The sequence below is a fragment of the Schistocerca americana genome, chromosome 8 (assembly GCF_021461395.2).
Source record: "Schistocerca americana isolate TAMUIC-IGC-003095 chromosome 8, iqSchAmer2.1, whole genome shotgun sequence".
Classification (NCBI taxonomy): domain Eukaryota; kingdom Metazoa; phylum Arthropoda; class Insecta; order Orthoptera; family Acrididae; genus Schistocerca; species Schistocerca americana.
Genome location: NC_060126.1, coordinates 145858603 through 146002781, shown reverse-complemented (window position 1 = coordinate 146002781; position 144179 = coordinate 145858603). Strand labels below are relative to the sequence as shown.

Here is a 144179-nt window from a genome sequence, read left to right as displayed (position 1 = left end):
TGGATGTGTGTGATGTCCTTAGGTTAGTTAGGTTTAAGCAGTTCTAAGTTCTAGGGGACTGATGACCTCAGAGCCATTTGAACCATTGATATGAGAACAGAGATGGAAGATGAATTAGTAGATCATATAATTACGTTATAGTGTAGTTTCTACAGAGTAACTATTACTGAAATTGAAATTTGCCAACAAACTTGCTGAGATATATCATCTACCATACGGCTTCAATAAAGATAAAACGATATCCGGTAAAAACATGGTATTACAGATCTATGAAAGGCCATTCCACTAAGTCCTTATGGGTTCCGAAGGAATAACGATGGCATGGGCGAAGAGGTTTAATAAAGAGCGTGTTAATAAGTTTTGATAAAAATGAGGAAATACTAGATGAACGTATGTTTACTGTTCACCAAATACATTGAAGCGCCAAAGAAACTGGTAAAGGCACGCTTATTCATATACAGAGGTGTGTAAACAGGCAGAATACACCTCTGCGATCGGCAAAGCCCATATCAGACAACAATAGTCTGGCGTGGCGCAGTTGTTAGGTTACTGCTGCTACAATGGCAGGTTATTAGGATTTAATGACTTTGAATGTGGTGATAGTCGGCGCACGAGCAATGGGACACAGCATCTCCGAGATAGTGATGAAGTGGGGATTGTCCTTCATGAGTGAACCTTGAATATCAGAAGCCCGGTGAAACATCAAATCTCCGACATCGCTGCGGCCGAAAAAAGATCCTGCATGAACGTGACCAACAACGAGTTAAAACAACCTTTCAACGTGACACAAGTGCAACCCATCTGTACAGTACTGCATATTTCAGTGCTGGGCAATCAACAAGTGTCCGCGTGGAAACAATTCAACGAAATATCATCTATGTGGGCTTTCGGAGCCGAAAGCCCACTCGTGTACCCTTGATGACTGCACGACACAAAACTTTACGAGTCGCATGGGCCCGTCAACAACGACATTGGATTGTTGACGACTGGAAACATGTTGCCTGGTTGGACGAGCCTCGTTTTAAATTGTATCGAACCGATGAAGGTGTACAGGTATGGAGACAAACTCATGAAAACATGGGCCCTGCAGGCCAGCAGGGAACTTTTAAGCTGGTGGTGGCTCTGTAATGGTGTGGGGCGTATGCATTTGGAGTGACATGGGACCATTGATATGTCTACATACGATTCTGATAGGTGACACGTACGTAACCATTCTGTCTGATCACCCGCATCCATTCACGCCCATTGTGCATTCCGACGGACTTGGGCAATTCCAGCAGCACAATGCGACACAGCAAATGTCCAGAATTGCTACAGAGTGGCTCCAGAAGCACTCTTCGGACTTAAACACTTGTGCTGGCCACCAAACTGTTCAGACATGAACATTATTGAGCATATTTGGTATGCCTTGCTACGTGCTGTTCAGAAGAGATTTTCACTCCGTCGTACTCTTACGGATTTACGGACAGACCTGCAGAATTCATAGTGTCAGTTCCCTCCAGCACTGCTCCAGACATTAGTCGACTCTACGTGCTCGCGGGGGTTCTACACGATATTAGGCAGGTGAAACAGCTTCATTGTAAACTTGGCCTATAGGGGGCACGGATTAGGAACGTCTTAATCGTTCCGGAGGTACAGACCCAGAAAAGATTGAAAACCCAATCTGAAATAAAATTTTTGTATTTATGTGGAAACTGGTTGAGAGCATATGTTATTTGAATTACCCTATCAAGTATAGCAATTCTCGCTTAAAGGGTACCACTTGAGGAACTTTATCCCACAAGTGCTGTTATGCAATGTAAACGACATAACAACATCGTATTAGTGGCATGGACTCGAACTTCATGGAGATAGAAGCCTCGCAGGTGGGCCGTGGTAGACAAGGTGGCTGAAGCCAGCCCTGCTATAACTTTTCAGGTGCTGTCCTTCTCCCTGGACGGGGCGCGCATCACCTCTCTGCTGCAGCTGCTGGCGGAATGCCGAGGCCGCTTCCCTGACAGGTGTGGACGTCGCTCCCAGCACCACGCCACGGCTGTCCGGCTGCACCGCTTCCTGAAGGTACAATCGCCGATCACCTTCTGTACAGCGAACGTACGGCAATCTTTTTCTCTCCACTCGCCGCCGCCCGCACTTCGTGACTGGCTGAAGACCTCCCGTCTGGCTGAAGGCCTCCCGTCGGGTAGACTGTTCGCCTGGTGCAAGTCTTTCGATTTGACGCCACTTCGGCGACTTGCGCGTCGATGGAGATGAAATGATGATGGTTAGGACAACACAACGTCCAGTCCCCGAGCGGAGAAAATCTCCGACCCAGTTGGGAATCGAACCCGGGTCCTTAGGATTGCCACTCTGTCGCGCTGACCACTCAGCTTCCGGGGGCGGACGCTGGCTGAAGTAGTATCACGTGTCACTTCCGTCCGTATCGGACGCACTTGTCACACGAGTAGCATGGAACGCGTTATGTACATCCAGAAGTTTCCACTGAAATAATGCAGAATAACGTGTGGTCCAGCTTTGGAACGCAAGCGGCAGCTGTTCTGTGTGGGAAGGATTCGATAAGTTCTTGGTAGGTTTCTGGAGGCAAGTGTCACCACAAGTCCAAGCACAGGTCAAAGAGTCCCCGTAAAGAACGGGCTTGTGGTTCGTGAACTCTGAGCTTCGCCCCATTCTGTCTCCCATGCGTTCCATTGAGTTTAGATCAGGTGAATTTGGTGGTCAATACATCAACGTGAGTTCACTATAATGCTCCTCAAACCACTGTAGTACGATTCTAGCTTTACGACATGGACATTTATCCCGCTAGGACATCCTATCGTCACTGGAGAAACCATCATGCATGAAAGGATGAAGATGTTCCGTAATAATGTACGCGTAAACCACAGGTGTCATAGTTCCTCCGATTATTACGCCGATTCCCATGGAAATGCCTCCATAGCACAATACTTCCCTCTGTGTCCCACGTCCGTGGCGCGGTGCATGTTTCGTACCCGGACACGACGATCGACCTCTTGTCACCAAAAACGTGATTCAGCAACCACTGATCCACAGTACAGTCTTCAAGATCTCGATTACTTCCACAGATCGAATGGAAGCACAGGTGAATCACCTGTCCATACCCATTAAAGTGACCACCTCTCAAAACCTTGACTAGCTACAGTTTGCACCTCGGACTGCTGGAGTTTGAGTTTATGGAAGGTACCATCAGGGACGTGGAGCCATGCGGACTCCAGTTCCATAGCTGCGCTGGGCCCCCCCGGATGAAGATCCACGGCGCGCAGAGCCCGATCGAGTTGGTCCCACAGATTCTCGATTGCGTACAAAATCCAGGGAGTCTAGGGGCCAGGGGCGTAAGGTAAACCCATACTAGAGCTCTTCGAAACATGCACGTTAAGTCAACTGTGTGACACTTTGCATTATCCTGTTGGTAGGTGTCTTCGTACCAAGGAGAAACAAACAGCACGTAGAGGTGAACGTGGTCCGCCAGGATAGGTGCATACGTTTGTTGCTCCATTGTGCCTTCCATAATGACAATATCACCCAGGGAATATACTTACGTATGTTTGCAGGGGAGGATATTCATCCACCAAATAGTTGTTAAAACTCATGGTGAACCTTCAGCTGTCCTTTAGTTTGCACAATTCGCTTCGCTACTAGTTGTGGTCAAGTGATCATTGTCAAGCATAAGCTGGCATGAATGGGCTGGAAGGTTATACCATAATAAGAGTAATTTTGGACTTTTGAGCTCACCATAGTAGAAAAAAATTTTTTGCAGTACATGACAGGCTGTCGTTACGAACTTTGCTTCTTCACGAAATCTACTGTACGCAACTATTATTGTAAAAAATAATTTTCTACTATAGTGGGCTCAAAAGAGCAAATTAATCTTATTATGGTCTAACTTTTCAGTCGTTCATGCCAGCTTAGGCTTGATAATGTTCATCTGACCGAAACTAGTAGCGAAGCGAATTGTGCACCATGAATTTTAACACCCAGGGAATGCCACGAAAACATTATCCGGACCATTATACTTCCTCCGCCGGCATGGACTCTTCCGATTATTGTTGCATGGTGTTTGTCTTCAGAAGTTTGACGCCGTACGCGCCAATGGCCATCTGACAGGGCCATCCAGCCACCACTCACTGGACGTTCATTTTCCTGTAAATTCCAGCCATCGTCTCCGATGTACAGAGATAATAGCCAATGTGTGGTTACAAAACCGCCGATGGGATCAGCACCATGTGAAGACCTAGAATCCTAATCTTACTAGGTACTTTTATTTTCTTCAAAATTGATTTAATGAGCTCTAAAGACGCTACATCCATGGGAATATTTTTCACTAAAAGCGCTTCACCATACGACAAAGGTAACGAATCGTAACAGTGACCTCCACGGCTAGTGATCACAGGTTAAGTAATCACGAGGCATGTCATTTCATATCAGAAATGCTGGTACATTAAAACCGATGTAACAACCAGAATGTTGACTGTGTGAGATATTAGTTGTGCAGGAGTTCCATAGCTGTAGCACGTGGTTGGTCAGTACAGGGACGGTTAATACTGGTTGTGAATGACGCTGGAGTTGTCTTCCGGTGGTGTCTCATACGTTCTCCACTGGAGACAGATCTGGTGATCGAACAGGAGAAGGCAACGTGTCGACGCTCTGTGGGCCACGTTGGCTTACAACAGTGATGTGTGAGAAGGAGTTATCCTGTTGGAAAACACCGCCTGGAACACCTTTCATGAATGGCAGCACAACAGGTCGAATTACCAGACTGGCATACGAATTTGCAGTCAGGGTTCATACGAAATAGCATCCCTGACCATAGCTACACGTGTAGGTCCAGTGCGTCTAACTCGGGGAGAGGTTGCTTGCTAATCGACGGCCAACAGAACACAGGAAATGATATCTTAATTGCCATTTGACTTTTAGAAATTCTAATTTTCTTACGTTTCTGGAAAATCGGATCCACCACGGTGTTTTTTGGGTAATATTATGAAGATCTGAAAATGTCAGTGATACATTTGCCTGGTGTAAGCCCTTGTACTTATCTCTTCTCCTAAACCAGTCTAAAAACCTGTGTCTACTAAATAGCACAAAAAATTTTCATTTTCGCTTCGTTTAGAAAGACGGCTCCTCTTCTTCCGTGGGTTTCGAAAAGGAAGTCATTCGCCATCCCAATAATGCTTTCATTGTTAAATCTGTATGAACTTCTACAGTTTCTCTCTTCCCAACATTGCTCGTACTTTGGGCTATGTATATCTTTTTTTGCCTTCTCAGCAATATAAATTGTCCCAGTTTTAGTAAAAAGTTAACTTACTCAGACCGAAGTGTGCTACAGAGCTCACTTCAAAAACTGAGTACGTTTCTCAATCTGTGAGAAACGTTTCTAGTTTCTTTCATACGAAGTCGGAGTATGGTCTTCGCGTCGTACAGCTTCCCGCACCCATTTACTCAAACTGAGAACATTCTCGGGTGAAGTATATTCTCCAACTCTCTTTATTCAGGCGAATCTGGGTATGTTCTTCGAAATTCCGAAAATAAAGTAACATTCTCCGTTTTATTTATACGACCCATTGTCTCGAACTCTGCTTACACTGGGTGACTTTGCATATTTCCACTCAATAATATCTTATGGAATAGTTTTCTGGGGTAACTCACCACTTACATGAAGTATTAATTGCACAAAAGAGAACAGTGAAAATAATTAGTGGTGTTCACCCAAGGAAATCATGTAGGCACCTATTCAAGGAGTTAGGTATTTTATCTGCCCCGTATATTCGCTAATGAAATTCGTTATAAATTATCCATCTCAATTCGCGAAGAACAGTGATGTTCATACGTACAACACTAGAGGGAAAAATGGCCTTTGCTCAAGCTGCCAGTTGCTCAAAAAGGAGTACATTATTCAGCAACAAAAATCTTTGATCATTTGCCCAAAAACATAAAGTGTCTGGCAGGTAGAAGATTAAGTTTTAAATCTAGCTTAAAATCATTTCTTTTGGACAACTCCTTCTATTCCATGCAGGAGTTTCTGTTTCAAAACTGGTAAAAAAAATTGTACCTCTAAATGTAGTTGCATGTGTAGAACTAAAAATTTCAGTAATATTAATATTGGCACTATTCATGTGTGTGTATGTGTGTCTTGTAATCTGACTTGTTCCACATCATATCGATAGAATAATCGTGAAAATGACCTACGAAACATGACATTACTAAATTAAACTAGCGGCCTCTCCTCCCTGCTAGCCAACAGTCAGAGTTAATCTTACTCCTTTTTCCTTAATTATTGTTATAGATGACTTTTATTGACGTTCACATAAAAAGTATAAATACTGTCGTCTTTTTTTTAAATTAAAATCAGTTCACTAAAAGATAAAAGAACACATCAGAGAAAGGGCACATTCTTCTAAGAAAGAGCACAAAGCTGAATGACCACCAAGGGGAAACAGGTAGGGGTGAGGCGGAGAGAGAAAAGGAAATAGACACCCTGTTGTGGATTGCAGTAGGAGAGGAAGAGTTCTACTTGGTAGGACGAATGAATGTCGTGGCAGATCTCATTGTCTGGGAGATACAGTCAGTTAAAATTGCATTACGGCAGAATATGGAGTGTATGTAATTGTGAAAACGGTGGGATGTGTCTGTAAAGGTGCAGCAGAATACCGAGACTGGTGATCTGAGATGAAATAATGGGTTATTGGAACCTAGTTCGCGCATAGTGTAGGATATTTGGGGATGTTCGATGTGAGTAAGGAGTGGTTGGAATTTAAGAAGAAGGAAGAGGTTGAAGGCAAACGCATATGGGAAGGGAAGTGGAGTGCATAATGTTCCAGGATTTGGAGGGACTTGCAGAACTTTGGTGGGGCAGATACCCAAGCAAGATTTTGGTAGGAGAGGATGGGTCAGATGAAGGTTTTGTAGGCGTTGAGGAAAGTGGAAGAGTGTAATTCTCAAGTTGGACCATTTAGTCGTTTTACTATGTTGTGGGCTTCCTGTTGAATGGTTAGTAGGTGAGGCTTCCATGTTAGTTGCTGGTCTAGCTTTAGTCCAATGTATTTTAGTGTATTAGTTAACTGGATACCAAAGTTTCGTTTCTTAGCCACCATGGGCCAATTGGGACCGACTGACTGTAGTGTCATCCGCTGCCAATGGCATCAGTGGAGGCGGTATGGAGGGGCGTGAGACCAGCACGCCTCACTCCCGGTCACTGTCGATTTTCTTGACCTTGGAGCCGCTACTTCTCATTCAAGTAGCCCCTCAATTGGCGTCATGAGGCTGTGTGCACCCCATACCAGTCTTCCTATCAAAGAAAACTCTTGGAGAGTTCCAGGAAAGGAATCTAAGGCCACGGTATAGCACGGAGATAAACTGATCACTGAATTATGGAAGTGGACAGTTAACTGCATAGTACTGTCATAAATGGTAAGATAAAGGTCATGGAGATGAAAAAAAAGGTTCAAATGGCTCTGAGCGCTATGGGACTTAACTTCTGAGGTCATCAGTCGCTTAGAACATAGAACTACTTAAACCTAACTAACCTAAGGACATCACACACATCCATGCCCGAGGCAGGATTCGAACCTGCTACCGTAGCGGTCGCGCGATTCCAGGCTGTAGCGCCTAGAACCGCTCGGCCACACTGAGATGAAAAGTACAGTGGTTCGTCCTACAGTTATTGCCTAGGTTTGGAAGGGGCTGGTCCTGAGAATCCGTTGGTTGCACCATCTACATCTACATCTACATCTACATCTACATCTACATGGATACTCTGCAAATCACGTTTAAGTGGCTGGCAGAGGGTTTATTGAACCACCTTCACAATCCTCTATTATTCCAATCTCGTATAGCGCGCGGAAAGAATGAACACCTATATCTTTCCGTACGATTTCCCTTATTTTCTCGTGGTGATCGTTCTTCCCTATGTTGGTCGGCATCAACAAAATATTTTCGCATTCAGAGGAGAAAGCTGGTGATTCGAATTTCGAGAGAAGATTTCGTCGCAACGAAAAACGCCCAAATCCTGTATCATTTCTGTGACACTCTTTCCCATATTTCGCGATAATACAAAACGTACTGCCTCTCTTTGAATTTTCTCGATGTACTCCGTCATCCCTATCTGGTAAGGATCCCACACCGCGCAGCAGTATTCTAAAAGAGGACGGACAAGCGTAGTGTAGGCAGTCTCCTCAGTAGGTCTGTTACATTTTCTAAGTGTCCTGCCAATAAAACGCAGTCTTTGGTTAGCCTTCCCCACAACATTTTCTGTGTGTTCCTTCCAATTTAAGTTGTTCATAATTGTAATACCTAGGTATTTAGTTGAATTTACGGCTTTTAGATTGAACTGATTTATCGTGTACCCGAAGTTTAACGAGTTCCTTTTAGCACTCATGTGGATGACCTCACTCTTTTCGTTATTTAGGATCAACTGCCACTTTTAGCGCCATTCAGATATCTTTTTTAAATCGTTTTTCAGTTTGTTTTGATCTTCTCATGACTTTATTAGTCGATAAACGACCACGAGGTAAACATTTATGTGGATCTAGAGGGATCGTTGGGCTTCATGGACTGTAGCGTAAACGGTGGAAAAAGCGGTGTCGTCAGTGTACTTAAACAGGTGGACTAGCGGAGTTGGTTTGGGCATGTCGACATTGTAGACGAGATAAAGGAGAAGAGAGAAGATGGAGCCTTGAGGCACACCTGCAGTGGGATGGAAGGTATGGGAATTGGTACGGTTAATAGTGACAAAGGATGGGGGGATTAAAACGAAGGACACAATAACGCAGAAAGACGTGCGTCGAAGTCTGGAGTTTGAATAGGAGACTGGAATATCATATCCAGCCAAGATGAGACACCCCCGTCATGTCCTTTATTGGATTTTGCGTGATTTAGCGAAGCCGCCAAACAATTATTATGATTATATAACCGTGTGCTTAATGGATGTAAGGCTTTCGGTTTACTCACTCGACCACCATTCTTGCCCGTCTCTCCAGTACTACTACTCATTCGACACTCGACTCACTGCCTCCTGTAGCACTCGACAATCGACTCCTGTTTGCTATCGACCTGAGTGTCGGATACTAGCATCTATTTACAATGAAATGAATAGCCTTAGCTGCTTACAGGCGTTGACATACGTCAGCGAGGACAGATCAAAATGTGTGCCCCGACCGGGACTCGAACCCGGGATCTCCTGCTCACATGGCAGACACTCTACCCATCTGAGCCACCGAGGACACAGAGGATAACGCGACTGCAGGGATTTATCTCTGGCACGCCTCCCGCGAAAAGCACATTCCCAACGTATGGTCCCACACTACATTCGTAGTGCCCCCGCCCATTATACTCATTACTCGCGGCGCGTTGCCGATTCCCGTAAGAGTTCGGGCACTGTTTGTGCATTCGCACAGAAGAAGAAGATGGTCAAGTGGCCGGTGAGCCTTAACTATATATTTTACTAAGATGGTATCTGTTCTTTCGGACAAGTCCGAAAGAACAGATACCATCTTTGTAAATTACACTAACTTCTATGATCGGGGAAGATCAGTTTGGATTGCGTAGAAACACTGGAACACGTGAGGCAATACTGACCCTACGACTTATCTTAGAAGCTAGGTTAAGGAAACGCAAACCTACGTTTCTAGCATTTGTAGACTTAGAGAAAGATTTTGACAATGTTGACTGGAATACTCTCTTTCAATTTCTGAAGGTGGCAGGGGTAAAATACAGGGAGCGAAAGGCTATTTACAATTTGTACAGAAACCAGATGGCAGTTATAAGAATCGAGGGACATGAAAGGGAAGCAGTGGTTGGGAAGGGAGTGAGGCAGGGTTGTAGCCTATCCCCGATGTTATTCAATCTGTATATTGAGCAAGCAGTGAAAGAAACAAAAGAAAAATTCGGAGTAGGTATTAAAATCCATGGAGAAGAAATAAAAACTTTGAGGTTTGCCGATGACATTGTAATTCTGTCAGGGACAGCAAAGGACTTGGAAGAGCAGCTGAACGGAATGGATAGTGTCGTGAAAGGAGGATGAACATCAACAAAAGCATAACGAGGATAATGGAATGTAGTCGAATTAGGTCGGGTGATGCTGAGGCAATTAGATTAGGAAATGAGACACTTAAAATAGTAACGGAGTTTTGCTATTTGGGGAGCAAAGCAACTGATGATGGTCGAAGTAGAGAGAATATGTAATGTAGACTGCCAATGGCAAGGAAAGCGTTTCTGAAGAAGAGAAATTTGTTAACATCGAGTATAGATTTAAGTGTCAGGAAGTCATTTCTGAAAGTATTTGCATGGAGTGTAGCCATGTATGGAAGCGAAACATGGACGATAAATAGTTTGGACAAGAAGAGAATAGAAGCTTTCGAAACGTGGTGCTACAGAAGATTAGATGGGCAGATCACATAACTAATGAGGAGGTATTGAATAGGATTGGGGAGAAGACGAATTTGTGGCACTACTTGACTAGAAGAAGGGATCGGTTGGTAGGACATGTTCTGAGTCATCTAGGGATCACCAATTCAGTATTGGAGGGTAAAAATCGTAGAGGGAGGCCAAGAGATGAATACACTAAGCAGATTCAGTAGGATGTAGGCTGCAGTAGGTACTGGGAGATGAAGAAGCTTGCACAGGATAAAGTAGCATGCAGAGCTGCATCAAACCAGTCTCAGGACTGAGGACCACAGCAGCAACTATGTTCGTGGGATCATGGATCGCTTACATACTCCTTGTGAGATGAGCTTTAAAGGGAAAATAGAAATTTTAACGAGTGAGACGATATGTGGTGGAACTTAGTCTCTTGTACAAATTATTGCCTAGGTTGGGAGGGGTTGGTCTCAAGAATTTGTTGGTTGCACCAACACTGCTGAGGGTTTCCTCCTTCATCTTTCTAAGGAAACTTGTTGCAGGTGTCTTACAGGGTGAACTCGACGATGTGGATGTTCGCACCCATCATCAGCACCATCATCGCCTCGCGGTCCAGCGGCGGCGCGCCAGTCCAGAAGGCGTACGTGATGCCGCTGTGGCTGCCCTTCGACACGCAGTCCTCGCCCGCCTACGAGGCGGTCTACGCAGTCCAGGTGGCGAGCGGCTGGACGCTGTCAGAGACCACGGTGCTCCTGGACGGGGCGCTGCTGTCGCTGATGCTGCATGCCGCCGCAGAGCTGGCCGTCCTCAACGACGGCCTCTGCTCCGCTGGCGCCGGTGTGCGGCCACCGAGCGACGCCCTTCGACTCCCTGCACGCACTGCAGATCCAGAATTGTCACTGGACTACCCCAAAGATTTTACTGCAAGCTCCAGAGACCCTAAGCAGGATCAGATGTTAGGTCAACTGGTGATCAACATACAACATCATCAAACTATCATCACGTAAGTGATAACTAACTACCTGTTTTGTTGTTATTTTCTATGAATAAATAAGCAGTCTCGGTTGCAGTGTTAAAACAGTTTTTATTATTTCCCAGTGACTTTGTCGAGTTCACCTTGTAAGACACCTGCAGCACGTTTCCTCAGAAAGATTAAGTCGAAAATCTGGGCAGTGCTGGTGCAACCAACGAAGTCTCGATATCAACCCCTCCCAATCTAGGCAATAATTTGTACAAGAGAATTTAAATTCCACCACATATCGTCTCACTCGCTAAAATTACTTTTTTCCTTCTAAAGCTCAACTCACAGGGGGTATGTCTGGGTATGATATTCCAGTCTCCTATTCAAACTCAGGACTTAGACGCACTTCCATCTACCTTATTGCGTCCTTACTAACTAATTCCCCATTACGTAGGCTTTCCCGGCGTAATAAGTCTTGAATGTCTCTTCGGGTTTGCTGCCGGACCCTAAAATCAACTTGACTCGATATTTCGGCGATCAAACTGGTCGCCATCTTCAGGAAAATGGTGCTTCAGCTGATGAGTCCCACTGAGATCTGACTTTTTTTTTTTTTTTTTTGGTCATCAGTCTACTGACTGGTTTGATGCGGCCCGCCACGAATTCCTTTCCTGTGCTAACCTCTTCATCTCAGAGTAGAGTAGCACTTGCAACCTACGTCCTCAATTATTTGATTCTTGACATATTCCAATCTCTGTCCTCCTCTGCAGTTTTTGCCCTCTACAGCTCCCTCTAGTACCATGGAAGTCATTCCCTCATGTCTTAGCAGATGTCCTATCATCCTGTCCCTTCTCCTTATCAGTGTTTTCCACATATTCCTTTCCTCTCCGATTCTGCGTAGAACCTCTTCATTCCTTACCTTATTAGTCCACCTAATTTTCAACATTCGTCTATAGCACCACATCTCAAATGCTTCGATTCTCTTCTGTTCCGGTTTTCCCACAGTCCATGTTTCACTACCATACAATGCTGTACTCCAGACGTACATCCTCAGAAACTTCTTCCTCAAATTAAGGCCGGTATTTGATATTAGTAGACTTCTCTTGGCCAGATATGCCTTTTTTGCCATAGCGAGTCTGCTTTTGATGTCCTCCTTGCTCCGTCCGTCATTGGTTATTTTACTGCCTAGGTAGCAGAATTCCTTAACTTCATTGACTTCGTGACCATCAATCCTGATGTTAAGTTTCTCCCTGTTCTCATTTCTACTACTTCTCATTACCTTCGTCTTTCTCCGATTTACTCTCAAACCATACTGTGTACTCATTAGACTGTTCATTCCGTTCAGCATATCATTTAATTCTTCTTCACTTTCACTCAGGATAGCAATGTCATCAGCGAATCGTATCATTGATATCCATTCACCTTGCATTTTAATTCCACTCCTGAACCTTTCTTTTATTTCCATCATTGCTTCCTCGATGTACAGATTGAAGAGTAGGGGCGAAAGGCTACAGCCTTGTCTTACACCCTTCTTAATACGAGCACTTCGTTCTTGATCGTCCACTCTTATTATTCCCTCTTGGTTGGTGTACATATTGTATATGACGCGTCTCTCCTTATAGCTTACCCCTACTTTTTTCAGAATCTTGAACAGCTTGCACCATTTTATATTGTCGAACGCTTTTTCTAGCTCGACAAATCCTATGAAAGTGCCTTGATTTTTCTTTAGCCTTGCTTCCATTATTAGCCGTAACGTCAGAATTGCCTCTCTCGTCCCTTTACTTTTCCTAAAGCCAAACTGATCGTCACCTAGCGCATTTTCAATTTTCTTTCCCTTCTTCTGTATATTATTCTTGTAAGCAGCTTCGATGCATGAGCTGTTAAGGTGATTGTGCGATAATTCTCGCACTTGTCAGCTCTTGCCGTCTTCGGAATTGTGTGGATGATGCTTTTCCGAAAGTCAGATTGTATATAGCCAGACTCATATATTCTACACACCAACGTGAATAGTCGTTTTGTTGCCACTTCCCCCAATGATTTTAGAAATTCTGATGGAATGTTATCTATCCCTTCTGCCTTATTTGACCGTAAGTCCTCCAAAGCTCTTTTAAATTCCGAATGTAATACTGGATCCCCTATCTCTTCTAAATCGACTCCTGTTTCTTCTTCTATCACATCAGACAAATCTTCACCCTCATAGAGGCTTTCAGTGTATTCTTTCCATCTATCTGCTCTCTCCTCTGCATTTAACAGTGGAATTCCCGTTGCACTCTTAATGTTACCACCGTTGCTTTTAATGTCACCAAAGGTTGTTTTGACTTTCCTGTATGCTGAGTCTGTCATTCCGACAATCATATATTTTTCGATGTCTTCACATTTTTCCTGCAGCCATTTCGTCTTAGCTTCCTATTTATTTCATTCCTCAGCGACTTGTATTTCTGTATTCCTGATTTTCCCGGAACATGTTTGTACTTCTTCCTTTCATCAATCAACTGAAGTATTTCTTCTGTTACCCATGGTTTCTTCGCAGCTACCTTCTTTGTACCTATGCTTTCCTTCCCAACTTCTGTGATGGCCCTTTTTAGAGATGTCCATTCCTCTTCAACTGTACTGCCTACTGCGCTATTCCTTATTGCTGTACCTATAGTGATAGAAACCTTCAAACGTATCTCGTCATTCCTTAGTACTTCCGTATCCCACTTCTTTGCGTATTGATTCTTCCTGACTAATGTCTTGAACTTCAGCCTACTCTTCGTCACTACTATATTGTGATCTCAGTCTATAGCTGCTCCTGGGTACGCCTTACAATCCAGTATCTGATTTCGGAATCTCTGTCTGACCATGATGTAATCTAATTGAAATTTTCCCGTATCTCCCGGCCTTTTCCAAGTATACCTCCTCCTCTTGTGATTCTTGAACAGGGTATTCGCTATTACTAGCTGAAACTTGTTGCAGAACTCAATTAGTCTTTCTCCTCTTTCATTCCTTGTCTCAAGCCCATATTCTCCTGTAACCTTTTCTTCTACTCCTTCCCCTACAACCGTATTCCAGTCGCCCATGACTATTAGATTTTCGTCCCCCTTTACATACTGCATTACCCTTTCAATATCCTCATACACTTTCTCTATCCGTTCTTCAGCTTGCGACGTCAGCATGTATACCTGAACTATCGTTGTCGGTGTTGGTCTGCTGTCGATTCTGATTGAACAACACAGTCATTGAACTGTTCACAGTAACACATCCTCTGCCCTACCTTCCTGTTCATAGCGAATCCTTCACCTGTTATACCATTTTCTGCTGATGTTGATATTACCCGATACTCATCTGACCAGAAATCCTTGTCTTCCTTCCACTTCACTTCACTGACCCCTACTATATCTAGATTGAGCCTTAGCATTTCCCTTTTCAGATTTTCTAGTTTCCCTACCACGTTCAAGCTTCTGACATTCCACACCCCGACTCGTAGAACGTTATCCTTTCGTTGATTATTCAATCTTTTTCTCATGGTAACCTCCCCCTTGGCAGTCCCCTCCCGGAGATCCGAATGGGGGACTATTCGGGAATCTTTTGCCAATGGAGAGATCATCATGACACTTCTTCAATTACAGGCCACATGTCCTGTGGATACACGTTACGTGTCTTTAATGCAGTGGTTTCCATTGCCTTCTGCATCCTCATGTCGTTGATCATCGCTGATTCTTCCGCTTTTAGGGGCAATTTCCCACCCCTAGGACAAGAGAGTGCCCTGAACCTCTATCCGCTCCTCCGCCCTCTTTGACAAGGCCGTTGGCAGAATGAGGCTGACTTCTTATGCCGGAAGTCTTCGGCCGCCAATGCTGATTATTTATCAAAATTTAGGCAGTGGCGGGGATCGAACCCGGGACCGAAGACGTTTTGATTATGAATCAAAGACGCTACCCCTTTTTTTATTTATTTTTTGTTTTTTTGTTTGTTTTTTTTATTTTTAAAAGAAATATAAATTCTAGGTAAAGAAAAGAAAGGAAAAAGGAAAAGCAAAAAGAAATAAAATCCGCGCAATCTGCGACGCGCTCTCCCATCCGCGGAGGTCAGAAGTAGAATAGATCGTAGGCGGTTGAAACTCAGACACCGCCGGGGGAGGAGGGGTGGGTGCCCTCTGTGCCAGGCACCCCCCAACTCAGTGGAGGTCTAACTAGGACCGCTCGAAGATAGTTAGCAAATAATGTTCGGTAACGTGGCGTGTTTTCGAGAGCTGCATGGGCTGTTCGTAAATAGGTCCAGAAGTCGAGGCGGGATTTAGGTCCCTCATTAAAGAGATAAGCGACCGCCCACCCTTTGACCCACGTAATAGCATGACATTTGGCGGCGGGAAAATGTCGGTCCTCCGGGTATAGAAACATTCGAGGCTCGACTGTGTCTGGTGGCACCCGGAGATAGCAGGCAATGATTTGCTGCACGAAGCGCCATACATCTTGCGATGAGGCGCATGTCAGACGGTGTTCATCAGTGTCCAGTTGCTGGCAAAGGAGACAAAGAGGGGATTCTGACAACCCAATGTTGTGCAGGCGCTGCTTCGTGGCAAATTTCCTGTTGACTATGTGATATCACAGCGCCCGGACGTTCGTAGGAAGGAAGGGCTGGTGGACGGTAGTCCACACTATGGGCCACTGGATGGAGGGGTGTTTGGTCTCCATCACATTCCGGGGAACACAGCGCAGCAACAGGCTGTAAAAATCCTGAGTCCTAGGTGGGCGTGTATCTGGGAGACTGGTATGTATATAACTGTAGTCGACGAAAAAGGTCGAAAGATGGGACAAATGAGGCACGATATGGCCGACAGACACTGGTGGTGAGGTGGAAGCTGGTAGGAGGACCTCAAGCAAGCTGCGTGTTAGAGATGTACCCTGGCCCATCCACTGTTTTCTCATGGTACTCATGTACAAGGCTGCAGATCGCATACGGACATTGACGAGCCCGACGCCACCATACCGTGTGGGCAGGGTAAGTGTCTCATAACGGACTTTAAACATTGAACCAGCCGTGAGGTAATAGCCAAAAGCCGCCTGAAGGTTGCGCCCAATTGCAGTTGGCAGAGGGAGAACTTGCGCGATGTGAACCAATTTTGATGCCACATAAAGATTAATAAACGCAACCCTTTGAAGTGTGTCCTGGCGGCGCAAGAGATTCTGGCGGACGTCGTTGCGGATGACGTGTAACAGGCGACGGAAATTCGTTGCCGCCGTGCGTGTGACCGTGGGGGTAAAGGTAATGCCCAGGTACCGGAAAGTCCGCACAAGCGGCAGTGGTGCCACTTCACCCTCCTGGAGGCCTCGTCCAATGTGCATTGCAGAAGATTTGGCGACATTCATGGCACTGCCAGCGGCAGCCCCATAACGGGTAATCAAGTCGAGGACATCCCGAATCTCAGAGCCGGAGCGAATGAGGAGGAGGAGGTCATCAGCATATGCCCGACAGCGAAAAGTGTGTTGGCGTAGGGTGAGGCCAGAAAGCTTGGTCGTCAAGCCCCCAATAAGGGGCTCAAGGGCAATAGCATACAGGAGGGTAGAGAGGGGGCACCCCTGCCGTATCGAACGGCAGATAGGTACCGGCCCTGCTATACGTCCATTGACTTGGACACGTGAACTGGCACTGTCGTAAAGACGCCGGATGACGTCGAGAAACGGAGGGGGGATGCCCATTCGGGCTGCCACCGAAAACAGGAAACGATGACGCACTTTATCGAAGGCACTGTCGAAGTCTATAGCGACGACCGCTGCCCGGAGCCTGCAGGCCGCCGCTATCGCAATTAAGTCGCGGCATTCCCCTGTGGCAGTCTGTATGTTAATCTGTCCGCCAGGCGTCGTTTGTTCTGGCGAGAGGATATGAGGGAGTGTAGTTCGGAGCCGCATTGCCAGTAAGCGCGCGAAAATCTTGTAATCGGCATTGAGGAGGGTGAGCGGTCTGTAACTCGTGACCATCGAACCACGGGCTGGTTTGTGGACTGGTATAATGATGCCCTCAGCAAAGGCGGGTGGGATTGCTTGGTCAGATGTTATCAGTTCTTGATACATAGTCGTCCACCGTGGGGCCATGAGGTCCCGAAAGGTACGGTAAAACTCAATCGGTAAGCCGTCAATGCCGGGCGATCTGTTGACTGCACCTTTGGCGATTGCGTTGTTGACTTCGTCTAGCGTGACCGCCACTGTCAAAGCATCCGCCTCCGTGTGGGGGAGGGTGCGCGTGACGTAATTCAAAATGGAGTCGTCTGCTGCAGTTTCAGCGGCGTCATCACTATAAGTACGACGGTAGTGCTCGACGAATGCGCGGACGATGTCATTCTGAGTGGTCACCTGCGTTCCATGAGGCGTTGTCAGAGTTCTGATGATCTGCCGTCGACGCCTTCGGTTGTCGGACACTATATCATGCATGGATGGAATTTCTAAATCCGCGTGATCGTGGCGCCGCGTCCGTATCACGACCCCTTGCAATTTCCGGCGTGCCAGCGCAATTATCTTCGCCTTAGTTCTTTGCCGTTCCAACTGGTTGTCCGGGGTTGGCGGTTGAGCATCCAGATCTCGGAGAATCGCGTAATAGAAGTCAACAGTGGTGCGATGCCAGTCGGCCATGTCCTTCCCGTATCTCATCAGTGTCCTCCGGATCGCCGGCTTGGCGCAGTCCAACCACCATGTCAATGTCGAGCGGTAGCGGGGAAGGCGTCGTTCGCAGGCTGTCCACGTGTCAGTGACTTGTTGGCGACACGCCCGGTCATGCAAGTGTGAGATATTGAGTTTCCATGGCGCACGGCTGCGCCATACTGATTGCGGCGGAAGGAGGACCGTACAGATGTACGCGCAATGGTCGGAAAAGGCCAGCGGCCAGCGTTCGGCGCCCCGTATCGCAGATCTAAGAGTTTGTGAGACATATATCCTGTCTAGTCGGCTTGCGGAATGACTTGTAAGAAAGGTATGGCCATAAAGGTCGCCGTGTTGTACTTCCCAAGTATCGTGAAGCAGGAGGTCTCGCACCACTATACGTAGCTCCTGGCATGTAGTATAGTGGGGAATCTGATCTTTAGGATGCAGAACGCTGTTAAAGTCACCTCCTAGTAGGCAATGGTCATAACGCCCTAAAAACAGGGGAGCGATTTCCTCGGAATAAAACCGGGCCGTCGGTCGGTGCCTGAGGGAGCGTAGACATTAATGATGCGTGTCCCCATGGCAGTGAGTGCCATGCCCCGAGCTGATGGAAGGAAGGCGACATCGGTCACAGAAATCCCGTGTCGGACGTAGATGGCCACCCCGCGGCCCATAGGATCACTCGCGGAGGCGTGGGCGATATAGCCATTAATATCCGGGAGACTAGCCAAGTGAACTTCCTGCAGAAGGGCGAAATCAATATCCGAAGCCCAGAACATCTCCTGCATAAGGCGGATTTTCACCCTGGAACGGATGTTGTTGGTGTTGATGGTTGCTATCCGGTAGGCCTGGTGTCGGATTGCTGGCGGCTGGTCCACTCCGCCGTCCGCGCAAGGGTGTGGGCGTCGCAGCGGAACGTTATCCCGCTGGCCCGCAGGGGAGTCTGGGGAGAGTATGATTAGTGGTGCGGCCGTGACTGTAGGTTGCGACGTGGGTGGTTTTTCGGCAGCTGGAAGTTGCGTAATACGCCGTTGTAGGCATTCGGATCTAAGGTGGCCTTCTTTGCCGCACCCGGAACAGGTCCGAGGCTGGCCATCGTATATAATTATGGCACGACATCCGCCGATCTGTAAGTAGGACGGGACGTGGCTTCGGAGATCGATGGTGACCTGTCGGACCCCGTTTAGGACAGGATACGTCCGAAACTGTGTCCACTTCTCCGCAGTGTGGCCGTGGACTGTGCCGTATGGGCGTAGTGCCGCGACGACTTCCTCAGCTGGAAGTTCGAATGGCAATTCGAAAATGCGTATCGTTCGCATACCTAAGCCTGCGTGGTCGACGGTTACCTCTCCCACATTGCCATCAGCGTGACAGAAGCGGAGCCCCTGTTTGGTCTCACGTAGTATGCGTTCGCACGCCGCGTCGTTAATGATTTTCACATAGACCGTGCTGCTCACGATGGACAAATGTATGCCTATAATATCGGTCGCCGGGATCTTCACTTCCTCTCGCAGAAAACGCTCCACCTCAAGTGCTTTGGGTCGGGCATAATCGTTGCAGAAGGTAAATCGGAGTGTTGATTTACGGTAACGGTTCGCCATGGATCGTACAAGGTAAGCCGGCACTTAAGCAACGGCCGTCAGAAAGTAAACAAGGCGAGCTCGCGCGTCGCACGAAGTCAACACGTACGCGTCCGCTCTGTTGCCCTGCCGAAGGCAGACTCACCCCTAGACCACGGGTGCTTCTCACTCACACCACGTTGCAAATCGACGTCGTATATAGGCCACCATTCAGTACACGTCGCATGCGCCGCCCATCACGGTTTTTGCCTTCCAAGATAGGGAGGTGGCGCCGCCCTTAGTGAAACACTGCTGGCAACGGCATATCGCAATCAAGGCCGCACCGAAGAACGTTCAGTTTTGATGCGAGATAATACAGGATTCCACGTCTTGCTTGTCTTTGTTGATTAAATTATCGCGGTGGTCTAGCGGTTCTGGCGCTGCAGTCCGGAACCGCGGGACTGCTACGGTCGCAGATTCGAATCCTGCCTCGGGCATGGGTGTGTGTGACGTCCTTAGGTTAGTTAGGTTTAAGTAGTTCTAAGTTCTAGGGGACTTATGACCTAAGATGTTGAGTCCCATAGTGCTCAGAGCCATTTGAACCATTAAATTATCAGCCAATCTAATTTCAATTGCCTCTTTATAGACACTGCTCCAAAAACCGGAAATGTTGGCAACTAACACAGTTTCATCAAATTTCATACTGTGTCCCTCATTTAGGTAGTGTTCTGCTACCGCCGATTTTTCCGGCTGTTGTAGCCTCGTATGACGGCGATGTTCCACACACCTGTCATGCACTGTGCGAATCGACAGGCCAATGTAAGCTTTCCCACATTGACACGGAATTTTGTACACACCGGGTTTCCTAAGCCCCAAATCATCTTTCACAGAATCGAGCAGAGCCCTAATCTTAGAAGGTGGACGGAATACACTCTTAATGTTAAAATTCTTTAAAATTCGTCCAATCTTACACGATAAGCCTCTAGTGTAAGGAAGAAAGGACACAGATCTATGTTCCTCTTCATATACCTCCGCAGATGGTCCAAACTCCATAGCCCGACGAATCTGCTTCTCGGTGTATCCATTTTCCTTAAAAACAGCCATCAAATTCTCAAGTTCTTGGGTTAAGCTGTCTGCGTCGGAAATGGCATATGCTCTCCGTACCAAAGTCCTAAGGACGCCACTGCTTTGGTGTGGTGGATGACAACTCTTAGGATGCAGATACCAATCTGTGAGCGTCGGCTTTCGGTGAGCACTGTGTCCCAAGTACCATCTGGTTTTTATAAACCATAACGTCTAAAAATTGAAGCATCCCATCATTTTCATCCTCCATAGTAAATTTGACACTTTTAACCATACCAATTCCCGTACTTCCGCCCCACTGTAGTTACGCCCCAGGGCTCCATCCTCTCTCCTCTCCTTTATCTCGCCTACAATATCGATATGCCCAAACCAACTCCTCTAACCTACCTCTTTCAGTACACTAATGACACCGCTTTTTTCGCCCTTTACCCTACACTCCATAAATCCGAACGAACCCTGTAGACCCACCTAAGACAGTTTACCTCCGGATAAACTCCTCCCAAACGTAAGCAATAATTGTAGGACGAGCCACTGTACTTTTCATCTTCATGATCTTTATCTTACAATTTAGGCAGTACCATGCAGTTAACTGTCCACTTCCATAATTCAGTGGTCAGTATGTCTTCCTGCTATTCAGGAGTCTTAGATGCGTTTCCTGTAACTCTTTAAGAGTTTTCCTTGGTAGGAAGACTGGTACGAGGTGCACACGGCTTCAGCTTTTTTAGGTACCTTCGGATTGGCTTACGGAAGGAATACAAAATTTCATACTAGTGACTTGACCCCATTTAGTGACACTGAAAATATGAAACAACTTACTGATATTTGGTGGCGACGGGTACATCGGATGCCGTGTATAAAATATCCCAGCAGGTAAATGCCCCTTCTCAAAGCTTTAAAAACGCTGTGCCGGTCTCCAATAAACTGGAATAAAACAGAAAATGATCGAAAAGTATTTTTTAAAAAATAAGTAACTTGCTTTGTCCCTCAACTGACAACCCGCACTAGAAACAAGAAAGAGGCAGCAGATTACCCTATTACGGCATGTGGTCATATAACATTCTGGAGGCGTAGTTCATATTATGGGTGCACACGTGACACTGGATATGCTTACCTACAAAGATCCTAAGAATAGTGCACGCGGATCTCGGCAGATGGCACCTGCAGACTGCGAGCTACGTTAGTGCAATTTTGCTAAAACTTGTCATAACAACAAACCAAGACAGTTATTACACATGACTAGTGTTCTAAAAGTTGTTGATAATATGCCTACATTAATCGTCCGAATAATCGGGGTGAACAAAAATTAAAAACCAAAGTGCAAAAAATACATTGCTACGCAGGGAAAGCAAACAAGTATATAGGGTAGCTCCTAATACCAATATTGAATGTTCAAAGTAATACTATAGCCAACAGCACTGTTCATACTCTCGCCTCCCTAAAACCAGAAACTGCGACCCTCCCTCTCACCTTGATGATTTACGTTTTTAATTTATTTATACTAACTAGGATAATATATTAAGGCGTAACATTCTAAACGTACTAAGGACCAAAACTAAAGTTTTGAGATATAACAATAAAAATGTTGCATGACATACGAAATTAGCATTCTTGTTTCTACGGTGGTAAACATTTATTATCATACAGGAAATATAAACTATACTGCAAGTCCAGAGAAAACTGCATCGAATTGCCCAGAAAAATAAAACTAAAAACTTCAGAGGAAAAGCGGTCCTGCACATTACGTTACCCAGACTAAATGGGCGAAGTCCTATAGAGATGTCATGCTACATATTATGGTTGACAAAACGTATCTAGCTATAAATATCTGAGGACATGTAAACAATGCGAAACAGAAGTCATCACTTTGCAGTATCATTAAACAAATTAGTAAAAAACTGCCGACAGTGATGTAGTATAAGGGACACCATAGTAAACAGCTCCCTTTTTTCAGCATACAGTCGTGAAATACACTCCTGGAAATGGAAAAAAGAACACATTGACACCGGTGTGTCAGACCCACCATACTTGCTCCGGACACTGCGAGAGGGCTGTACAAGCAATGATCACACGCACGGCACAGCGGACACACCAGGAACCGCGGTGTTGGCCGTCGAATGGCGCTAGCTGCGCAGCATTTGTGCACCGCCGCCGTCAGTGTCAGCCAGTTTGCCGTGGCATACGGAGCTCCATCGCAGTCTTTAACACTGGTAGCATGCCGCGACAGCGTGGACGTGAACCGTATGTGCAGTTGACGGACTTTGAGCGAGGGCGTATAGTGGGCATGCGGGAGGCCGGGTGGACGTACCGCCGAATTGCTCAACACGTGGGGCGTGAGGTCTCCACAGTACATCGATGTTGTCGCCAGTGGTCGGCGGAAGGTGCACGTGCCCGTCGACCTGGGACCGGACCGCAGCGACGCACGGATGCACGCCAAGACCGTAGGATCCTACGCAGTGCCGTAGGGGACAGCACCGCCACTTCCCAGCAAATTAGGGACACTGTTGCTCCTGGGGTATCGGCGAGGACCATTCGCAACCGTCTCCATGAAGCTGGGCTACGGTCCCGCACACCGTTAGGCCGTCTCCCGCTCACGCCCCAACATCGTGCAGCCCGCCTCCAGTGGTGTCGCGACAGGCGTGAATGGAGGGACGAATGGAGACGTGTCGTCTTCAGCGATGAGAGTCGCTTCTGCCTTGGTGCCAATGATGGTCGTATGCGTGTTTGTCGCCGTGCAGGTGAGCGCCACAATCAGGACTGCATACGACCGAGGCACACAGGGCCAACACCCGGCATCATGGTGTGGGGAGCGATCTCCTACGCTGGCCGTACACCACTGGTGATCGTCGAGGGGACACTGAATAGTGCACGGTACATCCTAACCGTCATCGAACCCATCGTTCTACCATTCCTAGACCGGCAAGGGAACTTGCTGTTCCAACAGGACAATGCACGTCCGCATGTATCCCGTGCCACCCAACGTGCTCTAGAAGGTGTAAGTCAACTACCCTGGCCAGCAAGATCTCCGGATCTGTCCCCCATTGAGCATATTTGGGACTGGATGAAGCGTCGTCTCACGCGGTCTGCACGTCAAGCACGAACGCTGGTCCAACTGAGGCGCCAGGTGGAAATGGCATGGCAAGCCGTTCCACAGGACTACATCCAGCATCTCTACGATCGTCTCCATGGGAGAATAGCAGCCTGCATTGCTGCGAAAGATGGATATACACTGTACTAGTGCCGACATTGTGCATGCTCTGTTGCCTGTGTCTATGTGCCTGTGGTTCTGTCAGTGTGATCATGTGATGTATCTGACCCCAGGAATGTGTCAATAAAGTTTCCCCTTCCTGGGACAATGAATTCACGGTGTTCTTATTTCAATTTCCAGGAGTGTATTTTGCTGAATGTCGTGTATGAATGAAAGTAGTGCTTGAATGAAACCACCTACAGTTTTGCCTTCTTTAGCATGCTCACACTTTCCCAATGTTCAACTTTACTGAATGTCCTATTGGCCGGCCAGAGTGGCAGAGCGGTTCTAGGCGCTACAGTCTGGAGCCGCGCGACCGCTCCGGTCGCAGGTTCGAATCCTGCCTCGGGTATGGATGTGCGTGATGTCCTTAGGTTAGTTAGGCTTAAGTAGTTCTACGTTCTAGGGGACTGATGACCTCAGTAGTTAAGTCCCATAGTGCTCAGAGCCATTTTTTTTTAATGTCCTATTGATGCGCATTATTCCAGGTGAGGCGATTTTAATTTGTGCAGAACAACTTATGTGTAGCTTTGTTATGATGATGACAGTTTAGAAGTCAATAAAGTCCTTTTGCTCCATTCTTGGTGTGTTAAATGTTGAAGAAAGGCGTGCTCATGTAATTAATTCTTGTAAATCATCAGGTACGTAACATTTAGCAACCTCCTTGCGCTTTTCTAGTAAGGAAAAAGTTCTGTCATAAGCTACGAAACTGTTATATTGTATTGATTAGCTGTTTCATCGGTTCTTTGTAGAATATTGATACGTTATGAGTGAAACACACGCAACACTGTTGTAATATTCCGTAATATTTATTACGTATTTGTTACACGAACCGGTTTTCGGCTGTTACGCCATCATCAGGTACGTGCAAAGCTAGGTATGTGGTGAAGTGAAATTTTGTTGGATCAAAAATTTAAAACTGTTGCATCTACAAACTATCTCCAGACGCAGTCAAATAAGTAACAAGACACTACGAACATGTACACACATTTAAATACAAGGTTTTTGTTCTGTCCACAGCAGCTGTCACTCTAAATCAAACGTTTCTTTTCGTTATCAGTTACATTGACGGCCTTTTTAGTGCAATTCAGAATATGGAACAGACGTGATGCTACGTTCTTAGCTCCACGAGACCTGTCATCCTCGTGCACAATTACATTACTGCCTGACTGTTGTCATGAGCATAAACATAGCAGTTGTAATATGAGACTGTGTCTAAAAGTTGGTAAAACAAAACTGGTTTCATACTGATTGCTAATGAAGTGTTACTTCCACAACACGACAAACAATAAGGCAAATATTACGTTCGCGCGTTAAAGTGATGCAATTCAAAGCTGACTGGCGAGCATATTTAGAATGAAGAAGGCCGTGGAGCTAATACCAGCTCCTTCTGTTCGTCCCTGTTACGATTCGTTTCCTTTGTCATATGGTGAAGCGCTTTTAGTGTACTACACTCGCATGGATGTAGCACCTTTAGAGCGAATCAAATCAATTTTGAAAAAAAAATGGTACTTTTCGCTGTTAGAATAGCGGCGACTTGTAAGCACACATTTGCTATTATCTCACAAACTGGTATTTTGCGGACCAATCTGCACTGGAACTTTCTGCCTCTATTGTTATCACTTTCACCGGTGCCAGCTGTCGCTACTGACTATTATACACGCTATACACAAAGATTTGGCGCCTCTTGTGACTGTCTCACCTTGGTACCCCACCAGGCACCAATCCACCCTTTTTAGCAGCAGCATTCTATTTCAGTTTCTGTAATTCATAGTAACATGATTTAATTGAACGGTCGACAAGTGTACCGCTGGTTCTAGTGCCCAACGGATAAACAAAATTTCGACGATGAGATACGTCGCTAGCGTCCGATGTGCTGACGAACTGACCTCCCGGGAGCGCACGGCCTACTTCCCCCCCCCCCCCCCCACACCCCCCACCCACACCCACCACCCACACCCCGCGCTCTTGAGCCGTCCCTTACACGTTTTATGCTAGAGGGCGCTTGTCGGCGGCCGAACAGGCAATCGCACCAGCGATAGCATGGGTGTAGTTACTCCGTGAGCCGTGGCCGCCAGAGCGTTGCATATGCTGAATGTCTTCTTAATTAGACCTAGAGCTGTCTCCCAAGCCTTGCTGACATATAGCCGGAGCTCATGCTGTGTATTTCGATGGCTTCTCTAACGATGCTGCCCCAATATTTGGGAGTTTGTGCTCGAATACTGCTCCATTCGTACTTCATCTCATGAGTCTCGGACAAAGAATGCGCCGCGACCGCCGATTAAACTCTGCTCCCACCCCTAAGTCATCCCCGTTTTCAAGAAGGGACGTCGAACAGATGTGCAGAACTATAGACCTATATCTCTATCGTCGATCAGTTGTAGAATTTGGGAACACGTATTATGTTCAAGTATAATGACTTTTCTGGAGACTAGAAATCTACTTTGTAGGAATCAGCATGGATTTCGAAAAAGACGATCGTGTGAAACCCAGCTAGCGCTATTCGTCCATGAGGCTCCGAGGGCCATACACATGGGTTCCCAGGTAGATGCCGTGTTTCTTGACTTCCGCAAGGCGTTCTATACAGTTCCCCACAGTCGTTTAATGAACAAAGTAAGAGCATATGGACTATCAGACCAATTGTGTGATTGGATTGAAGAGTTCCTACATAACAGAACGCAGTATGTCATTCTCAATAGAGAGAAGTCTTCCGAAGTAAGAGTGATTTCAGGTGTGCCGCAGGGGAGTGTCGTAGGACCGTTGCTATTCACAATATACATGAATGACCTTGTGGATGACATCGGAAGTTCACGGAGGCTTTTTGCGGATGATGCTGTGGTATATCGCGAGGTTGTAACAATGGGAAATTGTACAGAAATGCATGAGGATCTGCAGCGAATTGACGCATGGTGCAGGGAATGGCAATTAAATCTCAATGTAGACAAGTGTAATGTGCTGCGAATACATAGAAAGATAGATCCCTTATCATTTAGCTACAATATAGCAGTTAATTCCATAAATTATCTGGGAGTACGCATTAGGAGTGATTTAAAATGGAATGATCATATAAAGTTGATGCTAGACTGATTCATTGGAAGAATCCTAAGGAAAGGCAATCCGAAAACAGAGGAAGTAGGTTACAGTACGCTTGTTCGCCCACTGCTTGAATACTGCTCAGCAGTGTGGGATCCGTACCAGATAGGGTTGACAGAATAGATAGAGAAGATCCAACGGAGAGCAGCGCGCTTCGTTACAGGATCATTTAGTAATCACGAAAGCGTTACGGAGATGATAGATAAACTCCAGTGGAAGACTCTGCAGGAGAGACGCTCAGTAGCTCGGTACGGGCTTTTGTTGAAGTTTCGAGAACATACCTTCACCGAAGAGTCAAGCAGTATATTGCTCTCTCCTACGTATATCTCGCGAAGAGGCCATGAGGATAAAATCAGAGAGATTAGAGCCCACACAGAAGCATACCGACAATCCTTCTTTCCACGAACAATACGAGACTGGAATAGAAGGGAGAGGTACTCAAGGTACCCTCCGCCACACACCGTCAGGTGGCTTGCGGAGTATGGATGTAGATGTAGATGTAGATGTAAGTTTACTCTGTCGGGACATCGCCAGCAAAGCTGAATAGGTCGAGGCGCGACTACCTCCTTAAGCAGGCTAGATCACGAAACTTGTCGTGCTCTGATGAGAACCACGACTACCACGCCAAACATTACAATCAGAGACAGGTAGCCATTCGAGACCTGAGATAGTGACCTGAGGTTCTTATCTTACGTGCTGACAATGGCAGCGCTGCTGCTGTCCTCTCTCAAAAGGACTTACAGCACAGTCCTTGCAGATCCTGCTAGATGCTGGCTGCAACAGGAAGATCAGTGCTGACCCCATCAAGAAGGTGAAGAACGAGACCACTGTGCTTCTCAAGGACTTGGACTTACCAGATGGGTCATCAAGAAATTGTCACCATAAGGGCCTGTATTGCCTTACGGACTCCTTAATGTCCACAAAGCGTCCCATTATACCCCATGCTCAGTAACACCAGCGCTCTTACATATTTGCTGTAAGATATACTAAGGCCTTATGTGCAGAAATACCAGCATCACGTCTGCAATTCAGTGAATTGTGAAACGCCTCAACAGATATCCTAGTGAGCTTCGATTTCGTTTCATTTTTACCAGGGTGCCTCTACGAGAGTCAGTTGAACTCATTGGACAGAAATTTGACGAGAAGATCGCTTTCAGGTATATCCTGACATCCACATACACTCCTGGAAATGGAAAAAAGAACACATTGACACCGGTGTGTCAGACCCACCATACTTGCTCCGGACACTGCGAGAGGGCTGTACAAGCAATGATCACACGCACGGCACAGTGGACACACCAGGAACCGCGGTGTTGGCCGTCGAATGGCGCCGTCAGTGTCAGCCAGTTTGCCGTGGCATACGGAGCTCCATCGCAGTCTTTAACACTGGTAGCATGCCGCGACAGCGTGGACGTGAACCGTATGTGCAGTTGACGGACTTTGAGCGAGGGCGTATACTGGGCATGCGGGAGGCCGGGTGGACGTACCGCCGAATTGCTCAACACGTGGGGCGTGAGGTCTCCACAGTACATCGATGTTGTCGCCAGTGGTCGGCGGAAGGTGCACGTGCCCGTCGACCTGGGACCGGACCGCAGCGACGCACGGATGCACGCCAAGACCGTAGGATCCTACGCAGTGCCGTAGGGGACCGCACCGCCACTTCCCAGCAAATTAGGGACACTGTTGCTCCTGGGGTATCGGCGAGGACCATTCGCAACCGTCTCCATGAAGCTGGGCTACGGTCCAGCACACCGTTAGGCCGTCTTCCGCTCACGCCCCAACATCGTGCAGCCCGCCTCCAGTGGTGTCGCTACAGGCGTGAATGGAGGGACGAATGGAGACGTGTCGTCTTCAGCGATGAGAGTCGTTTCTGCCTTGGTGCCAATGATGGTCGTATGCGTGTTTGGCGCCGTGCAGGTGAGCGCCACAATCAGGACTGCATACGACCGAGGCACACAGGGCCAACACCCGGCATCATGGTGTGGGGAGCGATCTCCTACACTGGCCGTACACCACTGGTGATCGTCGAGGGGACACTGAATAGTGCACGGTACATCCAAACCGTCATCGAACCCATCGTTCTACCATTCCTAGACCGGCAAGGGAACTTGCTGTTCCAACAGGACAATGCACGTCCGCATGTATCCCGTGCCACCCAACGTGCTCTAGAAGGTGTAAGTCAACTACCCTGGCCAGCAAGATCTCCGGATCTGTCCCCCATTGAGCATGTTTGGGACTGGATGAAGCGTCGTCTCACGCGGTCTGCACGTCCAGCACGAACGCTGGTCCATCTGAGGCGCCAGGTGGAAATGGCATGGCAAGCCGTTCCACAGGACTACATCCAGCATCTCTACGATCGTCTCCATGGGAGAATAGCAGCCTGCATTGCTGCGAAAGGTGGATATACACTGTACTAGTGCCGACATTGTGCATGCTCTGTTGCCTGTGTCTATGTGCCTGTGGTTCTGTCAGTGTGATCATGTGATGTATCTGACCCCAGGAATGTGTCAATAAAGTTTCCCCTTCCTGGGACAATGAATTCACGGTGTTCTTATTTCAATTTCCAGGAGTGTATTTTCTGTTCAATGGAGAATACTATGAACATACGGAGGGAGTCGCAATGGGCAGCTCACTCTCGCCTGTGATTGCAAGTTTTTATATCGAGCACTTCGAGGAAGAAGCCCTGATATGGAAACCCACTTGCATTTTCCATTGTGTGGACAACATGTTCGTACTCTGACTTCATGGAAGAGAGAAACTCCACAACTGACTCGCACATATGAACACCACTCATCCCAGCATCAGACCGAGGCAGAAACGACACTACTATTCCTTGACATCATGGTCAAGAGAAGAGCTGTTGGCATCCTGTGCCACGTTTCATATCAGAAGGAAACGCACATTGATCTGTACTTGAACACAGACACCTATCACCGCCATGCGCAGAGGAATGGGGCACTACTACACAGGGCTCACTCTTTCTCAGATGCAGATGGTATTCCGCGCGACCTAGAACACTTCAGAACTGTGCTCAGAAATAAACGGTTACTCAAAATGACAGATCAGGCAGACTATGCGCCTCTTCTCTGCAGTACAACCATTGGAGACGGACAAAGTCACCGAGAAAGTGGAAGTCACTACCTTTTTGCCGTATACCAGTGCGCTATCGAGTAAAATCGGGCGTGTGTTGGAAAATCACCGAGTAACAATTATCTTTTGCTCGCCTAATGCAACAAGACATTATTGAGAAGCTTCAAGACCGGGGTAAATCAGGTTCCGTGTGTATGTGACAAGACAGTGCGTAGAATTGATGGTAGATGCGAGAACACCAGCGGGACACTCGACTAGTGCATCACTACAAGTCATGAGTTGGAATATGAGCGAACCAGAATTTGAGCACAAACTTCCAAATACTGGTATAGCGTCGTCCGAAAAGGTATCGAAATACGCACCATCGACAATCTTACCAACCGGGTCTGCGTCTATATCTCGGGACGGCTTGGAAGCAGCGCTGGGTATAATCATGAAGAACTCAGCAAACAAAATGATCTTGCTTCGGGGGAGGACGCAGTAACTACACCCACGCTACAGCAACCGGGGTACCATCCCGGGTGTCGTCGGCCACAATCGACAAAGCAGTCGCCTCCGCGGCGGCGCCGAAACGCACCCTCAGGCGTGAACCTGTACAGCACGGCTCGCGTGGGCTAGGGATATATCACGATTGTGCACCACCAGGAGCTCACTTCGTCACCACACATGACTGTGGCGGCGTGTCTGATCGCTGAAATGTTGTGCACGTTGGACACTATGAACCAGCATTACACCAGTGGTTTGCTCAATCAACAAGTACGCCAAGAGAAGCTGAACAACCACTTAGTTATGAAAAGGATAGTTGCTAGTCACTACTTAGCAGAGATGCTCAGTTTCAGATAGGCACAACAAAAAGACTGTCACAAAATGAGTTTTCGGCCAACAAGGCCTTTCTCAAAAATAGACAACAGAAACACGCACACTTACATAAACACAACTTCCAGACACATCACCACAGTCTCTGGCAGCCGAAGACAGACCACGTGCAGCAGCGGATGATCATAATATTGAACAACAACATAACATGATATCAGGTTAGAGCAGGAGAGACCAAGTATCCGGTTCACGAGCCATGCTCTGGCACGAGTACACTAGCACTCAGCCTAGTTGCACACTTTTCCCACTGACACGGCATGCTGTCTGATCGTGAGAAGGGTGAAACGGTGAACGCACTGCATTTGTGCGGCAATACAGTCGCACTGCCTACGACGTGGTTTTATGTTTTACATTACTCAATAGCATACTTCACAAACAAAAGAAATTTTCAGTATCATTTATTATTGGTGCGCTGAAGACATGATATAAATTTTATCTGGTATAAATTGTCAGCATACGGAAAGACGAAGACAATTTCATAGATTTTTAGCACTCAGGTTGCCATTTAGCGGTAACTTAGTTTCACAGACGTATGTCGATCGGAAAACTGTAGCATCTTTGCAACCACGTTACAGAGACGTGGAAACTCTGTCTCAGGAAAACAGTGTATACATGCTGGACAGTTTTAATTTAAAATGGTTTGTCTTTAACGCGAGAATTATACTGTAGATCTGTCAGTCACATCTAGGTGCGCACAGGGGCAGTTTCAACTGAAATGGATAACGGTCTCAGAAACAGCTCGAAAACAGATGAAATACTGGCAGTGTCCCCAAAACGTTCATGGAACTATTCTTGTAAATCTTTGAAGGCCACAATGAATTCTTCAAACCTTACGTTCATTTAACGCCAGTGAACTAAGGGAAATGGACGGTGTTTATTGTCAGAATTTGTCCCTTCCACAACGCGATTTTCTTTTTAAATGCATCCTCATCAAATCGGAAATAAGTTGTTTCTCATCCTTGTACTGTTTTACTGTGGGCAGTGCCCATTCAAGTCCAATTAAAATGCGAGGTCTGCAAACCACTCCAGATGTCCTAATTTTCGTTCCTGCGCTCCTTTCTCTTTCATAAATGCAACAGCTGCGGGTTTTAAATTGAAAAATCGTCCAGATACGCACCTTGACTTAACCACCGTACTCTGCAGTACTCTGAAACTACTGCAATCGACAGTGGAGTAACACCTGTGACTTTCGAAATTTCATTATTCATACCATCAGTTTCTTCACGTGTTCCTTGCCTGAAAATGTATGACAAAGTGCTTCTTGATGTATAGAACAATAAATCCCGTCGGTCTGTAACTGTAATCTTTTGCTCTTTCATTGTCAACTACATCTTTCAATTATTTCTTCGAGGTATTCTAATGTAGTTTAATAGCAAGTTTGCAGTACTTGACAATTACGCGACTGCGTAATAGATATTGATAATTGTCATCCCTCTCTTCTATACTCCCATTTAGTTTTAAAGGCCTATGATGACAGATCGCAAGACTGCCTCTTTTTGTGCAAACAGCACTGGATGTCCTTGACACCACAAATAAATAGCGAAGTGTCAACAGCACTGACACCACAATCCTCCCAAACTGAAGAGAGTCGTGCGGACGGAAAAATGCTGCACCGCAGTACTAAATGAAACGTTGCACTGTGCCGAGTACTTCCGCAAAGGAACAAGGAAAGCCGAGACAAGCCGAGACAAGCCGAGCCACTGCCCACAAGCGGGCCACACACCCAGCTTGCTAGCCGTTTGGCACGTCGTTGTCGGTCCTGATTCAGACCATATAAAATTTGTTATCTGTGTATGCGTCATCTCTGCTTTCGTAATCACACTGATGCATGTTTGTTTTGTATGCTGGCTGCCCTGTGAGACTAGTGTTTGATGGAGGTACGGAGCCAATCAACAAAGTGACAAGTTATGAAGTGGTATCCGTAAGTTCCTGCACTTTAAGTACAGCGAGTAAATTGTTACGATTACACTAAAATACTGCTATGAGTCTCCACAAATGTTCTTACTGAATCAGTGAGGTAAGTCGTTATGAATTGAGTGGTTTTCTTAGTTGTTAGTGAGAATATTCCCACTGTCATATTTCCGTGAATTCAGGTTTCGCCATTGCTGAACTGAAAGAGTTGAGTGTATGTATAAAATTTTGTTTGATTTTGCAATAACCATTGAAGAGATAGACAAAATTATAAAGCAAGCTTTTGGGAACAGAACTTTAGGTCAGGCATAGACTTACGACTGATGTCAGTGTTTCTAAAGCAGGCGAACATCAATCGATGATGGTAACAGTTCCGATCGCCTGTCAACTAGCATCAAAAATTGGAAATTTGTTGTAAGTTCTATGGGACCAAATTGGTGAGGTCATCGATTCCTAGGCTTACACACTACTTAATCTAACTTAAACTAACTTACGCTAAGGACAACACACACACCCGTGCCCAAGGGAGGACTCGAACGTCCGACAGGGTGAGCCACGCGAACCGTGGCAAGGCGCCTCAGACCGCACGGCTACCCCGCACGGCAACTGGCATCACATTGGAAAATGTTCAGAACTCGAGGTGCCTGATTCTCTAGGATGGTAGATAGATATCTGTAGAATAATCTGGGGTACATCTGAAAGTATTCTGTCGGGAGAGTTGAACACGAGCAGGATTTCAGCGAAGTTAGTGCTACAACTGCTTGAAGGCCATCCAAAGCAACACTAAGTGGAAATCTACAGAAAAGGTTTCCAAATTGGTTCAAATGGCTCTGAGCACTATGGGACTTAACATCTATGGTCATCAGTCCCCTAGAACTTAGAACTACTTAAACCTAACTAACCTAAGGACATCACACAACACCCAGTCATCACGAGGCAGAGAAAATCCCTGACCCCGCCGGGAATCGAACCGGGGAACCCGGGCGTGGGAAAGGTTTTATGTGTACAGACTGAAGCGGCGAGTGACAATTTGTACCAAGACTGGGAATCGTATCCAGGACTCCTGCTTACTAGGTAGGTGTGTTAGCCACTAAGCCACGTTGGCACAGCGGTTCACACAACTGCACGGGTTACCGTGGCACACCTCCCTCCTCGATCCAAATTCTCCCTGCCACCCCAGTCTACCTTAAATTTCCCCATACACACCAACAGAATTGCCGAGTCTCTCTGTTTACGGTCGATGCTGAGGTACTGTTCCAGAGCGGAGAGCCTCACCAATTCTGTTCGTGTGTAAGGGGGAATATAAGGTAAACTGGGGCGGCAGTGAGAATTTGATTCGAGGAGGGAGGTGTGCCACGGTAACCCGTGCAGCTGTGTGAACTGCTGTGCCAACGCGGCTTAGTGGCTAACACACCTGCCTAGTAAGCAAGAGACCCAGGTTCGATTTCCGGCTTTGGTACAAATTTTCACTCGCTGCTTCAGTCCGTATACATAAAATCAAATCTGTATGAGAACAGTGAAGTCTCTGAAACTGTATCATTTCATTTGTAGGAAGACGATTAAGACTTCCTTTCGAAGGTTGTCAATGGTGACGAAAAGTCACCATATTGCTGTCTACAGCTCCATTTACGTGTCATACAGTGCGTGGCGGAACGTGTCTTGTGCCAGTACTAGCGATCCACCTCCCTTTTCCTTTCACAAACGACTGTCTGTATGCCACCGTACCAGCCATAATATCACTTATCTTCGTGGTCCTTGCAGAAACATACTTTGGAGACAGTAGAACCAGCAGTCAGCGTCAAATGCCAGTTCTCTAAATTTTCTCAATACTGCCTCGCGAAAAGAACGTCCTCTTCGCACCAGTGATTCCCATTAGAGCATACGAACCATCTCCATAATACTTGCGTGTTTATAGAACCTGCCAGTAGCAGATCTAGCAGCACGTCTTTGAATCGCTTCGATGTATTCCTTAGTTCTACCTGGTGGGGGTCCCACACACTTTAGCAGTATTCAAGAATGGGCCGCATCGTCGTAATAGATTCGTTTTTCTTCACCTCTGCCGAGAAAAACTCGACAAATTAAGAGGCACATTAAGTCCATGCTTATATGTTTACTTTTCTTATAAGTGAAACTGATTATAATGTTATAGATCCTGTTCAGACGATCATTAAATAATTATATCGTGACGTCCCTGACCTTTGAGAGACTACATGAGACGAAAACGTCTACAGAAGTGGCGTGCAATCGACTGTGTACCCCACAATGACAATGCACGACTGATGCAGCCTACACTAACCAGAAATTTTTGATTAAAACTTTATGACAGTGGCCCCCACCTGTCGTAGTAATGAGAGTTTGCTGCATATGAGTACCTCCTATTTCCATACATGAAAATGAAGTCGAGAGCGCGAAGATTTGATACAACGGAGAACATTCAAGCGGAATGGCAAAGGATATTGAACACTTACCAAAGAAAGACTTCTATGAAACGGTTCAAAGCAGTCACAAATGTTTGCCATTCGCTTTCAGGGGACTACTTTGAAGTTGATGTTGTTGAATAGATCGTGATAATTTCAACTCATATATTTCGGAATTTTTTTATATAGCACTTCTATAGCACCTCACACACGGCACCAACTAATTACCTCTGAACTTCACAGCGCGTGTATAACACACCCAGGACAAAGCAACGAATAAGAGCGCATGCATTCATTCTGCTTGCAGCTACATCGGCCTGCTCCAGAAGGTGGTGAGTCGTGCCATATCCGTGTTGCTGGCCTGCAACACCGTCAACATCTGTTTCAATATCATCGCGACAGTGGCAGTAAGTATGCAGCATTCATACGCGAACAAGCTATTTTGCACTATCATTGTCTTCTGAGCAGTCCTTTTACAGTACCATTAGGTAATGCAGCCGCATTAAATACACGGAATCACTTTCGCTGAATTGAAGATCATGAGAAATGGAAATGCCGTGTCGGTAGGGCCGCCCGTCGGGTAGACCGCCTGGTGCAAGTATTTCGAGTTGACGCCACTTCGGCGACTTGCGTGTCGATGAGGATGAAATGATGATGATAACACAACTTCCGACCCCGCTGGGAATCTAACCCGGGCCGTTAGGCATGGCATTCCGTTGCGCTGACCACTCAGCTACCAGGGGCGGACATAATGAAAAATGAGATGTAACCAGTGAAGATGGGAAGTCGTGAAATTATATCAAGAAAAAACTCAACCCAAAATACCCTGATCTGTCCCATGTTTTCACCAAGTTTTCATTAGTGACAACTTATTCACAAATAATTTAGTGTATTTCTATCTTTTCTCCTTGTAAATGAACTCGTATAATCAACTAGAGGTAATGTGAATCTTCAGTGTCTCCCGGTAGCTTTGTTGATCGAACAGTCCATGTGTGTACTCCCAGTTCATAGAATCCAATGAGCACAATATTTCGGCAATCAGACATGTCGCCAACGTCAGATCCTCTGACGAACTAAGCTCCTGCGATTTTTTTTTTTTTCAAATTTCATTCCCACCTCTGAGCGAGGAGGGTGGGCTCTTTGAGGGCATGCTGGTGTCCCTTACCAGCCATGAGATTTTTTACACAAGGATGGGGCCCCTCCACGCCCACACCAACGTGGTGACCAAACCAAAAGTTCTACTGTCACCTCCGTAAACATGTTAGTTTTTGAATCAGACGTCACAGGATGCGGGCTGTGATGTTGTCCATGCGTCTGGGTAAGATTGCTCATTAACATGGTCCATCAGGAGATAGAAGTGTTCGAAAACGATTGAAGGGTAGCGGTTGTAAGGGCAGAGGAAAAAATGTGCCAAGGCAAGAGCCAAGGGAAAAAAACCTCTGCGACAGTAGGACGGGTAGTAAGGGCAGTAGCGGCTCGCTATCTGCGACAGAGCATGCAAGGTGTGGTTGTGTTAGTTCGAGGTATCGTGCATCGTTACCTTTGTCGTTGTTGGAGCTCGCTGCGGCGCTTGCTGCAGTTGCTGAGTCCCTGCAACAGTTCGAGGTCGTTGTAGATTAGTGGGCGATCGGTCGTAGATCGGCTCACGGACGGTGTAGGGGGTGTGTGTGGCTGGTTTGCGTGCTGTGTACAGTACGGTTTCCCTGCGGCTGCCTGTTTTTCGGCTGGTCGCACATCTGGGTTTCCAGTAGTAACTGTGTTGCAGGGGCTCGCCAGTACCGTCGTGTTAGCGTTCTATGTACCATAGATGTTTAGTTCCTAGCCAGTAATGTCTTTGGTCTGTTATGCTTCCATCTATGGTTGTGGTCGTAGTTACCCAGAGAAAGGATAAACGGGTTGCGCGAGTGTCTCGTGTTATTGTACAGTCGTGTGGAGAGTTTTTGGAATACCTGCAAGATAGTATCTAGCCGGTATTCCCGGTGAAGGTCCGCGATGCGTGTGTAGCGCGGAGCGTTGCTTACGATTTTGAGTACTTTGTTCTGTATGGGCTGCAGACGGCGCAGGCGAGTTGGCGCAGCGTATCCCCAGACAGGGGCTGCGTACGTCATCAGGGGTCTAATAAGTGTCATGTACATGGACCTAGACACCCTCCTGTTCAGTGTGCTACGCCTGTTAAGCATAGGGTAGAGTTGTTTGAGCCGCGCGTTAGCTTTGTTGGTCACGTGTTGAATGTGGTCCCCCCAGAGTAGTTTCCTGTCCAGCCAGACACCGAGGTATTTGACCTTCTCGCGGAAACGTATTGGGCGTGTGTGTAGTGTTATTGGGTTGCAGTGCTGATGTTTGCGCAGTTGCTTCGACAAACTGGGACAATGCAGATATTTCTCTAGCGTAGATGTAAGAAGTGGATACCATCAGCTGGAGGTGGCTCCAGAAGAACGACCACGCACAATGTTTTCGTTACCCTGGGTCCATTATCAAGAACAGGGTATGTCAATTACGCTGAAGAACGCTACTGCAATGTTTCAGCATTTGGTGGGCGTAATATTGAGGCGGTTGAAATGGGCGAAAATTAACTGGGTTCCGAACCTTCCACGTCAGTAACAAGCCGTGCATGCTCTTCTGACCATGCTAGGCTTATTGTTGCCTCAGATGGTATAACTATGTTGGGCTTGTTATTGCCACGGAAGGCACTGCAAACGATTCTGTTCACAGCAGATGAAAACCGTTGTGGTTGGCGGGTTACGATCGGGGCCTGAAGATGAGACCATGTGGTTTCGAAACTGGTAGCAGGTAAAAAAGAATAAACGACGTTAATTTCAAATACAGCCGCTGGTTTTGTCATCATTATTCAAATACCATAAAGCATAAGAGGCGTGGAAAACGCATTGTCCTCCTGCACAGCAACCTAATATCACACACGGCCCACAGAGCACAAGCCTTACTTCTGTGTTTTCGAAGGGAAGTTTGGAAACATCTGTCATATAGTTCAAGTGTTGCACAATGTGTTCTACATCTTTACGGCAAGCTCAGAAAATGACTGGGGAAAAGAGATTTTCCAGTGGTGACGACTGGCGCCGTGACCAGAACAATCCTACCGTACTTAATAGAGACTTGGTGACTATGTTGTAATATAATATTATGCACTCGTATCTGTGTCACTTTCAAGTGTAGTGCAGCATTCAATATAAGTTAGTTGACCTGCCATAAGAATTAGTAACATACTTTTTCAAGCCTCCTAGTATTAAAAACGTAAGTAAAAACAATCTAAGATCGCATGTACGTTGTTAAAACATAAAATTTATTTATTCAGGTGACCGTTTCGACCGTGGTGCGATCATCTTCAGACCATTAACGCTTCATGATGATGGCTAGTGAGAGTGTGACGAGGGGCAGTCCGCAATGAAGCTACAGTAAACACTAAACTAAATTTTTACTTCAATTGTGATTGCTGTTGTCCCAGAAACAATGTTCCAAAAGATACTTCCCTAGTATTACTGTTGTTGTTTCGTCTAGAATTACAGGTCCACTGCTTCATTTGATGTCTGCATCCACGTTAAGGGGTCGAATAACAGACAAAAACTATACGTAATGTTTGTTCATTAGTAGCCTCCAGCACAAATAGCCCGCTACCTTCAGTTCCAGCATCTGCTATAACGGTAGTTTGTGATGCTATCACTATGAGGTCAGCGAAGCCATACGCCAGAAAAATAAGCCTTTTTAATATCAGCTTATATTTATACATACCACATAGGCTTCCACAACTGAATGTAACGGCTACAGGTAAATCTTATTGTTTGTACAGTCATGGTCCATCAAATTTTTTAGTTCCAACGTTTCGTCCAGAGTTGCGCACAACATTTTCAGAGGAGCTAGTTGTGCCATGGGTCGGCAAGATGCTGAAAATGTCCAGTAAAATCTCAGGAACGGAAACCTTCCGTGGTCCACGGCCGTACAACCCAGAAGTTGTACACTACTGGCCATTAAAATTGCTGCACCACGAAGATGTGTTACAGACGCGAAATTTAACCGACAGGAAGAAGATGCTGTGATATGCAAATGATTAGCTTTTCAGAGCATTCACACAAGGTTGCCGCCGGTGGCGACACCTACAACGTGCTGGCATGAGGAAAGTTTCCAACCGACTTCTCATACACAAACAGCAGTTGACCGGCGTTGCCTGGTGAAACGTTGTTGTGATGCCTCGTGTAAGGAGGAGAAATGCGTACCATGACGTTTCCGACATTGATAAACGTCGGATTGTAGCCTATCGCGATTGCGGTTTATCGTATAGCGACATTGCTGCTCGCGTTGGTCGAGATCCAATGACTGTTAGCAGAATATGGAATCGGTGGGTTCAGGAGGGTAATACGGAGCGCCGTGCTGGATCCCAACTAGCAGTCGAGATGACAGGCATCTTATCCGCATGGCTGTAACGGATCGTGCAGCCACGTCTCGATCCCTGACTCAACAGATGCGGACGTTTGCAAGACAACAAACATCTGCACGAACAGTTCGACGACGTTTGCAGCAGCATGGACTATCAGCTCGAAGACCATGGCTGCGGCTACCTTTGACGCTGCATCAGAGACAAGATCGCCTGTGATGGTGTACTCAACGACGAACCTGGGTGCACGAATGGCAAAACGGCATTTTTTCGGATGAATCCAGGTTCTGTTTACAGCGTCGTGATGGTCGCATCCGTGTTTGGCGACATCGCGGTGAACGCACATTGGAAGCGTGTATTCGTCATCGCCATAATGGCGTATCACCCGGCGTGATGGTATGGCGTGCCATTGGTTACACATCTCGGTCACCTCTTGTTCGCATTGACGGCACTCTGAACAGTGGACGTTACATTTCAGATGTGTTACGACCCGTGACTCTACCCTTCATTCGATCCCTGCGAAACCCTGCATTTCCAGTACGGGCCTTTCTGGATACAGAAAATGTTCGACTGCTGCCCTGGCCAGCACATTCTCCAGATCTCTCACCAATTGAAAACGTCTGGTCAATGGTGGCCGAGCAACTGGCTCCTCATAGTACGCCAGTCACTACTCTTGATGAACTGTGGTATCGTGTTGAAGCTGCATGGGCAGCTGTGCATGTACACTCCATCCAAGCTCTGTTTGACTCAATGTCCAGGTGTATCAAGGCCATTATTACGGCCGGAGGTGGTTGTTCTGGGTACTGATTTCTCAGGATCTATGCACCCAAATTGCGTGAAAATGTAATCACATGTCAGTTCTAGCATAATACATTTGCCCAATGAATACCCGTTTGTCATCTGGATTTCTTCTTGGTGTAGCAATTTTAATGGCCAGTAGTGTATCTTTGTGCAAGTTTAGATTACATTTTTCAGCAAGATTCAGTAAAGCAAAATAAAGTTCGATAACCCTGACAAATTGTAGGTTCTATTCACTTGCAAATAATGTTCACAAATTATTGTGTCAACTGTCATTGGAGTAAACACGAAAATCATTTTTAAAAAGACCAAAGTAAAACAAACTTGAGCGGAATAACGTTCATATTTGTAAGAGAAGAATTCATTTGATCAGTAAAGCGCGTATTTTGATTAGTATATTGTCAGTGCAAAGTAGTTTGAAAGTTATCTAAGCTTTAAGTAATTAAAACACGATCTTTTATGTAGCGCAAATTAACTTGACCTCTTACTTTGACTGTGTTACCTCAACTGCTATAAACTGTTTTTTTAAAGGAAATGTAAAAAAGTTAAGCAGTACTGTAGTCTATGCCCTACCAAACATATTAGGTCACTACAAATAAAAAGTAGTTGTGAATTTCAATAAACTTTAGTAACGTTGGTCGAAATTTCTAAAAGGAAAACTGATATGTGCGCTGACAGCAGCGTAAGAATTACCCAGGCAGCAATGACAAAACGAGTTTTTTTACCAAAGATAAATAGCACATTTACACCAGCATGGATTGAAACAAAACGTAAAACAAGAGGTCACAGCAAATAAAAAGTAGTTCTGAGTTTCAATAAATTTTAGTAACGTTGGTCGAATTTTCTAAAAGGGAAACTGATATGTGCGCTGACAGCAGCGTAATAATTACGCAGGTAGCAATGATAAAACAAGTTTATTTAGCATACATCAATAGCACATTTACACCAGCATGGATTGAAACAAAACAAGTCACTTCTGGAAACAGAATAACACTTAGGCTGAAGGCCTGTCACTGTCATGGAGTCTAAGTTCAATAAACACACACTTTATAAACGTCATTGTCCCTTAGAATGTTCAGAGGTAAAGAACAAACTGAATGAACAAAGTTTTCGTCCCATCGGGAGCGAAACTGTTTAATTCGGCATGTAACCTTTTGAAAGTTAAACAGGAGTAAATTTACGAGTCCACAAGTCTGCCACAATGACAGAGTCCCCGTCTTCTTTGACAAAAAGGGTACTAATATTCTAAGTGGACAGTTGGGAGCTCCCGTGGTCGCAAAGTAAGACATGAATGGCAGTTGCATTATGTAGACAGTTCTCGAGTGAGAAGTCTAATGGATGGAATCCTTCCGGAATCGGCATCTGGCCCAGGAAAGCTCACTTGGAGCGAACTGGTCTGGTGCGGCACGAACACTGCTCGACACGGCAGCCAGCGCTAGGATACAGTCAGCCTATTTCCGATCACGTGTTTTGCAGAATAGTGCAGCCCACGGCCTATAGCGATGCTTTGATCGCCTCCTGCTGGGCGTTGTCTTCCGGAAAACTGTCCCCTGTATGTTAGGCATTTTCGAAGTACTGGTGAGACATCGGTTGCTGGCACAGCAGGCGTTAAGTTTTGGTACAGCAGAAACCAAGAGCAAAAATTTGATTCACAAAAAATAATTTTTTGCTCTAACAGCTGTAAAATTTTTTTTATTTTCAACCGGTTTCTGTTCTAACAACCATGTTCGCAGGAGATAATAATGTACATCAGTTAATCAAAAATATAACTCTGCCAAATATGAGAACATCAAGTATAAAATACGACAATAGCCGGCCAAGCGGTTCTAGGCGCTTCAGTCCGGAACCGCGCCGCTGCTACGGTCGCAGGTTCGAATCCTGCCTCGGGCATGGATGTGCGTGATGCCCTTAGGTTAGTTAGGTTTAAGTAGTTCTAAGTCTAGGGGACTGCTGATCTCAGATGTTAAGTCCCATAGTGATAAGAGCCGTTTGAACCATTTTTGAACATGACAATAAATTTTTCGTTAAAGTTCCACTGCAGTAGATCTACACAACAGAAATGTCGGAACATGTACACACTTAATAATAACATCAAATAACCACTACAAGTTCAGTCAGTACTCGAACGGTTGATGTATATTATTATTTCCTGCGAAGATAGTAACCAGTACTGAAACCGACAGAGAAAAATAAAATTGTACAGCTGTTGGATACGAAGAATGGGTTGGCTAAATGGCTCTGAGCACTATGGGACTTAACATCTGAGGTCATCAGTCCCCTAGAACTTTGAACTACTTGAACCTAACTAACCTAAGTTCATCACACACATCCATGCCCGAGGCAGGATTCGAACCTGCGACCGTAGCAGTGGCGGAAGAATGGGTTTTTCACAAATTATTATCAGCTGTAGATAATCACTGGAAGGAAAGCTTTACAAAAATTTGTAGATGAGAACTACATCTACATACCTCTACATATACACTTCGCTTGCCCCCAAGTGGTGTGTGGCGGAGGGCACAATTCGCGCCAAAGTTATATTGCCCCCCTCTGTTCCACTCGCGGATCGTGCGAGGGAATAACGACTGTCTGGACGCCTCAGTACGAGGTCTGATTTCCCTTATCTTTGAATGGTGATCATTGCGCGATTTGAAAGTTGGTAATAATATATGCTCCACATCCTCGGTGAAGATTGGATTTCGGAATTTAGTGAGCAGCCCCTTATGTTTAGCGCGCCGTCTATCTGCAAGTGTGTCCCACTTCAAACTTTCTATGAGATTTGTAGCGCTCTAGTGACGGCTAAATGTGCGTCACGAATCTTGCCGCTCTTCTTTGAACTTTCTCAGTCTCCTGAATCAGACCCAACTGGTAAGCGTCCCATACAGATGAGCAATACCCTAAGACTGGACGAACTAACGTATTGTAAGCTATTTCCTTTGTTGAAGGACTGCATCGCTTCAGGATTCTACCAATAAACCGCAATCTAGAGTTCGCCTTACCCGTTACTTGTGTAATCCGATAATTCCATTTGAGATCATTTCGAATAGTCACACCCAGACACTTGACGGATGTTACCGCTTCCAAAGACAGGGCATTTACTTTGTACTCTTACATTAATGGGAATTTTCGCCGCCTTGTTATACGCAGTAGGTATATGAGTAAATATCAAATAATCTGTTAAGTTACAGCAGAACCAGATTTTGAATTGAAAAATTAGGTATTGACGAACAAAGAAACTTCTAACTGAAGATGTTGTTCAAATGTTTGGAATCGATATTAAATCGATAAAAAGAGCAGAGGATACAACGGAATTATATCACAAACTTTTAACATTCCTTCCTCTCCATTCCAACACTAAACACCTTCTGATGTCCTACATTTAACACATATCTGACCACAACTTCATAACCGTTAAATACGCCGTTTATCAGTCCTTGTATTTTCCGTTATTTCCCTATATCGCTTACGGTAAATGTCGGGATGATTCCTTTAAATGGGCACGACCGCTTTCCTTCCCCGTCCGAGTTTATGCTCCGTCTCTAATGACCTCGATGTCGACGGGACGCTAAACAATAATCTCCTCCTCCATTCTTGTACAAAATCTAGCCTACATTAACACATTGCCAAACTTACACCAACATATGTCAAACAAATTGTTATCACTATCATTATGAGATGTAACCTTGCTTCCAGATTTAACACACTTCTATCTCTGCCCGTTTTCTCCTCATTCCTACCCACAAGTTTCCAACAGCTTTTTTCATGCTCATCTTTTCCACCATTCCATCACACATCCTTTCCCAAACACTCTCCCAAATAAAATCCACATTAATTATTCCCTCGTCACGGAACGCACACCTACTACCAACTGCATCCTCAAAATCAGCAATCCCATTCCCAACCCTTCCCCACTTCCTGTTAGTCAGAAAGCCACGCACCTCCAAGGTCAGAAGTAGTGTTACAGCCAATGGAAGACAGCACTTTCTGTCATGGCGAACATAGAGTCTTGGTCCTTTAATTGCTTAAATATAGCCTTTTGTATTTTGGATTTGTATGACACGTGCAATTTAACAATTTTAATATTTCAAACTGTCTTTACATATTATAAAACTCTTTGCACAGTTGTTGTTGTCGCTTTTGGACCGAAGACTGGTTTGATGTCTCTCTCTCCATGCTCGTCTGTCCTATTCAAGCTTCTTTATTTCAGCATAACTACCGCAACGTACATCCGTTTGAACTCGGTTACTGTATCAAAGACTTGGCCTCGCTCTACAGTTTTTATCCGCCACACTTCCCTCTATTACCAAATTGACCATGCTGCTGTCTCACGATGTGTCCTGTCAGACAGTCATTTCTTTTAGTCAAGTTGTGCGCTAAACTTTTCTTTTTCCTCAATTTCATTCAGTGCCTCCTAATTAGTTATTCGATCTTCAGCATTCTTATTTACAAAGCTTTTATTCTCTTCTTTCCCGAACTGCTTATCGTCCACGTTTCACTTAAGTATAAGGATGCACACTACACAAACATTTTCAAAACTTATTAGATATTAACGAACTTATTAACAAAGTCCCATTCTTAATAACGCTCTCCCTGCTGTGCCCTGTCTGCATTTTGTATCCTCTCTGCTTCGGCCATCATCAGTTATTTTTCTCCCCAAACAGCGTGACTCATCAACTGCTTTTGGTGTCTCATTTCCTAATTTAATTCCTACAACATCGTCTAAATTCCACTACCCTTGTCTTACTCTTGGTGGTATTCATCTTGCAATCTCTTTTCAAGACATTATCCATTTTCCACTTCTTAGCTACCTTGGCCGGTTTCGAATTACCTAGTGTGGCAACCTTTACTCATTAGGATAGCTTGTTCCTCATTCACAATGGATAAAAGTTCCACTGTCCATTCCATTCACATCTACATACATAAGCTGCAAGCCACCGTATCGTGCACGGCGGAGGATACCATGTGCTACTTGCAAATGGAGGGAGGGAAAAACGACTACATCTCTGCATGCAAGTTCTAATTCCTCTTTTCTTGTCTTGGCGAGCCTTACGCAAAATACATGTTGGTGGGAGTAGAGTCGTTCTGCAATCTGCTGCAAATTTCTGGTCTCTCAATTTTCTCAGTAGCGTTTCGCGAGAGAAGCATCGTTTTCCCTCCAGGCATTCCCATTCGAGTTCACATAGCACGTCCGTAACACTCGCATGTTGATCAAATCTGTCGTTAACAAATCTAGCAGCACGTATTTTAATTCCTTTGGTATCTTCATTTAAATCGATTTTGTGGGAGTCCCAAACACTGAAACAGTACTGAAGAATGGGTCCCGTCGTTATTCTGTATGCGGTCTCCATTGCAGATGAGCTACACTTGCCTAAAACTCTCCCAATAAAACCATTCGCCTCCTCAACTACCGTCCTTACTTGCTCCTTCCACGTCATATCGCTTTCTAACGTTACGCCAGGTATTTAATAGACAGTACTGTGTCAAGCAGCACTATTTCCGTACTCGAACATCACAGAATTGTTTTTCCTACTCATCTGCATTAAGTTATATTCTTCTACATTTGTAGCAAGCTGCCATTCCTCATACCAAATAGAAATGCTGCGTCAGTCATTTTGTAACCTTCTACAGTCACTCAGAAACCACACTTTTCTGTACACTATAACGTCAGCAGCAAACAGTCACAGATTAATGCTCACCCTATCCGTCACAATATTAATGTATACAGAGAACAAGAGCGATGCTATCAAACTTGCTTGGGGCACTGTTGTTTCTGACGAACGCTTGCCGTCGAGGGCGGCGTACTGCGTTCTATCACTTATGAACTCTTCGAGCCACTCACACATCCTCGAACTTTCGTTAAGTCTGCAGTGGGGCCCCATATCAAACGCTTTCCAGAAATCTAAGGATATGTAATCTGGCTATTCAACTGCTCTTCCAAGTCCTCTGCCGCCTCTGACAGAATCACAGTGGCAAACACCAAAGTTTTTATTTCTTCACCATGAATATTAATTTCCTTCGCAGTTTTCTCGTTTGTTTTCTTTACTGCTTACTCAATGTACAAAATGAATAACATCGAGGATAGGCTACAACTCTGCTTTACGTCCTTCCGTACCGGACGTAATAGTTACAGTTGATATTTCATCAAGCGTCCTTTTGTCCGTTGGATTAATTAACAATAAAGAAACAATAAATTGCATGTGAAAGACACTTATGCCTATGTGAGTACTGAAAATGATTTTAATTCGCTGCTGGTCTTTCAGCTGTTGCAGGAAGACATTGAGATAGTTGGAATGACCAAGATGGTGGTGGGATCGGCGCTCTATGCCTACCAGACGGCGATCTTGTGTCTCCTAGGGCAGAAGATCACAACAGAGGTCAGTACATAAAGCCTTTTTGTCAGTGCTTCTTCCCATGAAGTGTGTCAAAGAAACCTTCATTTGTGTTACACCTCGAGAGAGGTGCAACAGCTCCGAACTCATTACTTTCGTTATATCTTCTTCACTCTTTCCACTTGTGTCATCGAATTATGCGTGTAACGTAGGAGTATGCACTTGTTCATTATCAGAATTGAACCGTGATTTATTTTCCAAGAACATTCTTAAGAATTTATTTTATTTACTAGCGATTCATCAAGAACATTAACACATTTAATCACACTATTTAAGCATGGAAGTACTTGCCAGGGAGTAACTGATGAAATCATAACCAAATTCCTTTTAACAAATTGGAATTTTATTCACTTTAATAGAGCTTAAAAGCAAAAGAAACAGATCTGAAATTATAATCAGAAAGCACCCTCTAAATATCAAAGTTACAATTTATTCAGAGGCAGAAAGAAACAAGTTTTGACTGTATGAGCTTTCGGGAAGAGAACCTTGCCGTTCCCTTTTGACACGGCCGTAGATACGACCGCTCACAACAGCCTCTGAAAGACTACACTGGTGCAAATCTGCAACACACACATAACTTTAAACTAAGAGTTTTAACAATTTACACAAGCACACAAAATATGCACCCCCCGGCACGAGGGATGGAAATGGTACAAAACACTAACAACTAAAATATTAACCTTGCTACCAAAGGTGCAACTTGATTTTAGCTTCTAAGAAAAGGCTTACGGTGAAAGGGTGACAACTTTATATACTAAAATGATCATTTAAACAAAAGCCCATGGAATGCAATCTTATATAAAATTCTACAAGGTTGGCCAAACAATAGTTAAGATGCTCTACAGTACACAGACACTGCCTCTCAAGATCATAGGCAATAATATCAACGTTTCCAAAGATCAAAACATATTTCAGGTATTAGGCCGTTACACTTCAAGCAATAAATTCGTTAAAACACCATATCCGACAAACATGACAGAGGCAGCTACTAACGTACGGTAGATTGATAGGGAGATTACCGAACAACACGAACCGCAGGTTGCTCTAACCCACCCCTACTCCATAGGGGAAAAACGGGTCACCCAATTTATAGACAACCCCCTTCCCGCGGGTGGGCAAACGGAGAAGAATGGTGGGACGATACCAAACCAAAACGGCTGGTGACCTCACCAAGAAAAGTAGAATTTAACAAGAGTAAATCAAACAACATATCACCAATCACTTAACTTCTAATAAACTGCCGTTTTTCGAGAAGACCTGGTGCACCACCCCCAAATCGCTCTCCCGAACCGTCCGCTGCCAGCCGCTTCAACGGACGCAGCAAGGCGCGCCGATCTCCCGTCTCACGGCGTCGCAGCTCGCACCGGCCAGACTGATGTGGGTTGACTCCTGTTGCTCTCGTGTCGACCGTGAAGTCACTACCCCTCGATATACGCCGCGGCCCACTGGACTCACGTGGTGACCTCACATGCGCCGACGCTCAAGGCGGACAAGTCATCTTGTGTCTCAGTGCGCGACCAACCAATCGATCGATCCAACCATCAATGACCATTGCCTGAGCAAACTCGAGCAGACTGGCGGCCTAACGCGCAGACTCAGATGCAGGAACTAAGCCCCGACCGGGTGACCAGTCGCTGAGTTCTCTTACTGGCGGAGTGGAAAGACTCTCATTTTACCCGCTTTAAAGGTTGATGCGAACGACAGACACTGCCTAACAAATGCGGACAAGAGACAGACCCAGACCCACCGACTGGCGATCCCATAGCGCCCCTTAAATGCACGTGAACAGGCAACCTTTCCTCTTTCCCACCAGAGGGAGACACTAAAGCTGCGATTGCCCCAGCGGCGCCACCTCCAGAAAGGGAGGGCGACTACTTCACACTACGCGCTACGGCGCGCTCTTCAAAACAGCAATTTTTACCACGGCTCAAGAATACAGGGTTTTTTCCAAATTATTTGTTTTTCTCCTGACATACATTTATGGTGTTATGGATACAAGTGCAGATATTTCTGTTAAGTACTGAAGAGAGCACACTGAACAACATTAGACCAGTATTTATCTGCAGACTAATAATTATACTTATTACGAGTAATAGGTATAATTACTAATTGGTATAATTACTAATAATTACACCTATTACGAGTAATATGTGTTTAGAATGAGTTTTTCACTCTACAGCGGAGTGTGCGCTGATATGAAACTTCCTGGCAGATTAAAACTGTGTGCCCGACCGAGACTCGAACTCGGGACCTTTGTCTTTCGTGAGCAAGTGCTCTACCATCTGAGCTACCGAAGCACGACTCACGCCCGGTACTTACAGCTTTACTTCTGCCAGTATCTCGTCTCCTACCTTCCAAACTTTACAGAAGCTCTTCTGCGAACCTTGCAGAACTAGCAAACTAGCAACTGGAAACATCCCCCAGGCTGTGGCTAAGCCATGTCTCCGCAGTATCCTTTCTTTCAGGAGTGCTAGTTCTGCAAGGTTCGCAGAAGAGCTTCTGTAAAGTTTGGAAGGTAGGAGTCCAGATACTGGCAGAAGTAAAGCTGTGAGTAGCGGGCGTGAGTCGTGCTTCGGTAGCTCAGATGGTAGAGCACTTGCCCGCGAAAGGCAAAGGTCCCGAGTTCGAGTCTCGGTCGGGCACACAGTTTTAATCTGCCAGGAAGTTTTATATCAGCGCACACTCCGCTGCAGAGTGAAAATCTCATTCTGGAAACATCCCCCAGGCTGTGGCTAAGCCATGTGTCCGCAGTATCCTTTCTTTCAGGAGTGCTAGTTCTGCAAGGTTCGCAGAAGAGCTTCTGTAAAGTTTGGAAGGTAGGAGACGAGATACTGGCAGAAATAAAGCTGTGAGTACCGGGCGTGAGTCATGCTTCGGTAGCTCAGATGGTAGAGCACTTGCCCGCCAAAGGCAAAGGTCCCGATTTCGAGTCTCGGTCGGGCACACAGTTTTAATGTGCCAGGAAGTTTCAATATGTGTTTAGGTTTGGTTAGTACCTCCAAGTGCGCATGATACAAGCAAGCTATTAATGTTTATTTCGCCCTGGGTAGCAGGCCAGGAACTGAAATGCGGACGCTTGGATGCATAATGAATAGTCTATACCGACAAGCGTGGTCCATTTCCTGGCACAGTTATAACCGTAAACCGTCCGCGGTAAGACTGTTTGACGCAAAGGAAAAACAACTAACATATTGACGTGAGTACAAATTAATGTTCCAATTATCACAATATCCGCACCTATACCCCTGCCTGTATACAAACCAATTTAGAAGTAATTACCATAATTAGCACGCGCATCCGCAGCCGAAGTCGTTAACGCACGCTTGTGTGGTGGAAGTCAATTCGGCAGAGGTACGCCGCCTTGACTCCTGATAGTGAAAATTTTCATTGCCAGTATTTGGCCAGCAAGCAAGGGGATTCAGTAGCGTAATTAATGTTGCTGATCATCAGACTTTGTGCCATTGTCTTAGATTAAGTTTCAGACCTCTTCGCAGTGTCTCATGAAGTGAGGGCATGTGACACCCTTGATGGTGAACTGCTCCCCTCCACTCATTCCCTGAGTATCAGACTACTTTGACTTCTACCGTAACTAGTGGGGTTCATAATTTGTTAATCTAATTTACAGAAGTGGTCGTCTAAGTGGCCTTCTGCCTGCTAGTGTAAAATCTGGATTGTTCCACATCCCTCAAGGCTATCCTTCATGACGGATTTACGGAACACGATTTCTGAATGAATGAGTAAATGACTGAATCAATGAACGCACACAGTAATATTCTCTTAGAAATCTACTGCATTGTGTTCACAGTCGTGAGGAGTGTTCCGGTGGTATACATCCACAACTGTACTTCACGGGTACTGTATACAGCACGGACCTGAACTCTACCAACATAATTTCGAAGGCAGTTCAGAATTATTTTAGGAGTGACCTCGGTGGTTCGTAACAGAGTAATAATTAAATAATCAAAAAAACTTTATTAAAATAATATTAATAAATTAATTAAGATTTGTTCACTTTGTTAGCCCATCTACCTTCATTTCTGTGAGAACAACTTCACCATAGTGAAAAAGCCTGTAACTGAGATCACCAAAACGGACAACATAAAAAAGAGAAATGCAACAGCCCTGGGACAAAGCACCTACGCTGTTATCGCAGCGTCGTTGTGCCCCTCTTCCACGATGTGAACATGAGTTTTATTTCGGTCAATTGTTTATTAATAAACCTATCAGTACTCTTATGGCCACTACCGAACAAACAAGCTCGAGACAGTATGGAGCAGTACTGAAAGCAAACTTGCGGGTGGAGAGTAAAGTGGGTGTTACTGTAGCCAACAGCTTGTACAGTGAGTATATGGAACAAGTTTATTTCCAAACAAGACACACAGCGCGTGCCATCGACATTTGCATTGTTGTGCGCATATTGAGTTCAATATAGGGTGTCCCAGAAATGTTGCCACAAACTTCAAGGGGTTGTAGAGGGTGTCTTGAGGAACAAATCGTGAATAGGATCCAATGTCGGGGAACGTCAGCCGACGGCATTACAGAGCGTCGAAGTTATAGGCATCGGCCCCTGCCAGGAGGCCACCACTTTGGCAGCAAAAGTGACTTTGTAGGCTGATGGATCGTGGGCGGAACATCTCAAATTGCTGTTTGTTATGGAGTGATCACGACTGATTGCCGCGATCGCCAGCGGAGAAGATGGCGAACCGTAACGAAATGTCAAGGTTGGTTCTCTGCGTTTCCTCCATGTCTGTATCGCGTTCCTTTTGAAATTCCCGCGTCAGGCTCTGTTGTTTCCTTACCCTAGCCAGAGGGCTCTGTGGCGTTGGTGCGGCCGGCTGCCTGCCGTGTTTGCGGGAGAGCATCGTTCTGGAGGAGGGACTCTAAACTGCGGACGTCTGGGAGCGTACAGGAGGCCACGCCGTTTTGCTGGTGTTTGGCGTGACTCGTGTCACGTGTGATGCATCGTTAGAGCCGTGATAGCAGCCGATGTTACTATCTTGGTCGCAGATGGATCAAAGGGGATGAGGCCTGGTTGTCCATTGAAACTTATGTCCTACGGATGTCGTCGGACTTAAAGTAAGACGCTTTGACCATTATTTTGCGTTATTTGCAAGCAACAGGGCATTCCGGAGTCTGCAGTAATTCGGCGAAGATTATTTGTTTCGTCCGTGTGTAAATGACTGAAAATGGAGCAGTTTACTTAATGTTTACCTTATGCTCGTGCTCTACGTGTGCTGTTTTGTCTGTTGATTTTGAGCGCATCGTCAAATACTTGATCCAAGTAGTGACTTTAAATTAATTAGCTGGATTATTCCATACCCTCGTCACGGCGCGTGTTAAACGACAAAAGCCGCGCGGGATTAGCCGTGCGGTCTAAGGCGCTGCAGTCATGGACTGTGCAGTTGGTCCCGGCGGAGGTTCGAGTCCTCCCTCGGGCATGGGTGTGTGTGTTTGTCCTTAGGATAATTTAGGTTAAGTGGTGTGTAAGCTTAGGGACTGATGACCTTAGCAGTTAAGTCCCATAAGATTTCACACACATTTGAACATTTTAAATGGCAAAGTAGAATTGTAGACCTTAACTTACTACCTCATTTGCGTGGCTTCAGCCTAACGTGTTAACTAATTAAAGTTTGTGGTAAACAAAGGTATTTAAGTATGTTGTTTTAAAATATTATCTAAAATGTGTCACCGATTTATGGTGCGCTAGTTGAGTCTGGGGTATGAACTGATGTGTTGGCACGTCTGCCATGTAAGGGAATGCTGCGAGTTTTGATTACCTTCTGACCAGGGTCCTTGTTCGACGCTTGTCTTTAAACGCCGTTAACCTGGTTAGCGTATGTTTTGGCTATTTTAAATTAATCACTGCTTAATAGCCCAACACAGTTTGTCGCCCGTCAGAAGCCATGTACGTGTTATCTATTCCTTTATTCTAGTCAATCCATAAGCATGCTATTCTTAATTTGTTACTCTAGCTAGCCATTAAGTTGCCATTTTTGGGGTGTTTAGATGGGGTGTGGCTTTATAGTTTTTCCACAAGTTTTTAATTGTGCTTATATTTGGGGTGTTTAGATGGAGTGCGGCTCCTTTGGGTATGTCAATTTCCTATTTATAGTTTTTCCACAAGTTTTTAATTGTGCTTATGCGCGTATATATATATATATATATATATATATATATATATATATATATATATATATATATATATATATATAAAATTCACCTTAATGTTCTAGTCAATGTGTAAACTTGATAATTAGTTTCCCTTTAAAAGGAGTGTGCCTGCCTTGATATTGTAAGTGACTGTTTCATAACCAGTTCTTTAACGCGCCTAAGCGCATGTTTATATTAATGGGAGAACTTTAAGTGTGTTCCCCTGTTGGACTTCAGTTAAAGTGCACAAAACTGAACCAGGTGTTTATTATTGTTCTAGTGCTATTATCTGTCAAGTGTAGCACACGGCATTTTCTTGGTCTGTTATCAAATGTTACAATAAATGCAAATTGCAGTGAAGCGATACGATATTTCAGTTGTTCCCGTGATTTCCTATCTCCGCATTGGTTAATCCAAACTCATAATATTTTATTGTTTAAATATCGGAGGGAGGTGCGTGTGTCTCAGATGGAGTTAGATGGTGTGTAGAAAGGGCTTGTCTCCTATGAATGCGATGCTCTGTTGCCCCGGTCGATCGCGGTTTTGGACACAGTTTTCCGTCTGCAGTTTATTTTTCTCCTTACACAAAACATTATAAGTTTTAAAGGACCCCAGGAGAAAAATAAACCGCCAGTGGAAACCCATGTCCAAAACTGTTGTCCACTTAGACAACAGAGCATCACTTTCTTAGGAACTTCCACGCCACAGCTAGCTCCATCTTATTCACTGGCCATCGTGGCAATCAGTCACTATCACTGAATAACAAAGTACATTGCGAGACATTCTAATTATGGTCCGTCAGCGTACAAAGTCACGTTTGCTGCTGAATGGGTAGCCTACTGGTAGGCGCTGGTGCCTATTACTCGATGCTCTGTAGCATCGTTGGATCATGTATTAGCCATAAATTCAAACAAGAACTTTGTAGGGCAGCTGCAAGCACACCCGTAATGAAATGCAATTATTCTTCAACGAGCCACCAGTGATACGGAGATGGCTTATGCGAAAATGCTCTGAACAACCTTCCAAGTTTTGTCAGTGGAGTTCGAGTTCATGCTGTAGAAGTAATGAAGGATGGAATTCAGTGTCCCATCCATGACGAGGTCGTAAGAGATGGAGCAGTTGCCTTAAGCTGTTCAGAGAAACAATGGAAAAGCTAAATCTAGTTTGAACACAGTTGGCGTCTCTGTATAGTAAATTTCACTCCAAATCACTTACAGGCTTAATCGCGCATTCTTCCTTAATGTGTGAGTGCAATAAGTAAAGTTTCGTCATTTTATAGTTTTGTAGTTTCAATGCCCAGCACTGTATGAGTCTCTAAACAATAAGGTTCTCTTCGAATCAGGTGCACGGGCACTCCCATGGGTGAATTTAGTGGCCAAGCCTGCTGTACAGAATTACAAACCAAAGAATTACTGTGTCGCCTGAGTCTTTCCCGACGTAATAATTGCTTCGAAGGTTCTCAGGCGTTGTGTCGGATGGGATTGTTTAAACTGTACAATATTTCCACGGGGCAGCTGCTTCTCATCTTCAGGTGTGACTGTCGCTTGCTGCTAAGAAAGCGCAGGCACCAATGGACGTGGCCGTCATCACCCATCGCATCCCATTTGTATATTACAGACTCTCGTTCATAGGGCTATAGCTGTCTCAGATCCAGAGAGCTTATCAGCACAGCTTAGCTGCCTTCAGTCCAATAATCTGATTCACAATGTATTTCCACCAGAACGCACAAAAGTTCAAGAGCAACCAGAAGAAACGAAGTCCATCAGGATATTTTTCTACCTTATGGTGGTGGTGTGTTCTTTGAGATCGGCGACCTGTCCAAGAAAAATCGGATAAAATATTTTCTTGCACCCTCTAGCGCAAGTGTAAACTGTGGTAGGTTCCGTCAAAGACGACCTATATCTAAGGATACTAGGAGTATCTAAAATCCCACGCCAATTTGCGAAATATTACACTGGCCATCCGTGTTCTTCTGTTAAAGGTGAACATGAACATTATACCAGATTAGGTGAACCAGAAAAATCTGCTGTTGTTGACAATTGTGTTGACATGGGACATGGCATCATCCTCTCTTTCGCCTCTTCGAACTGCGATCCCAACCTTAAAAATTCAGTCTGAATACGTATTGCTAACGACAGAGACATGGGATTTCAGTTCAGTAGGGCACGGGAACCAATACTGGTAGCACTAAGACATAGTCAGCCACAAATAAATAAATACAACAAGTAAACGCACGGGGGAATCGAAGCCAAGATAGTTAATTTGGACACCAACATCTTACCTGTGCCCGTACGCTAGGGTAAGCGACTTGCGGCCAGGCTTCCCCAGTGCGGGAGCGTGTGACCTGTTTCTCCGACAGGGGGCTCCGCTTGGAGCCTGTACTTTCCTAGCGAACCAGCGCATAAACTGGCGAGACACATCAGCAAGCAACAGTCGTACCTAAAGATGAACTGCTAATTCAAGCAAATACTGTGCAGTTTGAACGGTACCATTCGAGGCAGCGCCTGTGAGCCTTTCTAGCAAAGTTTTTTTGTTTCTATGTGGTCACCGGCCTCCACATCCATGGTGTTTCAAAGTGAATATATGGGTTTTAAGGCTTTTTAGCATTTATTACATTCAACTTACAATTATAAATGAAATCAAATGAAAGAGAAACTCAAAAAATTTTGTTTGTTTGCCTGTGCACAAAGGAAAGAGTGTTCAACAACATAGAGTGACCGAAGAACGTGTTTAGCGATCGGGCCTTACACTTGTAGCCCCAGTTCTGAAGGCATGTCGTGAATTAACAGTTCCAGCGGCGTTTGAGTGGAGAGTTTTAAGAAGACGCTTACAACAACGTCCTTATCGTTTGTAGTTGTTATAAGCTCTAAATCTTACACTCTACGGTTTATGGGCCAACTTTGCAAACAAAATGTTATTGTATGACGATGAAGATTTTCTGGGTCGTGTCGCCCTCAGTGATGAATCGACATTTCCCCTAAGAGGAAATGTGAACACGCATAATGTTCGCATGTTGGACAGTCTGCAAATCCCCGCGAGATGGAGCAGCTGCAACGAGACTGCCCTAAATTGAATATTCTTTGTGCCATATCCTGCGGAAATTTTGTGGGCCTTTCTTTCTCGGTTAAGCGACCGTAAAAGCAACTGTAACTAGTGTCTCTCATCTTGCTGTCTTATAAGTTTGCCTCTTTCATCAGCTGGAAAAAGCTGAACCATAGAAATTCACCAGAAAAGCAAGATGGTGCACCGCCTCACTAGCGTAACTCAGTACACGACGGATTGAACAACGATGTACACAATTACTGAATCGGCCACAAGGGGCATGATGACAGAGCTTGTTTTGCAAGACCACCACGTTCACAAACGATCTGACGCCATGCGATTTTTATCTTTGGGGTTTCACTACCAGCTGATCTACCCACTTAGCATTCTTGCAACAGCTACTCCAGATGCACTGATCAAGGTTTGGGAAGAACTTTCCTAGCGACTCAATGTGTGACGGATGGTGCACACATTGAACATGTGTAAGAAAAGCTGTTGGAGTTGCCCTATCATTTGATGTATTATTTTTAACTGTACGTTGAATGTAATAAATGCTACGAAGCCTTAAAACGCGAATATTCATTATGAAACACCTTGTATTTTACAAATGAAAACATGGTCTGTTGTCTGGTGTATAATGATGTTCTTTGTTTAATTTGTGTGAGCAGCTGATTTAGGCTTTGGGTCGTTTTCAACCATTTTCATGACAGCATCTTACGTACACCACAATGTTAAACGTGATGTACATAATCTGATGTCACACATATGCTGGAAGAAAGGGGATGTTGCAGGAAAAGCTAACACAAACAAAGTTATTCCATCAGATTCTGATTTTGAGTTTACAAAGTTGACAAAAATATTTCGTGGCAAATATGTAAAAAACTTTTAACTTAATTTCACTTTGTCCGAAATTTCTTCACTTCGGTATGCATCTGTCACTTCTTGTAATGTAGAAAGGACATATGCACGAGGGGCATTCAATAAGCAGTGAAACCCATTTTTTCTGAACGTAGGTTGATTTTATTCAGAATTCAATACAACATATTATTTCCCACTCTTTTGGGGCTACAAAACCCTATTTTTAAACACAAGCTCCGTTCAATGCGACGACCTTATGCCACCTTACTGGCAAGGCGTGTGTGCCAGCATGGTACCACTCTACTGGTCGATGTCGGAACTAACGAACATCTTGCTGCATTAACTACCTCCCCATCGTCCATGTACTGCTTCCGGAGGAGCGCCTCCTTCATTGGACGAAACAGAAGGAGGTCGGAAGGTGCAAGATCCGAGCTATAGAGTGAATGAAGAAGGATATTACGATGAAGTTTTGTGAGCTCCTCTCGGGTGCACAGACTTGTGCTAGACCTTGCGTTGTCTCGAAGAAGAAGAAGAAGAAGAAGAAGAAAAAGAAGAAGTTCGTTTGCATTTTTGTTGAGACAAACACGCTGAAGTCATTTCTTCAATTTCCAGGGGCTGCATACTGCCGGGCGTTATGCGGGCGATAGGACAGGATTGCGCTACATTGTTGCAGTGCTGACAGACGCCTCGGTCACTCACTGTGCTTTTGTTCACTGCCAGGTCTCCGTAGATATTCTGCAAACAGCTATGAATATCAACAACGCTCTGGTTTTCTGCTAATAGAAACAGTTCTCTGCTTGGAACACACCTCCGTTACAGTCGCCATTTTGTAGGCTACATATAGCGTCGCCTCCAATAGGAACTTCATGAAACTATAGGAACTGAAGTGGGAATATTCCACAATGCTCATGAACAAATTCCCTGTATTTTCAACTGAAATTTACCGAGGAAAGAAACGTTTTTCATTACGTGCTAAACACGCCACGCACGAAAATATTTTGTCAAATAAATGCACCAGCCAAGGTGAAAAAAATTGGGGAAATTTGATGTTGCGAAATTTCAAAAGAAAAAAAATTAGCTAACACCACAAATTAAATATAGAACGTTATTATAAAATCTGCAATGGACCTTGTTTTCGTTTGTTTCAAGCAAAGGATTACAGGTTGAAAAACTGAGCTATCTTGTGCACCACTGCCTATATAGTATAAGTAGTGGCAAGACAGGAGACTTTCTCCAGCACTGACCATCTTTTTCTTTTATTTTCCAAGAGCGAGCACCTGTCAGCATCCGCCTACGGCAGCTGCTGGTGGGAAGGCGACAGCCGCTACCGGAAACTGCTACTGGTCTTCTGCCAACGGTCTTCGAAGGCTCTCTCCATCAGGGTCTGCGGCCTCTACTCGCTTTCCAGGGAGACACTCCTCCAGGTGAGGCTAAGCCTCTTGCCACTCCTCTGTGGCCTTTGACAGGCCAAGCGACATACACAGTGTAACATTTCACATTTTACTTTCCTTGTGTCTTGACCATACTTTTATTATTGCGAAAAATACCTTACACATTTCGATATTCCGAAATTTTCAAAAGCAGTGTTATGTCAATCAGGTAACATTGTCCATTAGAAACAGTGCATCACGTAAACATTCTCAGTCACGAGATTGAGAATATTGCCGTGATACAATGTATCTACTGAACGATTTTACATGACTGACATAACACTACCTTTGAAAATGAAGGAATGTCGAACGCGTAAGCTGTTTTTGAGAATAATAAAATTGTGCCCAAGACACAAGAGAAGTTATTAAAGTGGATCCCAATGGCCGCTTCGCCTCACAGTACTGCATTTCACATTTCCTTACATCGTTTCTTAGAGTCATCACTATAGCCGAGATTTTCATGCGCTATCAAACCGTAAGACACGCATGCAGTCATGCATTATCGAATCACTGAACATGCACACTGAGGCAGCAAAACAATAAAATTATGCAGTATAATAATTCAGTTCTATGTCTATTTCTATTTTCTTCTGAAAGTACGCGACAGCCAATTCCTTGAGATTTTCTTCGCTTAGGCTTATCAGATGGTTATCGGACAGAAAAATTTTCTACATATAAAATAGAGATGGGCAAACTCGTTCATCCTTGGGAACTAGTTCACTGGTGATCGCTCTTTTTGAGAACCTTTCATTTTTACTCGTTCACCGTTCGTTTGTGCTTGTTATATGGTTCTTATGAAAAATTAGTAGCACAAGTGCCTGAAGATGGAAGGCGCCAAGAGGGGGAAACTTGCCTGCCCCCTAGAATACAGAGTTTTTATTCATAACAGAATTCTCACACACTTGTAATTTTCGTAATTCTGCAAAACCTCCCGTTTAGCCAACTGTAGCGTTATGTAACTGATCCCAGTGAAATAATATAAGGCGGCGCACGTAAAACCGGCCCCGAGTACAGACAGTTTGCCAGTTACGCACGATTTTTTGACGGCTACGAGCAGAATAGATAAACGTGTATTAATTAGGCAGTAAAGAAATGACAAAAAGGTAATGCAAACAACAACTTAGAAACAATAGGTGATGATTGTCGGGCAGAATGAGCAGTTTAGTACTCGGGGCCGATTTTTCGTGCGCTTCCCTGTACCACTGAAATAATATTGTAGAAGTTATCAAAATGTCTTTACAAAATGTGACATCAGACACACGACTATTGAGTGCGGGCTTCATTCGGTTGTTAAGTCGGTCTGTCTTCCATAACTATGAATATGCTCTTTTACCTTGGATCAAAAAAAGACAGAAAATGACCACTCGTGTGTGCCGTGCCGACTTCCTTTGCAAGTGTAATGACAAAAAATCTTGCCTTTTTACAAGTATTTCTTCTGCTATTTATCGAAATAGTGAAGTAAGCTGATATGTCGTTTCGTTACCTGAAAAAATGTGTGTATAACATAACACGTAATTTTTATGTAATTTACGTAATTATAAAATACGTTTTAATTACCGGTCATGGACGCTGAATAGAATACGAAAAGAACCAGAAGTTCAAAGTTCAAAAAAGGTTTGAAAGTGATCTAGAGTGGGCATGCGCAGCGAACGAAACGAACAGAAACTCGATATTGAACTAACTAGGAGCAGTCGACAGTGGAACTGCAACGACTGGCCACGCGAAGAAGGATGAGTCCGGCCGAGCGAGGCCGAGACCGAGACAGACGGGAACGGGACCGAGGCTGGAACGAGGCCGGCCGACGTGCCGTTGCGGGAAAGAGACCGACCGTTTCCCGTTCCCGGGAACTATAAGTGTAAATCCGCGACCGAAGTGAACTATGAAAGACCGTTCCTTAGAATTCGTTCCTCGCTCGTTCCGTTCATCTTGGTGAATTGTTCCTTTGGACCCGTTGGTTCGCGAACGACCCATCTCTAATATAAAGTCCTTTTAATGAGGAAGCTTCAATAATTAATGTAACACATTTTTCCAGGCCAATTTCGGTTGAAAAATAGCGAATTTGTGCAATATTCCTGCGTCCGTCCCATAGTTTCATGAAATTCCGATAGATGGCGGCGGTATAGGTATCCTTCGAAATGGCGTCTATCACAGAGGTGCGTTCTAACCAGAGAGCTGCCATTGAGTTACTTTTGGCGGAAAACTAGGGCATCGCAGATATCCATAGGTGTATGCAGAATGTCTATGGAGATCTGGCAGTGAACAAGAATACGGAGAGTCGTTGGGTGAGACATCTGTCACCGTCGCAACAAGGTCGCGCAAACTTGTCCCATCTCCCGCCCCGTTCCGCCGCCCGCACAGACCTATGACTCCTGCAATGGATCGTGTGGACACGCTCATTCGAGGTGACCGACGACTTATAAACAAACGCTCGCTGATCAGCTGGACATCTCTGGTTGTAGTGCAGATACACTCGTCTACCAATCGGGGTACTTAAAGGTGTGTGCCCCCTGGGTTCCCCGCAGCTTAACAGAAGACCATCTATGCGGAATTGCTTGCGCGTTACGAATCTGATCGTGACAATCGCTTGACGAACATCGGTAGAGGCGACAAAACATCGGTTCATCACTTCGAACCAAAAACAAACCGCCAATCCATGGAGTGGCTCCACACCACCTACCCTCCGAGGAAAAAGTTCGAAGCCGCTCCCTCAACAAGTAAGTTCATGGCGACGGTCTTGTAGGACTCTGAACGGATTATTCTATTTTATGTCTCCCCTCATGGTGCAACGATCAATTCTGAAGTGCATTGTACTAGCCTCAGGAAACTGAAAAAACGACTTCAGCTAGTTCGTCGCCAAAAAAATGCAAACGAACTGCTTCTCCACGGCATACCAACACCTCACAAAAGTCTGCGCAGCCGAGAGTAGCTCACAAAACTTCATTGGACTTTCTCCTCATCCACCCTACAGAGCGCATCTCGCACATTCCATCTACACTCACTTTCATAAATTAAGGATAATTGCAGATTGTGGTGCCACACAACGTGGCACTACACGAAAACAGGCGTTATTAGCGTAGGCACATAGGGAACACACACGACACAGATCTGTAAGTCCACGGTATTGGTGATAAGTTGAGAAAACCGTCCCGAAACGCATGAGCTACAAAACACCACCGTTTCCTGCTCATGTACCCCGACATCAGTATGGGATATGATCACCAAACACGCGTACACAGGCCGCACAAAGGGTTGGCATACTCTGGATCAGGCGGTCGAGCACCTGCTGGGGTATAGCCTATATTCTTGCACCAGTGCCTGTCGGAGCTCCTGAAGTATCCTAGGAGTTTGAAGACGTGCAGCAATACGTCGACCGGGAGCATCCCAGACGTGCTCGATGGGGTTTAGGTGTGGAGAACAGGCAGGCCACTCCATTCGCCTGATAGCTTCGGTTTCAAGGTACTTCTCCACTATGGCAGCTCGGTGGGGCCGTGTGTTATCATCCATGAGGAGCAAGGTGGGACCCACTGCACCTCTGAAAAGGCGGACATACTGGTGCAAAATGACGTCCCGATACACCTGGCCTGTTATAGTTCCTCTGTCAAAGACATGCAGGGGTGTACGTGCACCAATCATAATCCCACGCGACACCATCAAATCACGACCTCCCTACAGGTCCCTTTCAAGGACATTAAGGGGTTGGTATCTGGTTCCTGGTTCACTCCAGGTGAAAACCCGGCAAGAATCACTGTTCAGACTATACCTGGACTCGTCTGTGAACATGGGACCACTGTTCCAATGACCACGTACGGTGTTCTTGACACCAGGCTTTACGGGCTCTCCTGTGACCAGGGGTCAGTGGAATGCACCTTGCAGGTCTCCGGGCGAATAGGCCATGTCTGTTCAGTCGTCTGTAGACTGTGTGTCTGGAAACAACTGTTCCAGTGGCTGTGGTAAGGCCCCGAGCAAGGCTATCGGCAGTACTCCGTGGCCGTCTGCGGGCACTGATGGTGAGATATAGGTCTTCTTGTGGTGTTGTTCACTGTGGACGTCCCGTACTGTAGCGTCTGGACACATTTCCTGTCTGCTGGAATCGTTGCCATAGTCTTGAGATCACACTTTGTGGCACACGGAGGGCCCGTGCTACGACCTGCTCTGTTTGACTAGCTTCCAGTCGCCCTAGTATTCTACCCCTCATAACCTCATCAATATGTGTTCTTTGAGCCAATTTCAACATACAGTCACCATTAGCACGCCTGAAAACGTCTGCACACTTACTCGCTGCATCGTACTCTGACATGCACCAACACACCTTTGCGTATATGGACTGCTGCCAGCGCCACCGTGCGACGACCGCAGATCAAATGCACCGCACGGTTATACCCCGAGGTGATATAAAGCCGCAAACCGCTCACCAGAGCGTTGTTTCACCATGTATCAGCATTATCCTTAATTTATGAGCATGAATGTATTTGGTCCAATGACGGATGCGCTCGTCAGGATGAATACGTGGATGATGTGGAGGTTATTGAGGCAGCAAGACCTACGTTGGCTCCGATGATGACCAATAGAATGGTACTATGCAAGTATACAGGCCTCCTAGTAAGGTGGCATAAGACCGTCACACTGAAAGGAGCTTATGTTTAAAAATAGGGTTTTGTAGCCAAAAGAGTGAACAATAATATCGTGTATTGAAATCCTGACTATAACCAGCCTGCTTTCAGAAAAAAAAAAAATGCCCGCATCTCGTGGTCGTGCGGTAGCGTTCTCGCTTCCCACGCCCGGGTTCCCGGGTTCGATTCCCGGCGGGGTCAGGGATTTTCTCTGCCTCGTGATGGCTGGGTGTTGTGTGCTGTCCTTAGGTTAGTTAGGTTTAAGTAGTTCTAAGTTCTAGGGGACTGATGACCATAGATGTTAAGTCCCATAGTGCTCAGAGCCATTTGAACCATTTTTCAGAAAAAAATGTGTTGCGTTACTTACTTAACGCCCCTCTACGCATAAAATGCCCTTTACATTACGTTACAAGAAGTGACAGGCGCATGCTTAAGCGAAGAAATTGCGGACAAAGTCAAATCAGGTTCAAAGTTTTCGATGGAAAATATTCTTTGTCAACTTCATAAACTCAAATTCAGAGTTCAGTAAGATAACTTCGTTCATCTTACCTTTTTCTACAATAACTACTTCTGCTTTGGACAATTGCAAAGATTTTTTAACATCAATAATTGTGAGAGATTCTTCCAGCTACCTGCGGCTTCCATCTTCGTTAATTCCACAGGTAAATGGGAAAAATTTGGTCTGAAAGTTCTTGGTTGAAATACACATCTCAAATGCCACATCAGTGTTTTTAATGCAAGTAGCATTTAGTCGCATCTAAAATGTCTACGACCCAAAACCAAAAATAAATAAATAAAATTGTGGGGCAGTAACTTAACTCATTTCTATGGAATGAAGCAAATAGATGTTGTTATCAATAAATTTGCAGACATTTACGGTCTCCTTAGGACTTCACTAAAATTACACTGAGATGACAAAAGTCGTGGGCTAGCGATAAGCACATATAAAGATGGCAGTAGTTTCGCGCACACAAGGTATAAAAGGGCAATGCGCTAACAGACCTTTCATTTCCGGACTGAAGTGCCTAGAACCTCTCAGCCACAGCGGCCGGCCACGACGGGGATTAACGGACTTTGAACACTAAATCGTATTTGGAGGTAGACGCATTGGACGTTCCATTTCGGACATTTTTTAAGATTTCAGTATTCCGATATTCACTGCGTAAAGACTGTGCAGCCAATGCCAGATTTCAGGCACTATCTCTCAACACTGACAATGCAGTGGCGGGCGGTCTTCACTTAACGACCGAGAACAGCGTCTTTTCCGTAGAGCTGTCAGTGCTAACAGACAAGCAACACTGCATGAAATAGCCCCAGAAATCAGTGTGTGGTGTACGACGAATGTATCCGTTAGGACAGTGCGGCGAAACCCAGCGTTAATGGGCTATGACAGCAGACGATCGACGCGAGTGCCTTTACTACCAGCTTGCAAGCTTGCAGCGCGTCTCCTGGACTCGTGACCATACCATTTGGAGCCTAGACTACCAGAAAACCGTGGCCTGGTCAGATGAGTTCAGATTTCAGTTGATGGTAGGGCTCCTGCGTGACGCAGATCCCACGAAGCCACGGACCCAAGTTGTCAACAAGGCACTGAGCAAGCTGCTGCTTAGTACATAAAGGTGTTGGCTGTTTTCACGTGGAATGGACTGCGTTCTCTGGACCAACTGAACCGATCATTGACTGGTAATGGTTATGATCGGCTAACTTGAGACCATTCGCAGCCATTCATGGACTTCATGTCCAAAAAAACGATGACATTTTCATGACTGACAATGCGCAGGGTCATATGCCACAACTATTCGCGATTTGCTTGAAGTACATTCTGGTCAGTTTGAGCAAATGATTTGGCCACCCAAATCACCCGGCATGAATCCTATCGAACATTGACGGGGCGTATTCTAGAGGTCAGTTTGTGCACAACATCTTGCACCCTCCTGCTACAGAGGTAGCGTGGCTCAATATTTCTGCAGAGCACTTCCAACGGCTTGTTGAGTCCATGTCATGTTGTCGAGTTGCTGCACTACGCCGGGAAAAATTAGGTCCGACATTGTATTAGGAGGTATCCTATGACATTCGTAACTTTAGTGTGTAACGGTAAAAGGTGGTAGCAAATATCCAGGTTGAAATAGGTTGTGATGGCAATATACTTTAAAATGCGGCATCGTGGGCAGGTGCTTCCAAGAATACCTTCGATAGGAAAAAAATTTAGTATAAGACTTAATTAATGCTATCAGAATTATTAACAAGCCTTTTTAATTTGTGCGTCTGTTTACCTTGTTTGTGGAATATACCAGAGTATTCACGTTGTCATATTGTAGACGTACTGTTTCAGCTGCACGATGTAGCTCATGGGCTAAAATTTTAATGAGCTTTAAGTCAGAATAAAACGTTTTAATTGCTTTCCCACATTTCATTATACACGGGACAGCATCCCTTAACAAAAATGGGACCATATTTTTATTTAAATTCGTAGGTAGGAAGTAAATTGACTTTTATCTACATGCATCGGACCGAACTGCGGCGCTTGAGGTCACCACGAAGTGAATTACAAAATTCGCAAAACTGCTAATGTTCTGCACTGTTGGCGTAATTAATATGAGAGAATCATCAATGAAAGACGGAAGAAAAATGCTATAACAAGCATTATAAATGTCTGACTTTATGTAGTTAAATCGATTAAATCTTCTAAATACGTATTTATTCGCCAAATGACAAAAAACAAACAAAAATCCATGCAACGTGCATTTGCGTGGAGTTCCGCGATGTAGTCATCAGGCAGGAGAAGAAGGTACGAAATAAAGTATGGCAGTATTTTTTCATGAATAGATACAAATTTTAATTCATAGCTTCAGCCCAAATCATTATCTTAAATTAACAGTGTGTTCCGAAACTTTCCTGTCCCAGCAATGTACTCTGACATCATATCTGCCACAGATCGTTCCCTATCCTGAGGTACAGAATAGGTAACCCACCGATATTCACGTCCTGTGCTGAGACGTGCACAGTCAAAACATCGTGGTTTCACTGTCATTTAACATCTTTCAGTACGTGCTAATGTCAGTATCACTCGAACAGCTGACCAGCTTCTTCGTTCCGATATGCTAGCTTCGAGGAGCTGGTCCATAACAACCAGCACTTTGTCAAAGTCGCATTTGTCAGTGGATTTCCGCACATTGTGTGAGCGTGTGGGTGCTATTCTGTCATCCTGCGCAACGGATTAATCTGAGATGTACCCTTTACCCTGTGGCTCCTGCAAGGACGTCAATGTGGAATTGCAAGATGCAATTTCCACCCCCACACTACTACAGAAGTCAGACAGACGCTCCTAACGTTCTAAAGAGAAATGCCTGAAAAACTTTCAGCAATAAATATCTTCTGCAGTCGTCCGCGGTTAGGAAATGACACAAAAATTCACAAAATTTCTTACGTAACCATTGGGATACTTTGGTACTGGAGTAGTGCTAGTTAGTGTCAGAAAAACATGAAACTAACGAAAATTATTATTTATTTTGCAAACATTCTGAGAAATCACTATGGCACTTTTAGTTATGAATTGAACAAGTTATTTCCAGGTTCTTTTCGGGATGTGAAGTTACCTCTTAAGGATAGGATACGCTAATGAACTTTCTGTACAAAGTTAAAGATTGTTTGTTATTGACTTGGCAGAACGACTGAGAGCCGCGCCTACTCAACTTGAATAATTATCCGTTAGAATGTTGCTAGGTACGGTTGAGGCTGTCGCGTGTGAAATGCAGTAAAATGTACTGTTGTGGAGGAAATATGGGGCTCACAAGAGCTGTAGTGCACAACACCGTAAGCTGCGATGACTGCTGTCTGCGCCGCTCGCTGCTGACAAATAAGATAACTCTCGTTCTATCTGGGTTGACCTTTGCCAATCAAACTCTCCCTACGCCTTGATGAAGGACTCCTATACGCCCCTAGTCTAACTATTGGCGTGGTACACTGGTCAGATAACCAGTCCACCACGATGCTACTCAAAAATTCGCTCGCAAGCGTTTAACTATAACTCTGTCCGTTCACACCGCACTATAAGTGTGGTGGCCAACACAGTGAACAATGCTTAATCGCAAGGACTCAATACAGAGTCGCACTTCAATTCGCTCTCGACAGAGGCGCATTCCCAGTGAAGTACTGACGAGAGACTTGTTCCTCACTCTTTGAGTACACGTACGAGAGCGCACGCTCTCGTTACATGTTCTCGCTCCAAGAGCGACAACGGAACGACCCTTCTCCACGCCAGACGTGAAGGGGTATATCTTTCGGTCTCTTCCATTACTCCTTCAGCTCAAGGCGTCGTCTGCCAATCAGCATTGCTCTTCTAAAACGGGAGAATGACGTTTCGTTTAAGGCGACCAATCCGGAAATCTGTAGCATCGGCGTTTGGCGTTTGCTTTGACCCTGTGAAAGTCTCTGAAACTGCGTGCTCTGTTTGTACAGAATGCGTACGCTGGGCACTCCCACACAATGTAGCGGAATTTGCTTTCAAGCCGAACACGGGGTCGTTCTCCCTTTCACTCGGGCAAACGCTGTCTGCTCTATGCACAGTCACCGGCTGACATAGATAGGCTGAGTCGTCCTCTGAAGGGACCGCCCCCCCAGGGTGCGGTTTGCGTCTTCCGAATTAAAAGCCCCTGCTACCGTCGTGTCTTGAATGTGTGTGTGTACGCCAGCCTCGAGTATTTAAATCTTGGTTCGCATTTGTAGTTTATTTGTTATTTGCATATCGTTTACATGAATTCATACAACATTGACTTTATCTTATCGAGTTTGGGTTCGAATGAAGCGTGTTGATGTGTGGAATATGATTGTGAGGGCGGAATATGTAAGCAATGAAGGTCAGGAGACCACGACGTCTTACATACAATTGTGGACCGTATCGTTGCAAGGACGGCTACCCATTCGTCTCTGGCTCTTTTACATATCTTCCTTAATCTGTATCGTGCCGACGACACCAACAGGCGGCATTCAATCTGTCAGTGAGCTGTGGTCATTATGTTTTGGTTTATCAGTGCGTATATTATCAAAATTCTAACCAGTTTTCCTACTCAAAATAAGTTAAAATTATGAGTGACTTGTTTATCCAGAGGTGCCGGGATGGTTCCTTTGAAAGGGCACGGCCGATTTCCTTCCCAATCCTTCCCTAACCCGAGCTTGCGCTCCGTCTCTAATGACCTCGTTGTCGACGGAACGTTAAACACTAACCACCACCACCACTTTATCCAGAGGTTTTTAACTTTGTAGACGTTTATGTTACCCTCCCGATACAAGTATTAAATTCAGAATCTCTGCTGCCAAATAATAACTACGTTCGTTGGTCGTATTTTATTACCGTCGTTGAAATGAGCTCTGTGCTTGTAATTTTAGACAGAATTAAGCAGTTTTTAGCTCCAGGTACTTACACATTGAAGTGGCAGAGGTCATGGATAGCGATATGCACATATATAGATGGCGGTAGTATCGTGTACACAAGCTATAAAAGGGCAGTGCATTGGCGCAGCTGTTATTTCTACTCAGCTGATTCATGTGAAACGTTTTCCGACGTGATTGTGGGCGCACGACGGGAGGCAGACGCATGAGAGATCCCATTTCGGAAATCGTTAGGGAATCCAATATTCCGAGATCCACAGTCTCAAGAGTGTGCCGAGAATACCAAATTTCAGGCATTACCTCTCACCACGTGAACGCAGTGTCCTAACGGATACGTTCATCGCACGTACCAGATTGATTTCTGCGGTTATTTCACGCAGTGTGTTCTCAGTTAGTACTGACAACTCAAAGCAAACTCCGCTGCTATCGGTCGTTAAGTAAGGCCGTCGATCACTGCGATGAACGTGATAACTTGTAATTCTACGACTGACGACAAAGGACTGAAAAGAAGTTGAACAGAATGGATAATTTCTTGAAAATTTATGTTTGTGACACAGTTGTCAATATTGCTTCGCGATTTGGATTCAGCTTTGCTAAGATTTCGCAATTTTAAGTAGTGTGAGCTCGACACAGTTTACTGAGGACAGAAAGTATTCGTTTTCTCAGCAGATGGAGACAAGTCAGACGGGCCTGGCATTCCCAGAGTGATTAGCAAGTGGCGTTCACTGCACCTCTAGAGCAGTGGCCTCGCTTTACGCCGAGGATGCGAGAACGTGAAATTCGCCTTCCTGTTTGTACATCAAAGTGGATCCCGTCCCGATACCTTCCTGGCGTGGGAAAAGTCGTTATTGCTCTCTAAAATTTACAGCGAGTGCTACCAAGCACGGGGCAGACACGTATAGCCAATGTAGAAAGGCTGTACCAACCTCATGATTTTGAATTGTACGTTTTGCTAAGGTAACTGGGAAGTTTCAATTACTTTCCCCTGTTTTAACAGAAGCATACGTTTTTGCTTTGAAAATTGTGCACAATTTGTGGAGAGTGATCTTGGAGTTCGAAGGGATTAGTTTCCCAAATCTAGCGTGGTGCTTATGGGCACCTGTTTTCTGTTTCCTAAGACTGTAAGTTTTGTTGAAGCGTAGTGTATCTCACCTTCTGAGCACTCGTACTAATTTCGACACGCACCTTGTTTGGTCGGTTATTTACGTTTTAATATTTAATGTACTTCGTGAAGTTCCCAGATATAGAGGTCTTATCCGTTTACATCTTCCAATCTTCCAGGTAACGTGAATCCTACAGAGTTTAGAGTCACTCACTTTATTTTGGAATAGTTTTCAGAAGATTATTTAGTTTTACGGACTGTTCAGTGAATTAGATAAAACGAAAATTTTTGGAGTGTCGATCTGACTTACATTTTGAGACCACTGACTTCCTACAACTCCGTTCTGGTTAAACGAGCCTTAAATCATAAATATAGCCTGCTGTATTTCTGAAGTATTTGCTTCACTGTGACGAACTGCCGTTGTGTGTGAAGAAGCATTAGTTTTACATAGGTTTATAAAGAGAGACAGAGGTGTTAACGGCAGTGTAAGGGTCACATCGCCGGCCGAAGTGGCCGAACGGTTCTAGGCGCTACAGTCTGGAACCGCGCGACCGCTGCGGTCGCAGGTTCGAATCCTGCCTCGGGCATGGATGTGTGTGATGTCCTTAGGTTAGTTAGGTTTAAGTAGTTCTAAGTTCTAGGGGACTGATGACCTCAGAAGTTAAGTCCCATAGTGCTCAGAGCCATTTTTTAAAGGTCACATCTTTTGTTAGCAGTATAGTTACATCAACCTCTTCCAGGTCTGTCTCCCTATATGTTAACTTTGTTGATTGGTGCATTGCGTTCTGGTCAGTGCACACTCTCGATGACAAGTTTTCATATGACACAATCATTATCAGCCAAAGTTAAACAAGGGTGGTGGAATGCAGTTAGGAGATTCTTAGAGAATTAGAGTGGAAAGGAGATACTAAAGGTAGTAGATGAAATTTGCTGTTTGGACAGCAAAACAGCTGATGATGGCAGAAGTAAACGGAATATAGAATGTAGACTGGCATCAGCAAGGAAAGCTCTTCTGAGAGATAGAGAGATTTGCTAACATCAGATATCAGTTCACGTATTAGGAGTCTTTTCTAAAATTATTTATCGGGGGTATTGCTTTGTATGGAAATTAAACACAGTAAAGATATGAAAAGATAGAAGATTTTGGAAGTGGTATTACAGAATAATACTGAAGATTAGATGAGTAGATAACACAAACAATAAGGAGACACTAAATCGAGTCGGGGGGAGAATGTCTGTGTGGTACAACTCGACTGAAAAACGATGTATGTAAATTGATAGGAACCTTCTGAGGCATCAAGGAACGGTCAGTTTAGTATCAAACGGAGGGTTGGGAGGGTAAAAATTGTAGAGGAAGGCGAAGACTAGTCTCTGAGGTCATCAGTCCCCTAGACTTAGAACTGCTTAAACCTAACTAACCTAACGACATCACACACGTCCATGCCCGAAACAGGATTCGAACCTGCGACCGTAGCAGTAGAGCGGTTCCGAACTGAAGCGCCTAGAACCGCTCAGCCACAGCGGCCGGCTACTTGGGTGCTCACTTTATTTTGCCTAATCCTTGTAGTTATTGACACGGTAGAGTATTTTCTAACAATATCCGTGATATACACTTACGTAGTAGGACACTAGTAATTATGCCATTAATTTAAATTACGCACTGTGAATTCCTGCAAAATTCCTGAAAATGCTGATCTATACTTACGTAATATTAAAAATGTGACAGTAACTGTATGTTGCGCTTTCACGACTAAATCGCTGAACCGATTTTGATGAAATCTGATATGAAGGTAGCTTAAACATAGGAACATAGACTACGTTAGAAAGTGCGTAGTACAACAAATTTATTGATTTGAAGAATATAACACGAAATAAGGAACAATAATTACTCTTTGACAAGCCTACACACATCAAAAAAGTTTTGCATCACCCCGGTTCCTAGAACTCCTGAAGACAGACGCTGACTGCGGATATTGCATCACAGACACAGTTCCTTTGTTCAGAGATGTCACTAAACCCGCCAAAAGACGTAAACAACCATGCATGAGCAGCGCCTATTAGACGGAGGGGGTCCGACAGCCGATCAGTTCCAGTCATTCCACCAGAAAGGAGGTACACGACTCGTGTTGTCTGTAGTTAACCATGCCTAGACGGTGAATAACGCGGTTCGATCGCGTCCACATTGTTACTTTGGGCCAGGAAGGGCTCTCAACAAGGAAAGTGTCCAGGCGTCTCGGAGTGAATCAAAGCGATGTTGTTCGGATATGGAGGAGATACAGAGAGACAGAAACAGTCGATGACATGACTCGCTCAGGCCGCCAGGGGCTACTACTGCAGTGGATAACCGCTACCTACGGATTATGGCTCCGATGAACACTGACAGCAGCACTACGATGTTAAATAATGCTTTTCGTGCAGCCAAAGGACGTCATGTTACGACTCAAACTGTGGGCAGTAGGCTACATGATGCGCAACTTCACTCCCGACCTCCATGGCTAGGTCCATCTTTGCAACCATGTCACCATGCAGCGGTACAGATGGGCCAGCGAGATGCCGTATGGACCGCTCAGGACTGGCATCATGTTCTCTTCACCGATGAGTGTCGCGTATGCTTCAACCAGACAATCGTCGGAGACCTGTTTGGAAGCAACCCGGTCCGGCTGAACGCCTTAGACACACTGTCCAGCGAGTGCAGCAGGGTGGAGGTTCCCTGGTGTTTTGGGGTGACATTATGTGGGGCCGACGTACGCCGCTGGTGGTCATGGAAGGCGCCGTAACGGCTGTAACGATATACGTGAATACCATCCTCCGACCGATAGTGAAATCATATCGGCAGCATGTTGGCGAGGCATTCGTCTACATGGACGACAATCCGCGTCCCCACCGTGCATGTCATGTGAATGACTTCCTTCAGGATAACGTCATCGCTCGACCACAGTGACCAGCATGTTCTCCAGACATGAACCCTATCGAACATGCCTGGGATAGATTGAAAAGGGCTGTTTATGGACGACGTGACCCACCAACCACCCTGCGGGTTCTACGCCAAATCGCCGTTGAGGGACAATCTGGACCAACAGTGCCTTGATGAACTTGTGGATAGTATGCCACTACGAATACAGGCATGCATCAGTGCAAGAGGACGTGCTTCTGGGTATTAGAGGTACCGGTGTGTACAGCAGTCTGGACCACCACTTCTGAAGGTCTGGCTGTATGGTGGTACCACATGCAATGTATGATTTCATAAGCAATAAAAAGGGAGGAAATGATGTTTATGTTGATCTCTATTCTAATTTTCTGTACAGGTTCCGGAACTCTCGGAACCGAGGTGCAAAAGTTTTTTTGATATTTGTATTTACTCTCTGACTTTATAACTTCATCATACTTGTGAAAACGCTTCTATTGTTTGATACGTTGTGCATAAACTCATTCAACGTAATGAATACAATGCTCACACAGTCATCTACGTGTTTAATCCATACTTCCATATTAGTCACAAGCCCGTGGGATTTTAGATACTCAGCGTCACGCGGCGCTTATACACTGAAGCGGCAAAGAAACTGGTATAGGCATGCGTATTCAAATGCAGAGATATGTAAAGAGGCAGAATACGGCAGTTGTTAGATCGGCTACTGCTGCTACAATGGCAGGTTATCAAGATTTAAGTGAGTGAACGTGGTGTCATAGGCGGCCCACAGGCGATGGGACACAGCATCTCCGAGGTAGCGCTGAAGTGGGGATTTTCCCGAACGACCATTTCACGAGTTTACCGTGAATATCACGAATACGGTAAAACATCAAACCTCCGCCACCGCTGCGGCCGGAAAGAGATCCCGCAAGAACGGGACCAACGATGACTCAAGAGAACCGGTCAACGTGACAGAAGTGCAACCCTTCCGCAAAGTACTGCAGATTGCAATGCTGTGCTATCAACAAGTGTCAGCGTGCGATCTATTCATCGATATGGGCTTTCGGAGCCGAAGGCCCACACGTGTACCCTTGACGACTACACAACACGAAACTTTACGCCTCGCCTGGGCCAGTCAACACCGACATTGGACTGTTGATGAGTGGAAACATGTTGCCTAATCGAACGACTCTCGTTTCAAAATTTATCGTTCGGAAGAACGTGTACGGTTATGGAGACAATCTCATTAATCCACGGACCCTGCATGTCAGCAGGGGACTGTTCAAGCTGGTGGAGATTCTGTAATGGTGTGAGACGTGTGCGGTTGGAGTGATGTGGATCCACTGATACGTCTAGATGTGACTCTTAACAGGTGACACGTACGTAAGCATCCTGTCTGATCACCTGCATCCATTGGGCATTCTGACGTACTTGGGAAATTCCAGCAGGACAGTGCGACAAGCCGCACGTCCAGAATTGCTACAGAGCGGCTCCAGGAACACTCTTCTGAGTTTAAGGACCTCCGTTGGCCACCAAACTCCCCAGACATCAACATTATTTAGCATATCTGTGATGCTGTGCAACGTGCTGTTAGAAGAGATCTCCACCCCCGCGTACTCTTACGGATTTATGGACAGCCCTACAGAATTCATGGTGTCAGTTCCCTCCAGCACTACTTCGGACATTAGTGGAGTCCATGCCACGTCGTGTTGCGACACATCTGCGTGCTCACGGGGGTCTAGACAGGTGTACCAGTTTCTTTAGCTCTTCAGTGTAGCTTCTGAGATGCATACCGATTTATATCAATAGCTTGTGGTCATGCGGTTAACGTAGCTACCTGTACAGGATGTTCCCGTGTACGATTCAAACCAGACTGGAATTTTTTCCCCTCGTGACTGAGTGTGTGTTTTGTCTTCATCATTATTTTATCATGACCAACGTATAACTTGCCGTAGTGGCGTCAACTAAAAAAGCTTGCACCAAGCGCACGAACGTTCCGACCGGTGCCTCCCAGCCAATAAAGCCACAAGCATATTTCATTTCATTTTACTGGTATTTCAGCACAGCCGTGGGTGACACTTACTGTAAGATAATTTTGTATTGCCTTTTTCCACAGGTGCTGAAAGCTGCCTACTCACTGTTCAATTTCATGTACCAGGCAGCCGAGACGGGTAATCATTAAGCTGATGACTCCACAAATCAGAATCTTTCTCACTTTCTGTATACACAGATAAGCACAGACTATTACTTGTATATTTTTAGTTACAGAAACAATATTGTAAAACAAAATCATAAGTTTTAAATTTCCTAGTTGAAATAACAATATACAACAATGAGCACAGGAAAGAAGTTTCAAATGTTAATGCAAGCCTTCCTTGTTAACCACCATTTATTTTGTTATTATTCTCCTATGAGTAATTTTATTTCACATTGACATTGATAAAGCTATCAGCATATGTGACTAATGAAAGTGTAGAAGAAATTTTTAATTCGACAGAATTAATTTCGTAAAATACAAATGTTGTGTACTATTCATGAAACCAAATTGCAATAATTTTTCGAAGGATTTACTTCACTAATTATAAGGTTGGTGCACAAGATCGTAGCATTATCCATAAGTTTTATAAATACAACAGATATACAACACAGAGACTTTAGTCATCAATAATATATTCTCCTTCACTATTTACAACAGCCTGTCAACGCTGGTGTAACTATTTCATTATGGACCGTGGAAATCACGTGATTTCCAGACGAAGAACTCGACAACCCATGTTCGGGTCGCATTTTCATCCTGAAAGTGAGTTCCTTGAAGGCTGTTCGATAGAAAGTGGTAAAGGTGAATATCTGAGGGCGTAAGATCATGAGAATAAGGCGGGTGCACAATGACGTCGCATCCCAACTCCTGTACAGTATTTTTTACTTTTTTTTTCAGTCTAGCAGAATGCGGGTGGGCGTTGTGAAGTAGCATCACTTCATGCAGTCCTCCTGGTCGTTGTTCTTGGATTGCGACTGGAAGACGTCTCAGTTCTTGACCATAAATGACAGTAGTGATGTTTAGACCCTGAGGAAGCAATCTGTAGTACTGCACATTGTCTCTGTTCCACCAGATGCATAACGTTATCTTTTGTGGACTCGCGCTGGTCACTCTATGGGAACTTGCTGCTTTGTTTGGTCTCGACCTTTCCTTTCTTTTCCTTACGTTGGCATAAAGATGCCATTTCTCTTCAGCAGTAACGATACAGGATAGGAATGGTTGGTGTTGCTCACGAGCCAATTGATGACGAGCAAGCAGAGATCCACATACGGCCACCTGCTGATTTTTATGATTTTGGCTTGGAGCATACGGTACCCATATACGCTATTTTTCAACCTTTCCCATTGCAGACAAATGTCACACGATGGTGGAATGATCACAGTTCATCAGTTCTGTCAGTTGTGGAGTACACTGGTGCGAATCCTTGTGGATTAATGCCCTTAAACAACCGTCATGAAACGCTGAAAGTCTTCCTGGACGCCGCGCGGGGTTAGCCGAATGATCAAGGGCCATCTTTGCCGGCCGGAGTGGCCGAGAGGTTTTAGGCTCTTGAGTCCGGAACCGCGCTGCTGCTACTGTCGCAGGTTCGAATCCTACCTCGAGCATGGATGCGTATGATGTCCTTAGGTTAGTTAGGTTTAAGTAGTTCTATGTCTAGAGGACTGATAACCTCAGATGTTAAGTCCCATAGTGCTCAGAACCATTTGAACCATTTGACCTTCATTTTCTAGTGTTCACAGCGCAACTCGCTGTCTCCAAATGACAAAACGACAATATGTAAACTCAAACAGAAACAGTGGACTACGAGTAAACAATGGAAATCGATAAATAAACCCGTAGCAACCGGAATACCAGCAAGCAAACCAAAAACTTTACAAATTTATGCACGAAATAAATAATTTTTTATGAAGGTTATTTCAAAAATAATTAGCATAACGTTTTTGTTTTTCAGTACCTACATGTTCTTGTCCCCACGCTTTGGCTTCTCAGTCTCAACGATATAGATAACAGTACAGTGGATGGAACCACACCATAGTGGTAATTATACAGAGTCCAGACCAACATGTGGCTTCTGAAGAGAGGCAGCAGCTTTTCCAGTAAATGCAAGGGCAACAGGCCAGCTGATCTGGACTTCCAACACTAACAAACATGGTCTTACAATGTTGGGATTGCAAACAACTTGAAAGGTGTAGCCACTATACACTGATTAGCCAAAACATTATGACTACTGCCCATCGCGACGCTGGGTGCCGTCTGGTGGTTTTGTGGAACGTCACGCGATAAAAAAAATAAAAATAAAAAAAATTTAAAAAGATATGGTAGCGGAGCAGACAGGAACGGAGGATCACCCTAGCGAAGATATGGACTGCAAATGGGGAAATCCATTGAGATTAGAAACTTTGACAAAGGGCAAATTATTATTACGCAGAGCCTGTGAATTAGTATTTCGAAAACGGCGAAGCTAGTCGAATGTTCACGAGCCACGATGAGCCACAAAACGCCACTGTTTCCTGCGCATATACCGAGACATCAATATGAGATATGATTATCATGCATACGTACACAGGCCGCACAACGGATTGGCATACTGTGGATCAGGAGGTCGATCAGCTGCGCGGGTATAATCTCCCATTCTTGGACCAGTGCCTCTCGGAGCTCCTGAAGTGTCCTAGGGGTCTGAAGACGTGCAGCGATGCGTCGAACGAGAGCATCCCAGACGTGCGCGACGGGGTTTAGGTCTGGAGAACAGGCAGGCCACTCCATTCGCCTGATATCTTCTGTTTCAAGGTACCCCTCCACGATGGCAACTCGGTGGGGCCGTGCGTTATCATCCATCAGGAGGAAGGTGGGACCCACTGCATCCATGAAAAGGCAGACATACTGGTGCAAAATGACGTCCCGATACATCTGACCTGTTATAGTTCCTCTGTCAAAGACATGTAGAGGTGTACGTGCACCAATCATAATCCCACCCCACACAATCAAACCAAGACCTCGATACAGGTCCCTTTCAAAGACGTAAAGGCGTTGGTATCTGCTTCCTGGCTCACGCTAGATGAAAACCCGGCGAAAATCACTCGTCCGTGAACATAACCTGGGACCACTGTTCCAATGACCATGTACTGTATTCTTGACACCAGACTTTAAGGGCTCTCCTGTGACCAGGGGTCAGTGGAATGTACTTTGCAGGTCTCCGGGTGAGTAAACCATGTCTGTTCAGTCGTCTTTAGACTGTGTGTCTGGAGACAACTGTTCCAGTGGCTGCGGTAATGTCTCGAGCAGGGCTACCTGCAGTACTCCGTGGCCATCTGTGGGCACTGATGGTGAGATATTGGTCGTCTTGTGGTGTTGTACACTGTGGACGTCCCGTACTGTAGCGCCTGGACACGTTTCCTGTCTGCTGGAATCGTTGCCGTAATCTTGAGATCACACTTTGTGGCACACAGAGGGCCCGTGCTACGACCTGCTGTGTTTGACCAGCCTCCAGTCGCCCTAGTATTCTATCCCTCATAACGTCATCAATATTTGTTGTTTGAGCCATTTTCAACACACAGTCACCATTAGCACGTCTGAAAACTTCTGCACACTTACTCGCTGCATTGTTCTCTGACATGCACCAACACACCTCTGCGTATGTAGACTGCTGCCAGCGCCACCGTGCGACGACCTCATCTCAAATGCATAGTCATACCCCGAGGTGATTTAAACCCGAAAACCGCCCACTAGAGCGTTGTTTTACCATGTATCAGCATTATTCTTAATTTATGAGCATGAGTGTATAAAAACATTCTCTTCCGCATCCGAGCTGTTCTCTTTGTTCTTTATTGGTTTTGGTCCACCCTGGGTATTTTATTTCCCCGGTATCCACCATATCTGGTGAGCATTCCCCTATCCGCCACTTGGGGATGCGCCCGATGGGGGACCAGCAACCCCTCACGTTTGCCTGCGCAGAGTTGGACCATTTCTAACTGCCTATTTTCTTCAGATTAAAATTAAAGAATTTGTAGAAAGATATGAACTTAAGCAGGTATGACGTGATCAAATCGAAAGACAGACGTTGTTGAGTATTCCAAAGAGAACAATAGACAAAGATTAACTGAAATAATGGGAATAAATACAACAGAGACGAATAGGGAGCTTTGAACGAGCGATGGTAGCAAAGAAACAACTACACAAAAAGACAAACCTAAGGAGAAATTCGTAAAAAGCACACGAGATACATGAATGTACTTGACAAAAGGAAAAATATATAAATACAGGAAATGAAGCAGGCTAAAGGGAATACAGAATTTCAATATATGATGTTGACAAAAAGTGCAAAATGGCAAAGCGGCATTGGCTAAAGGAGAAATGGTTCAAATGGCTATAAGCACTATGGGACTTAACATCTGAGGTCATCAGTCCCCTAGAACTAGAACTACTTAAACCTAACTAACCTAAGGACATCACACACATCCATTCCCGAGGCAGGATTCGAACCTGCGACCGTGGCACCCGCGTAGTTTCGGACTGAAGCGCCTAGAACCGCTCGGCCACAGCGGCAGGCTTAAAGGAGAAATGCGAAGCTATATAAGCATGCATGACTACGAGAAAGACAGAAGGCTCTGCTGGAAAGTATTGCCCCTCAACTTTGTATATGAAAACTCTTAAATCTTTTTAAATAAAAGAAAAGTTATTAACATTCCACATCTTTATTCCATATATCGACATACTTGCAGCCCTGTGTCGCTAGAGGGCTCCGAATTGTACCGTGTAACATGGCGGTGTGTAACGCAACTATGTCACTGCGTGAGAAACAGTGTGCTGTAATCGAGTTCGCGAATTCGAATAGTCTGTCAGCACATGGAGCCTGACAGTTATTAATTTATTCACAATGCGTTTGAGCACTCAGTAACAAATTTATGCACTAAATGTATATGAGGTTCATACCATATATCCTTGTGTAAGTTTTGTATGTATGTAAACTACTGCCGGCCGAGGTGACCGAGCGGTTCTAAGCGTTTCAGTCCAGAACTGCGCTGCTACGGCCGCAGGTTCGAATCCTTAGGTTAGTTAGGTTTAAGTAGTTCTAAGTCTAGGGGACTGATGACTTCAGATGTTAACTCCCATAGTGCTTAGAGCCATTTGAACCATCTGAAGCACAAACTTCGCTTAAAATAGCGGGTACTTCCGTCTAGATTTGATCATTCAAAGTTTTGAGATTAATGTACGAACTTTGATCTTCAACAGTCACATCATCAGACACACTTTCAGACCTCATTTCAAATTAAAATTACTTAAAAACAAAATAACCTATGAATGAAACAAAGTCTTTGCTTCGTCATCGAGACTCTAATAGCAATTAAAGTAATTTTCAGAGCTGTCACATCATCCAATCCTCAAGCTGTGCATTACGTTTTAAACGATTCTCGTACGTAGGATTACCTTTACTATATCTTAAAAAACTGATATACTATTTCCCAGCAAACACAAAACAATAAATGTGGGTACTTTCGAGTATTTTAAGAGCTGCTGTGAAAACTTTCGAATAGTAATAGTGAGCAGTGAAACATAATTCAGAAGTTTATCCGAAATAGTTCCTTTACAATAACAAAGTATTGTGGGAGGATAGCAAGTTGTTGGAATTGTAATACATTTATATCGGATATCGAGTATGTTCGAGAAATATCGATCGTGGTGACAGATGTTTGTGTATATATATGTGTGTGTGTTGAGGCGCATTAGTCAGTCTTCGTGCGCCTATTTTAATAAAGTCAACATGTGTATATTTTAAATAAAGTGTTTTAAAAAGTAAAAGTGAGAACTTGATTTGAAACATGGTAGCAGAGGTCCGTGGTTCTTGAAAAGAAAAGTAGAAGTTAAATATTATATTGTGGCCGTCGCGTGTTATTCAGAAAGTTCGACATGGCTGATATAACTATTCCTGTATTTGATGGCGAAGACTATGGGAACTGGAAGCAGCGGATAATCATGTACCTAAAAATGAAGAAATGCTATACAGTGACTACGAGGGCAAAAGTGAGTTCAGACAACGAAACGTGGGATGAAGAGGACTTGAAGGCTATCAACTATATTTATGGTGCAATCACAAATAAGCAACTAGAATTCGTGAGTGACAGAGAAAGTGCTTTCGAGATCATGAAGAAATTTGATGAATTATATTCGAAAGAGTCTACAGCCCTTCAAATATTATGCAGAAACAAGTTGGACAAATTGAGGTTAAGTGATTACAGTGATACGGGGACATTTTTCAGTGCATTTGAAAAAACTGTAAATGAGCTGAAATCTGCAGGCGCCAAAGTAACGGAAAAGGAGAAGTTAAATTATATGCTGCGAACGTTACCAGAGTCAATGAGCTATATTGGGGACTTAGTGGACGTCTTGAAGGAAGAGGACCAGACAGTTGAATACGTTAAAAGTAAGATTCAATTATTGAATGCAAAAACTGGAAATGAAGAGGTAAAATCAAATGCATTTCACACAGAAAGAAAATTGAATTCAAGAAATCAGGAGCAAGTATGTTATCGATGCAGCAAAGCAGGTCACTTCAAACGTGATTGTACCCAGGGAAGAACAAGTAACAGAGGCACATGGCATCGTGGAGTACATTTTCAAAGCAGCGACAGAGGTAATGGAAATATGCAGCGTGGAGGCTATAGCAATGTACAGCGTGGATATTACGGCAACATGCAGCGTGGAGGTTATGGCAGCAGGCAACGTGGTCGAGGAGAGCAGCATGGTTTTAGCAGCGGTCGGCATCACAGCAAGCAAGGTTACCATCAGAGTGATCATGGTATGAGTAGTTTTATAACAGAGGTTAATTCTATGATAGGTCAAAATAGAACAGTAGAGTCAAGTAATAACAATCAAATTCAAATCAATTGGTTATTAGACAGTGGCTGTACTGATCATGTTATTAATAATGAGGAATATTTTTCTAAGAGTATAACTTTAAAACAACCTATAAATGTAAAAATTGCTGATGGAAAAATTTTGCAAGCTACTAAAGTTGGTAATGTAATTAGTAATTTTCCTGTCTATGATCAAATGGTTGCAATTAATATGCGAAATGTTTTCTTTGTAAAAGACATAGACAAAAACTTGATCAGTTATGCTAAAATTACAGATAATCACAAAATTGTATCGGTAGGGAATAATGCAAAAATTTTTGATAAAGCTAATGGATTGATTGCGATTGCATGGAAAGAGGGTCGGTTGTATAAAATGAGTAGTACTATTAATAAAGGAGAAGTTAATGTTAATGTTATGAGTAAAGACAATAATATGACAGCAAAGGAAAAATGGCACCGCATTTTGGGACATGTTAATTTCAATTATCTAAATACTTTATGTAAACATCAATTGTTAGATGGGGTTCCTTCAGAACTAGAATCAGAATTTATGAAATGTAAAATCTGTATCGAAAACAAAATGCATAATGTTCCTTTTAAAAATAATAGAACCAAAGCAAAAGAAATCTTAGAAATTGTTCACACAGATCTAAATGGGCCTCACTCAACTACTGGAATGCATGGGGAAAGATATTTTCTTTCTTTCATTGATGATTACAGTAAGGCAGCTCGTGTTTACACCATAAAATCTAAAGATCAAGTATACAAATGTTTTGTAGAGTATATTAATGAAGTTGAGAATCTCACTGGGAAAACTGTTAAAAAGATAAGATGTGACAATGGGAAGGAATATTTAAATGAAAATGTCTATGAATTTGTGAGACAAAAAGGAATTGTATTGAATGCTTGTCCACCTTATGTGCATGAGCTTAATGGTACTGCTGAAAGGTATAACAGATCCATCATGGACATGTCACGGTGTCTGCTAGCCGAAGCGCGAGTAGACAAGAGATTTTGGCCTGAAGTGGTTTGTGCAGCAGCATACCTCAAAAACAGAACTTTAGCTAACACCATTGAAAAGAAAACTCCTTATGAGATATTACTGGGAAAAAAACCTAATGTTAATCATTTGAAGTTGTATGGGAGTAGAGTTTTTGTAAGAGTACCTGAGCAACTGAGAAAGTCAAAATGGGATAGGAAAGCCGATTTGGGGGTTTTAATGGGTTATTGTGAAGTAGGCTACAGAGTGCTAATAAATAATAAGATAGTTGTTGCTAGACATGTGGACATTGTTGAAAGTGGTGTTAAATGTATTGGGTTTAAAGATTATGATTCAGTAAGTGAATATTCTAGTGATTCTGAACACGAAAGTATAGAAAATGAAACTGAACTAATAGAAAAACAGAAGGAAATTGAGAAAAATGAAAAGCTTTCTGATAATCATGAATCAGAGAAAGTACTTGAGTTGAGGAGATCATCTAGAGAAAGAAAACCAAAAATATTAAATGATTATGTTTACAGCAATTTTATTTATGTAAACTTTTGCAGTGCAAATAGTCCGGAAAGCTTTGAGGAGGCGATTAACAGTGCCGAATCAAATTATTGGGAAAAAGCGATGAATAAGGAAATTGATTGTTTGAACAAAAACAAAACATGGGAATTAGTAGATAAACCAGTTGATAAAGAAGCCATTGATGTAAAGTGGGTTTTCACAAAGAAATCAGAGGGTGTTTACAAAGCAAGATTAGTTGTCAGGGGGTTTCAACAAAAAGAAATCGTTGAGGATATTTATTCTCCAGTAACCAGTATGCAAACATTAAAGATTTTGTTGTCATACCGTTGTCAAGAAGGTTTGGTTATAGAACAAATGGACGTAGAGACTGCGTTTCTAAATTGTAAAGTTTTATCTGAAGTTTATGTAAAGCAGCCAAGAGGATATGATGATGGTACGGGTAGAATCTGTAAATTGTATAAAGCATTGTATGGTTTGCGAGAAAGCTCACGAGCTTGGTACAATTGTCTTGACGAGTTTTTAAGAAGTTTAGGTTTTAAAAGGAGTAAATATGATTATTGTCTTTATGTATTGAGAGATGGAGATGTTTTGATTTATTTGATTATTTTTGTCGACGATTTGCTCATTTGCTGTGTGAGAAAAGAAAAAATTGTTAAGATTAAGAACTTATTGTCAAAGCGATTTAATATGAAAGATTTAGGTGAGGTAAAAAGATATCTTGGCATCGATATTAATTATGATTATGAAACAAGAGTTATGAGTTTGAGTCAAGAAAAATACATTGATTCGTTAGCTGCGAAATATAAAATTGAAGATTCGATCTTGTACAAAACTCCAATGGAAGTAAATTTAAAGTTAGAACCAGCGTATGAAGATTGTAATGACGTTAGATATAGAAACTTGATAGGTGCACTCTTGTACATAAGTTCGGGTACTAGACCAGATATTAGCTATAGTGTGAATTACTTGAGCAGATTCCAAAGTTGTTACAGTAGTACTCATTTTAAATATGCTTTGAGAATTTTGAAATATTTATATTTAACTAAAGATTTGAAATTAAACTATTGTAGGAATGAAGGTGCTGAGATATTAGATTGTTTTGTGGATTCAGATTGGGCAGGTGATAGTGTGGATAGAAAGTCAACTTCTGGTTATGTAATTAGATTATTTAGTAATGTTGTATTTTGGAAGTCAAGAAAACAAGCGAGTGTCACAAAGGCTTCAACTTTTGCAGAATATGTAGCATTGTCTGAAGCTGTTAGCGAGGTGAAACTTGTACATGATATTTTAGACATTTTTAATGTTAAATTTGAAAAACCTATTGTCATATATGAAGATAATTCAGGAGCATTAAATATAGCGAAGTTTGGTAATTTCACAAAGAATTCAAAATATATAGAAGTACATTACCATTTTGTGCATGAGTATTATTTACAGGGACTCATTGATATTGTTAAAGTAGATTCGAATGAAAATGTTGCAGATATATTCACAAAGTCGTTATGTAAAGAAAAATTCATTAAAATTAGGAATATGTTAAACATCGCGATATAAATGTAAGGAGGCGTGTTGGAATTGTAATACATTTATATCGGATATCGAGTATGTTCGAGAAATATCGATCGTGGTGACAGATGTTTGTGTATATATATGTGTGTGTGTTGAGGCGCATTAGTCAGTCTTCGTGCGCCTATTTTAATAAAGTCAACATGTGTATATTTTAAATAAAGTGTTTTAAAAAGTAAAAGTGAGAACTTGATTTGAAACACAAGTATTAAGGAAAGAAATCAAGAAGGGCCATCTATAATATGGAGAAAATGTAACATTAAAATGGAGTTAAGTGGAAAAGAAACTGACAGAGAAAATCACATGGAAATAAACGGGGAAAATGTACACACCAAAACGACGTCTTTTCACGTAAAGAACTGTCATGGAAACTGAGTTCTGACACACCCACCTTACATCTCTGTAATGGATACTTGGCAGCTGCAATGTTATCATGTTTATCAGCTAAGCAGTCAATTTTCCACTTTAAAAGCAAGTTAAGACAATATGGGTAGCACTGAGAGGAGTGATAAAAAAACTGTGATCTTTAAACTTCTTTCTTTTATGTAACAGGTGAACAAATGTGGTAAACATTAAATCTGAGTGTTCTTTATGCGTATTTCATCACGTTTTCCATGAAAAACAAGGTAATTGTGCGTTTTGATAGCTGAATCCAAATGTTTTGCTACAGTCCTGATATAATATTATCACATCTGCTAATAGCAGCACAAATGCTTTGAGGCTCATTCATGTGTAGTCCACATACTTCTTGCACTTCACCTCAGAATTCGGCGTGGAATGGGTAATGTTTGTCATGGCCAGCCCTGAACAAAAAAGAAAAATATTATGGAAACGTCGATCATTTAACTTTCTTCAAAGCACATAGTGATCCTGATACAAGTACCACCAAGTGCTGCTCTACACTATAAAGTATTATAAATTATATTATAAACGGCCAGCTTGCTAATAAAACTTTTTGCTTATAAAGTTAAACCAGCAACTGACATCAGAATTGATATACACATTAACAAATACCTAATTACCAGATATTTGAACATGATTGTAATACTCGTTACTTACATGTACTTTCAGCGTATAAATGCCCCTCCTTAGACCAACTAAATCAGACAAGTAATCACATAACAGTTTGTATAATTTGTAAAAATTTGGTAGCAAATTTGAAGCCTTAAGAAACATAGAACTTAATACTTGGTAGCTGTAATTACCTTACCACGTTGGACTAATACTGTTATAACCGAAGTAACAGTAGTAGGTATGAAGTAGTAGGTATATATAGCGCGAGAGCAGAACTATATCTGTATAAAAGTGATTTATATGCAACGGAATGGACCGATAGCAACTCAGGAAGCTACAGTTACAGAGAACGATGTGAAAATAAGATGAAAGAATGGCTTTGTCCTCCAGTTTTTGGATGTTCAGGACGAGGTAAACATGAAAAATGTCATAAATCCGTGTGTTTACTTTTTGGTACCGATTGGTGATTGTTACAGCTATAATTATTGTTGTTTGTACCAAAGAAAAGTTCACAGTAAAAGCTACTGCATGCAATCAAGGTATTTTTTTATGGAGAATGCAGAATTTAGTCATTTCGATCTGTCTTGTAACAGTGATTGTAATTCAACAATGGAAGTACTTTCTTGGTGGACTGAGCAGCTGGAAGTAGAGGAAACTGCAGCCACTAAATCTCCAGATGACGCGTAGTTCTATTTGCTCTTCAACACTGATGGCATCCTATTGGAGAAAGTACTGCATTCTGGATGTAAAATACTCCCTCCATTCACATCTTCGAGAGGGAGCTTTACAGCTGCATGTTGCCATCAGAGAAAAAAATTTAGTGTTCTATGAGTCGGAGCAAGGAATGTTAAATCCTTTAGTTGGTAGATAAGTTACAAAATTTAAAAAGAGAAATTGATAGGTTAAAGTTAGATGCAGTGGGGATTAGAAAAGTATGTTCATAAGAAGAACATGATTGTGATGAAAATAAGATTATCTTTGTTTTCTTTTTTTTGGGGGGGGGGGGGGGGTTTCGGGCGAAATTATCAGTCATTTTTGGTGTGACCTGTCTTGACTGTCTCCCGTGTGTCAGCTTCTTCAACTCAAAGTAGCACTTACACTCAACATCCTCAATAGATAGTTGTATATATTTCAACCTTTGTCATCCCTTACAATTATTCCCCTCTACACTTCCCTCAAGAACCATGTGAGAGTTACGCTCTGATACCTTAAGGTGTGTCCTATCATCCTGCCCTTTCTTCTAACCAGTGCCCACATATTCCTTCCCTCTCCAGTTCTGTGGAAAACCTCACGTTTTGTCAGTCCACATAATTTTCAACATTCTTCTGTAGCACCTCATCTCAAATGCTTCTATTCTCTTCTTTTCCAGTTTTCTCACAGTCCATAGTTCACTACCATACAACACTGTGCTCCAGATGAACACTGTCATAAATTTCTACCCCAAATTAAGACTGCTTTCGTCCAGGGACGCCCTCTTGGACTGTACTAGTCAGATTTTTACGTCCTTCTTGCTTAGTCCGTCATGTATTATTTTGCTTCCATGGTAGCAGAACTCCTTCAGTTAATCTAATTTGCGGTCCTCAGTTTTGATCAATTTCCGGCTAACTCATTTCTAATGCTCCTCATTACTTTCATCTTTCTTGATTTATTTTCAAACCGAATTCTGTGTTTAATTCAGTTCATTCACTACGTCCTGTAATTCTTCCTCACTTACAATGAGAATCCATTTCTCCAGTAATTCAGTATCTCACTTCTTTCCACACTGATTCTTCCTGATGATTCTCTTAACCTTCAGTCTATTATTCATCATTACTAAATAATAATCTGTCTGCATCTGCTTCTGGGTACGCCTTACAACCCATTACCTGATTTCGGAATCTCTGCTACATTATGATGAAATCCAAGTCGTACTTTCCCACCTCTTCACTATTTTTTTTTCAAAACATACGCTGTGCAGTCACATTAATGTGACCTCTTGTCAAACACCTGAATTAACAACTTTTGCAGCGCGGACCGCTCCGAGATATGCAAGAAAAGTGTCAGTGAGGTTCTGTAAGGTACCGACAGGTATGTGGAGGCATACAGACTCCAGTACCATGGCCAGTTGGGCCGTGTTTCTCGGTTGAGGAGCCTTGACACGAACAGCCCAATCAAGGTGATCCCACAGTTTCTTGAATGGGTTTAAATCCGAGGAGTCTGATGGCTACGGGATTACGGTAAGTTCATCGTGATGCTCTTCAAACCCCGCACATGCACTGTGACCTGGGTGACACGTTGCATAGCCCTGCTGGTAGATGCCATCGCGCCGAGAAAAAAACAAACTGCATGCAGGGGTGGACATGGTCCCCAACGATAGATGTATACTTGTGTTGATCCACTGCGCCTTCCAGAATGACGACATCACTCAGGGAATGCCATGAAAACATTCCCCAGACTATAACGCTTCCTCTTCCGGCCTGGATTCTTTCAACCCTTCTCGAAAAAAGGTTATCAGATTACTATCAACAGACGTAAGACAAGGGAAATGTAATGTAGTCATCAGTTTAGCAATGGAGGAAAGTGTTGCTGTAGGAAAGTTGAGAGACAGAGAGAGACCAGGGCTTGGCTAAAGCTTCAGATAATAGTACACAGCAGTAGACCACAACAAGAACAAGGGATATTACAGCATCTACTACCAAAATCGTCAACAGAAACACTGGTATTTAAAATTAATGTTAGTGATTGAAACTTACTCAGCAAAAGGGAAGATTCTGTAGTTCCTGTTGAATGTCTTGATGTAGGCCATGTCATCATCACTGAGGTTAAAATCAAAGATCTGGATGTTTTCCTCAATTCGACTTTTGTTGTAAGATTTTGGTATTGGCACTGTACCCAGTTGAAACTGCAACAAACAAATATTAATTTTTTCCTGATTCATATAATAAATTCTCCTCCCCCCACCCAATCTCTCTCTCTCTCTCTCTCTCTCTCTCTCTCACACACACACACACACACACACACACACACACACACATTTGCATATTCTTCTCTCCTCCCAATTCCTGTCTCATACCTAGAATTCGCAGTTGCATCTCATCTCCTCTCAAATGCAGGACTACCAGAGAAACTAGCAATTAGTTTTCCTACAATAGCATTTTCAGAATCATTCACAGTGTAAATTTATACAATAAACGTTTAATCGTTTTCGGTTTCATTACCCAGAAGCTCTGCTCCAGGAGAAGGCAATTTGAAGTTGTTCCATGTTTGTTTTGTATCACCTGCTTTCTCCATCTAGATTACCTTTTCAAATGTATTCTCCACATTATAAACAACATTCTTTGTTTTTTTCTGTTGTAACAACGAGTGCATATTGTTAACATCAATTAAGAATTTCAAAAATGTTACTGCCGCAAGGTTAAGTGCATTCCTGTCTGCTGAACAATCTATATAAGTTACTGGTAAATAAATTCTTCAATAATGTGTATACAGTTTTAACATACATTGTGTTTATCTGTCTAGAAGCAAATTTTGACTGATTTCTATTTTCACTATCTTACTGTCATGAACACAAAATAAAGCATTTAACAAGCTTGGAAATCGTAAGCTTCTTACTGTTGCGTCATTTTCTGTCTCACAATCTAAGTACCTATTAGGTGTACCTTTCTTACCTATCTACAGTCTAACTCATTTCTTTCACATGAGCATGTATGTAAAAGAGGGTAGTTTAAATCACACACAGATGACAAGAAACCAGATATATAACTTGACAATATGTTCGAATTAGAATTCAAATGTTTTTAGTTGGAAAGCTAATTAAGGGCTGTGTGAAACACAGAACAATACAGCTTACAGAGTATGAGAAATTTACACATTTTTATTTCACTGTATAAGAACAAACCTAATAATGCTAATCCTGATTTTTACTATTAAATGAACTCGATACTGAAGCTGTTATTCCTTACCACATATCTAAGAACAACTTGAGCCACTGTTTTCTTGTATTTAGCAGCAAGTTCTTTGATTTTTGGATGTTCTAAGAGTGGCACTCCACCATCTGGCATCTTCATAGAGGGATTTGCAAGTGGGCTGTATGCAGTAATAAGTATGTCTCTCTGCTTGCAAAAATCGATCAATTTCTGTTGGTTGAGGTAAGGGTGACATTCAACCTGTATTAACAGACAATTCACATTATATGTATACCATTACAGGTCACTAAAATTGACCACCAGGAAATGAGTAGATATTGGTATAATACATATATACTTTGTTACTTTATATTTAGTGGATAGTATCAGATAGCTGTATTTCAAAACATTACACAAAAAAATAGTCCAAATGGCTCTGAGCGCTATGGGACTTAACATCTATGGTCATCAGTCCCCTAGAACTTAGAACTACTTAAACCTAACTAACCTAAGGACATCACACAACACCCAGTCATCATGAGGCAGAGAAAATCCTTGACCCCGCCGGGAATAGAACCCGGGCGTGGGAAGCGAGAACGCTACCGCACGACCACGAGCTGCGGACAAAACATTACACATTTATTGTTTTTGTGCACAATGAATTCTTGATGTTTGAGATGTACCTTGCTAGCACATCACCAGACACAGATGTGAAGTTATATAATGTGTAACTATCTTACACATAAGCGAATACTACACATATTAAAGTTGAAATTTAAAATTCGCAAATACCTTCACTTTTCACAGGATCACATGATTGCATATGATGATCCATCCCAATGAAAAACCTTCTGGATTTTTGTATTCATTTCTGAGGTACCATAGATCAATATTGCAGCTTTCAAAGTGCACAAAAGAAATAATGTCACACCACATTTAACAAAAAAGCTACTCATTCAAGTAACTTACAAGAGGGAATCAGTTATTTGATCACAGAATACATTGAAATTAAAAGCTTGGCTGGCTCTGTACGATCACTATTATTGCTACATTAGGTTACATGTAAATATATTTTTTCCTATCAGTTTTAATTTACAAACTGAAGTATTACTGTTCTGTACCTGGCTCATGATATACCATACCCATCCAGATAAAAATGTTGTTCAGTCGCTTATTTCAACAATATGCCCATATTGTTCATATTAAGAGCAGTTTTAGGTTGATAAAGAATCAGGAACTGCATGACTGGTTAATCATGGTTGTAAATGGTAAAGGAATATAAGCAGTTCATTAAGAACTACTCTTCGTTTTTTATGTGATAAAAATTGGCATGTTACACTATAACATTACCTGATTGGTAACTGGTTTGATTGAAGCTTTTTCAAGTACTCTGGTGAGCTGTTTGCTATTGAAATTGGACACTCCAATGTTCTTTGCTAGACCTAAACGAACACACTCTTCCATTTGTTTCCATGTGTCCACATAGTCGATGTCTACTGTAGCTGCAGCTCCATTTTCTGTTGGGTGATTGTTGTCTCCTTCCTATTGTAACAATTAGATCATTTCATACGCTATTGTCAGCTCATAATGTAAAGTAATAACACAAACCACACATTTTCAAATCGATATTTTAATAAATGAAGCAGTATTACATAATAAACACTTTGAGGCTAAGTTGGAAACACACGAGTTTTTCAAGTCGTGGTAAAAAGGAAAAAATTATGAAGAATATAATTATAGTATTAAAAGGTCTGCACCTGTACAGAACAGAACACTGGAGGCAGGAACTATATTGTAGGACTAGGATTAAAAGAGAAAATAAGAAAGAGTACTGATGGAGGCAGAAAGGAATAGACATCAAGCGCCCAACATAATGAACACTCAGATGCCACAGGTGTATTAGTACAGTCATAACGTGTACTATTCCAAGAAAGCAGTGTTTGAAGACAAAATATAGCAAATAACAAGGTATCATTTTGTACACATCATAATTTTTGTTAAAAAAAAGTGACACACACTGAGTAAATTACTTTACCTACATAACATGCAAATTCTACTTGTAATGTGCTTGCAGTAAGAATGATGTAACACTACAAGGATAATACATGTGGGTAGTGACAACAGGGAGAGGAGAGGGATGATAACATTCTAGATAAACTGGAATAATTAATTGATATGAATAACAACAAAGACACTCAACTCAGAGGGCCAAAGTTTTAGTTACTCTGAAGAAGAATGTAAGTCCAATATTTCAATGCTCAGTGTTACTCAGGTACCTTCTCACTGATTAAAACCTCTACTGTCTGACAAGATATTATCATTAGTTATGTCTTTATGAAATAATTTACATTTTCTCCTCTACATTTATATATACATTTTTACACTTACGAATTAATTTGCATCTCATTGCTTTTTACATTTTTTTCCAGATAGCTATTTTGTGGCAGTGATTTTATCATTGAATATTTCTTGTGCAGCTCACCTTATATGCAAAAGGCCAATGCATTAAATACAAGTCCAGATAATCCAATTTAAGATCTGCTAAACTTTTTTTAAGTGTTGGTACAACCACCTCTGGCCTGTGACGTGTATTCCACAACTGAAACAAGCAGGTTTCTGTTTTTTTATTGAATTTCTTACCAAACTGCCGATCACTTAAACAATTTAATTAAATAAAACATAAAAAAGTCTAAAAATATATTTGCAAAATGTCTAATTTGAAAGTTCTTGCAGTGTAATTGACAGACTACACAAAATATATTTCTCACACTAATACATCAAGAAAGAAACTCTTTAGGAGCAGATATGAAAAGCTGATGAGAATAACTGTTAAGGAACTGTGTCAAGGAAACTTTCACTTTTGTTTATTCATACACATAACGGTTTTGTGATTAATGAGATGTGTGAAATTAAGGTGCATAATGGTATACATTATCTGATTACCTACCTTTATTTTCATCTTTAACTAGGCAAATGTGCATAAAAGCTTAGCATGTGACCAAGAGTCAAAAAATCATACAGTGTGTTTCCTTTAATATTTGTGTATCAAGTTTGATTTACAGATTTCAGTTCCTGATACAAAACTTTTTTGGTGTTATTTCACATACTGTACTCATGTAGATCATATTTTTAATATATGACTACATTCATGACATAGACGATATCATAGAATTTGCTATGGGACCTGGTGACAATATAGAAACTCCAAAAGTGACCTGTCTATTTATAGTCTTGAGAAGCACAGCTGTTAATCAAAAATACTTGGGAGTCACTCTGACATTCAAAACCCACTGCAAGAACACCAAAATGAAAATCTCCACTCGAAACAACCTAATTCGCAAACTAGCGGGGACACAGTGGGGATCACATCCACAAACTATTCGCAGTTCTGCAATGGCACTGTGTTTTTCTACTGCTGAATATGCTTCTCCAGTCTGGTACAGGTCATCTCATGCCAGACACGTAGACATTGCTCTCAACGAAACCTGCAGGTTGATCACAGGTTGCTTAAGACCTACCCCAACTGATAAGCTCTGCTGCCTGGCTGGAATAGCGCCACCATGGATACGCAGAACAGTGGCTGCCAACAAGGAGAGACTGAAAGTGGAACAGGACAGTGCCCATCCACTGCATGGACATAATCCACCACAGCAACGGCTGAGATCGCGAAAGAGCTTCCTGAGAACATTTGAGAAGCTCACCATTTCGCCAGAGAAGGCAAGGCTGGAGTTATGGAAGAAGTCGACGCCTCACTTTCAGACGCCAGAAGTTGAAGAATTACCACCTGGACACAACGAGAGCTGGCTGGTGCGGAAATCTTTAAACAGATTACGATCAGGAGTTGGACTATCCAGAGACAACCTAAAGAGATGGGGCTTCATAACAGAAGATACGTCCAGTGATTGTGGACAAGAACAAACCACAAGCCACATGCTCCAGTGCCTTTTGTGCCCTACATCCTGCACGAAGATTGATCTCCTGCAAGCCACTCCAAGCTCCTTGGAGGTTGCAAAGTACTGGGCACATGTAATATAAATACAATTTGTGTGTATATATTTATTGTTGTGTATGGCAACTGTAAATTTGTATGCTTCTGATTCGAGAATAAAAAAAATTTTCATAACGAGAACTGGATCATATTCTTATTTCCTACTTCTTCTTCTTCTATGTGCATACTGTGCAAGCACTGTAAAGGGCGTCCTATTTATCACTATTAGGATTTTTTCCTGTTTGAATCACTTATTTTATGTGCCACGCCTCAAGTTTTCCTCAGTGCATTCTCTCTCTTCCCTTACCAACCACGTAAAGTGCCCTCCGCCACACACCGTTGGGTGGCTTGCGGAGTATACATGTAGATGTAGATGTAGAAATGTACTTACTTTTTTCTTTATTTAGTCTCATTGTTATCCTCTGTTTTCTTACTGTTATTTTCTGTTTCTTTCTGTTATTTTCACACTATTTTTCTTCTCCTACCATACGTTTTCGCTCTTCTCCGATAATGTTCTGTTGCAATTTGACGTCATTCTGGCCAGTGGTGTTATTTCTATAGCGATTTGAAAGTTTAACTGTAATTATAATCACCCTGTACTCTCATATGACGAGAGGTGGGAATACGTAATGCAGAGGAAATGAAACAATTATATTATGTACCAGATTTGACTCACAAGGTGATACGTTCTGAGATGTGGCAGTGATATGTCCTCTGACTGACCTCGTTCATTTCGAAGTTCTTACAGTTTGGACTTACAAAAATTAAGAAAGACGAGTAATCAGTTAGAAACATAAGCTGTGGAGGTGCGGGTTCTTGTTTAAGGGAGAGTTATGCAAACCACATAATTATCCGAGCTTGGAATCAAGAGACATTTCAATTTCGATTGATCGCTATAAGCAGAATTGACAGTAGCTGGCGATGGCAGCAAGCAGCCATTGTTGCATGGTGGGACGGCGGAGCACCCGAAAACGTCAAGTCGTTATGTCGGCGGTTCGGAACGCGCCGTTACAAAGTCTGCGAGGCTAGAATAAGATTGTAAAAGGTGCAAGTACTAAACGTTAGACGCAGGTTGCAGAGGCAGACACCTCTTGGCGATTAACAGGTGGATCTGTCCCGGGCTGTGCGACTCAAGGAAGAAAAAGTAGTCCGCCAGAAATTTACGTTACGTAAGAGTTAACTTGGATGTAAAATTATTTCAAGTATTGTTACCCAAAAATAAGTGTCTCCATTGAGGGAACCGATATAGGGCGCTATATTTGCAAAAAGGGAAAATATTAGGTGATTGCAATTAAAGTACAGCTACTCACAGAGGACTAGTGTGGGCTGTAATTATCGTATGGCAGCGAAACTTGGTAGATATTCTAAAACGGTAATGCGGAATCGATTTACACTAGCTTTTGGCTCCCAGGTGCACGTCGGGCACTATGAATGCAAGAAAGGCTGCAGAAGTATTTCCTTATCTAACGGATTACGTAAAGGTCAGAAGAGGTCAGACATGTGAGAAACGCATAATATTGATTTTATTAGCAATTTCTGCTTACACAATTTGTTTAGCATGAACGCCAGTGACGAAATGCTGCATCTGTATAACGATGTCATCAACAGTTGCCCGCAGCAGTTCCAGTGGAACCTGATCAACATGTTCCTGTACATTGCCCTTCAGACAAAGACCCGTTGTACGCCTGATAACAGCGTTATTTTAGAAATCCCCAAAGCCAATTTTCTGCCGTGCACGTAAGAGAGTTTCACTAACAGTGCACAGACTCCTGTCTTCATAGTCATGCTGTTCACTCACGTTAGGATCTGCCAAATGACAGTGTGGATGTCATACTGTCACATATATGCTTTATAGCACTTGATTTGCTCCTGGTGACCAAAATTGGAAATAATTTTTTCCAGCATAAATCGCTTCTGCATTAACGCATTAACTTATCTACCAAGTTTTGCAGCCGTATGATAATTACAGCGCACAATAAACTCTGTGAGTAGCTGCACTTTAATTATAACCAACCAGTATTAGTAGAGTGGATTGGCTGATGCCACTGAAGCCCAAGAAAGTTAGAAGTGAGGGCGACGGACGAATTGCTTGGGAGAACTTATCAGGTGGTTGTGGAGGTAGGACGTCAATCAAATTGGAGCCCCCATCTCGCTTGGGTAATGAGCTCTCTCTTCGCTCATTTTAAGCTGACAACGTCTGATTCAGTACATACACGTAGGAAGCGTTTTTAAATAGTGCTGATAAAGTGTAAAATGGTATAATATTTTGAAGACTTAGACGAAGGTAGTGTGATGTACAAATATTACGTTGTGCAATGCGCAAAATACCATCGATAATCTTGGAAAGGATGAAAAATCAGTTGCATAACAGGTTTATTAGAACCCTTGACATAGGTTTCGGTGATTAGAAAATTATCTTCTTCAGAATGAAATTGTAACACCTAGAAATTACACATTGGCTACAAAAAGTTCAAGTAACACAGAAATAGCAGATGCGGATAATAAACAATGGGCTAAGAGTGCACACACACTTGTTATATATTCCCAGAATGAGAGGTTCGCAGGAGAGCTTCTGTAAAGTTTGGAAGGTAGGAGACGAGATACTGGCAGAAGTAAAGCTGTGAGTACCCGGCGTGAGTCGTGCTTCGGTAGCTCAGATGGTAGAGCACTTGCCCGCGAAAGGCAAAGGTCCCGAGTTCGAGTCTCGGTCGGGCACACAGTTTTAATCTGCCAGGAAGTTTGTTATATATTGTTTTGGAAACGTACGTTACAATAAAGCGGTTTGCCTCTCGTCAAGGGTAAGCACCTAAGAACATTTTCTAACCAAGGTGTAATTTTTAGGCGTTACAGTCTTCTTCTGAAGAAGATAATTTTATGATTATTGAAACCCGATTGGCTCACCTTGCTGGTGATGAACATCTCTTCCCGCTTCACTGTTCCATCAGCAAATTTCTCCTGAAGGGCCTCGCCTATTTCCGTTTCATTCAGGTAGACAGCTGCAGTATCAATATGGCGATAGCCCACATTAATAGCATGTTTGACTGCGTCTCTTACAGCTCCTGGAGTTGCCTGTAACATAAAAAGTGCAACACTACGTTTAACATTAAGCTGGAGTGTGGAGAAAGATGATGACACCTTTAGTAGTGAGTTATGTTTCATCTGGATCGCTTATAAGGAGCACTATTCGCGGTGTCCCAAAAGAAAAGTCTTACAGTCCAATAAATTATCATCATCATCAACAAACAACCGCAACATCATCATTATTAGACTCAAGGGCTGCTAGGTCTTCTCCATTACTTTCAATTTTCTGCTCTTTGTCACCAGTCACTTCTGATACCATTCTTTCTCAAATCTTCCTACATTCCATCACTATATTTTCCGTGACCTAACAGATGCCAATAAACCCTGTAGTTTTACAGGCTAATGACATCAATCTAAGACATTCATTCAAATGACACTCTTCTCCTGTCATGGTATATATTCCCTGTTTAGACCCACGGAATTTCGATAATCAATTATTTATCAAACTTATAATTAAGCCATCAGTAGCTATGTCATACACTGGGCCAAATGCTTGCCTTGAAATCTTCATTTCAAATATGAGAAAACAGTTGTAGACTCGTTTCCAAGTACGTATGCTCAATGTTTCACATGCATGTAACACTTGAGATGTAACTGACTCAAAGAGGAAACAGGGTAATATCTGACACCATGATAAATTACAGTATACTGTAGTATTATCTTGCTAATGTAAAACAATGTTTTCTGAGGGGGACAAGGATTTAGTATTGTATTTTAGTGTGTTCCATAGTATAATGATGACATATATGAATGTAAAAGAGTTTCTATTTGATTAATTTAAACACCAAACCATACGTTTGCTAATCATATTTGGTTAATAATAGCAACACATTGTATTGTTTCCTTCATTCCTTGATTTGATACAATTTCATGAATTTTGCATAAAATAACATCTTCAGGAAAAACTGAATTGTTGAGAGAAAAAATTCGTTAAATAAGTAATATATAAATGTTGGAAAATGTTAAAGCCCATATTATACAAAAAAAAAATTTAAGGGAAAGTAACATGTGACTGATATGAATAATTGAATATCTATGTCTAAATGACATGAATCTGTAAAAAGATTTTATTTATAGTGCAGTTTAAGTCGGTCGTGCTATGAACGTTTCTTTCTGCTGAATCTGATATACCTCCCAATCACAAAATTCTTTGTTTAGGACAGTTTAATGTCTATTCACACTTGAAGGAATGGAATAGGACAGCAAGACAGCCCACAATAAATTTAAAATGGTGGCATTCACACAGATTGTCAGTGGAACAGGACATCAAAATCAAGGTTTCTCAGGAAGAAAGTTTTAACGTTGATATAGGTAGGGATGGCCGTTCGTCTGCATAGGACGTAATCCACAGGAATACTCAATTTACTACTGCACGTTATGGTAGTGGAGTTCATGTTTTTGTTTCTTCTTAGTGTTTATTTTATTGTTTGTTTCGTCTTCATGACACGTTGCAAAAATTCCATGAGGACCCTGATATTTGCCCTTTGAGCCTTGACACAGTTAACCATAAATATCAGCTTAAGAAATTAAAGGCACGTTATACTATGGCTTCATCCATGCAGCTGCTGTCCACCTACTTACTAAATCGCAAACAGTGCACAAGACTCGCGTTCAAATCAGTACTAAGATTATGCATTTATATTTCACTGGGGTATAGTAAGACAGGTTCTTCGTCAAGGTTTAACTCTTCGTGCTTTTCACTTCTTAGTTGTCATTAATAATATTACTCTACATCCTCCTCCACCCCTTTTTTTTACACATTTTGAGCTATAGCACCGGTCCTTTGTTCTATGGAAAAGGTTGTAATTAACAGGGCTCAATTGCGATTCGAGTAATCACAGGAGAAATCTCATATTTTCTTAATCATAGCTTAAACACTAATAAAACAAAAGCCCAGTTACTAACATTTAAATCTGTCAGATCGCATCAGAAGAAAGTAGAGGGCATGTGCATTATGTCAGGTATAGACAATGTTAAAATTAAATTGCTAGGTATCTACGTAGATAAAGAACAGTACACCAAGAAGAAGACCACTGAACCATGGCCGAAACAAGGGTTTCACCAGTAATGGTTTTTTATCATATGACACAGTACCACAACGAGAAAACTTTTATGCCTACTGACTCTGGCTGTGCAAGCCTACGTAATTATACTAGATAAAGATCTTTGCTGAGTAATCCTCATTAACTATACAGGATATTTGGATGTAAGTGCAGATATTCTGATCATTGATACCATAATATGTACGCATTTCAGTGTGTTAGCTGTTTTTTCTCCACATTTGACAGTATTGCCACAAACTCATCACATAAATTACTACCTGATGTTTTCTGCACCTAAGTGCGCTACGCCTGTCAGTATAGACTAAATGTTTTGCGTCCAAATGTTAACACTCACCAACTGACTTGCTGCCTTGGATAAAATAAGCATTAATGGCTTGCTCTCGCTACGTTTACTTGGAGGTACTAACCAACCTAAAATCATTCATCTCCTAATTGCTACAATTGTTAGTCTGTAAATGAAGCAAATTCTGATGTAATATTGCCCAATACACTGTTCTCTGTTACCAATAAAAATATCTCCCCTTATATCCCTAACAGACTATATAAATGAAAAAAATAATAGTGTCCTTCACTGGCTCAGTTAGCTATCAAAAGTAGTTTCCAACAAACCACCGACACTTCTTAAATTGTGGTAGAGTTCACACATTTCTTAATTTTGATGTGTAACTGGAGGGATTTGGGAAATTAATGATAATTACAACAACACTAGAAGTAAGATCAATTACTGCACACATAGAGCTGAAGAATAATAGGCCATAGTGTGCTTATGAATGGCCAAATATGGTTTATCAATCTACCAATCCCAACAAGAACAAGTGAAGTAAAATTATTCAAAATAAAATTGACAACTCACACCTTGTAACAGTGGCTTGCATGTCTCAAAGATAGAGATAAGAGTATCATAGGTGCAACCATAATCGATTATATCTGTAGAGGGGCAAGACTAATAGCTGACTCCTGAGGAAGGACAGCTAGTTTTGCTCAGGCAACAGTCCTAAACAGTCCGCATGATTGACTGGTATGGCCATGCAACATTAGCCAACATGGCTTTGCTGGACTGGTGTCACGAACGGTTCGAAGCAAGAGAAAAGCACAATCATCACTTTTTCCGAGAGCATGCAGCTCCACTGTATGGCTTAATGACGGCATCTTGTTGGATGTAATATTCCAAGAGCAAAACAGACTCCATTAGGATCTCCAGGTGGCGCTACTAAGGAGAGTGTCATCATAAGAAAAAAGAAAACAGATCTAGTGTTATGCTGGTCAGAGAGTGGAAAGTTAGAACCGAAAATCATGTAAGAGCTGTAGAAAACTTCAAAAGAGAAATGAATAAGTTAATGTTATTATGGGAATTAGTGAAATTTTATAGCAGGAGGAACTAGATTTCTGGTCAGGGAAGTATAGGGTCAATAACACACAAACAAATGAGGGTATTGCAAAAGCAGATTTAATAATGAATGAGAATACAAGAATGCAACTGAAATATTATGAACAACATACCGAACACATAATCGTGACCAAGACAGACACAAAGCCAAGCCCCCATCACAGCCGTACAAGTATATAGTGTGTTTAAAAAAGTATCGCATATGTTGAGCAGTGGTAGTATTGACCAAAGGAGACCAAATGTCCTGAAATATGGCTTTAAACTGCAAATCTTAAGAGCTACGAGCACTTGTTCATCTTTGCTGTTGTGAAACACATCTCTTCTACTGCAAACTCTTTGCTGTTACGAACGACTTACAGTAAGCAGTAAACAAATAAGAATAGATTCCTCTGATATTGTCCATGGATAAAGTATGCGGTAAACAACTGTTAGTGTCGTTACGGTAAACTGTGATCACGGTTCTGGCTAAGTGCTGTTCATGCACTAGTTTTAGCGGGACCATTAGTGTTATGATAAATTTGTGAAACGCTTTTACCTTGTAGTGTTATCTTTGACCTTCTCAGCATAATGAAAGCTTATTTTTCCACATAGGAAACGGCAGATATGATACTCCGTTATGGCGTAGTAAACGGGAGCAACCAACGAGTGCATGTCCTGTATGCTGAAAAATATCCACAATGCAGAGCAGAGTACCATCTGCACAGTTAATCAGCCGTCATTTCCAGCGCCTAACAGACTATGGCTCTGTATCTCCAGCAATGGCGAATCATAGCAGGACTCACACCATTTGTACTCCTGTTGTTGGACGAGTGAATATTGCAACGAGTGGAAAAAGATCCAGGATATATTGCACGTAGAGGTTCAGTATCCATCGCACTTAATCATCCACGAGTCTGGGTGATCCTCCAGAAGCAGTTGCTATACTGGTATAATGTATAGTGTGTCCACGCACTTTGGTCAGAAGATCAGCCTACCTGATGCATACCCGCAAGCGGTTGAAGAATCAAGGCATCAGCGATGAATTTCAATCGATATGAGGGCAGGGATTATTGGTTATAGACAAACAGGACATTACATACTACCAAACAGGTTGATTCGTGCGAGGTATTGTCAGTTCCTATCAAACGTCTTACCTCTCCTGGTAGAGGAGGTACCATTCCAACAATTGTTGAAAATGTGTTTCTGCATGATGAAGCATCATTATAGTAAGACGGACGTTCAGAAACCAGATTTTAATCTGTCAAGTATTTCCAGGGCAGATTTGTTGTCTAACACGCCCTGCAGTCTTTCTCAAACGGTTGTAGAAAGAATCTAATCGGCAAAAAAAACTCTACCTTATTTTTAGATTTAGACCTCAGCTTCATGAAGAAGCTAATGGAAATATTTCCATTTAATTGTGATATTTCCATTTAAGTAATACACTGTGAGAAATTCGAAAAGTTCGCAATGAAAATTGGGGTCGCTTTGATTTTGTGTCTGGTGCATATTACACCATATTTTGCCGCGTAGAAAGTTAAGCTAACATAATGAATTTTTCTTTAGACTTGAAAAGAGGTCTCTATTCGTCTTCAGTTTCGAGAAAATGGATTTTATGTAACTCTTTCCCCTTCGATGCAGCAAGTGAGAGAATGAAATATTCGTAACACCCCTCACACCGCGTATCGAGATATCGAAACGAGATTCTGGAAAATGATAGCACACAAAGAGAAGAGTACTTCACCATGTGGTTAACAAACAAAATTTCCTTATCTCTGGTGATATAGAAAAGCTATAGTTTTATTTTGTTTTTTTCTTCGTTTTTTTCAAACCATTAGTGTAATTTTTTAAGAGTGATGTCAGCTAGTGAAACGAGAATTTTCTGGCTGAAAAACATTGAATTTCTTCTGTTATGTTACTATAAACCGACAAAGTAAGGTCGTCAATTGCCTGTCTAATAAGACTTTGAGTCACAGTAGCTACTGCAAGGTGAGTTTGTGCAAATTATACTGTGTTTTTGTAAAAGAAGTAAATTTAAAATTGTCAACAAAAGAAATGTAGCCATTACTCATAACAGATGATGCTTCTTCGAATGAGTTCACATCTCGGACAAAAAATAATAAGTCGCCAATTCTGTTGCAGTTTTGGTAGAATCCCATAACCAATAGTATTTTTAACAGTGAACAGTTGGGACTGAAACTTACTAAACTCTGAAGCTGTTAACACAGTGACAACTTGCAGAACCACGCCAGCCGTCTGTTAAAGCCAGTATTACTGAGGAATAAAGAGATATTTGTAGTAAGAAAATCCACTTCCTCACTCTTTTCAGGCATAATTTTTCATTTGGCACAGATAACTCAAAAGTAGAAACAAAAACCTTCGGTAAGTTTCAGTCCCAGCTGTTCGCCATTAAACATACGATGGGTTACGAGATTTCACCAAAATTGCATAAGAATTGAAGATTTATTTTTGTCGGGAATGTAAATCTTCAATATTTTCAGTACCTCGTCTCCTAGCTTCCGAACTTCACAGAAGCTCTTCTGTGAACCTTGCAGAACTTGCACTCCTGGAAGAAAGTGTATAGCGGAGACATGGCTTAGCGACAGTTCCAGAATGAGATTTTCACTCCTTTCTTCCAGAGTCAATGTTTCATGAATATTTTAAGATGACGCAGCCGCCTTCTGTCAACGTTTAGACAAACTAGAACCAACATTGAGAATAAACGACATTTTCTGGCGACTTCCAATTTTACCCAAAGAACTCTTGGCTGTTTTTAAAGGTACGCTAAAAAAAAAAGTAAACAAAATGATCGGAAAGACCATCAGATCCTCGAAGCCTACCTATATTTCGTGGGAGATCAACAGACACTGCATTTACTGTAGGAGACCAAGTAAAAAATTTCCTAAATTTTCCACAAGTGAGTGTGGAATGATAACAACACGTCGCCTTGACGATATAGCGATGACATAAAGCAAAAACTTCTATTTGTTCGCAAAATAAAAAGTAAATAAATATATTTCTGGTATTAACAGTTTGTATAAATTTTATCTTACCTTTGGCTTGCAAGTCTATAGCAGTTTTCTTCCCGACTGGGTCTTTGTTTTCGGAATACCGATATTTTTCGTTTGTTTGTCATAAAGCACAGAAAACTGTTTTTTCTACACAGGACAGTCTTGCACAGTCGCACAGTCTACAAAACAACAGTTCTTTAAACTCAGAAGAGTGGTCCTGGAGCCATGTGGGGTGTCACATTGCCCTGCTGGAATTGCCCGTCAGAATGCACAATGGACATGAACAGATACAAGTGATCAGACAGTACGTTTACGTACGTGTCGCCTGTCAGAGTCGTATCTAGACGCATCAGTGGTCGCATATCACTCCACCTGCACACGCCCCACGCCATTATAGAGCCTCCACCACCTTGAACAGTCCCCTGCTGACATGCAGGGTCCATGGACTAATGAAATTGTCTCCATACCCGTACACGTCCATGCGCGCCACAAAATTCGAAACGAAACTCGTCCGACCAGGCAACATGTTTCCAGTCATCAACCCTCCAGTGTCTGTGTTGATGGACCCAGGCGAGACGTAAAGCTTTGTGCTTGCAGTCATCAAGGGTGTACGAGTAGGCATTCGGCTCCGGAATCAAATGTCGATGATGTTTCGTTGAATGTTTCCCAACCTGACATTTGTTGATGGCCCAATTTTGAAATCTGCAGCATTCTGTCACGCTAAATGATTCCCTTCAGTGGTCGTTGGTCCCGTTCTTGCAGGATCTTTTTCCGGCCGTGGCGATGTCGGAAATGTGATGTTTTGCCGTATTCCTGATATCCACGGTACACTCGTGAAACTGTCGTACGGGAAAATCCCCACTTCATGGCTACTTCCGAGATGCTGTGTCCCATCGCTCGTGAGCCGACTGCAACACCAAAATCGCTTTTTGTCTTGATAACATGCCATTGTAGCAGCAATAACCCATCTGACAACTGCGCCAGACGCTTGTTGTCTTACATAGGCGTTGCCGGCCGCAGCGCCGTACTCTGCCTGTTTACGTATCTCTGTATTTGAATATGCATACCTATACCAGTTTCTTTGGCGCTTCAGTATATATACATATAGTGATGTTATAAATATATACTGGGTGAAAATATTCTTGAACTAAGTTCTTTGGCCGGCCGAAGTGGCCACGCGGTTCTGGCGCTGCAGTCTGGAACCGCGAGACCACTACGGTCGCAGGTTCGAATCCTGCCTCGGGCATGGATGTGTGTGATGTCCTTAGGTTAGTTAGGTTTAACTAGTTCTAAGTTCTAGAGGACTAATGACCTCAGCAGTTGAGTCCCATAGTGCTCAGAGCCATTTCTTGAACTAAGTTCTTTGGTAAATTTTCCACACTGCTGAGAAATGAAAGAAAGGACAAGTGACGTCCAACGTACAATTGAGGTTAGATTTTCGCTGAATGATTTTGCAACTGTTCTACCTGAATCTGGTGGATGATAAAAGCATGCGATGAGTGATTTGACTGCAGCTAGACGTCAAAATTAGATTGGAGACACACTTAATTTCGACCTCACTAGTCATAGTAATTTGCTGCAATGGACGCTTCCCTTCCCGAACAATCCATGTTTTTCCATTACCTTCAGGATCTCGTTATATACTTTAGAGCTCCTATTTCGGGTTTCAACCAGTTCTATGGTTCTTTGGATGCATCAGCTTTCCTGGAAAGGCGTGAATTCTGGGTCTTCTTTACGAATATTTCGGCAGTTCGTTCGTCGGAGGGGGATGCTTGGCCCACAGTACTACTGAAGTCTGTTTAGTACTTTAGTACCAGTCAGCACTTTGTATATGTGGGAGTACTTCATTAGATGATTCACTGAATTCAAAGAACGTTGCTCATTCTGGAAGAATCAAAGCTTCAGTTCTACCTCAGTTGACGTCTCCAGACCTGAGATTATCTGACTTTAATGTCAAAAAAGTTCCATCAGTTTCAAAGGTTGTTGTACATTAGGAGGCTGGATTATTTACAATGAAAATTAAACATTAAAAGTTATAAGAATTTGGATTCGTTTCACAGTAGGGACAATTGCTGTGATACTCAGATGCGTTAATCCGAAAATGTGCGGTATATGTCGTTAACATACACTACTGGCCATTAAAATTCCTACACCAAGAAGAAATGCAGATGATAAACGGGTATTCATTGGACAAATATATTATACTAGAACTGACATGTGATTACATTTTCACGCAGTTTGGGTGCATAGATCCTGAGAAATCAGTACCCAGAACAACCACCTCTGGCCGTAATAACGGCCTTGATACGTCTGGGCATTGAGTCAAACGGAGCTTGGATGGCGTGTACAGGTACAGCTGCCCATGCAGCTTCAACACGATACCACAGTTCATCAAGAGTAGTGATTGGTGTATTGTAACGAGGCAGTTGCTCGGTCACCATTGATCAGACGTTTTCAGTTGGTGAGAGATCTGGACAATGTGCTGACCAGGGCAGCAGTCGAACATTTTCTGTATCCAGAAAGGCCTGTACACTACCTGCAACATGCGGTCGTGCATTATCCTGCTGAAATGTAGGGTTTCGCAGGGGTCGAATGAAGGGTAGAGCCACGGGTCGTAACACATCTGAAATGTAACGTCCACTGTTCAAAGTGCCGTCAATGCGAACAAGAGGTGACCGAGACGTGTAACCAATGGCACCCCATACAATCACGCCAGGTGATAAGCCAGTATGGCCATGACGAATACACTCTTCCAATGTGCGTTCACCGCGATGTTACCAAACACGGATGCGAGCATCATGATGCTGTAAACAGAACCTCGATTCATCCGAAAAAATGACGTTTTGCCATTCGTGCACCGAGGTCCGTCGTTGAGTACACCATCGCAGGCGCTCCTGTCTGTGATGCAGCGTCAAGGGTAACCGCAGCCATGGCCTCGAGCTGATGGTCCATGCTGCTGCAAACGTCGTCGAACTGTTGGTGCTGATGGTTGCTGTCTTTCAAACGTCCCCATCTGTTGACTCAGGTATCGAGACGTGGCTGCACGATCCGTTATAGCCATGCGGATAAGATGCCTGTCATCTCGACTGCTAGTGATACGAGGCCGTTGGGATCCAGCACGGCGTTCCGTATTACCCTCCTGAACCCACCGATTCCATATTCCGCTAACAGTCATTGCATCTCGACCAGCGCGAGCAGCAGTATCGCGATACGATAAACCGCAATCGCGATAGGCGGTTAAATTTCGGTCTGCAGCACGTCGTCTTCGTGGTGTAGCAATTTTAATGTAAACTATATTTAAGAATAGTCCTGATAAATTTGATGATGGCTGTAACTTTCCGGCTACTGAAGTCTACTGTCTGCGTTACATCGAATTCCACACATTAATCGTAAAATACCAAGATTTTTATGGGGTTCTTGGGCGCAGTACTTAAATCATTACCTTCGCATGCGACACTCGCAACAGTCTGACACTATGTGAGAAGCATAAGTTCGTGTTACAGCCGCTGACTTTGCATAATCCACAAGTGGCAGGCAGTAGTTTGATATCCGCATCTTTATCACCGGTTACGTGTCAGCTCCAAACGGTCACAGCAGTATTATATAACAGACAACAAGCGCAACGGTCGTCGCTGTCCACTCGAAAACAAATACAGGATAGCGTAGGAAAATTTCAGTCGATGCGATTCGTAGCGCGTTACCAATCAGTTGGCATTATTAGAGGACTTAATAAACAGGATTTCTTAAATAGATTTTTCTGACAGTTCGATATGGCCCATTAGTGGTACAGAACGCAGAATACACTGGTTAATAGTTATAACACTCCTAATATACAGCAATCACTTCTAGTCATCACGGCGAGGTTTTTGCCACATGACAGTACGCAAAGCAATCCGACTGTTTCAGTGTGAGCGATGCTCGTTACGTTTTTATTCCCCGAGATCCGAAGGTAACAATTTCGGTGAAATATTATTCTTATCAACAAAGCATTCAACAAATTGTGAAAAGATAAATACACTGACATAATCGACGCAACTCGCAACAGACACTTTTGCAGAAAACATAAAAATGCAATAAATGCGAGGCCGAACCCTTTCGCGAGAATCAAGCTTCATTTTAGATACACTACACCCTAAAACGGCAATGTAAGATAGCAATTGCTGTAGCCAGTCACATCTACTGATGAGCCGAAACCATGGGGAGGTGCCACTACGGAGGCTCTACATTGCCTTAAAGCTGACGCCGCTATGTTAGCAGCACCTACAAATTAGCGGACTATTCTTCACAATTGCTTCTTGTTCTTAATTTCTATCGTGTCCAGGCAACAGTTGTTTTAATATTAAATATTACATTGCTTTCGTGAAAAACACATGGTCAAGAAGACATTGGCAGACGTTTTCCTGATCTTAAAGGCATGTTTGATCTAGTAATACGATGCATTTGGCCTAGTTAATGTAACTTTCATTTTATTACACTTTTCGAGTATCCAAGAAGCTCCGCGGGTGAAGTGAAAAGACTGCTTACGTAATTCGGTATTTTCCTTAATATGAAATGACTAAACTGATGTTTCCTCTATGTCATCTTCCCGAAAATGCTGAGAATATATTTTGCTACGTCAGGACGGTTTCCATCTTTCCTTCTCACAGCATTCAACCACAGCGCACTTGGATCTGTACTGATAGGAAATTGAAAGTGAAATTACAGAAATAAAACCACTACAGTAAAAGTAAACAGCGCAACTAAAATTCGTGTACATAAAGGGAAATATCGCCTGAACGAGTCCACGTACGAATGAAATGTGATTCTTTTAGACTTAAGACTATAATCAGAACAACAAGTAGATCTGTAAATGATGCAAGCTGACGTTTTCTATTAAATCAGTTCCAGCAGAAGCTAACGTTTGGTACCTCTAGTATGGCGGACGTCGACTTCAAGTTTGTGACGTCATGACTACTCCCCAGACTACACGTCCATGGGCAAAAAAATATGACCTCCCGCTCAATAGAATGTTCGTCCACCTACAGAATGCAGTACAGCAGTGATTTTGAGAGGCATGGGTCCGTCTAGTCGTTGAGAGGTTTCTGGAGGTACGTAACACAATATGTCTATCCACAGGTCACACAGTTCCCGTAGATCACCGATCGGACTTGTGGGCGCGGACCTGGTGGCCGATAGCGTCCCACGTGCCTTCCGTCGGACTCAGATAAAGTGGCTCTGATGGCCAAAAAACCAGCTTCATTTTCATGCTCCTGAAGCTAATAGTTCCGGTCGATTTTCTTCCCCATCCTTGCAGTACTCGAGCTAATGCTCCTCCTCTAATAACGTCTTCGTAGACGAGACATAAAATCTTCTATCTTTTTTATTTGTAGTATAAATAGGTCAGGAAAACTGCTGGTGAATCCTGTGGATGCCTTGGGCAGATGGAGGGAATATTTTGAAGAGTTGCTCAATGTAGGTGAAAATACGATCAGTAATGTTTCAGATTTCGAGGTACAATGGGATAGGAATGATGATGGAAATAGGATCACATTTGAGGCAGTGGAGAAAATTGTCAATAGATTGCAGTGCAATAAAGCAGCTGGGGTGGATGAAATTAAGTCGGAACTCATCAAATACAGTGGAATGTCAGGTCTTAAATGGATACACAGGATAATTGAAATGGCCTGGGAGTCGGGACAGGTTCCATCAGACTGGACAAAAGCAGTAATCACACCAATCTTTAAACATGGAAACAGAAAAGATTGTAACAACAACAGATGTATCTCTTTAATCAGCGTGGGTAAAATCTTCTCAGGTATTGTTGAAAGGAAAGTGCGAATATTAGTTGAGGACCAATTGGATGAAAATCAGTGTGGGTTTAGGCCTCTTAGAGGTTGTCAGGACCAGATCTTTAGCTTACGGCAAATAATGGAGAAGTGTTATGAGTGGAACAGGGAACTGTATCTATGCTTTATAGATCTAGAAAAGGCATATGATCGGTTCCTAGGAGGAAGTTATTGTCTGTTCTACGAGATTATGGAATAGGAGGCAAACTTTTGCAAGCAATTAAAGGTCTTTACATGGATAGTCAGGCAGCAGTTAGAGTTGACGGTTAATTGAGTTCATGGTTCAGAGTAATTTCAGGGGTAAGACAAGGCTGCAACCTGTCTCCACTGTTGTTCATATTATTTATGGATCATATGTTGAAAACAATAGACTGGCTGGGCGAGATTAAGATATGTGAACACAAAATAAGCAGTCTTGCATATGCGGATGACTTAGTTGTGATGGCAGATTCGATTGAAAGTTTGCAAAGTAATATTTCAGAGCTAGATCAGAAATGTAAGGACTATAGTATGAGGATTAGCATCTCCAAAACGAAAGTAATGTCAGTGGGAAAGAAATATAAACGGATTGAGTGCCAAATAGGAGGAACAAAGTTAGAACAGGCGGACGGTTTCAAGTACTTAGGATGCATATTCTTACAGGATAGCAACATAGTGAAAGAACTGGAAGCGAGGTGTAGCAAAGCTAATGCAGTGAGCGCTCAGCTACGATCTACTCTCTTCTGCAAGAAGGAAGTCAGTACCAAGACTAAGCTATCTGTGCACCGTTCAATCTTTCGACCAACTTTGTTGTATGGGAGCGAAAGCTGGGTGGATTCAGGTTACCTTATCAACAAGGTTGAGGTTACGGATATGAAAGTAGCTAGGATGATTGCAGGTACTAGTAGATGGGAACAATGGCAGGAGGGTGTCCACAATGAGGAAATCAAAGAAAATCTGGGAATGAACTCTATAGATGTAGCAGTCAGGGCGGACAGGCTTAGATGGTGGGGTCATGTTACACGCATGGGAGAAGCAAAGTTACCCAAGAGACTCATCGATTCAGCAGTAGAGGGTAGGAGGAGTCGGGACAGACCAAGGAGAAGGTACCTAGATTCGGTTGAGAATGATTTTGAAGTAACAGGTTTAACATCAGAAGAGACACCAATGTTAGCACTGAATAGGGGATCATGGAGGAATTTTATAAGGGGGCTATGCTCCAGACTGAACGCTGAAAGGCATAATCAGTCTTAAATTATGATGATGATGATGATGATAAAAGGAGAACTGAAAAATAGTCGTCTTGTGAATGTTGCAGTTCTTCTTACTTCCATGGTTGCTAAGAAAATTGGAGAGGAATTCCGCCTCATGAGAGACAACTTTATATTTTTGTTTTCACCCAGGTATGTTTCAGCGCTTTTTATGATGCTATGTTCAGTGGGTTTCTTTGTTTACTTTTCTTCTCGCATGAAGCTACTGGAGGTTTATTCTAACAGCTTCAAGTCCACTGCGAAATCTACACCTTGTCATAGTTAAGTTTTGATGTTGTGGTGTTTTTATTTTGTTTGTGTCATGACAACACGCTTGGCGAAAAAATCATAAAAATGCACGTTTAACGAGAAAAACGAAAGAAATAAGCGTGTTAAAAATGGTTCAAATGGCTCTGAGCACTATGGGACTTAACTCCTGTGGTCATCAGTCCCCTAGAACTTAGAACTACTTAAACCTAACTAACCTAAGGACATCACACACATCCATGCCCGAGGCAGGATTCGAACCCGCGACTGTAGCGGTCACGCGGTTCCAGACTGAAGCGCCCAGACCGCACGGCTACACCGGCAGGCCAATAAGCATGTTACCTCGACACAAACAAAGTAAAAGCTCCCTAGCATCAAAAACTATGACAAGCTATAGACTGCGTGGTAGACCTTAAGTTACTAGCATAAATATCTAACAGCCACGTGTGAGAAAACAAAAAAATAAACAAACGAGCCTACTGAAGATAGCACAAAAAGTGTTAAAAGTGTCTAGGTGAAAACAAAACCGCACAGGTGTCTTGCAAAAGACGGAATTCCTCTCCAGTTGAAAAATCGTTTGTCTCCTTAGAGACAGCTGCGAAACAACCTCTTGAAGTTCCTAAAAGTATTAACTGAATACGACTTACGAGCCGTTAACGACACATCAAGTCTTCGGCAAAGCTGACACGCCCTTTGACCAGGTTTCCTTCATTATAGCAGCGATGGTCTATCTACACCTTTGCGTCTGCAGTTATTCTCCAGTTCTTTGCGACTGTGATAGGCCACGAAAGAACCTCATATAACTCACCTATGCTGAAGACTCCTTAGTGTTATCACATATGGGAAGTAACCTTACCACTTTCTCGTGCCCCTAACCTCATGAGGAGAACCAGTGTCCCATCTGAGATTGATCATGGAACGGCGGCAGTTGTTCCCAATAAATATTTCGCCAAATGTTGTAACTGTACAACTTTCCTTCTGAAATGGGATGTTGAGAGTTTCAAAGCACTGTTACATCTTCTTTATGAAATGCTGGTAAGATAAGTAATTTTCCTGAAGACTTTTGTCAGTGGCTAGCGTAAGCTGACGCCAGCACACCGGTCGGCAAATATATAGCAAGAAAATCGATGGTAGGCGCTGGACCAAGTGCGCCTATCAGGAGAGATGCCAAAGGCAGACTCGCAAGTAACGTGCTACCAACGCCCTCTCGACCGGAAGTATTTTGATCGCTGCCACGGACCGGAGGTCTCACTCAATCTCAGTCACCAGCCCACCAGTCAAAGTCTCAGTCACTCGCATTCTTGTTTGGTGTCTGTCATTCATCACTTAGCGGGACTTGCACTTCACCAATAGTGAGGCTAAGATGGATTATTAGTGAAACGCTTGTACCACAAGACATGAGCTCTTAAAGTTAAGTAGCTTCCTGTTTATGTAAATATAGAACCCTGTTAATACATGTATGCAGTTGTGGTGCAGAAAGGGGATACCAGCCACCTTGCAAATTCTCTCCCTCGAGTCCTATGGTACAAGACTCAGCAGTCAGCACCTACAAGACCACTTGGTTCACGGTTTGAAGGTCTGCCTACGCTCTTACTACGCTATATATAATTCCCAATTAGAGTAATCGTTGATTCCCCTGTTAAGGATTAATTGAAACCAGACAATCAGTTCAAAAAAGCACCTAAAAAGACATGGGGGTTCGATGCAAGGAAGAACATACCACAGTGTTCTCTATGGAATGGATAGCGAAATAGAAATAGTTCTTTTCAACTGAAATGTGTTTGTACTCTATTTTAACACTAACATGATTGTCGCCTGGCTTCTCAAGGCATCTAATACAAATATAGTGATATTGTATACAATATGCACTTAATTATGCGACATTCAACAGAATAATGTCAATTAGAGAAGTAGTAATGTACTGAACCATACGTTCCAATGAAAAATAATGTAACTGCTGAAGTACAGCAGAATGTTTTACAAATAAAAGTATTTAATCCAAGAACTCTAAATGTTGTATAAGTAATAAGAGAAACAACCAAAGATAAATTGCTGTGTATAGAAATACAACAATGAAACTATTGTTTCCCTTTGAACCTACAAAAATCTCAGCATACGACAAGCTCTACAAAAAAAAGATTAATATAATCCCGTAAACCAAGTATATGCATGTATATCTAACCAACATTCATTACCTGTATTCATCATGGTTCGAAAGTAAGTAGAAGTGTGCCAGGTAAGTTGTGAATGCTGTGATTGCGGAATTCGTTCTTTTTTCATTCAGATTGATGAGCAAATGTTTATATTCGCCCTAATGAATTTCTAGTTTTCCAAGCACGCCAAGTTTTTTACTGTAGTGTGGAAGATCCCGATGGCCTCGTTTACTTTATTTTTTTTTTTATTTCCCGTCTATGCGTGGTTATGGAAGATTTATCATGATTAGACGACATAAATGCATCAGTTTGTCTTTAAAGCGTTTTGTGTAAGTTTTTTCCACTTTGGACCTTGTAAATAGAGCACAATTCTTGCACTTTTGCAGTTGCATAACATTTCTGAATTCACAGCAAAAAAATAAATTTATGCTCTCAAATAAAGAAGACTTTTATTGTGTGTCGCAATCAAACAGCGTATTACGGCATGCCATCTGGACTGGGTCTTTCTCTGTCCTCATGGAACAACAACACTACTCTGCATGACACTTATACTTGCCTTCTCTGAACGTTGTGAGAGATAATAGGAGAGATCCCAAAATACTTGAGAACCGAGTGGTCCAGCTGAGGAAGTTGCTCTAGAAAATTCGATTCTTCAAAGGCCTTAACAAATTAAAATGTGAAACTTGCTGGCAGATTAAAACTGTGTGCCAGTCAGGGACTCGATCCTGCCCTTGAATGCATCATAGTTTTAATCTGCCAGGAAGTTTCAAATATGCACACACTCAGTTGCAGAGTGAAAATTTGTCTGGAAATTTAAAATTCGTTATAGCCGGGTATGAAAAGCAGACAATGCATGTCTGCTCAAGATTTATCGAAATCTTGTATGATTATTAGATGCAAGGTTTAAGGTTTGTTATAGCCGGGTATGAAAAGCAGACAATGCATGTCTGCTCAAGATTTATCGAAATCTTGTATGATTATTAGATGCAAGGTTTACGGGTATGCTAGACCATAATATCTTAGGGTACCAGTTTAGTCTACAAAGAGGGCATTCGGCTGGCAATAGACACATTTAAATCAGCCCATGCACAGCCTCTGAGCTGAAAATGGCGAGGCGTCACTTCGAATCAGACCGCAACTGCTCATGGCGTTACATCTGTACACAATACGTTAAGTACCCCAAACACCTGTGAACCCTACCGTGGCGATTCCACTCAGGATTCGATGAGGCCATTTCGGATCCGAGTAAAGAACTATGCTTTAGAAATGTGTGTGGCGAATATTAATATTTTAAGCCAAGGACGGGTTGAATCACCATCTTGGTACCTGCAGAGGCCCACAGTTATTTTAAGTCTGACTAATCATAAAAAAAAGCAATCTGAAGGCGATTTTTAAATACGTGTTTAATAACGTGTTAGAGGGGCGCCACAACTTTAAGACTGCATACACAAGCCGCTCGAAACAGGGAGAATTCTTTGGCTGCTTCATAATTTTCTATGTTCAGAATACGCTTACCAGATTACGTTTAGAGTCTACCGTGCCTACCTGTACGCGATTCTGAAGGCACTGGAGTAGATCAGCCGGCCGAAGTGGCCGTGCGGTTCTGGAAGCTGCAGTTTGGAACCGCGAGACCGCTACGGTCGCAGGTTCGAATCCTGCCTCGGGCATGGATGTGTGTAGTGTCCTTAGGTTAGTTAGGTTTAACTAGTTCTAATTTCTAGGGGACTAATGACCTCAGAAGTTGAGTCCCATAGTGCTCAGAGTCATTTTGGAGTAGATCAGATGACAACAAGAGACCGCATTTCTCGATCGATTCCCTTAACGCTCGACTGGTCATTCAACAAAAGTACGGCACATAACAAGCTTCTCAGAATACGCAACATATTCATCTCATGGATGGTGGTATTCTGCGGGGTAGCTGGTCATGTGGCAGTAATAGAAGATGAGAAAGCTGATAAAAATTTCGTAAGAGGCCTGTAGGGGTCACAGGGTTGAAGAATATGCCATTCTTCTGCAGGCTGTGAAATAGCTGTTTAGCCAGAAGATCGTGCATCGATGGAACGAAGAGTGTCTGCTAGCTGCAGGGCGTAGACTGTAAAACCAACTGTACGTCCGTGGCGTTCCTCCTTCCGGCCACACAGGTGAGATGAACGCACACTCACTCGTCTCCGTGTAGGACATGGCCTCCTTTACGCAAGACTGTTTGCTCTGGCGGAATGACTCACCCGGTTGTGATGCCTGTGGCTGCATATTTCAGCACGTCATAATTTAATGGAGCGGAATGCATATTCCAACAAGAGGGTAGCGGGGATCTGTCTTCTATTTTAGTAGATGACGAGACGAGTGTGGTCCGCCTTTTAAGATTTCGTTAATTGTACTGAATCCACTCTAACTTTTAGGTTAGATTGTGGTGGTTTGGTGAGACTAGACTACATTCAGTTTTCCACGGTAGAGATGTTTTCGTAAACCCTACAGAACACCGCCATTTTATACTATAGGTGAGCTCATCTGTGCTTCATGTGTGAAATCAAATGCAGAAGTGGGAAAGAGATTTAGCGATATTCTGCTCTAGAACGGAAAAGATAACAGTGGCATAGCTGCACAGCAATCGAACTGGGGACACAAGGACCAGCTTGGTTCAGTCCTAGACTGTTAAGGCAGTTCTATCCTATTTGCGATTTGTTTTGGGAGCTTTCCACAATCATCTAATTGATTGCTGGTACTGATTACGCAAACAACCCAAAAATGTAGGATTCATAATACATTTTGTTCAAGTTTAACTAACATCAAAAAATAGAATGCACGAAAGTAGTCCAACAAATCCATTATAGTAACACCATTCAGCGTGACGTTTTATTAGCAAAAAAGAATAAGGCGCAGTCAAATGAAAACTAGACAGACGTGAAAAGGTAAGTAAAGTGTTTATTGCTTCAAGAGTAATCGCTATAACTGATAATATACGAGGGTCGTTCAATAAGTAATGCCCCACATTAAAAAAAAAAAAAAAAAGAGCCATTAATATATATAGACGAACGTCCTGGTTGGTGCTTCACGTTTGATGTTTGTTCTGTGCGCCTGTGAAGTTTCGAACCGTTCTAGCAGATGTCAGAGCCGTATTGCAGCGTCAAAATGGTGTCTACATACGACTCACGTTACAAGCAGCGTTCTGTTATTGTGTGGAGAAAAAGAAACCATGGTTAATAACCACAAATGTTTGTATACAGTGTATGGCGATGCTGCAGTTGAGTACAGTTGGGCGATGGGTAAGGAAAATTATAGCCTCAGGAAACGCAGAAACAGAGCTCCATGATCAGCCACGCTCGGGACGTCCTGTCGCAGCCACTGCTCCAGACATGCTGAATCGTGCACCCTCGGACTTCCATCTCTTTCGGCCGCCTAAAGATTCTCTACAGGGACCACACTTTGAAGATGACAAGAGTGTCAGTCATGCAGTGAAAACATGGCTACGTCTACACGACAAGAGCTTTTACCAGCAGGGAATACATGCTCTTCCACAACGTTGGCGTTCGGCCACAGAAAGTGTTGGAAACTACGTAGAAAAGTAGGACATGGTCGAGCCATTTTGATGTATATCGTCACCAAATTCTGACTCTTAACAATAAATATGTTCCGAAAAAAAATGTGGGGCATTACTTATTGAAAGATCCTCGTAGTTACCCCACTATGAGGCAAGCCAATCATTGCCTTCGTGGAAAAATGTTCGCGATTGCCTACGGAACCATGATTGCATCCAGCCGTGCACCTCTTCATCCGAAGCAAATCGACGGCCACGACCAAAATTTGAAAATCGCAAGGGGACAGATCGGGACTACATAGAGAATGTGTATGGGCTTCCCAGAGAAATTTCTGTAGCGTGGTCGAAAAACCCTTGGCACCATGTGGGGTTGGAGGATTGTTCTGCAATAGAATGATGCCGTCTGTCAAAGTTCCTGAGGGTTTGTCCAGACGGTTTCGACTGACAGAATTCCTCAATTTTTGTGAATTTTCTACGTACCACTGTGCGTTAACTGTGGCGCCGTGTTACAGATAATCAATGAGCAGTCGAAGAAGAAGGTCGTCAAGACTTTTCTGGATCTGGCGTGCCTGTTATTTCAACTACGCTGCATACCTTCACTGGTAAGCCCTTTCACCTACAGTCCCGAACTCTCCCTGTGAGATTTCCATATTTCTGGAGCTTTGAAGAAAGGTATTCGGGCCGTGTCGATTTGGTTCGGGTTATAATCATGGTTGCAAGCAACTGGAAACATTTCTCCACAAAGGCATTGACCGTTTTGTCTCTCAGTGGGATAAATGTATTACCAGTTATGGCGACTAGTTTTGAAATCATAAGCAGGATACTTACTTTTTTTCATCTATCTCGTGTCATTTAACTGCCCCATATATATATATATATATATATATATATATATATATATATATATATATATATATATATACACTCCTGGAAATGGAAAAAAGAACACATTGACACCGGTGTGTCAGACCCACCATACTTGCTCCGGACACTGCGAGAGGGCTGTACAAGCAATGATCACACGCACGGCACAGCGGACACACCAGGAACCGCGGTGTTGGCCGTCGAATGGCGCTAGCTGCGCAGCATTTGTGCACCGCCGCCGTCAGTGTCAGCCAGTTTGCCGTGGCATACGGAGCTCCATCGCAGTCTTTAACACTGGTAGCATGCCGCGACAGCGTGGACGTGAACCGTATGTGCAGTTGACGGACATTGAGCGAGGGCGTATAGTGGGCACGCGGGAGCCCGGGTGGACGTACCGCCGAATTGCTCAACACGTGGGGCGTGAGGTCTCCACAGTACATCGATGTTGTCGCCAGTGGTCGGCGGAAGGTGCACGTGCCCGTCGACCTGGGACCGGTCCGCAGCGACGCACGGATGCACGCCAAGACCGTAGGATCCTACGCAGTGCCGTAGGGGACCGCACCGCCACTTCCCAGCAAATTAGGGACACTGTTGCTCCTGGGGTATCGGCGAGGACCATTCGCAACCGTCTCCATGAAGCTGGGCTACGGTCCCGCACACCGTTAGGCCGTCTTCCGCTCACGCCCCAACATCGTGCACCCCGCCTCCAGTGGTGTCGCGACAGGCGTGAATGGAGGCACGAATGGAGACGTGTCGTCTTCAGCGATGAGAGTCGCTTCTGCCTTGGTGCCAATGATGGTCGTATGCGTGTTTGGCGCCGTGCAGGTGAGCGCCACAATCAGGACTGCATACGACCGAGGCACACAGGGCCAACACCCGGCATCATGGTGTGGGGAGCGATCTCCTACACTGGCCGTACACCACTGGTGATCGTCGAGGGGACACTGAATAGTGCACGGTACATCCAAACCGTCATCGAACCCATCGTTCTACCATTCCTAGACCGGCAAGGGAACTTGCTGTTCCAACAGGACAATGCACGTCGGCATGTATCCCGTGCCACCCAACGTGCTCTAGAAGGTGTAAGTCAACTACCCTGGCCAGCAAGATCTCCGGATCTGTCCCCCATTGAGCATGTTTGGGACTGGATGAAGCATCGTCTCACGCGGTCTGCACGTCCAGCACGAACGCTGGTCCAACTGAGGCGCCAGGTGGAAATGGCATGGCAAGCCGTTCCACAGGACTACATCCAGCATCTCTACGATCGTCTCCATGGGAGAATAGCAGCCTGCATTGCTGCGAAAGGTGGATATACACTGTACTAGTGCCGACATTGTGCATGCTCTGTTGCCTGTGTCTATGTGCCTGTGGTTCTGTCAGTGTGATCATGTGATGTATCTGACCCCAGGAATGTGTCAGTAAAGTTTCCCCTTCCTGGGACAATGAATTCACGGTGTTCTTATTTCAATTTCCAGGAGTATATATATATATATATATATATATATATATATATATATATATATATATATATATATAATGTTAGGTCGACATTCAAATTAAAAAGTGGAAGCAGAAAATGAGTGGGAGTGACTGAGATCTTTTGCCGGATATATTAAGGAGTCAGAATGAGTGAGCTCTTTTGCCGTATATATAAGGAGTGAGAATATATCTCTTTTTCACTCCTTTTCTGCCTCCACTATTTAATGTAGCGTAACATTATTGGTATAGGAGTAGAGATATACACTACTGGCCATTAAAATTGCTACACCAACAAGAAATGCAGATGATAAACGTGTTTTCATTGGACAACTACATTATACTAGAACTGTCATGTGATCACATTTTCACGCAATTTGGGTGCATGGATCCTGAGAAATCAGTACCCAGAACAACCACTTCTGGCCGTAATAACGGCCTTGACACGCCTGGGTACTGAGTCAAACAGAGTTCGGATGGCGTGTACAGGTACAGTTGCCCATGCAGCTTCAACACGATACCACAGTTCATCAAGAGTAGTGACTTGCGTATTGTGACGAGCCAGTTGCTCGACCACCATTGACCAGACGTGTTCAGTTGGTGAGAGATCTGCAGAATGTGCTGGCCAGGGCAGCTGTCGAACATTTTCTGTGTCCAGAAAGGCCCGTACAGGACCTGCAACATGCGGTCGTGCATTATCCTGCTGAAATGTAGGATTTCGCAGGGATCGAATGAAGGGTAGAAAAAATGGCTCTGAGCACTATGGGACTTAACTGCTGTGGTCATCAGTCCCCTAGAGCTTAGAACTACTTAAACCTAACTAACCTAAGGACATCACACACATCCATGCCCGAGGCAGGATTCGAACCTGCGACCGTAGCGGTCACGCGGTTCCAGACTGAAGCGCCGTTAACCGCACGGCCACACCGGCCGGCTGAAGGGTAGAGCCACGGGTCTCAACACATCTGAAATGTAACGTCCACTGTTCAAAGCACGTTGTAGGTGTCGCCACCGTCGCCAATGGTCTGAAAAGCTAATCATTTGCAAATCACAGCATCTTCTTCCTGTCGGTTAAATTTCGCGTCTGTAGCACGTCATCTTTGTGGTGTAGTAACTTTGATGGCCAGTAGTGTATTATGTCAATATTTTATAGCTTTATTTTCTGATGCGTTGGATATGTTTGTTTCAATCATGTGAGGATCGAATTTGAGATCATAAACTCAAGCAAGGTGTCACCCACAATCACACGAGCACTACAAAAATATGCACTTTGGATATACTAATTAGTAATGCCTGCCTTTTGGGCATCACAGTAATTCACCTTCAAAAATATATTGAGTGGATAGGTATCAGTCGTTTAGGAAACAATACGTTTAGTGTACATCTGGTCAGATTTAGTTCTTGGGGCACGATAGATCTCCAACGTCGCTGAGTGTGGCACACCAAAAATGGCAATTTTGGAATCTTACCAACTATTGAATGAATTTCTGCAGACGCCCGTGACTGGTAGAAAATTGGAGGAAGATGTCTAATGACGATCTCCCCCCGTCAGGCCGTTAAGGCCAAGGGATCTCTGCCGGCCGCCGTTTTTATCCTCTGCCTTGCGGCTTCGTGCAATTACGGTATGAAGGAGCATGTGGTCAGCACACCGCTCTCCCGGTCGTTTTGTAGACTTTTCAGACCGAGAAGCCGCTACTAGTAGATCAGATAGCTCCTCAATTGGCATCAAGAGGCTGCTTGCACACCGTACCAGCCGTCTCACCAACGGAAGTCCATGGCACTACCAGGAATCGAATCCGGGTTCTCTCATGGCAGCCAGATCGGTACGGGCTTTTGTTGAAGTTTCGAGAACATACCTTCACCGAGGAGTCAAGCAGTATATTTCCCCCTCCTACGTATATCTCGCGAAGAGACCATGAGGATAAAATCAGAGAGATTAGAGACCATACAGAAGTGTACCGACAATCCTTCTTTCCACGAACAATACGAGACCGGAATAGAAGGGAGAACCGATAGAGGTACTCAGGGTACCCTCCGCCACACACCGTCAGGTGGCTTGCAGAGTATGGATGTAGATGTAGATGTAGATCTAAGATAACCACTCAGTCACGGAAGCGGACGATGATGTCTAGTAGATCACAATAGACAACGTATTACAACTTTTTAGAAACACATAATCAATTTCCTTGGAACAGCTAATACCTTTCAGCGGATGACTGGTGCACGTAACATCAACTACGAACAGAGACAGTGACAAGAAGTGTAAATGTGATGTTATGGCTTTTCTTCGTTGCCCATTTACCTGGAACGTGCCCAGGCCGAAAGCTGGCATGGTGCGGCCATTGTTGAGCTTCACTGTTGGAGCGATCGTCGGCATGGTGGGCGGCTGCTGGAGACGAGAGGATCACTGTGCTAGTGAGGCCTTGGTGCGATGCGGACGGATCACCAGTGGCTGAGGACTGCGGCGGGGGACTAGTGAGCTGCGTGGAGGGGGGACGCTGACCTTGGCTGCAGATGCGTCCAGAGATCAGCGCCAAGTGACGCGCTCTGAAGGTCAAGTGTGTGCGTAACCGTATCTCGATATTAGTTTTACTTCGTGCTGATAGCCTCGCCCCCTAATGGAACTCGGCAGCGCGATGGAACCAAAACTGTAACACAAGTAGGAGTTTTCAGACTCTTAATATTGTCATTTTTGTTTTCCGCGACGTTTCGAGTTTCTGTAGTTTAACAACGAAATCTTTCGCGAGGAATCAAGAATGCTGTTGCCAAGCACAGCCTAACGAATAAGCACAAAATTTCGTTTGAGCAGATACGGATTACAGCCCACACTTCAAACTACTGGGACTTGTAAAGATATGGGATTAGTGTTTAGCAGGGTGGAATCGAGCATTTGATGCAGGCAGATTGCATTTCTTTCTAACCCTGCTGGAGTTTTCGGGACGATATGATCTGTAAAGGAGTCTGTTCTTCTACAACGTTTTTATATTTAAACGCTAGTGATCTAAACTTAGTGACTGTTTTTAGTGCACTCCACGTAGCGTAAGGCTCAAATGAAAAAGAAATAGGTTTTCTCCACTTGGATGTAGCTTAATTTTTTACACTTCCCTCCCGTGGGTCTATATGACTCAGGGTATTAAAAAATACACAACATATACAAATATAACTGTTGTCCAACGAGCACGCATGCCCGTAATAGCAATTATGAGACCAGTTAAAGGCACAGCTATATTTGTAACACGAAAGTTACTGGATTGGAGCAGTTTTGGCCTGAAGATGACGTAATCGTCGAAACTGGTAGCCTAGAAATAAACCTATATAACGGCGATTGGTATTGTTTTTATTCAATATACAAATATTGGTAGTAAAATCTTATTTATACGTATCTGAGATATACACATAATTGTTTTTATAACAATGCAGGTCTTTCCTTCTTTATTGCTGTAATGCGTGACGATAAACAACAATGTAGGTCGCTTACTACTTTCAAGTTATCAAAGCATTATCGCTACCAGTAATGTTTCACCAGCTGTTGGGTCTGTTGGGTGCGGACGCAGTTCGTGTATCTAAGGTAAAGATTTCTGTGTAGCTAAAATAACGAAACGATTTCCTTCTGATGAGCAGTTGGAAACGTTATTAAATGCGTGTATCAATCAGGAGAATATTTGTAAATACGAAAATCACACCTGTGGCGACAGCATTCATCCTACATATGCGTAAGAAGAAACTTCACACATTCGCACGTCACATACAGGCGGTACAAGTGATTCATTCAAAAGCAAAAACAAAATCTGGAAATTACCACCTTTTCCAAAATTGGAAGAGCATCCAATGCAAACATCATAAAACTGACTCTGGGTACAAGAACATACGCTATATCCAGAATAAGCGATATGAAATCATCTTTCCAAGCTATTATGACCGATAATATTCAGAGTATTGTGGTGGAAATGACTAATATTCAGGTTCAAGAAGTTTATGGAGACAGCTGCGAAGAATTAGATCAAATTACACTTTAAACCTATACTGGTTTGCTATTACTGGTTGGTTGTATAAAACGTATGGTGGATCAACAATGAGTCTATGTAACCCGGAAATGCAGTAATGTCACAGAAACTCTTTAGTTGCATCACACGTGCTAACGCTTGAATGACAATCCTGATCGAAGAGCACGAAGAGAAAAAGAAAACCAAGCACTAATAAGAGTGCTGTGGGAAAACTGGGTGGAAATGCTATCGAAATCCTGACATTATTGTTTATGAACATACAAACCAAAACTAAAAATTGCAATAACACTAAATAATTTATGAGTATTACACCCTTAAATACCAATGGGATCATTATGATCCGAAAGAGCATATGTGTATGGTTTTTTAAGAAAAGGAGCAGGATTAACAATTTTCACTCTTTACGGAGAGCGGGTTGTTTCAGTCAGGGTGAGCTGATGGGAATGGGAAAGGGGTAGGAAGAGGAGACAGGTCTTTTTTAAGAAAATTTGGAGGGGGGGGGCGGGGGTTCCACTTTCGGTATTTGTCTTGCAACAAAGGGAAACATCCCGGAAACCTTCGATAGAACTGGAGGATGAGAAATATTTTTCATTTAATTCGGCTCAATACGTCACTTCATTTAACAATGTGAAAGCCTAATGTATGTCAAAGTATACTTGTCGATGTGCAGCGCTTATACAGGATAAAGTCAATTACTTGCTCGACACGTATAATGTACCTATAACGCTATCGATCGCAGAGATGCTACGGCTAAGAAACAGCATAGGAGTAAGTCTCGTATTCCAAGTCGTGACGGAAACGAAGACGGTAGGACTGACATTTCAGCATTGGTGCCAATGGTAACTCTGTAACAGGTGTATTTTTAGATCCGTCCAAGGTCTTTGACGCTGTAGACCGAAGGTGTTGGAATTATTAAGTAATTTCAACTACTATGTGTTCTGTCCATATGTACAAAAAATATGTTTTAACTATCGCATGTGCAACCTATGCTTCCATCATAGATGCTAGCTCCTTGGTACGTACATCAAACGCTGACAGTAATAATAATAATAAATAATGTCCCAAGGCGATGAACAAACAACCATCACCTGACGTGTACTGTTATTTCGCGAACCGTATCAGAAAGTTACGGTAGTACACTTAACTCAAGATGTTGGTACACAAACTTTATCGCGACACACAAACAGTAGCTGTGTATCGGCGTTACTCTTATCATAACTCGTGGAAAAAAACCGGGAGTACTATCTGTCGAGAAGATTACGCACAGCTCTGTCACTTATCCTGATGTGCGTGAACGACGTACCAATTGCAGTCCCTGTCTTTCCTGCACGCAATATGTGGTAGAAGTCTCCAGACAGCCCAAAGATTGACCCCCGTGTAAGGTCAGGCTACGAACAGCAGTGCCTTAACCACTCACCGAGGATGCTAGCGTAATTTCAGTAATGGAGCACTCGACGCTTAGGTGACCGTTCGAAATCTGGTGGAGGAAGAACATTTCATCGCCAGGCCCGCTAGCTGCATTTTGGGAGGAATAGCTGTACAGTGGCTATTCGTGAATTCTACATCCACTTCTACATGCATATCCAGGTAGTCACCTTATGGTGTGCTATGGAGAGTACTTCTCGTTCCACTGTCATATCCCCCCTGTCCCATTCCATTCGCGAAGTGTGCGTTGGTAGGACAACTTTCGATATGCCTCCCTACTAGTTCTAACCTCCCTCATTCGTAATATGTTTTCTTGGAACGTACACTTTCAGAATATCAGCAATAAACTCCGTGATACACAATATCTCTCCTATTTCGTCTGCTTGAGCATCTCCTTAATGTTCTCGTTCTTACTAAACAATCACATGAGGGGACGCGAAGCTCTTCGCTGGATCTTCTCTACTCTATGAATCCAAACTGATAAGGCTCCTAGACTGACAGTAATATTCAAGAATCGGTAGAACGACTGTTTTGTATGTCATTTATTTTGTGGATAAATTAAGCTTCCAGGAAAGTTCATGGATAAAAAATAAAAACATTGAAATTTGCAGATGACATTGTAATGCTGTCACAGACGCCAAAGTACTTTGAAGGGCTGTTGAATGGAATGGATAGTATCTTGAAAAGAGATGGTAAGAAGAACATCAATAAAAGAAGAGCAACACAGTGGAATCGAATTAATGCAGCAGAAGCTGAGGGAGATTAAGAAATGAGACTGTGAAAGTAGTAGATGAGATTTGCTATTTAGACAGCGAAATAATTAGCGACGCCCCTGGTAGAGACGAAATAAACTGCAGACTGGCACCAGCAAGAAAAGCATTACTGAAGAAGATAAATTTGTGAAACGTTAGAGTAAACACAACTTAGGGACTATGCCTTAGGTCTGTTCCGGCTGGCTGACTGCTGCCTAGACGGCAGTAGAAGAAGCGACTGTGATCATGCGACAAATCACCACCGAGTCCACAATCCCTCCAGCCGTTACTGCCAGTAGATGAATCATGGCTATGCCGCTGCTTCTTTATTGAAGCAGCTACTCGCATGGCATCACGAGGCTGAATGCATCCCTTTCCTGACCTCCGCACCTCACAAAAAATATGTGATGGTACAAGGAACCGATCCCGGACCATTTAACACTGAAGTCAGCGACACTGTTCAGCTGCGGAGAAGTCCACAGAACTCTATCCTGTTCAAGCTTCTTCATCTCACAGTACCTACTGCAGCCTACATCCTTCTGAATCTGCTTAGTGTATTCATCTCTTGGTGTCCCACTACGATTTTTACCAACCACGCTGCCCTCCAACACTAAATTGGTGATCCCTTGATGCCTCAGAACATGTCCTACCAATCGATCCCTTCTTCTAGTCAAGTTGTGCCACAAACTCCTCTTCTCTCCAATTCCATTCAGTACCTCGTCATTAGTTATGTGATCTACCCATCTAATCTTCAGCATTCTTCTGTAGCACCACATTTCGAAAGCTTCTATTCTCTTCTTGTCTAAACTATTTATCGTCCACGTTTCACTTCCGTACATGACTAAACTCCATACAAATTCTTTCAGGAACGACTTCCTGACACGTAAATCTATGCTCGACGTTAGCAAATTTCTCTTCTTCAGAAACGCTTTCCTTGCTATTGCCAGTCTACATTTTATACCCTCTCTACTTCGATCATCATCAGTTATTTTGCTGCCCAAATAGTAAAACTCATTTATTACTTTAAGCGTCTCATTTCCTAATCTGATTCCCTCAGCATCACCCAACTTAATTCGACTACACTCCATTATCCTCGTTTTGCTTTTGTTGATGTTCATCTTATATCCTCCTTTCAAGACACTGTCCATTCCGTTCAGCTTCTCTTCCAGGTCCTTTCCTGTCTCTGACAGAATTACAGTGTCGCCGGCGAACGTCAAAGTTTTTATTTCTTCTCCATGGATTTTAATTCCTACTCCGAATTTTTCTTTTTTTTCCTTTACTGCTTGCTCAATATACAGATCGAATAACATCGGGGATAGGCTACAATCCTGTCTCACTTCCTTCCCAACCACTGCTTCCCTTTCATGTCCCTTGACTCTTATAACTGCCATCTGGTTTCCATACAAATTCGCTCCCTGTGTTTTACCCCTGCCACCTTCAGAATTTGAAAGAGAGTATTGCAGTCAACATTGTCAAAAAGCTTTCTCTGAGCCTAAAAATACGGGAAACGTAGGTTTGCCTTTCCTTAATCTTTCTTCTAAGGTAAGTCGTAGGGTCAGTATTGCCTCACGTGTTCCAACATTTCTACGGAATCCAAACTGATCTTCCCCGAGATTGGCTTCTACCAGTTTTTCCATTCGTCTGGAAAGAATTCGTGTTAGTATTTTGCAGTCGTGACTTATTAAACTGATAGTTCGGTAATTTTTACATCTGTCAACACCTGCTTTCTGTGGGATTGGAATTATTATATTCTTCTTGAAGTCTGAGGGTGTTTCGCCTGTCTCAAACATTTTGCTGACTAGATGGTGGAGTTTTGTTACGCCTGGCTCTCCCAAGGCTGTCAATAGTTTTAATGGAATGTTGTCTACTCCCGGGCCCTTGTTTCGACTTAGGTCATTCAGTGCTCTGTCAAACTCTTCACGCAGTATCATATCTCCTATTTCATCTTCATCTACATTCTCTTCCATTTCTATAATATTGTCCTCAAGAACATCGCCCTTGTATAGACCCTCTATATACTCCTTCCACCTTTCTGCTTTCCCTTCTTTGCTTAGTACTAGGTTACCATCTGATCTCTTGATATTAATGCAAGTGGTTCTCTTTTCTCCAACGGTCTCTTTACTTTTCCTGAAGGCAGTATCCATCCTACCCCTAGTGATATGCGCCTCTACATCCTTATATTTGTCATCGTTTGTCTTATATTAGCCATTTTGCACAGCCTGTCAATCTCATTTTTGAGACTTTTGTATTCCTTTTTGCCTGCTTCATTTACTGCATTTTTATATTTTCTCCTTTCATCAATTAAATTCAATATCTCTTCTGCTACCCAAGGATTTCTATTAGCCCTCGCCTTTTTACCTACTTGATACTCTGCTACCTTCACTATTTCATCTCTCATAGCTAATCATTCTTCTTCTACTGTATTTCTTTCCCTCATTCTTGTCAGTCGCTCCCTAATGCTCTCCCTGAAGCTCTCTACAACCTATGGTTCTTTCAGTTTATCCAGGTCCAATCTCCTCAAATCAAGAAGTTACATTCATTAAATATCTGGGGGTATGAGTACGAATGATTTCATGTGGAATGACCACATAAACTATCTGCAGTTAAAGCAGTGGCCAGACTGAGATTCACTGAAAGAGTCCTCAGAGAGTGTAATACAGACACGAAGGACGTAGCTTACACACACCTCTTCAACCAGTACCTGAATATTGGTCGTTAGTCTGTGATACAAAGCAGATAGACCGGATAAAGGATTCAAGGAAGGGCAACGCGTTTAGTCACAGGTTCATTTAGTAAGCGCGAAACCCTCACGCTGATGATCACTCAAATACAGCTCCAGGCTCTTCAAGAAAGTCGTTATGCACCACGACATGGACTACTGTTAAAATTCCCAGGGCGTACGTTTCCGCCGGCCGGTGTGGCCGTGCGGTTCTAAGCGCTTCAGTTTGGTACCGCGTGACCGCTACGGTCGCAGGTTCGAATCCTGCCTCGGGCATGGATGTGTGTGATGTACTTAGGTTAGTTAGGTTTAAGTAGTTCTAAGTTCTAGGGGACTGATGACCTCAGATGTTAAGTCCCATAGTGCTCAGAGCCATTTGAACCATTCGTACGTTCCCCGGGGAGTCATTACTGCTTAATCCTGGGTATATCTCGAGAAAAGACGGCGAAGGTAAGGTTAGTGACATTCGAGCTTACACCTAGGCTTACCAACAACCGTTCCTCTCCCGGACCATTTACGATTCGCCAGATGGTAAGTATTCGACCTCAACTTCGTATGTTGATTATCTGTAAATTAGGGGTTCGGTCGTGCACTGTTGTTTTAAGCCCTTATAGAGGCATCAGTCTTTCATAAGGCGCATTTATCAATCAGTGAACATTTTATGTAATACTAATACATTAATGGCTTAATAAATGAAAGGAAAATTAAAGGAATGTCCCTCAGGATGATGATGTAGCCTAACCAAAGGATTGAAGTTCACTATCACCTTTATTCAGATCGACCACCAAGTTACTTCAGATAGTGGCCTTACATTGGCTGATTTTTAAACGCAGTAATGCAATAAGACACCAACTGACTGACTTAGATTAAGCAGAATGTTTGCTGACAGTAACGAACACAGACAAAAACGTTGGGCAGTGCATCCAGATATCCAGATATTAAACTGAACAGCAAGTTCATTCAAGACTACATGCAACAACCGATTCATCATGTCAAAATTTCAGTCACTCACAACTATACTGGCCCTTACGGCTCGAATATTTTCCAAGTCTTGACTATGCGCACATAAAAATAATTCTATTTTCCGACCAACACGGCTCACAGACCACATAAACCTTACCAAACAGCCTTTCTCACCAAGACCCGAACATCAAATAAAAGAGCATAAAACATGTTCTGACCGCCTTTTAAAAACTCTGTCACGTGACCAACCACTAAAGTCAAGTGACCATCTTGAAAGTAGACCACTATTCTTACAAGTTTATATTTTGCAATCTTTATATATATCAAATATACGTTATATAAGCTTTTAGATAATTTGAAGACTGTTATTACCCAGTGGCTTGTGAGTACATGTGCAGATGTGGACGTATTTGTGTCGAGTTTAACCATGCATAGGAGTGAAATATGGACGATAAAAGTTGATACAAGAAGAAAATAGAAGTTTTTAAAATTTAAGGCTACAGAATAATGTTGAAGATCAGATGGGTAGATCGAATAACTAAAGAGGTAGTGAATAACGTTTAGGAAAAAAGAAATTTGTGGTACTACGTGACTTAAAAGAGGAATCGGTTAATGCGACACATTCTGATGCATCAAGGAATCGTCAGTTTGGTAAGGAATGTAAGTGTGGAAGGCAAAAATTGTAGAGGAAGACCGAGGTTAGAATAAAGTGAGTGCCCATCCGGGCATCTCCAGACACGTCTTCGTCTTGGAATCTCATTGAACGAAGCAGAATTGTCTTAAGTGGTGAGTCCCGCTTCCAACTGAGCCTCGATGACGAGCGAAGTCGTGTCTAGAGTCGCTCCAGAGAGCAGTAGGATACCCGCCATATGTCCCGACAACCAGGAGTGATGGACTGAGATGCCATTTCTTTTCACAGCAGGACCTCTGTGGTTCTCATCCACTGCATCCATACAGCACAGCGATACGTCGACGATACTGTTCTACGCCTCGTTTTGTTGTCCTTCATGACAAGCCATCCTGGATTTATATTTGAGCAAGGTAATGGACGCCTGCAGACGGCGAGAGTTTATACTCCTTTCCTTCGTACTTGCCGAACCCTATGTAGGCTGCAAGGTCGCTGGATCGCTCCTCAATTGAGAATATCTGGAGCATTATGGGTAGGGCCCTCCAATCAGCTCGGGATTCTGATGATCTAACGCGCCAATTGGACAGAATTTTTCACAATATCCCTGAAGAGGACGTCCAACAACTTTACCAGTCAGAGCCAGACGAATAACTGCTTGCACAAGGGCCAGAGGGTGGACCAACGCGTAATTGACTTGCTCGATTTGTAAAGCTCTCTTGAATAATCAACCAATCCTTTTTTTGGAGGGGAGGGGGGTGGATATGACCATACAGTCACATAAATTAGCACTACCATGTTAACTCTTTATTACACTGTGACTCGATATTAATTAACATATAAAGCACTTTACACGATAACTATAATTAGATATTTGTCGTACTTACCTACGAAAAGTAGTTTTTCCTTCCGTGATGGATTTCGATTTGTAGCAATAGCTCTGCATCACTGTTTTACGAATAAATAAATGTGTAAAAACAGGGCAAATACACTATGTAACCATAAGTAACCGGACACCCCAAAAAAACATACGTTTTTCATATTAGGTGCATTTTGCTGCCACCTACTGCCAGGTACTCTATATCAGCGACCTCAGTATTCATTAGACATCGTGAGAGAGCAGAATAGGACGCTCCGCGGAACTCGCGGACTATGAACGTGGTGAGGTGACTGGATGTCACTTGTGTCATACGACTGTACCCGAGATTTCCACACTCCTAAACATCCCCAGGTAAACTGTTTCCGATAGTGGAAACGTAAAGGGACACGTACAGCACAAAAGCGTACAGGCCGACCTAATCTGATGACTGACAAGAGACCGCCGACAGTTGAAGAGGGTCGTAATGTGTAATAGGCAGACACCTATCCAGACCATCACATAGGAATCCCAAACTGCATCAATATCCACTGCAAGTACTATGGCAGTTAGGCGGGAGGTGAGAAAACTTGGATTTCATGGTCGATTGGCTGCTCATAAGCCACACATCACGCGGGTAAATGGCAAACGACGCCTCGCTTGGTGAAAGGAGCGTAAGCATTGGACGATTGAACACTCGAAAAACGTTGTGTGGAGTGACAAATCACGGTACACAATGGCAGGGTGTGGGTAGGGCGAATGCCCGGTGAACGTCATCTGCCAACGTGTGTAGAGCCAACAGTAAAATTCGGAGGCGGTGGTGTTATGTTGCGGTCGTGTTTTTCATGGAGGTGGCTTGTGCCCCTTGTTGTTTCACGTGGCACTATCACAGCACAGGCCTACAGTGATGTTTTAAGACCTTCTTGCTTGCCACTGTTGAAGAGCAATTCGGGGATGGCGGCTGCATCTTTCAACACGATCGAGCACCTGTTCATAATGCACGGCCTGTGGTGCCACAGAATCTGACACAAAATAAACTATTTTCTTTGCCAAAACCGGTTTTAAACCGATTTTCTAATACCGCTTCTAACTGAACACGTAAACAATCCAGTATCTGGCCGAGCGGTTCTAGGCGCTTCAGTCTGGGACGGCGCGACCGAATCCTGCCTCGGGCATGGATGTGTGTGATGTCCTTAGGTGAGTTAGGTTTAAGTAGTTCTACGTTCTAGGGGACTGATGACCTAAGAAGTTAAGTCCCATAGTTCTCAGAGCCATTTGAACCATTTTGAATCCAGTATCGATTCTGGAAATGCTGTATTTCCACAAACGATTTCAGCTGCTAGGTGAACATTCCACCAGTTTTGAAACGTCCTTGAGTTGTTAGGACAAGTCTTTTTTTTTTTAAGGAAATTATCTGCTAATCAGGACGAAGAAACTTTTTTTGCAGCAAAGGAGAAGAAAAAATATAAGACTGTGGAAGCAATCGCCTGTGTCGTATTTGTTGACCTGAAGAGAATCAGACATTGTGCTGATTAAATAGAAATAAGAACAGCTAACTTCCGTACGCAGTTCATTTAAAACGATTGACGAATGGAGCACCAATACCTGAGTGAGCCAGCAAAATCAATTAAGGCGTGTAAACACAATAGTGGACAGTTCCCGAGATTCAGTTTTTGTCTTTCAAACTTGTATTACGTTTAAATCTAGCATCAAGGTAGCTCATCATACGGTAATCAGAAGTATTTGAAAATTATCTCCTGTGTGTCTAACGTATGTTTTATGAGAATAATATCTTACGCTGTGTAATAGTTTACTTTAGGAACTATATCTTAATGAACGATATAAGGATTAAAGTTTGAATATAACTGATTTTACCATAGCACACTTCGTAGATAAAAGAAGTTAGTTGGAGGCAGATTGTGCAGAGTTCTCACACATCAGAATTAACTGGATATAAAGGAAGAGCTAATGGGTGCAAGTACAGTTGTGGACACCCCTAGAAAAGTACAAAAACTGTAGTCGCTTCCCCCTACTACATATCTACACAAAATACACCTCATTCCCAATTCAACGAAACATTGCCCACAAACATTCTTTCACAACCAGTCCCTCTCCAGTACCCTTCATGTACACTAAATTTCACCATAACCGCAGTCGCTCTCCTCTCGGTTGAATCAAAAAGTGAAATAAGTAAAAAACTTTTAAAAAAACAGTGTACTTTATTTTAAATACTTTGATGAAGTGAAATGTAATCTTAACAACTTTTCCCGCAGTCAGCCTTACATATAACAGCTATTCGTGGCTGCATGACTGCAGACAGCAAGTATTGCACACTACTCAAGCTACACTTTAATTAAATACAATACCAAACTGTTTCTTATGAGAAAGAATAGAAAGAATCTTTAATTATCTATAAATGACACAAAATCATTGTATGAGTCCACCGTCATTATCACTAGCAAGTTTAACTGTTTGCCATGATAGCTATTACACCTTAAAAAATAAACAAATAAATAAATCTTTCGCGTTTCGGCCTCAGCTGTCATCAGAATCTATCAGACAAACATAACAAATGAGAAGCGATATTTAGATCGGCAAAGGAGAAAAAGGACCCACTTGCAATGTCGGGAATATACCACATACCATGCACATCCGGAAAAGTTTATGCCGGAATGACTGGACGATCAATCAACACCAGGATCAAAGAACATAAGCGACATCGCAGGTTGGGGCAGGACGAGAAATCGGCCGTGGCAGAGCACACACTGAGTGAGGCCGACCACGTAATAAAATTCGCCGACACGGAAGTTCTGGCCGTAGAGAAGCACTATCACACCCGCTTGGTCAGAGAAGCTGTAGAAACGCAAAAACACGCGAATATCTTCAACAAGAAAGAGGAAACCCTTATGGTAAACGGATCCTGGCTTCCCGTCGCAGGTAGCAAGAGGAGAACCGCACCGGAAATGACCGCGGAGAAGCCCTCGGACGTTGGCGCGCCAGGTACATACAGTCTGCGGCCGCGAGCTCGGCTTCAGTTCACCACCGGCAATGGAGGGTGAAGCTTTGACAATGCCAGCCACTCGTGTTGGCGAAACGTCAGTAAAATCATGAGATGAACGTCGGCCAAAGAACCCGAGACAGAAGCCGATAGGCAGTTTGTCAACAAGTGGCCACGAAAGCCTTTGCAATTTTGATATTTATACGACAATACATTGTATAAAAACAAAATAAAGACATACCACATTTAAGGGGATACGCCCCTGAACGAGCTGCATTTTTAGCATTATCTTCACCCTCATAGTGCAACTGATCTATAAATGAGAGATAGCTCAAACTTCTTACACACAATTAGGTTCATTAGTCAAATCATTTCCAAAAAATCATTGAGATATTTATTATATTTTGGTACTGACAACAATATTTATAATAGTTTAAAAAACGGAACACTGTTTCACTGCGGTACCATTTTCTTTGGAACCACTAACTCCACAGCTTGGAAAAAGAGTCAGAGTACACAAAACATTCACGTAAGTGTTTTATGCCCTCAGTTTCCTTCCCTGATGCTGATCTGTGAAAAAGACAAGTAATTTATCTTACTACAACAAAAATATTTAAAAATATAGCTCATCATGTTATAATTTTTTCAGGAAATAATAGGCAGGGGAGGAGGACATTCTAAATATCTGTGCCAATTTTTGTGAATTTAACTTCAGTCATTTAGGAGATAAGTGTACCTGAATGATGAAAATTCAAGTTTCAGGTAAACCACAAAAGAAGATTTACATATTTATTAACTTACCACTATGCTCGTTTAGAACATTCCAGCTGAATACTCCAGTTGTCCTCCAGTTTCCTTATCCTCCATACTCCTTCTCTTCATTCTTTTCTTCATCCTTGATTCCTTGGCAGCAACTTCTGCAGCTGTCTCTGCGTCATTTACCCACCGCTTATCAATAGCAGTTAGAGCTGATGCCTTATTCCTTCCTGTCTGGATGTTTAATTTCTTCATAACATTGATCCTTGACATTGCGCCATCATTGAATGTTATTATTGCATCCATTACACCAATCTTCAGCACTGTCAGCCCAACAAACACAGTTTTGGGTATTATCTACCATATACACCTGTTGAAGCTTTCATTTGCATTCTAAGAAAGACCATGCATACATTTTCAAAGTAGATTTTTATTTTCCAGATCCCCTATATATAGGCCTAATTGCCTCCATTACGGCAAGTGGTAAGGAATCCTTGTGGGTATATTGTTTGCCTGTAGCAGTGCTCAATCAGTACTTGCACCACGAATCTTCCTCTTTTGGACATAAATCATACTGTGGGCTTTCATCTGTTGACACTCTGTGAAACCATGTTGCCCAAACATCTCGTCTCATGTTCTCCAAATCTCCTACATTTCTCCTAGTCCATAATATTGAGTCAAAGAATCAGTTTCACCTTTTGTAAGACGACCCGGACCACCTATGTGTTTTCTGTCTGACAGTTTTTTTCCACTGAAGTCTTCACATAATTTTCTCAGCTGAGCTCCCATTCTTTTTTGTATATGCCCAACACATTCAAGCTTTTCTATCAGTGTGTCACCATATGGTCCGTCATTAACAACAGTAGTGTGCCCTTTACAGTCCCGATCCCCAAGGTAGCCTACATACCTCTCACCACGACTGACCTCTGATCTTCTAAAAATGTTTAGAACTTCCTTCGTTTCCATGTTTCCACTTGGACCATCAAAGTACTTTACGCAAACATGGGTGCAAATAAATTTACTTGAACAACCCTGTCAGTGCTGTGTTAGACATTTATAATCTAGTATCTTATCAGTTTCAATAAATGTGGCAGTAACAACCCAATTCCGAGAAGTATGACCTCTCATCTGACAAGATCCGTCAAATACTGTTACAATATCTGTATTTTCAGACAAGGCTACTGCTCCTTCTGGTGCTCTTTTCATCGAATGTTCACTTATACCACATAAGCCATTATGTATTAATTTATTGTATCTGTCAACCCTCAGTGGAGGTGTAGGCAAATCCATCACTTCACAAAAAGACTGGGCAGCTCTCCTTCCCCTTCCAATACATCGCATTGCATAAGCAAGCTGAATATTTACACCGTAATTTCGACTATCAGTTACTGGCGAAGTCATAGTATCACTGTGCATCTTATACGAGTTACAGGCAATCACTAACCGACTTGAAAGATCTTTCCTTGCTGAAATGTCCTCAGAAAACTCAGTACTACCTTCACAATTGCAGCACTTACATTTCACAGCACTCTTCAAAAGTCTTGACAGCATATTTAGGTTCACAAGAACATTTCCGTCGTTATTGCTGCTCACAATACTGCTAGGCTTGTTCTCATTACATTCAGAAAGCGAAACATTACGTGTAGAAGCACCTCCTGTAGACACCGTTTCTGTGGGCGACTTTTGAAGCAACTGATGTGTACTATTCGGTTGTGTTTGGAACTGGTTGTCGCGAAACTTCCGTTTGGGGCTAAATTTCTTTACTCTCAGCATTTGTAGCACAGGAAACACACACACACAGAAACAAAATAACACACAATAACTACAAAACCACACGTGTATGAAATTCCAAAATCATATAGTCTCAGATCTTTGTTTACATTCTAACCCTAACCTTCTAGACATGCCTGTACTTTGGTTCTGGAAGTCAGTGCCTTCTAGAATACACTTGCGTTAACGATCTGTAACTAACGATGGAAAAAACGAAAGAACAAAATAATGCATCATTTATTCTGAAGCACTTCAAACTGACAGATGGACGTGGCCCCTGTGCAACATTACGTTCATTGTTAATTTTAGAATGGATGGAAAATAATAATGCCCGTAAACTAAACACTTTTGAAATCAGCATGAAATGCTCTTTTCTATAGACCAAGAAAACTTTTTTCAGATTTTTGGTCATTTTCACGAGCATGTCCCCTCAAAAGTCTCAATATATTGTATCTCGTCCGCCACACTATACTTGTACAATGACTAGTGCCGCTCTGTGAGAGAGCCTGCCTTAAATAACACCCTCTGGCCGTTAGGTGGCGATAAAAGCAGTAGGACTTCTCAAGGTTAAATATAAATTAACTATACACTCATTTCATACATACAAATTAATCATACAGTTATTTCATAAATGAAATAATTGTATTGTGCTTAATTTGTATTTAACATTGACATCCACTTTGTTTTTATTATTGTAATTGTTATAGAAATAATACTTTTCATTTCTTCTGTCTGAGAGATTCTGATGACAGATGTGGCGGAAACACGTAAAGGTGTATCAGAAAAAAAAAGATATAATAGGGATTAAGACGCAGAATTACATCGAATCTTCATTTAACTAGTAAAACAAAGTTCAGAATTAAAAGCATAATTAATTAAAAACTGAACAATGTCTCAAAAACTAAAAACATACCTAATTAAAAAATGAACAGTGTCTCAAAAACTAAAAAAAAATATCTAATTAAAAACTGAACAATGTCTCAAAAACTAAAAAAATACCTAATACTGTACTATAAGACAAAACAAGAATAAATAGATACGTTCAAAGAAGTATATAAGTTTGAATATCCATGTAAACATGTTAACTGCTAATCAAACGTATGTGCTTAGCGATTTAAATTCTTGCCTTACTTAAATGAGTTCTTCCTCGTTCTTGTATGTGCAAAATGGTCATTTTTTAGAAAAATCAATTTTTCATGTTCTTTCACGTTGTACGTGCCGGTCACTGTGGCCGCGCAGTCCGGAACCACGCGTCTGCTACGGTCGCAGGTTCGAATCCTGCCTCGGGCATGGATGTGTATGATGTCCTTCGGTTATTTAGGTTTTTATTTAGGTTTAAGTAGTTCTAAGTCTAGGGGACTGATGTTAAGTTCCATAGCGCTCAGAGCCATTTGAACCATTTGAACTTTGTACGTGGGTCAATATCTTCATCTATACTCTGAGAATCATGTGTACTGAATCAGCGTGGCAGAGGAGACGTTTTATCCAGCTACACGTTAAAATTCTGTTTCTGCTCCACTTGCGAAAGCCTGTAAAGAATGAATGTTGGTGTGCCTCCGAGCAAGCTGTTATTTTCATAATTTTGTATGCACGCTCTCCACTGGATAGATATGTAGGAAGCTGAAGAACATTCGTGGTTTCTGCACTGAGGGATATGTTTTGACTTTTCCCACCATGTTCTTGAGAGCTGTACGGAGTACTGCGTCGACTTCCGTCAATTAAGAGTTTTGAGAACGTATGTTCCACTGTCTCGCCAGTCACACAAACTTGCGACCATTCGTGCCAACCGTCCCCTGTTAATAGTACAGCCCAACAGACTAATCATACCTGACTCACTTTAGAACATAAGTATTATTTTTTAACATTCTTAACTCGGATATAGAAACCCGGTTATTGCAACAGCCGTAGATTCTATCAGATATACCAGGACAGCTTTTAATAAAGTTCTTGTGAAGATTGACTGTGCTGAAAATAGAAGAGAAATGTAATGTGGAAACGTCATTAAAAAAGCTTAAATGCTTCATTAAAGACCATTGTCAGAGGAAGTAGATATGAAAAAACGTTATATTACTGCTTACTCGTTTACAACATACTTCACTCCTAAAAACCAGGAACTCAGTTGCGAGTGGAGTCAAACACTGAAAAAATATGTTACTTTAAACACAATTTCGGGCTCTTGTCACCTTCTCGTCCTCGCAAAGCTCATAGAAGTACTTCTCTACTGCCGCAGTTCATTTGTCAGGTAATCCACACCCAAGCAACCACCTGAGCCGTTGCGCGATCGATAGCTCGCGCCACGTCTCCTGGAGTGCAAACTTAGGTTTGAAGATGGCGTGACATGTTTGTCACGAGTTCAGTTGAGACTGTTTTCCAGGTAGATGCAGTAACTGAAGCAGCACGGACAGCGAGGTCTGTGCGGCAACTGGCCGGCTGTTTGTTCTACTGCCCGTGTGGCTCACAAGTTGATCCGACTGAACATCTGGTCACAAGGGATCTGCACCGGAAACGGGAGTGGACACATCATTCCTTTGGCAGATCAGGTCTGGAGAGAAGCGGTGGATCGTTGCCATCCACACATCTCCTGACGGCTCCAATTTTTTCCGTTGTTTGTCAGCACGCAGCGGTTCTGTATGCTCGGTGAGCTACTGTTAGTTCGCTGCTTCGGTGCCGAGACCTCGCGACATTCGTAAAGACTGATCTTGATTTCTGCTGTGAGCGTGATGATTGCGACTGGTTCGCTTCTTGTGCGTGTTTGCTCCCTGCTACTTCTATGTCGCATTCGGTTCAGCCTTCTGTTGTTGTTGTTCTGTTCCTGTGTCTGGCCAAGCGATTTGAGGAGCGTGTCGCTCTTATTAAAACATAATATCTTCCATTTCGTAATTACCATAGAGTTGTTATTTGATTGCGTGTTTTAAATTATTGGAGTATTGTAAATTTCTTTGAATGTTTAATCCGTCATTATTTAAGACATTCAAGGTATTTTCTGTCTCGTATTTTGTGCAATAAATCGCCAAGTCGCTTCCTTTAGTTATTTGAAGCCCGCTAGCTTAAGCACCTTAGCAGTGCAAATTTTGGAGAGTTATACATCCAAGCCACGCTTATCTTTACATAGGTGAGGTTCATCAGCCAACCGTACGCGTCTTCCTTCCACCTATGTTTTCTATACCACATGACGGTTAGGTATTTACTGTTTCCGCCTCGTGGCGTGATAATGTCGGTTGGCCGCTGAACTTCTTCACTATCAGGTGTAACATTTACATCTACGTGATTACTCTGCTATTCACAATAAAGTGCCTGTCAGAGGCTTCGATGAACCACCTTCAAGCTGTCTCTCTACCGTTCCACTCTCGACCGGCACGCGGGAAAAACGAGCACTTAAATTTTTCTGTGCGAGTCCTGATTTCTCTTATTTTATGATCATTTGTCTTATGTAGGTGGGTGCCAACAGAATGTTTTCACAATCGGAGGAGAAAACTGGTGATTGGAATTTCATGAGAAGATCCCGTCGCAACGAAAACGCCTTTGTTTTAGTGATTGCCACTCCAGTTCACGTATCATGTCTGTGACACTATCTCCCCTATTTGGCGATAACACAAAACGAGCTGTAAGTGGGGGTGGTTGGCTTGGCCAGTTACCTTATTATCTTTCAGCAACTTCTCACAACTCAAATGTTCAAATGTGTGTGAAATCTTATGGGACTTAACTGCTAAGGTCATCAGTCCCTAAGCTTACACACTACTTAACCTAAATTATCCTAAGGACAAACACACACACTCATGCCCGAGAAAGGACTCGAACCTCCACCGGGACCAGCCGCACAGTCCATGACTGCAGCGCCTTAAACCGCTCGGCTAATCCCGCGCGGTTTTCTCACAACTGTTTTGTCCGCAACGCCAACGTGTAATCTGATGACTTACGTTTTTACCTGTTTTACTTAAAAATTTCTTCTCTGTATATCAGGCTATAATTTTACGTTTGTGCATTGGGGCATGTTCCCAAAGCCTGCTTAGGAAAGGAGTGTGGTAAGCAGGTATTTGGCCTGCCCTAAGTAATTTCTGGTCTGAAACTTCCTGGCAGATTAAAACTGTGTGCCCGACCGAGACTCGAACTCGGGACCTTTGCCTTTCGCGGGCAAGTGCTCTACCAACTGAGCTACCGAAGCACGACTCACGCCCGGTACTCACAGCTTTACTTCTGCCAGTACCTCGTCTCCTACCTTCCAAACTTTACAGAAGCTCTCCTGCGAGAGAGCTTCTGTAAAGTTTGGAAGGTAGGAGACGAGGTACTGGCAGAAGTAAAGCTGTGAGTACCGGGCGTGAGTCGTGCTTCGGTAGCTCAGTTGGTAGAGCACTTGCCCGCGAAAGGCAAAGGTCCCGAGTTCGAGTCTCGGTCGGGCACACAGTTTTAATCTGCCAGGAAGTTTCATATCAGCGCACACTCCGCTGCAGAGTGAAAATCTCATTCTGGTAATTTCTGGTCTGTTCGTCCGGACTCACATTGCCCGACTTCTGGTGGTGTCATATCGAGCGACTTCCTTTTTTTTTCCTTTTAATGAACCCCTTTCCAGGTAAACTTCAATTAATCTTGTGTTTTAGTCAAACACATTCAAGAAATTTTTGTGGACTAACTATTTGAAGACTGATTTCTCGGAATCTTCGAAGAGATTGTTATGTAACTTCAGTTGACTAAATATCATCCTGCTCCTCTTATTACAATTTTTTGTATTTACACTTGTTCGAATAAAAACACACGTTCTTCAATGGTTAGCATTTTAACAGTGACAAAAACGAAACAAACGATCAAAGGAACTAAACTTATACGTTCACGTCAACACGTAACGACACACACCAACGATACTACTGACGCTGACTGAGATAAACGAAACAGTGGAATGCTGGGACAGTCCACTGGAAGGAAAGTAACCCAGGTAGGCGAACAATCATACGGCAGGCGCGGCTAACAATCATACGGCACTGCGGAGGGACTTTTTGAACACCCCGTATTTCAACAACGGTAAACAAGATTCGTATATTTTTGGAAAGAGAATAACATTTGTTGTAAATTTAAATTTCCGTACTTCATGTTCCTATGAACGACTTTTGGAGAGTTGAGAGCAAGTATTTGAATTAACACTATAACTTTTTGTTATTTGATCTCACTGAAATATTTGATAAATTGTTGATCGATTATTAGTAATTGCTCTTAAGAAATTTTATGTAACTTAACACTCTGGTCTTAATATGTCGAGGTCCTGCTGGCCTAGTTGATAAAGTCGTTTTGCTGACAAGTGTTAATAAAAATCTTCATATGAATTATGTTCAGCCATTATTTGACGAGGGCCTTCCACCCCAGGCATCCTTACGTCAGTAGTGCGTACCACCATCTTTCAAGAACGTTAAAAGTTTCGTTAAGTAGTTTGCTGAATGATACTTTAGTGGTAGCCATTTATGACTACAGAGAAGAGACACATCGCAGTGGTAACACACTGGAATTCAGGAGAATAGCGATTCAAATTCCCGTACGTCCATCCAGACTGAGGTTTTCCATGATTTCCTCCAGAATCGCTTGGCGTAAATGCGAGGCAAGTTTCCTTGAGAAGATGCAACCGATTTCCTTACCCATCCTCACTTTTTTGAGCCTTCGATCCGTCTCTGATGACCTCTTTGCCGAAGGGACGTTGAACACTAATCTTCCATCTTTGTTTCTGAAAATTCCATTCCAGGCTTATGCAGCTTGTCCATACTCCCAGACTGCAAGGCCTTAGATAGTGTCGTCTCTAGCGGTTTATATTGAATCTGAAAATGGTAAGATTATGTTTTTAAGTTCTATTGCAATATTAAGAAATTTTGTAGCAATTGTGCATATTTTTGACATCAGCTGTGTTAGACGTGGAAACCTTACTTACTGGTAACACATAAAATATTTGCTGGACCGGGATTCGAAGACGAATTTCCCGCTTATCTCGCGACAGGTCTCCTAAACCATCCATCTTTCTTTTTCCACGAGTCACGCGCGCCTTTGAACGGCGAAACATTCGAACGTGTCTTCTCGAAATTGTTATATAGATTCCGTTTGTAGTTCGCTAAGATCATCATGTCGGCAAAATAAACATGTCATGGCTTGAACTTTCGAACTAGAAGACGGGTCATGCAAGGCTCTCTACAGAAAATTTGAGAAGTGCTTGTTTCTGGGACTGCAAACAAGTGCGCAGTGTTGATCATTAAGGTAGTCCAACAATCCAGTTCCAGTTTCTCATCGGGGCTAAGAAGGTTGAGTACGTATGGCCGCTATCCAAGTCACAGCGTTCGTTTTCGGTGCAGGGAAAACTGCTTTCACTGTCTGATGAATCTCCTTTGGGGTGACACCGTCTGCTGTCAAGAATTCAGTGGCTGCACGTTGCTTAAACCGCATTGACCGACCGTCTGCGCAGGGTTCCATACTTTACACTGTAACAACACAACCGTTCAATGCTGGGCTTTCGCGCAACTGGAGCTGTAGAGAAGAGGCTACGGAACAAGCTAGTACCTCCCGCATACCACTGCTGCCAACTGTTGAATAGTTACGAAGGTGGAGGCATTACTTTTCAGACAATCCTCGTAAAAGGCTTATACGGCAAGCCTTGACGTCTTTGGCATATCCCATCATTACCCTACATAAAGCTGGTTTCTACAGGATGGCCACCACAATAGGGTTGATGAGTAGGCAGGGCGACGTTGACGACAGAAGGCCCACACATCCTCAACCATTTGTCAGCAGTCATGGGCAGTCAGGCAGGCAACGTTTAATTTCCACAGGACACAACTGTGCCACATTCATTGGCGGGCGAGGGTGACATCGCAGATGTAGGCCTCGTGGTCAGGGAAAGCCTCAGACCAAACTTCGGCATGTCAAGTGTCGCCAGCAAGGGAGCATATGAGGTGGATACGGTCGAGGCGACTGGACGAGTGCACCGTGTACCACGTAAAACCCACGCGGGTGCCATGGTCCTTTGTTCATGTGTCGACAAGCTGAAGTCGGTTGATGACAACAGAGAGGGCCACACACATGGAATATCGTGACAGTGGGCCCTTGTGTGGAGGACAATCATCCAAGGAACCCTCAAAAAGAGGCCTTACCTCGTCAGCAAAGAAGGTGTGTCGTTCGCAACGTCGACTACAGCTGGATGGTGTGTATACATTTAGGATGCAGACGCCAGAGAGCATGAGTGGCATACCCCTAGCATTAGGGGGGTACACTACTTCTGCAGAGACCCTGTGCACAGGAAGACAACCACTCTGCTACCATTACCAGAGGCATGAGAGATGTGGGCTGTGTAGCCAGCGGGAACATAGAAATCAGCGACGAACACTTCTTGGAGGAGTGCAATGTCGACATCAGCAGCATAAATGGTGTCTCTGAACGCTGCCAGCTTATGTGGAGCCCGATTGGTGGCTAGATTCACCATTATGATACGGTAGTGCTGTGGGACGTGTTCCCTCTTTTGGCATGGAGAGGAGATATGTCTGGCTGGCATGAAATATCCAGTTCAGCCACTATGGCTGCTATCACTTGGTGGAAGCTGTGTTGGGCGCCATCTTAGGGCACTCTCTGATGGGTGTGCCAGCATCCTGATCTTCCCCATTGTCGATATTTTCAGCCCAGGAGATTGAAACCAGTGGTGGCTGACTGTCACACCCATCAAGGGTTAGGGGTGGTTACACCGCCACAGTGTCATCCAGAGAACCTCTCTCCACAGGAACCGTCATTGCCGAGCAGGATTTCAGGAAGTGGTAAGGATACTCCTCAGATGGAACATCAGGGACAGCGAGTCGTCGGGGCACTCAAAGGGAGATCACTGTCTGGTATCGGATCCTGTGATGCCATAGGAAGGAATGTGTCATCAGAAGGTGTTCGACTCCATCACTTTGATTTTCGGGGGCGACCACTGCTTTCGAAGGTGCTGTTCCGTTTCGGAATGCGGCCTTTCGTCACCCGACGTCATCCCTGCCCAGAGAAAAGTTGAGGTAGGCACCAGACTAGGTTCGATGTCCATTAGACAGGCGTACCGTCCATCGAGCTCTGGGGAGTTGTTGGTGCCGCCACCATTATGCGAGGTGGTTCAAATGGCTCTAAGCAAATGGTTCAAATGGTTCAAATTGCTCTGAGCACTATGGGACTTAACATCTATGGTCATCAGTCCCCTAGAACTTAGAACTACTTAAACCTAACTAACCTACAGACATCACACAACACCCAGTCATCACGAGGCAGAGAAAATCCCTGACCCCGCCGGGAATCGAACCCGGGAACCCGGGCATGGGAAGCGAGAACGCTACCGCACGACCACGAGCTGCGGACGGCTCTAAGCATTATGGGACTGAGGTCATCAGTCCCCTAGAACTTAGGACTACTTAAACCTAACTAACCTAAGGACATCACACACATCCATGCCCGAGGCAGGATTCGAACCTGCGACCGTAGCGGTCGCGCGGTTCCAGACTAAAGGGTCTAGAACCGCTCGGCCACACCGGCCGGCTGCGAGATGGTACAGAGAGGTCTCGTCGACACTGTCATTCCTGTGGAGGAGTGTAGGTGGAAGAACAGACACATCCTGAGGTCAGGTATTGGTGTTGTGCATGGCCAATGCGTAGGAGTCTGGTAAAGAAGTGATCGTCGTTTTGGCAGTTGCATCACCAGTTGGCATCTAGAGCAAACGGCGGCGGTGACAGTCGGACCTAACATGCTCCTCTTGTCCACAGCCTGCACACATCCACAGCTGCCTATCATACATAATGATGGTTCGTACACCTCCTATCACCAGATAGGATGGGATGTGTTTGGACAGCTAATTATTGATCTGTCACATTTTAGAAATATCCATTACAGTACTTTGTTCGTTATTCTTGCTCTTATAAATTATGTTTATCAGAGCCTTAAAAACGTCAGTTAATCTCTAAATGAATATATAGTTCCTTACCAGCCAGCCCAATGTGTTGGATTTAGTGTTCTCACCTTCCTTTGGAAATGAACAAGCTTTAAATCCAACCACTGTGGTATGCTGACAGAAACAAATACACTCCTGGAAATTGAAATAAGAACACCGTGAATTCATTGTCCCAGGAAGGGAAAACTTTATTGACACATTCCTGGGATCAGATACATCACATGATCACACTGACAGAACCACAGGCACATAGACACAGGCAACAGAGCATGCACAATGTCGGCACTAGTACAGTGTATATCCACCTTTCGCAGCAATGCAGGCTGCTATTCTCCCATGGAGACGATCGTAGAGATGCTGGATGTAGTCCTGTGGAATGGCTTGCCATGCCATTTCCACCTGGC

General features: G+C 43.3%; 1 protein-coding gene and 1 non-coding gene across 2 annotated transcripts; both read right to left on the bottom strand.

The window, feature by feature from the left end:
* Nucleotides 1-9153: 9153 nt before the first annotated feature.
* Trnat-ugu lies at nt 9154-9227 on the bottom strand. The gene has a single exon. It is a non-coding gene; the product is annotated as a tRNA-Thr (tRNA).
* A 75524-nt stretch (nt 9228-84751) lies between these two features.
* Nucleotides 84752-120439, bottom strand: LOC124545304 (aldo-keto reductase family 1 member B1-like). Its single transcript, XM_047124201.1, has 7 exons — nt 120287-120439; nt 96019-96186; nt 91612-91728; nt 90480-90671; nt 89187-89390; nt 87978-88126; nt 84752-85034 (listed from the first exon to the last, which is right to left on the bottom strand). The coding sequence occupies exons 1-7, from the start codon at nt 120359-120361 to the stop codon at nt 84992-84994; spliced, it is 948 nt and encodes a 315-aa protein (XP_046980157.1). The 5' UTR covers nt 120362-120439; the 3' UTR covers nt 84752-84991.
* Between the last annotated feature and the right edge of the window lie 23740 nt (nt 120440-144179).

Excerpts from the sequence above, each read along its gene's own strand:
- LOC124545304 (XM_047124201.1), bottom strand. The coding sequence starts at position 120,361 with ATGCCGACGATCGCTCCAACAGTGAAGCTCAACAATGGCCGCACCATG. Across the intron at positions 96,187-120,286 it reads TCGGCCTGGGCACGTTCCAG|GCAACTCCAGGAGCTGTAAG; the intron begins GTAAATGGGCAA and ends TTTATGTTACAG. Across the intron at positions 89,391-90,479 it reads TCAAACCAGTTACCAATCAG|GTTGAATGTCACCCTTACCT; the intron begins GTAATGTTATAG and ends CTGTTAATACAG.